The sequence below is a fragment of the Ostrinia nubilalis genome, chromosome 23 (genome assembly GCF_963855985.1).
Source record: "Ostrinia nubilalis chromosome 23, ilOstNubi1.1, whole genome shotgun sequence".
Classification (NCBI taxonomy): Eukaryota; Metazoa; Arthropoda; class Insecta; order Lepidoptera; family Crambidae; genus Ostrinia; species Ostrinia nubilalis.
The window spans coordinates 12582456-12726634 of NC_087110.1; the positions used below are offsets into that span (position 1 = coordinate 12582456).

At 39.9% G+C, this 144179-nt stretch overlaps 6 protein-coding genes and 2 long non-coding RNA genes across 10 annotated transcripts in view; 6 read left to right on the forward strand and 2 right to left on the reverse strand.

The window, feature by feature from the left end:
* The first annotated feature begins 25126 nt into the window (after window positions 1–25126).
* Window positions 25127–26082, forward strand: LOC135083505 (uncharacterized). The gene is made up of 3 exons (XR_010259625.1): window positions 25127–25336; window positions 25523–25661; window positions 25747–26082. It is a non-coding gene; the product is annotated as an uncharacterized LOC135083505 (long non-coding RNA).
* Window positions 26083–33664: 7582 nt separating this feature from the next.
* Window positions 33665–98919, forward strand: LOC135083180 (protein Wnt-7b). Its single transcript, XM_063977914.1, has 8 exons — window positions 33665–33711; window positions 71970–72092; window positions 73190–73287; window positions 82730–82841; window positions 84202–84358; window positions 94894–95114; window positions 95966–96090; window positions 96673–98919. Exons 1-8 carry the CDS (start codon window positions 33665–33667, stop codon window positions 96822–96824), a joined length of 1035 nt encoding a protein of 344 aa, XP_063833984.1. The 3' UTR covers window positions 96825–98919.
* A 2475-nt stretch (window positions 98920–101394) lies between these two features.
* On the forward strand, window positions 101395–102775 carry LOC135083523 (GATA zinc finger domain-containing protein 1). Its single transcript, XM_063978293.1, has 3 exons — window positions 101395–101891; window positions 102117–102303; window positions 102498–102775. The coding sequence occupies exons 1-3, from the start codon at window positions 101487–101489 to the stop codon at window positions 102665–102667; spliced, it is 762 nt and encodes a 253-aa protein (XP_063834363.1). The 5' UTR covers window positions 101395–101486; the 3' UTR covers window positions 102668–102775.
* A 408-nt stretch (window positions 102776–103183) lies between these two features.
* On the forward strand, window positions 103184–104310 carry LOC135083506 (U6 snRNA-associated Sm-like protein LSm6). Its single transcript, XM_063978268.1, has 2 exons — window positions 103184–103370; window positions 104093–104310. Exons 1-2 carry the CDS (start codon window positions 103280–103282, stop codon window positions 104239–104241), a joined length of 240 nt encoding a protein of 79 aa, XP_063834338.1. The 5' UTR covers window positions 103184–103279; the 3' UTR covers window positions 104242–104310.
* A 212-nt stretch (window positions 104311–104522) lies between these two features.
* Window positions 104523–106201, reverse strand: LOC135083507 (uncharacterized). The gene is made up of 2 exons (XR_010259626.1): window positions 105280–106201; window positions 104523–104646 (listed from the first exon to the last, which is right to left on the reverse strand). It is a non-coding gene; the product is annotated as an uncharacterized LOC135083507 (long non-coding RNA).
* Window positions 106202–106329: 128 nt separating this feature from the next.
* On the reverse strand, window positions 106330–108337 carry LOC135083290 (uncharacterized). The gene is made up of 3 exons (XM_063978032.1): window positions 108196–108337; window positions 107273–107358; window positions 106330–106862 (listed from the first exon to the last, which is right to left on the reverse strand). Exons 1-3 carry the CDS (start codon window positions 108226–108228, stop codon window positions 106745–106747), a joined length of 237 nt encoding a protein of 78 aa, XP_063834102.1. The 5' UTR covers window positions 108229–108337; the 3' UTR covers window positions 106330–106744.
* Window positions 107603–118377, forward strand: LOC135083289 (uncharacterized). 3 transcript variants are annotated; one of them, XM_063978030.1, is made up of 12 exons: window positions 107603–107786; window positions 109423–109481; window positions 110791–110955; window positions 111427–111546; window positions 111681–111818; window positions 112666–112862; window positions 113624–113778; window positions 114625–114847; window positions 115751–115900; window positions 116224–116295; window positions 117487–117610; window positions 118210–118377. In XM_063978030.1, the coding sequence occupies exons 2-12, from the start codon at window positions 109441–109443 to the stop codon at window positions 118373–118375; spliced, it is 1551 nt and encodes a 516-aa protein (XP_063834100.1). In that variant the 5' UTR covers window positions 107603–107786; window positions 109423–109440; the 3' UTR covers window positions 118376–118377. The 3 variants fall into 3 exon arrangements, with proteins under 3 accessions (XP_063834100.1, XP_063834098.1, XP_063834099.1); XM_063978028.1 differs by lacking the exon at window positions 107603–107786 and adding an exon at window positions 109015–109125; XM_063978029.1 differs by lacking the exon at window positions 107603–107786 and adding an exon at window positions 109200–109342.
* Window positions 118378–124634: 6257 nt separating this feature from the next.
* LOC135083291 (calcium-independent phospholipase A2-gamma-like) overlaps window positions 124635–144179 on the forward strand; it is a 22489-nt gene continuing 2944 nt past the window's right edge. Inside the window, exons 1-8 of the mRNA XM_063978033.1 lie at window positions 124635–124763; window positions 124907–125202; window positions 129373–129510; window positions 130146–130235; window positions 131391–131589; window positions 133723–133928; window positions 137517–137711; window positions 138657–138873. Coding sequence (XP_063834103.1) covers window positions 124643–124763; window positions 124907–125202; window positions 129373–129510; window positions 130146–130235; window positions 131391–131589; window positions 133723–133928; window positions 137517–137711; window positions 138657–138873 — 1462 coding nt within the window. The 5' untranslated portion in view covers window positions 124635–124642. The remainder of the gene's footprint in view (window positions 124764–124906; window positions 125203–129372; window positions 129511–130145; window positions 130236–131390; window positions 131590–133722; window positions 133929–137516; window positions 137712–138656; window positions 138874–144179) is intronic.

The window sequence follows — 144179 nt, forward strand, 5'->3', positions numbered from 1 at the left end:
TTTAAGAAAACGTTTTACTGCCGAAAAGATTATTTTAATTAAATAAATCAATAAACTAGATACTTTCAAGCCCGGTGAATCATGGTAGCGATTTAGCATCTTCTAACGAGGTTATAAAACATAATAAAACTTTACACAGATATTACAACCAGCCATATTGTATCGCCCACCAAGATTACGGCTGTAATCCATTGTCCGTTTACGAGTTTTTAATTAAAAGGCTTATTGGGGCTTTAAATTAATTAAAATCTGCGCAGGACTATCTGTATACCAATTTATCATGGTCTCGTTAAGGTTATTAGACTGGACCATTTCTAAATCGTAAATGAAATTGCGTATAGATGGATAATTTCACACACTCTCAAGAAACATAAGCTAGACAGACCATTTTCTAACCCTCTGGGTTCGTAAGCTCTATTGGCTTTAAAAGGCAATATTGAAGTGGTCGATGGAGCGGGCCATGCTTGGAGTTTCCCTGCGTGATCGAATCAGAAATGAGGAGATCCGCAGGAGAACCAAAGTGACCGACATAGCTCGCAGAATTGCTAAAACCAAGTGGCAGTGGGCGGGGCACATAGCTCGTAGAGACGATGGCCTTTGGGGCAGAAAAGTTCTCGAGTGGCGACCACGGGCTGGAAGACGTAGCGTGGGCAGGCCTCCTACTAGGTGGACTGACGATCTCGTGAGGGTCGCGGGAAGAGCCTGGATGCGGGCAGCGCAGGACCGTGCATTGTGGAAAACCTTGGAGGAGGCCTTTGTCCAGCAGTGGACGTCATTTGGCTGAAACGAACGAACGAACGATTGAAGTGGTGCTGCTTACACACTATCTCAGGTATACCTACGTAGCAGGTCGTCTCTAGCACTAACCACTTGAAGGCTTTTGGAGTTGATCTCCAAGTTAGCCAAAATGGTTGCAGATTTGTTTAAGCCTCATCTCGACATAAATACAAAGAAGTAATAAGATCATCTTTTTATGACTATCATAATACTTACCTATGCGTTTTTTCTCGTTATTATTACAAAATGTGTTAACACGCAATCTGCTGCAAAAACCAATCTGCCGGTCTGACACCTGGCTAATTCGCTAAACAGAGCACTAATTTTTTGCTAAACTTTGGATGAAGCTTAATTTTGGACGTGTGGTCCAAGAATAAAATGAATCGACCCATTATTTTTACCACAGTTCTGTCAAACATTTCAGTCTTATTATTGATTTTTAGCCGTATTAATAAAAGGAGGAGGTTCTAAATTCAGTTGGTATGTTTTTTATTTGTCTGCATACTCGTATAAAAAGCTGTTTTAAGGCTACTTTGAATTATTTTACCACGTTTTTAACGACGCTCTATTGTTTTTTTCATTTGGAACTCGAGCATTCATTTAATTACTATTATTAATCTTACTTTTTTGTATATTTATGTAAAATACTGATGAATTAATACATTTTAATTAAATAATTTGCTGTTCTCCTTAAACGTGACCCGCGAATTCGTTCGCGTGGATCCTGTTTAACCCCCTCAGGGGTTGAATTTTGTAAAATCCCGTCTTAGTGAGCACCTACTTTCTAAAAGGAACTCCTAGCACTTGTAGTTTCTGAGATTTCGTAACGAGTAAGGGGGTCGGTCAATTAGTGATCTTTCGCTTTTATAGAATATAGATTTTAATACCAGTATATCTACGTTCGCGTTCCCCTATGAATTGTACCATTTACTTATACAGTGTGAGTCACGTTAAAGTGTACATATGAAAATAGATGAAACTAGACCTATTTTTATCGACAAAAAAGAGGTCAAAAATTTTTTGAGATTTTTTTTTTTTTTTTGTAGAATTTTTTTTATTCCAATTACTTATTGTAAAGAAAACGTAATAACTTTTAAACTAAGCGGTATATCCTGATAAAATAAAAACAGTAATAATGCTAAATAACAGGCGATACTAAAAAAATACATAAAATACACCAAAAATGCCAACAAATAATAAAAGATGATACTTTTTGAAAAAAATCTGCTTAAAAATTCGTGTTTTTTTGGTTATTTGATAAATTTCTCCAAAAAATGCCCCTATAACCGGTGGTTTTTATTACTTTGTATTATTCTCTATCGTATTATCTTTGTAAAACCAAAAATCGCATGTCTCTATCCCTATCAAAACATTTGCTATAATCGTTTGAACAAAGGCCTGCCACAACATTATTCTCCGCTACAGGTAGAGACAATTTTAGTTTTAACTAAAATGCTTATTTTACTTCGAAATCTTTTGTTTTTATTTAAAATCTAACTTGTCTTTATCAAAATTACAAATCTAGAGCCATTTTCAGTTTTGTTGTTTACGAAGCGTTGAATGGCGCGCCCGGAGAGGCTTAGTTCAAACGATCATTGCAAACGTTGTGATAGGAATAGAGACATGAGATTTTTGGTTTTACAAAGGTAATACGATAGAGAATAATAAAAAGTAATAAAAACCACCGGTTATAGGGGCATTTTTTGGAGAAATTTATCAAATAACCAAAAAAACATGAATTTTTAAGCAGATTTTTTTCAAAAAGTATCATTTTTTCTTACTTGTTGGCCTTTTTTGTGTATTTTATGTATTTTTTTAGTATTGCCTGTTATTTAGCATTATTACTGTTTTTATTTTATCAGGATATGCCGCTTAGTTTAAAAGTTATTACGTTTTTTTTACAATAAGTAATTGGAAGAAAAAAAATTCTATAAAAAAATTTAAAAAAATCTCAAAAAATTTTTGACCTCTTTTTTGTCGATAAAAATAAGTCTAGTTTCATCTATTTTCATATGTACACTTTAACGTGACTCACACTGTATACATAATACAATTTCCCAGCCAAGCACAGCACTAGTTCCAATCACATAATTACAGCATCCATAATAACTTAATATCTATCAGAGCCTTGGCATTTGTATTCAAATTATAATTCCGAAGTCTAGACGATTATGTGCCTAGGCTCAATATCAACATACCCTCGGGTAATTCGTGTTATTAGCGGATGAATGAATAATTATAGTTTGTGTGTTTTTTCTTGAGGAAAACCGTGTAATCTAATAATAGGGATTAGATAATGTTAGATAATTGGAATATTTAGAGTTCTAAGAACTTTAACGATCCAAATTTTATAATTATGCTGTCATCAAACACATTATTATGTTTATTGGAATTTAAGTATGTACCTACAGTGTCTGTCTACCCTTCAAATAGCAGCGAATCGAGACACAATAGAAATCGATTGTTACAGCGCTGCAGCGGTCTCATGCGACCATTTAGGAATCCACAAGTTGCATAAATCTAACAGATGGGTATAGTAACTATTGTGAACTATGTAAATAATACATATGTTTTCAATGGCAGTATAAAAAAAGCTTATCTTACTGTTACACTTACTTAACATAGATGAGTAGATACTTACTCAAAAATAGATAAAGTAGGTACCTACCTAAATCAATTTCATTCGCGTTTCAAATTACAAGTGCACAGTAATAAATCTAGATGCAAATAGTACCGTACTCCTAGCCGAGTTATGTCCTGCAGCTCGGTAGCGGGAACTCATGTCACGCTGTACACTCAAGCTCAAAAAACTTCAAACAAAATTCCATAAATGTACTTTCGTCGTTCCAGACTGATAAAGGCTTATTAATACCCAGAGTCCCTATACAAACACCCCTCAACTAATTAAAATAATGTTCTCAAATCACAAAATTTCAGTTTGTTTAAACTTTTGTTAACGCTGCCGCGACACAAGCGCAGCTTAATGCAGCGTGAGCCGTTTTGGCAAGCTCACTTTTGCTAAGTGCCATAAGTTCGATGTAAATTTTGTATGCTTTTTATGTACTTTATTTATTATTTATTATAAGTATAGATGTACGTAACTTATACATACCCGTATTCATAATAAAGAATTAAGTCTGTTTAAACCGCTGTCCTTAAGCTTTAATTTGGGACTAGATAGCGCACTGTGAAATTTACGATATATCCAAACATTGAAGGGGTCGGACTGGCCGACTCGAGATCCGAGTAACGCGGGTTCGAATCCCACCGAGTTCGACTATTGTGGTGAGCCCACTAGTTACACAAGCATATTTAATTTATTTAGCTTACCACGAGGGGCTAACGGGAGTATTAGTAATTTGTGCAAAAAAATTAGTTTCTAAAATCGTTTTACAAAAAATAATAATAAAAGAAATGTCACTGTATAATTTATATACCTATTTTTACTTACTTTTTGCCGCTCACTGTATCGTGTAAGTTCATCTCGAAGCTCGCAGCGATACTCCGTGTCGAGCGCGCGTGTAAATCAGACGCACCTGTCGCGCCGCGTTAGCCGGTCGCTACATGCGCACGCGCCGAGAAAACGGGAGCTACTTGCATTCCTATTGAAAATGAGGGTAGAATGTTCAGGGTTCTTAAGAGAGTTATAAAAAGTCAATATTTAGACATGTTTTTCTAAAATAATTTAATTTTTGATGAGCCTTTCATTTTGATTATGATACTAGCGGTCGCCCGCGACTTCGTACGCGTAAAAACTTCCAACTCCCGTTTTACCCCCTTAGAGGTTGAATTTTGGAAAATCCCGTCTCTGTGAGCACCTACGTTCTAAAAGGAACCCATGAATTTGAGACTGCTAGCACTAGTTTCTAAGATTTCGTGATGAGTGAGTGAGTCAGTCAGTCAATCAGTGTCAGTCACCTTTAGCTTTTATAGATATTAGATTTTCTTAGTTAGAACACTAGTAGGTACCTATAAAATCTATACAAGTACATTGATATCGTGTCGTCGTATTTATATCATCCGTATGATGCACAGCAACGTATTGCTTAAATCTGATAGATTAGAAAATTGGTATCTTCCTCAAGGAAACAACTTCCGTATTAACAAATTATAGGCTTTCAAGTTAGGCTTACTAAGTATTCCAGGTCTGGTCACCATACAAATTGAAATAATTAACAAACTAGCGCTCTAATCCTAAGTTACAGCTTCTAGTAACCGGCGAAAGCCAACTACAATAGTCTTTCAGTCGTGTTCAACAAATGCAATTGGGTCGGCGCTAGGGACGTGCGAGAGTATCGTGAGATCGCAATCGCTATAATAAAAATAAAATAAAAATAAAAATAAAAATCATTTATTTTCAGACAAAAGCAGTCCATAGTTTGGTTAGTAACAATTTGAACTTAGAGACTATATTAGTAGAGTTAGTAACAATGTTCTTAGAAATATGTGCCGACCGATTGGTTCGGTACCAATTCTTATGTCACAGATCTTATACAACAAGACTAGGATTGAAAATCTTAATATTATGTTATTCAATTTTATATTTAAATCCTGCTTAAGATAATACAAGTGAAAACATTAATATTATTAAAATTTCAAAACGCCTCAAGTTGTTTTAACTCATTTTAGCTAGCTTAAATACCAGTGATAAGAAAATTGAAAGCGTTTTCCAGATAATCCATTTCAGGTGAAATTTTCCGCATTAAATTACCACCTATCGATTCGTAATAATCGACAAATCGTATGTTTGCAATCGCATCGGCACATCCCTACGACTGATGCGGTTTCTCAGAATACGCCAATAATGTGCGAGTTCTAAATAGAAATGGTGGAAAACTGCTTCCTAGAGTTAAAATGGGAAACTATTTTCTGTTTGTTGTTGCTCTCTTTGTAATCTATTTCCTGCCCTGCATTTGTCACAAAACAAACCAATACAATAATCATAATACCAAATTGAGAACCTCCATCCTTTAAAAAACGTTAAAATTAATAACATGTCACTTTCAAAGTCAAAGTATTTATTTGCAAAGAATAGGTACAATAGTTTACCACATGCCCTTTATTAACACGACCCAATGCAATCAGTTGCGGGAAAACTTTCTGTTACAAAGTAAGATGTTGTAACTAGTTTTTTTGGATTTGCTTATTAGGATGGATATGGTTTGAAAACTTGCATGTCATTCAATCAATGATCTTTTGGAAAGTTTTAAAAAAAATCCTACCAATCTTATGAAATTAATCTTAGAAATCAGGTCAGGTGGGGATTCTTGGATGGCTCAAACATGGAGTGCAGGTGCGGTTTTGTTCCACAGTCGATGAAGCACATGATGTCGTGCCCAGAGTGCCCGAGCACTCTTGTGGCGGAGTTTTGGGCTAACACTCTATAGGTTTCTTTTCGACACGATAAGAAGAAGAATCTTAGAAGGTTACCTATTTAAAACTGTGACAATAACGTAAACCTCAAATTGTCTCATGTTCAAAAACATGACAAACTGGCAACCTTCGCCGATGTTCCCAGCGCGGTCACCCATCAAAGTCAAGGCCCTGTATTTTTAGCCGCAAAGACAATCGCCCAATTAACTCATCAATTAGCGCGCAATTGTCTTGATCGGCACCGAATATGGGGTACGAATTTAGTAAATGGGATAGAAACTGGGACATAGAGTCTAACCGGTCAAAACAGGTGATTCTTTAGCAAGGAAACTAGTAAATTAGTCACTGTAGGCCTAGGATACGCGCCACGATACTTTTATCGAGGCATGCCGATACATTTGTCATCTTATTTATTTATTTATTATTACATTATTAAGCCTTTACATCTTTGATTTAAATAGTGTCTTAAATCCTCTTGAGTTTTGTCTAGACACTATTGTTCTCTATACAAATAAAAATAAAAGTTTTAGTATACTTAACCTTTAACTATGGACGTCGGGTCTCAGAGGCCCACCCCCCTTTCCGATTTCTCGGTTTAAACACCTTCCCGCCACATGCTGCTCTCGACCATCTCAGTAGCTTCAGTTTTAGCTGTGTTTGGACCGAGGAGGCATAAAATCGCATCTTCCGGCACTTATTACGTGAGTAATAACCATCCAAAATTTTGTCCGGGCCTGAGAGACCCGATGACTATAATTTCCATACAAACATATATGTATGGATGTGACTTGTCAACAATTTTTTTGTATATTATATTATTATAATATTAAGTAAATTGCTCTAGTTTAAGAATACTTAATAGCAGAAAGTATCTGAGTACATCAGGTATATTATTAGCCCAACTATCTAAAGAACATTTCAGGAGTAAGGTATTACTTGTAGACGATTCTTCTTTTGAGTTTAGATGTCTTAGAATTCACCATTGCTGCAGATTCCGATTCTGAATGGTGTACATTTTGTCTATCAAAGCTCTCAAAGAAAGATAACACATGCCTGTAGAGATAATTTGTTTTTAGTGTTCTAGGCCACAGTGTATAACTTTAGTAACTTTAACCCTTGTCAAAATTTTTAATTTATGTCCTTTAGAAATTTTGTTCATGTTTTTATGTTACATGGTTATTAATAAGCAAGGAAAAAAATATTACTTTCATTTATTAATAATCGACTGTAATCAAGGAGCCTATATGTGATGGCAAGTCAATTAACACTGAAAATTGACTAAGTTTTTTAAATTTGCAAAAAAGTAATTAAATGATGGTTAAAATTTGATTACATTTACCACTAAATCATTTATTAATAGTTATTAGATATATATCAACTCTTTAATAAATTCAAATTAATTCAGATATGAAAATAAGAAGAATTTTAGATAGGGGTCTGTGAGACCCGACGTCCATGGGAGTGTGATTATTTTTTCACGTCCATAGTTAAAGGTTAAGCATTCACAACACTTTCAGAAACATAAAATCGTCGATAAAATTTTATCATGGCGTGCATAGGATAATCGCTAGTATTTTTTTTTGCAAATTACAATTTGGTGAAGTGCACAGTCGTAAGTTGTAACTTCGGTGCGGTACATCAATTACCTTCTGAGCTTAAAATTGGTAGGACGATATCTTTACTGCTGCTGTTCCATGCAATATGGCCACTGTCATCCGCCACCGTAATAAACACATCAAGTAAACACGTTGTAACTTACACCTATCCCACAAAGTCCCATACAAATTGACAGCAAACGTTTCACCGACTGATTTACAATATTAGCGGGCCATCGCTCACCGGGCAGTATCGCTGGACGGATTGCCGTTTGATGTATAGCGATACGTGGTTAGGGCTCCGCATTGTGCAATAATATCAGCCTATCGTCTTTCACTGTATCCACGCAAATTGACAACAAACCGCCGTTTTGCGTTTCACCGACTGATTTACAATGGCTCTCAGTGGAATATTGCTGGACGGATTGCCACTTGATGGATAGCGATCGGGAAAGGTTCAGCCAAAACAAAGCATCTCGCTTGCGTCCGCGTTAGCGTGCACGATGGCGTTCAGATGTCGTGTACGAACTTGTAGCAATGCGTTCACGTTGACGCGTCCTGTTATTGGGCGCGGCGTCCGATGCAGCGACTGCAAGAGGCGGTGGCGTTGTTATTTTGACGTTACTGATTTTAAAATGGCTAATTTTTTCATGGTGAAGGTCTGAAACGCGGACGCTGCCGGCAGTGTAAACAACTTTTGCATGCACAGTGATCGCCACCGCGCACGCTATCGCGGACGCAGGCAAAACGCTTTGGCCAAAGCTTTAGGCGCTACACATTATGCAACAGCTTCTTGCACGAAATCCCTTGCAAATTGACGACAAACCGTTTGCGTTTCACCGGCTGATTTACAGTTGTGGCGCGCCATCGCTCACGCGCGGTGTCGCGACGGATTGCCCATTGATGGATAGCGATACCTGTGTTAAAGCGGAACGCATAGTAACCAACAACCTTTTAGGAAAACCACCGAAAAACCTACATTGTGTGGACTTCAAGTACTTACATTTTCGCTGTAAGTATTGATAAACACATACAATAATCTATACTTATATAATAAATCTGTAGAGAGGTCAATTCTGTACATGAAATTTATTTTCAAAATAACTATCAGGGGGTGATTAGTGATCGACACTGATGCCAAAAATGCAATCAGTAAAATTTTTGTCTGTCTGTCTGTCTGTCTGTATGTTCCTTATAGAAACAAAAACTACACGACGGATTTTAATTAAACTTGGTACAATTATTCTTCATACTCCTGGGCAGGTTATAGTATACTTAGGAGCAGAGTAGTGAAGGGAAATTTTGGGAAAAGAAACTGACTGACTGAACTGACATATCAACGCACAGCCTAAACGGCTAAACGTAGGCACTTGAAATTTGGAAGGGACATAGCTTAGGTACCGTAGAGGTGCACTAAGAAAGGAATACCCGAAATTCCCATGGGAACGGGAATTAGCAGGAAAATCCTTTTGTATGAAAAATCTAAACCGCTTAGGTTAGACGCTTGAAATTTGGCATGTAGGTACCTTAGTAAACTTAAAGCTTAGTTGTAACAGGATATTGCGAAATTCCCACAGGAACAGGAGTTAGGGGGAAAAAATATTTGTATGAAAAAATCTAAACCGCGTAAGATAGATAAAGGGGGTAAAACGGGATACACGCGTACGAAGTCGCGGGCGGCCGCTAGTAATTTCATAATTTTATGACAAAAGTTAATTTTTAAAAATTCCCTACTACTTCAAAAACAGGACTGACTGCTGACTTACTTTTAAATAAGTTTGTATTATTCTTACTCTAGTGTGGAACAATCTTAATGCCACCATATCGCTGCAATTTTGTCAAGCAGCTCGTTACGCGGCGCGACACAACTTAACACCGTAAATCGAAGTTTACGGCTTGTAAAACATGGAATTTGTACGACATGTCGACTGTTAGCGGGACAGCCGTGAGTTATGAACAACACTATTTCAAAACGTTCGGGCTGCAACAGACATGCAACTTTGGCAATGAGATATTCGATCTGAGGATCAAATTCCAAGTTCTATTTAGCAGTTATAACGAATCTGCATCACTATTCAACTAGTTTTGGTGTCCGAAAAACATTTTTTTTTATTTTGGGGCTTTCATCTCTATAATGGACGTTTTTATGCCTTTTGTATACGGGATTATTTTGACCTTTGCCACTCCTGTACAGCTAAGATCTGCAGCTAGGCCGTCAATAAAACTCTCGACTAGTAATGTCTGAATAGATAGTTTAAAATATTGAGTATGAATTTCATCAGTAGAATATAAAGTCGACGGTGTTAAAGTAGTATGTCTGATATTTCCCCTAAAGGCAGTTTTGTTTGGAGGCGTTTGGTGATTGCACCAATAACCACTTAGTTTCCATTGCAAAATCCAAAGGATAAATCATCTACAGTTCTAGTACATATTCTTTGAAGTGGTTTACTCTCAGCCATACTGAGAGAGAAAAAGATATTATTTGTTTTTATTTTGGTAATTTTTTTTTCCAAGCTCTTGGCCTGTACCTCACCTGATGGTAAGTGATGATCAGACCGAAGGTGGAAGCGAGCTTCACCCGGAATCCTCAACCACGGAGGAACTGGCTATCTTACCTCTAACTGACGGAACACAACAATGCTGTTAACATTGTTGTTATGGCGACAGACTTAGGTAAGATGGTGTTAGCTAGCCAGGCGGACTTAGAACAAGCCCTACCACCAACCAAATCGAACAGAAAAATCTGCCCTCACTGGGAATCGAACCCGGGACCTCTGCGTCTGTAGCAGGTGGTCTTACCACTAGACCACAGAGGCGATTTGGTGTCATTTAACCGGGATTTAAACATCTTGTTCAGCATCTTTGACTAAGAATAGATGCCTACAATACTTGACTTGATGGACACTCTTCCTTCACATACGCACCGCGAAGGCGCGAGTGCGCTACTTGACGAATCAATCATGGACAAGGTGACTTTTACGAGAGGCGGCGGGAGGTGTCAGGTTACCGTGGGATTCATAATAATCACCGACGTTTACTTAATTATATTTACGTATGGAAAATTGATACGTCGTTATGAACGTAAATAAACTTGCAAAACTTAACAGATCATATCTTAGTTAAATCATCCTCTAATTTACAATATCTATAGATAGTGGCAAAATTAATTAATGTTAAAACACCTCAAAAGGTTTTTGAATATGTCAATTTATCTAATTAAGTGTTTTTCTAACACAACATAATTATTGTAACTTTGAACAGTAAAAAATCATAATATCTTAAATATTTTACAATAAATGTTGTATTTACCATAATATCAAATACTAATCAAAAGTCACCAGCTCGCAAAAAGCTTAAGAAATGATAAATGTAATGGGCACTATATTTTATCGCGGCATTTATCTACAATTGTAGGCAGCTCCTGTCGACTCTATATGGCGCACAATAAAAATATCCGTCTATTAGCTGCACGTTTCCGCGGACAAACTGGTAAAAACCAGCAACAGATATTTTGGGCCGTCAATCACAAGCTACAGAACATAAAGGTATGTTTAAATCGCTAGATCATTTATGTTTTGACTGCACTATGATCAATGATCAATGACAGTACCATAATCTACGAGTAAAATTGACAAGCCTATAACGATTTTTTTTCGTTAGGTTCATTCTGAAAACTTCTGTCTATAGAAATATAGATTGAAAATCATTGAAATTAATCATTCTTAAGATAAATCTGGACATTTCGAAATATGTAGTTCCTGTAACTTTTTAAATTCCTACGTTCAAAATAAAATCCCACGCAGGATAGCTCCTACCCAAAACTCCAAATTTTTGACCAAAACAAAAGAGGAACATATTTCTAAAGTATACCACTTTATGAAATGTTCGTGCAAAACCAGCCCCGCCCAGTGTTAGCGCTTCACAAAATGCCTTATTCTTATCGACGGACAGATGACCGGTGGCGATGGCGCCGTGAGGCCTTCAGCAAAAGCTGAGCTGATCGCATCAATTTAGAAAATGTTTTTCTCAATCATGATCTTCGTGTGATGGGAAATGCCCTCGGCAAATATCCTTACTGCCTCTAAGAATGTATAAAAATACTATCGATAACGTGCGACGTTATTGTACGCAAAAACGTTGATGGTATGCGTACCATCAACGTTTTTAAGTAAGAACTTTGACGATCACAATCTTTAACGAATGTTACATTGTCAGATTCAAGTACCTTACGCCCGTATTCACAAACATTACTATGAAGTCTCACAGTGCGCGTGGACGCACAGGGTGACACACGAACCAATCACAGAGCTCTATTCAACGCTGTGGGTTCGATTTGCTGCTTCACTTAAGCAAGCATCATTTTGTGAATACAGCGCGTAAGAGTAGGTACAGCTTTACTTGAAGATCATAACCCTAAAGATCTATCTGGATTAGAAACAATCTTATTAAAACTCGAAATACTCATACCTAATTAGAGTTTCATTTGAAAATTAAATTGTGCCCTCATCTTAGGGGGTAAAATCGAAGTAACCATCAGTTACCTATGTAGTTTGTCCAGGTCAGTGTAGCTTGAACATGCCCTTAGCGTGTGTAGCAACATGCGCTGCAATCGCGTCGTGTTAGGCTAATGCTCAGTTAGAATTATGGCCTTAGTGGAGTTTACATGAAACGACTTAAAATGTAGGAAATACCAAACAAAATGATTTTGTTACTAAGAAAAAGTTAGTTAATGAAAATAATATTTTATAAATATTGTAAAATCCATTGATTTGGCAAAGTTCAAGACCGAACGCGATGGAGGACTGTTGTGAACTCCCTCGGTCCCATCTAGGGGACATAGTAAGTCAAAATAAATGAAACAAGCAAAAATAAATTAAATAATTTATGATTTACAGTGCGTCTGTGTTTAAATGGCTCTTTCTCTTTCTCTTCATATAGATTGTTTATGGACAGTGAGTAGTGTAAGAGTGGTAATATGGTTAATCTTCATAGCTTTGATACTCCAGCTTTACAGCTCCTAGCTAGACGTATATTGCAATCAACCAATGTCAAGGGTAAACAAAATGTATTTTAATAAGGTTGTAGATCACTGCCTTACTTGCTATGTCCTAGCAAAAATATCTAGTTTTAACGGTACGTAACATAATCGGGTGCTGTAAACGTGCCTAGGCCGACGGCGATCGGTCTAGATTAGCCGGAGTTGATCGATGGAGCTCTGTTCCAGCGGAGTTGGACTACAAATGGCTGTAGGAAATTAATGTTTTTGACTCGGGCACTCGGTGTTATGACTGCAGCGAAATTTGATTGGAAACGATAATCGGAATTATTGATCTGTTGTAGTAAGTTGCCACCAAAAAGTTGCCGTTTGTCGTATCCCGCTGTTTCGAGAGCACTCCCCTAACTGCCTCAGCCAATATCGGAATCCTTGGTGTCGACATATCGAGCGAAGTCCAGTTCCGTGGTCATTTAGAGGGTAAGGCCAAATTAGCCTCGAAGAAGCTTGGTGTGCTCAATAGATCGAGACGGTATTTCACTCCAGCCCATCGTCTGCAACTTTACAAGGCGCAGGTTCGGCCTCATATGGAATACTGTTCTCATCTTTGGGCAGGTGCGCCCCAGTACCAGCTTCTCCCTCTGGACCGCATTGAACGGAGAGCAGCTCGAATCGTTGACTGCCAGGACATTTCGGATCGGCTTGACCCCTTGGCGCTGCGTAGAGATGTATCCTCACTGTGCATCTTCTATCGCATGTATCACGGGGAGTGCTCCGAAGAATTATCCGGACTTATTCCTGCCGCCACTTTTCGCCACCGATCTACCCGACAGCACTTCCACCCCCATCACTTAGATGGTTGGCAGTCCACAACAGTACGTTTCTCTAGAAACTTCCTGCCCCGTACAACCAAACTGTGGAATGGACTGTCGTCTGCGGTGTTTCCGGACGGATACGACCTGCAAGCTTTCAAGAGGAGAGCGTATCTTTACCTTAAAGGCCGGCAACGCACCTGTAACGCCCCTGGGTCTGCGGGTGTCTATGGGCGACGATAATCACTTACCATCAGGTGATCCGTCTGCTCGTTTGCCTCCTATCACATAAAAAAAAAAAAAAAAAAAAGTAAGATAGAACTTCCAAAAGACAAAGTTAAGACTTATTCAGAAAGAGTTCAATAAATAATTAAAATAAACTTAGTTCGATTTGTCTATGGCACATGTTGAACTCTGAAACAGCAATTAAGAGCGTTTACAATAAGAAATCACAAATTAAAAGAACGTGAAATACCCAAAAATCAAAGTGATTTTTTCACCAATATTCTTCCTTTATTCAACATAAAAATAGCTTAATATAATAAAACAACATCTTCTTTAAAATATTTACTTTGAAACGATATTTAATTCATTGTTATTGTTTTGCTATAAACATTTGAAAACTATTAAAAAACGCCGCGCGCGAATCATTTCCAATGATGCCCCTTGAAACGCCGCGCTTCGCGTAAACGCTCTTAAGATATCTGTGAAGAAAAATTTTATTAAATTATAATTTTTATATCAGAAAAGGAAAACATGTCATATTTTTTATTTCGTTATTAGCGATTATTAATTTTGCGACAGCAACAAATGAGCTATCATACTTCAACCGACTATTTTGTAATTTGTAATTCTCACGTTTAGAAACGTCACAACAAACAATTTATTAATTTGGTTACTCAATACACGAACTCTACTAAACGCCAGGAACAGCTTATCTTTACAAAATCAAATAATAATATATTGCCTTAAGCACTCACAAAGATTACAATTTGTTTGGACATTAGTTGGAGTCAAGTGGTCACTTAGGAGATTATTCCAAATGAACGCATTCAATCTTTCTTTGTACGGAACCTGTTCAGCGTCAAATTAACCCATTCCTCCCCACTGTCCTATTTTTAGGACACCATATTCAACATTTTTTTTTTACAAGTTAATAAACTAATTTTTATTGTTTTTGACAAAATTCGTATTCTTGCACTGTTATTCTAATAAAATAATTTTTTTCGGCTGCAAAAAGTGTATCCGTTATTTTAATGTAATTTTTTCAAATTAACACTTTTGTTGCCTCAAAAAGAAGCATCATATTTTGATTTTATATACCATAATATAAAAAAACTGGCCAACTCCAATTTACATAAAACTGATTCTTAGACATCTACCAATACATAAAAAAAATAAACATAAACAAAACATAATTTAAAAACTTGTGGTAATGTTTCAAAATAAGCCGTACTATAAATATGACACTGGGAACATGTCTATACAATTTGCCGCGAAGGCATTTTCGGATCTGCAACGATAAGCACTAGTTCAAACGTGTCAATTGTTTGTTTCTTGCGGGTCTTGTGTTTAGATTACTCAAAAGGTCTCTGCCGAACAGATATAAAGAAAACTGTAGTGGTGAGGAGTTGGACGATAATGAATTAGCCATATTACCTCCGGACGAAGTGGACGAAATGACTGACATGGAAGAAGGTTCTGGCGACTTCTTAATCCAGTATATTCTGAAATTCAGCTAGTATCTAATACCGCAAAACAATGGGCTTATTCCACTATTCCCCATTGACAATCCCCGTCAACGGGGAAGAGTGAACTTTTTGTTCACTAATCCCTGTTATAGGTGTACCAGAATCTCATGGCAAACAAAAATATTGGAAAAGTGTGTTTTTCATATGGCAATTGTCTATGGTTTAATTGTCACCTGTCAAAGAAAATTATGAAATCTGTCAGCCGCTGCAAAATTTTTGTAATCTCTTCTTGACTATTTGTTATTTTTCTGAAAAAGTCGAAAAAGTTCAAGCAATGCATATTTTTTTCAATGTGAATTGTAAAATAAGGCATAATTCAAAATCAATCTTTGATTCTAAAGCGCGTCGTCGAGTTGACAGTAAGTTGGACTGAAATGTTTTGATACATTTAGTTTATTACCCAACTGCGTCAGAAGGAGGGTTGTGTTTTTTTATATTATTCTTACTTAATAGCTGCTTTATCGGGGTTTTCAGGTATATCTCACAAATTGGTGCAGATTGTTAAGAAAATTGAAAAAGATTTCATCAAAGCAAGATTGAATAATGGAGAAGTTTCCAATTTTTTTCTTTTAAATAAACTTGAAATAAATATAAGTAAAACTTATAATAATTATGAAATAATCATGAAAATATCTCTACTAATAAATAAGTTACAGGGCCCTAAAGTTGCGCATAACTAGGTATTCACGCCATTTTGATCGGTGTATTCACGACAGTCATTCGGAGTACAAACAGTAAATCACCCCTGATCCAGCCAGTGCTGTTGACAGGTTTTTTTTAAATCTAGCAGTTTTTAATTTTTCAGCTAGGGTCACTCAAGATTCTTTCTTAGTAAAATTTTGTAACCTTTTTTTTAAATATCCCAGACCTGGCCATATACAAAAAGAACGGCACCGCCTATGTTTCAGTTCCACGCGAAAATATGTAGGTAATATAAATAATTTATTTCTCAGACATTTCTTGATCGATTTAAAAAAAAACTTCAGCGTCTTTTTAGTTTTGGTATATATTTTAATCCCATTCAGAGAAATATAGTGTTTTTAACATCAGGAACTTCTCCATTGAAATGCTGGAAGGCAATTTATTTACAGTACCTCTTTACCTTGATCATCTGTCTATTGAAGAACAAGAAATGCAAGTGGAGTTCTTAGAATCGTTTTCTAGTTCTGAATGAAGTGATAAGTTAAAAGTATGATGCATAATAAAATTAGTTACTTAAAGTAATATACGATTTATTTAATTTCCAAGACATTTTCCTATGTTAAAAACCAGAGGTGGAATTGTGTAAAGCAATCGTAATCATTTGACAGTTCATAACATACGATAAAGTCAGTTATACAAAGCGTTTGACAGAATAATCGTACGTTATGAACTGTCAAATGATTACGATTGCTTTACACAATTCCACCTCTGATGTCTAACAACATTCTTCATACACATAGTTACCTACCTAAAATGTATATTCGTACTTCATGTTCATTAATATAAAAGTAAAAAATTAAACAGTATCAAGATCGTTTATTCCAATTTCCCCAGTATTGCTCTCAACAAAGTTTATTTTCCCTATTTGCCATGAGATTCTGGTACACCTATAACGCCAATTGGAGCTTATAATGGGGAATAATGAACTAACAAGTTCATTAATCCCCGTTATATTAGGATTTTATTTTTAACGTAATGGCGATTAACGAACTTTTTAGTACATTATTCCCCATTATAAGTTTTATAAGCTCCAATTGGCGTTAATGGGGATTAGTGAACAAAAAGTTCACAAAACTTCAAATATTTCTATCGTTGACTTTCGTCCAATTCTGTAATCAATAGATTATCTTCAGCTTCAGAGGCAAAAAATGGTATTGGCCTTAGTCATTCGTGTTTTAGACATGTCCCTAGTGAATGCATGAATTATTTATTATTTACAATGAGGTAAATAAAGATGAGACATTGAAATCTAGAAAGATTTCAAGCGTAGGGTTTTTTCTTGGATAAAAAAATCGGGAGGCAAGGCAAGAAAACCTGCACCAGGTACATATGAACGCCTTTTACAACCTGTGAGGTTTGACAATATGATCAATATTAACGACTATATGACGAAGAGGGACAAATAGAGGCATTGCCAGGGAGAAGATTGTAAAAAAAACTCTTATTTTTTGCGCTAAATGTGAAAAAAAAAACACTCTGCACTGATTGTTTTATACCTTACCATACAAAATAAGTTCCTAAAACTTTATGTTTAAAGCTGTTTACGGACAAATTTTCAAATACTGCTAATTTTCTTACAATTGTTATCTTTTATTATTTCTGATCACATGTCCCCACTGTCATATCTATAGGACAGGCTGACTCAGCATTGAAGGTACTATTTTTTTTATTTTTTTGTTTTTATTATTTTTTCTTAGCCTATTATGAACTTAGTTTCAAGATTTGATCAAGAAATTCCAAAGATTTCGATGCTTGGGAAGTAATGGGTTAAAGTGTTTAAGCCTGAGGAACGATAGTGCGGTAAGAAAAGATAATGTTTTGTTGAGCAGAAATGCGAAATGGTTAATGTTTAGTTAGTGTTTCATATGTTGCAACAATAAACACTAAAATAATAGTACCTATTTATTTTTAAATGCTTTATCTAATCAAATCTAAAATATTTATGTAGAAATTGAAAGGCGGTAATATTTATCCAGCTTTATTTGTGTTTTTCCGGGATAAACCACAAAAAAAGGAAACTCTTCGCTCCGTCGCGTCGTAATACAATCGTTTTCTGCTTCTGTCTTCTTCTCTTTCTCATTAATTCCTTCTCAATCATTCTCTTGTGATCCGTTTCACACTTCCACACATTTTATTCAATTTTGACCAGTATTTTGGCACTGATGAACGTCAAAAGTAGTAAAAAGGTAACCCTTAAGGGGCACTTAATACAGCACTATCTGCATGAAATAAAAGCTTGTGTCCGACCGAATGTTCGGTTTCGGTTTCGTTTTCGGTTGAGTTTCGGTAAAAACACGAGTTTCGGTTTAGTTTCGTTTTCGGTGGCAAACTTGCCGAAACTACGACCGAAACCGAATATGCATTCGGGAGTTTCCGCGCTGTTATCGGTCATGTTCGGCGCGTTGAATGAGTGAATGAATCCGATCCCTCATTCAGAGCCAATGTCGTGATTTGCTTGCTTGTTTGTTTGCTGTTAGTTTTGTTTTGTTGTGGTGGCGAATTTTCGAGTGATTTATTTTGAATTTGGTAAGTTTTATCTCGTTTTATGTCGTTATAACATAAGAGCAGGTAGTAAACATAAAAAAAATATTCAATATGACTGATAAAAGTATAATCAAGTTTAATCTAACCTATACCTACATTTTTTTTGGTTCGCAAATGCTATACGTAAACAAACATTAGTTAGGTAGTTAGTAATAACTATAGTGCATTTCATGGTGATAATATTATGGATTTCAAAGTTCATTTAAGTATTTATCACCAAGGTATCCAAGTGGCAAGTACAGTAGATACTAACTTACGTACTACCAATTTTGTTTTGAGAAATTATTAAGGTAAAAGACCCGACCATGGGACGGGTTATGTCCTGAATATTGCGAGTAATTAAAAAAAATCTAGACTATAAATCCTTCTTTTTCTTTTTTAATACATTATTTGATACCTTTTAGAGTAAAAAGGCGCTTTCGTTCGTTTCAGCCGAAAGACGTCCACTGCTGGACAAAGGCCTCCCCCAAGGATTTCCACGAAGACCGATCCTGTGCCGCTCGCATCCAGGCACCTCCCGCGACCTTCACCAGATCGTCGGTCCACCTAGTGGGAGGCCTGCCCACGCTACGTCTTCCGGCTCGTGGTCGCCACTCAAGAATTTTCCTGCCCCAGCGGCCATCAGCTCTACGAGCTATGTGCCCCGCCCACTGTCACTTTATTTTAGCGATTCGAAAAGGCGCTTTATAAGTTCAATTTTAATGCAATTGAAAAAGAAAACAATAAAGACTGACTGATTATAATAACTTTTTCTTTATTTTTCCCTCAAAATATGAGCCTTGTAAGGAAGTTTCGGTTTCGGTTTCGGTTTCGGCCGAAATAGACACCGTTGCCGAAATTCGTTTTCGGTTTCGGTTTCGGTCGTAAAACTAGTTTCGGTCGGACACTCTACTTAATAAATATAATCATTTCAAAAAGTTATCTAAAGCAGTATTCCCCTTAAGCTATCGCTAAATTAAAAATAAACGCCTATAAAATATTAATTAACTCTAATACCAAATGAATGATCATCGATATCTTTGCAAATTTACTTTTTCACGCACCTTAATCTGTATTACAAGAGAGATAGAGTTGTAAATGTGGTGTATTAAAGTAAATAGATTAAAACTAGTTTGTTGGTTATTGGATTTATCAATATTTAAACAGAGTGCACGTTTAGAATTATAATTATAATAATTAGTTATTAGCGAGTCGGATGTTGTTGAAAATTAATATGACTGACGGTGGTCTCTATATTTTACGCATGGATATTTAAAAACTTCCACTCAAAGTTTTGTTTGTATAATTTAAATAGTACCTACTCAAATTTTATGGCATTTGAAATATCTTTGTTTAATTTATTTACTGTTACATAAATTTTAACTTTAACTTACTAACGAGGCGTTAATCTCACTGAAGAAAACGATATGGTAAACGAGTATACCATGCTAGACCTACATTTTATTTATCATCATCTACAATATTGACGTTTCATTAATGTAGTTAGTGTAGAAAATTACGAATAGAAGACAGTTACAGTTAAAGTTTGGAGTCAAAGACTTTACGTTAATCTCATTGAGATTTTGTCAATGGTCACTTGTAGCGGGAAAGCTATTAATATAGCAAAGATAATAAACGAAGCCGGTTCACGCTGAATGTAGAATTAGACGATACAAAATGTCACGCGCGTCGTAAAGGGCTGTCGCGGACTAACAAATAAGTAATTTCTAAGATATAATTTCGCAATTTTTCGCTCCATCATAGAGCGCATCTGCTATATCCCTGAAAAACTTTACTTTTGAAATTAATGAAGTTTTTTTTAAACGACCCTTTTTCAATGCGTTCCAGTGTATTTGCTATATCACGTGTTAAAAGTTCTTAATAATAGTACACGCAAGTACAAGTTTTCGTCTAGCAAAAACACTAAATACAAATTAGATAATAATGTAATGATTTTAGAATTTATATTGTATTTTATACGATTATTGGTTACTTTTAAATAGTTATTGCAACAATTTTAGTATTTGTATTGTATTTTAGAAGAACCCAAAAACCCATTATTAAATTAAAATACTTTATTTGATTACTTCCTAGGCATTTTGCAGACATTAGAATGATTTTAGAATTTAATTTGTATTAAATCCAATTATTTCATATTTATTATTTAATTTAATTATTTTAGATTTTTATTGCATACATTTTAGTATTTTAAAAATTAAGAAAACGGCTAATTATGAAATAAGTATTGCATTTGACTAGTTCCGGAGCATGCCGTCGATAAGTCGTTTTGAACCGGTCGACTTTCACTGATGGAAGGGGAAGTTACCTTATCGCTGGCATGCCGCTGGACAGTCAGTTCGATTTGAGCGTTCAAAGCAAGAGGTACTATTAAGATTTCGTCATAATGTCGGAATTGTGTAAATCAGTGGTGCTGAAATACAAGTTAGAACAACCTACAAGAGTGTTTCATTTCAACTCAGAAGTGGTACGTGATCTACAGCTCATAAGGTACGTTTTTATTTATTTGGTTAAAAAGTAATTGATTTTAAAAGTTCAAGTACAAAAACGTATGAATATTTCGTTTAATGCATGAAATAGTTATTTTTAAAACGAGGCTAGACGCGCCTTCAGTTTATCAGGCTAGATGCGCCTTAGACTATGACTAAGACTATGACTATGACCATGACTATGACCATGACTATGACCATGACTAAGACTTAGTATAACGAGGTTAGACGCACCTCCAGTTTATCAGGCTAGATGCGCCTTTGACTATGACTAAGTATTACAAGGCTAGATGCGCCTTGGACTATGACTCAGTACAACGAGGCTAGACGCGCCTCCAGTTTAATAGGCTAGATGCGCCTTAGACTATGACTATGACTTTGACCATGACTAAGTATAACAAGGCTAGATGCGCCTTTGACTATGACTAAGTATAACAAGGCTAGATGCGCCTTTGACTATGACACAGTATAACAAGGCTAGATGCGCCTTTGACTATGACTAAGTATAACAAGGCTAGATGCGCCTTTGACTATGACTCAGTATTACAAGGCTAGATGCGCCTTTGACTATGACTCAGTACAACGAGGCTAGATGCGCCTTTGACTATGACTCAGTACAACGAGGCTAGACGCGCCTCCAGTTTAATAGGCTAGATGCGCCTTAGACTATGACTATGACTTTGACCATGACTAAGACTTAGTATAACGAGGCTAGACGCGCCTCCAGTTTACCAGGCTAGATGCGCCTTTGACTATGACTGAGTATAACAAGGCTAGATGCGCCTTAGACTATGACTATGACTTTGACCATGACTAAGTATAACAAGGCTAGATGCGCCTTTGACTATGACTAAGTATAACAAGGCTAGATGCGCCTTTGACTATGACACAGTATAACAAGGCTAGATGCGCCTTTGACTATGACTAAGTATAACAAGGCTAGATGCGCCTTTGACTATGACTCAGTATTACAAGGCTAGATGCGCCTTTGACTATGACTCAGTACAACGAGGCTAGATGCGCCTTTGACTATGACTCAGTACAACGAGGCTAGACGCGCCTCCAGTTTAATAGGCTAGATGCGCCTTAGACTATGACTATGACTTTGACCATGACTAAGACTTAGTATAACGAGGCTAGACGCGCCTCCAGTTTACCAGGCTAGATGCGCCTTTGACTATGACTGAGTATAACAAGGCTAGATGCGCCTTAGACTATGACTATGACTATGACCATGACTGACTTAGTATATCGAGGCTAGACGCGCCTCCAGGTTATAAGGCTAGATGCGCCTTAGACTATGGCTATGACTTAGTATAACGAGGCTAGACGTGCCTCCAGTTTATCAGGCTAGATGCCCCATTGACTATGACTAAGTATGAGACATGTAGAGGCTCCTTATGAGCAAAATATTTGACGATTTGTAAGTGCTATTAATTAGTCTACTAAACAAATAAAGATATTTTGACTTTGGCTTTGACTTTGACTATAACTATGACTATGAACTATGACTATGACTATGACTATGACTTAGTATAACGAGGCTAGACACTCCTCCAGTTTATCAGGCTAGATGCGCTTTTGAATATGACTAAATATAACGAGGCTTGACGCGCCTCCAGTTTATTAGGCTAGATGTGCCTTGGACTATGACTGTGACTTAGTATAACGAGGCTTGACGTGCCTCCAGTTTCATCAGGCTACATGCGCCTTGGACTATGACTGAGTATGACGAGGCTAGACGCGCCTCCAGTTTATCAGGCTAGATGCGCCTTAAGGACCCCATTGTTTAGGATAGTCTCTAGAATGAAAAGCCTTCTATTACTGACATAACAAGCAAGCCGTCCAGTTGTCACATGAGTTGTGTGTGAAGGTCGCACTGAATAAAATACAAGTATAAATACAAAATCTTTATTTGTGATGCATATGTATAATAGAAACATGTCACAATGGTATTTTACTACACTTTGCTCAGGGAGCATAATATTAATTGTCAAACAAAAGATTTTTTAGATTTATTTTTTGAGATTTAGATTTTTGGAAAAGACACAAATCAAACTTTTGCTTAATATAACATGAACATAGCTTCCATATGATGTTGAGTTGATGCTGGTCAGACACAGTTTATTTCGTCGAGTACTTTATTTCACAGTTGAGTACAACGACTACTGAAGATGGAGCTCGTATGCCGCCAGGGACACCCGTCAGCTGACGATGAAATAAGCGTGCTAAGCGGACGAAGTTGTCGTCGTCGTCCAGTAAGAAGGCGCCACCACGATCGTCTTCTATGGGGCCAAGGTTGAAGAAAAATACGCGAAGGAGCTCATCTTCTTCCAGCTCTACTGAAAGAGCAGTGCCACATGAGGTTCGTAAAATTTCTGGTAGACTCTAGTGAAGAAAAGCGCCTATTTTTTTATTGGTAGTTTTTTTTTTATTGCGCACACATTATGAAATATTACGCATACCTACAGTAAAATGGGAATATTAGCTTATGTAGTAAATCTTTAATAGTAATAATTAAAGGTAATGATAAAGTATTCGATTATAACGTTTAAATTAACGTTAAAGTGAATGTGCAAAAAAAAAATTATTTTTTTAAATATTTTTACACAAGTAAAGTGAATTAATTAATGATTCGTTTATTTTAAAATTGTCGTCGGTTCGGACTTTCGGTAGGTTCTTTTGCCAAGTACAATATCTTGTCTATAGATCTATAATTCCACTTCAAAAATATATTTCGAATTATTCTGACCTCTGATTACATTAGTCTGACCTAGATAGGTAGTTTCTAGTTGAATTAAGCTTTTTCTTCTAATTTAGTTTTCTCAAAGAACTACATCAGTTAGCGAGCTCAAATAAACACAATATTATATTACTGTAAGAAGTCATAAAAAAAAGTCATGCAATTTGTAACTATAAAAAGAACTTAGTACCTGTACCAAGGTTTCATAGGTTAGGTTAGTCATTTTTTTTGGTAGAGCAAAAGATATGAAACGTCAAGGTTCCATAATGAGCAGAAGCTTAAAGTTTTTCTTTTAGTATGACAATTTTGTGAGCGCTAATATAATAGCTAATGCAAATAAGAGAATTTTGTCTGTGACTTAGACATTGCAAAAGTTAATTGGCTTAGCTAAGAGAACTACGGACGTCTGTTAGAGGAAATTTTGAATCCTGCTACTTGAAAGGATGAACAGTTTACGTAATTATTTTTATGACAAAAAAATCTATGAGACTGTTTTGGTAAATGAAAAATCCTTTTAAGTGTTGGTAGTGAGTGCACTTGTTGACGCAAAACCGATGCTGAAACTAAGTATAGTTTGGCAGATCATTTCAATATCAATTCCAATTGTAAAAGTTGTGGTCAATCATCAGTCATACCTCTAAGTATAGAGCTAATATAAACAAAAATGTTGATGAGATTGACGCTGTTATAGAAGTGTTAGTGATTGATGATGTATAGCAGACTTCACTGACAATGGACGATTTGACACGGATATTGATTCGATATTACAATTTATTAAAGACATTCTGATCTTGAAAGCTTAATTAATCTGAAATGACCTGTAAATTATCATTTTTGGTCGGATTGTAATTAAGAAAAGTAGTTTGATTAAATTCACAAAATAGCGACGTCACTTGCTTGTCGTGCCATACGAAATCTATGGGAGTTTGATTTAACAGTTTTTAAAAGTACGTCAATTAACTGGCGGTGTCAACACGTCTATTGGTCAAAACTTCACGCAACTGCAATTTCTCACGGTTTTGAATACTGTGCCTCTACCATGAGTTGCCATCGAAAACTTGTATTCGTATACTACAGTCGATAGAGTTTAAACGTGGATCGATGAAGTTTGCATTAAAATCATACCATGAGTTCAATTACCGTATACTTCACTCGCTAGCGATAATTCGATGGTTTTGTGATGTCATGTTGGTAAGCATGTTAACGTATCCAACTTCACACTCTATGAATGGATGAATGAAAGAACGAATGCCGCTCCTTTCTAACTATATAGAAAAGATAGAGTAGGAAATAACGAAAATGTCAAAAATAACACAGCAAAATTTAAGTGTCCTAGAACAGTGCTTAAAGCTGAAATAACATGATGATTTTAAATTTGTATTGTTTATTTCTTGTCATTGCGACTTTGACGCAGCTGTTGTCATGACAACAGATAACAAAACATGTTTTGTTGAAGGATTATTGATGAATAATTTTCCACAAAAAATTGGATTTTAACCACGATAGGAAAATGAGAACCTGCGCCTATCCGTTTAAACCGATTGTAGAATTTATGGAAAGGTAAGTTAAGTAAAAATAAACATACTATGTAGTGGAGGAATTTCGAAACTAAACGAATAATTTTGAGCTGGTTTTTTTTGGAGAAATACAACCTTTCTAGCATAACTTCCACGTGCCTAGCTAAAATTCAGTAATATGAGTGCTAGATTTATATTTTCTAGATACAATAAAGTTGTTTTTCTATAGATATGGCGATCTGAGTATGCCCACTGAAGGGCCCCAAGAAAGAGCCAACAATAGTCAACGGTGGGTGGAACTAACGGACACGCGAACGTGAAAAGCTGATGCCACCGGCGACACGAAAACTACTGAGAAATTGAGAAAAGTGTGTATAAATACCTACTACTTTATTCATTTTGATTGCTTTTATCTTATTTCGTCATTATTATTTGTAATGTTTATTTGTTAAGGTGTGGAGTGACTTTAAACAGCAAGAAGAAGGCAACTCGCATACACAGAGCTAAAGCCAAAGGAACACTGGACTGGTGGCGGTCCAGGTTCTTCCCTGAAGCCAAAGTATTTAGAGCAGCGTGCTTGTAAATAACAACTTGTAAATGAAATCCATAATAAAGACCTAGGGTAACTGGATGGATATACCTACCTTATTATTGTAAAACTTAAGATATTATAATTAATTAAATACATTATATTGTTTTAATCTTTCATGGTCACTAAACATACATGGTAGCAATCTCGTCAGTAATAATAATTAAGTAAATACATATCCTACTAATATCCTACTTAATATTAAAATGCGAAAGTTTGGATATCTGGATGTTTGTTACTCTTTCACGCAAAAACTACTAAACGGATTTTGATGAAACTTTACAGTATTATTGTTTATAACCCAGATTAACATATAGGCTATAATTATGACGATCTGTGACAAACTAAATTTCACGCGGACGAAGCCGCGGGCAAAAGCTAGTTGAAAATAAAATGATTATTTTTTATTGACTATTTATTTCACAAAACCTAATACATAATACACAGACTGATTAAAAACAAAAGTAAATTTCAACTTATGAAAATACATATTCATTGTCGGATTAGCTTTCTATCATGATCTCGTAGGGCTGCGTTTCCACCAGAGATGTGCGAGGATGCGTAGCGAAGGATGTGTTTGTAAAGAACCAATAGAATCGCTTCATTTACCTCGCCTCGGTCAGCACATCTCTGGTAGAAAAGGCTCAGGCTGTACAACACTAATGAGCATTTTCAAATCTCTGCTACACATCCTCGTACGATACATTTTCCTCGCACAGCTTTGGTGGAAACCCGCACACATTTTCACAGCACAGCTTGACATCTTCGCACGACACAATTCCCTCGCATATCTCTGGGAAACGCAGCATCCTCTCCCTCCCCCAAGGATCTCCACAATGTGCCCGCATTCAGGTTCTTCCCGCGACCTTCACCAGATCGTCGGTCCACCTAGTGGGAGGTCTGCCCACATGCTGATAACATGTTCCATCGTAATAAACTTCTTTCCGACATAATTTAATAAAGAAAACACCTAAAATGACCTAAAACCACAATTTTATTTTGCTTTTCACATGTCAATAAGCCAGTGAGTTACGTTACTGTGACAGCTAAGGTATTTTTCGATGACATCTTTGAAAATTGCAACTCATGGTAAGTTATTTGTATGAAACTTAATAAAAACTTTAGTCGCTATCGTATTCATTTAGATAGGTTTTTTACCTAACGATTTGAGATGAACTCATGGTAGTGTTTTTAGTTTTGCTGTGGTTCAGCTACTAACCACTAGAGGCGCTGTACAATTTGCCATACATTTTTTTACGCCCTCGATAGCGAGATGCTCGGTAGGTAAACTCATGGTAGAGGCACTGACATTCTATAAAATTCCTGGTCAGAATATTTTCGAGAGCCACGAAAATGACGGACACAAGTGAATACCAGTTAACATAAATTTCTAGTTTTACAGAGGATAGTTTCTGGCGTTTACAGTTGCCTTTCGATTTAAATTTTTAAAATAACTTGACACCTGGCGAGCTTACGGCCGTGGGTTCGATTCCCGCCTTAGGCGGTTCTATATTTTCAAGTGATATTTTATAATGCGAATAGCTTTCCGCCGGGGGTTCTTCCGCGTGGAATTTTGTTTGTCACAGTTGTTTGTTTTGTATGTTATGTATGTAAATTAAACTGGGGGCCAAGTACCGGGTGTTTAAAAGAGCCTTTTTAATTCACAACGGCAAAGGTGAAATCGTTTTTGGTAATTTGTCTCCTAGTCCAATAACACTTAAAGCAAATATTTTAATAGCTACTTCAATGCTTTTTGGAGCATGTCCAATATGTCATGTAAATCGAAAAAAGACCCCTCAGCTATGGATACTCTCGATAGAGCTGATATTATGACTAAGCCCGGACTTAGTTCCGACATGTTCTGGTTAGTTATATTATAAGCTTTATACTCTTTTGTGAAATTATCGCGATTGTATTGCTATAAATCTGACTGAGATAGGACGTATACGTGCAGTCTTTGATGTCAGGATGAAAAAGAATGTGCAAATACCACCATTACCACTTATCTCATTACAAAAGGGAAAAGGGTTCAGAAAACCATAGATGACTAACTTGATCCAATGCTATGATTATCAATATTATTCAGGACTCTAAATCGTATTTAAGTCAGATCTTGATGATAAAGAGAAAAGTCTTCAAAGTTCTGTAGCAGTCACTTACTTTAGTCGACCCACAGACAGACGACCCCTGAGGAAAGATATCTTCAATGAAAGACAACTTCTATGAGTTAGAGACACTAGCTGTGGTGTGTGTGCTAAAAAAAAAGTATGTCTTTTACGACTTAAAAGTTTCTACTGGTTATGCTGCCTTAAGAACCACGTAAAAAAAAAAAGGAGAAGAAATTTAGTTCCGCGAATAGTCCAAATACCAAAATTCAGTCATAGAATCTGACGACAACCCATCCAAACATCATAATCTCTTCAAATAGCAGATACAGTAAGGTTATCAAATTATTTTTAGTGGTCCCACGTACAGCTAGATGGCAAATATGTTGCGCTTATCGTGATGAAATCGAGCATCACAGACATTCAGAAACACATAATATAAGGACACTGTAATTGTACCTATTGGTTTCAAAAACTTGGAAAATTTGTAAAGAAGAAAATTATGTTAAGGCCTTAGGAATACATAATTCTGACGAAAGTACCTTTAGTGTTAATCATAAATCGTGACCATAATTCATTATTTGCCAGATTACGGTTACAAATGGATATAATTGGATATACTTAATATTAACGTTTTGACATGTTCTTATAAACTTAATAACTTTCACATGGCAGTCATGGCAAGATACACTGTAATTAAATTGATTATGTACTAACATCTAATGGACGTGTATTTATGTGAAATAAAAATTTGGATTTAAAAAGAGAAGTTTCCAATATATTCGATATGGTAGTTTTGAGAAAATTATGAAGTAAAACGATTAATATCTGAATTTCATGCAAATATCCGTTATTGGTTATAAAATAAGTATAAGTGCCTACAAGATTTTTCTCCCTTAACATTTGTTACTGGTTTAAATATGAAGAATAGTTTCTAAAATGCATTATTAATGTTAAAACACTTGTTAACAAGTTGTCATAGAATTGTTTATCATTCTACTATATATGCTTCATATTGTAATATTGTTTGAAAAGTAATATTAATGATTTTAGAATAAATCCTTATTAGACGTGAATGCCGGGAGGCATCACGGTGTCGGATGGCCGAATGTAATGATTTTAGAATTTATATTGTATTTTATACGATTATTGGTTACTTTTAAATAGTTATTGCAACAATTTTAGTATTTGTATTGTATTTTAGAAGAACCCAAAAACCCATTATTAAATTAAAATACTTTATTTGATTACTTCCTAGGCATTTTGCAGACATTAGAATGATTTTAGAATTTAATTTGTATTAAATCCAATTATTTCATATTTATTATTTAATTTAATTATTTTAGATTTTTATTGTATGCATTTTAGTATTTTAAAAATTAAGAAAACGGCTAATTATGAAATAAGTATTGCATTTGACTAGTTCCGGAGCATGCCGTCGATAAGTCGTTTTGAACCGGTCGACTTTCACTGATGGAAGGGGAAGTTACCTTATCGCTGGCATGCCGCTGGACAGTCAGTTCGATTTGAGCGTTCAAAGCAAGAGGTACTATTAAGATGACGTCATAATGTCGGAATTGTGTAAATCAGTGGTGCTGAAATACAAGTTAGAACAACCTACAAGAGTGTTTCATTTCAATAAGTATGGTTTAAATAGTTTTGTTATCAGCTGATTGAATGATACTATTGTTTAATGATTATGATTTATTTTCTCCCGATGAGGTCTGCCACCTGAAAAAGAACTCAAGAATTTCCCAAACCACAAGAATGCTTTGTGCCACCCCTTTGTTATTACATGATTTAATGCATGTTTGTTTCACCAGACGTAATATATTGGGTCTCGTGCATTCGTCCTCCAACTCTTACGCCTTATCACCCGTAAGTTTTACTCACTAAAGTTTAAAATCGCATAAAACACGCGTTCTCATTTGTAAGATTTTCAATCGTGGTCATTTTAGTCCAATGAAAGTTTTGTGGCAAAGTCATAAAGTGCACTATCGTATAATTCAATTTCATCTCTTCGTGCAGTCGTCGCAAAATCTATGATACTATTTTCACCTTAATATAAAGGGTATAAGGTACATTTAAACAGGTTAATATAGTTGCAATAGTATGTGGTGTTTAGTTAGACGCCAGTTCTGGTAACCAGTGCGTTCAATCAAATGATAATCCACTGGAAGCACCTGCGCCGCCATGTTGGCATTTGGATGAAAAATTGTGCTTCGGACGGGACAGATTCAGTTTAGATCAGTAATTGAACAAATACTAATCGATGCTCTTCATTTTTAGAATAATGGACAAATTGCAAAATTAAAGTTATTTTTGACTGGGATAGAGCAAAAGGATCTGGTAGAGAAGTTAGTCCAGCATTTACATTGAACAATGTTACTTTAATGCCCGTTTTCACCATCAATCCCTAATTTTTAAGTGACCCCTATGGTAACACATAACAGGAATTTTGTTTTCATAGGGGTCACTTAAAAATCACTTTAAGATGGTGAAAACGGTAAAAAATTCTAAAAACAATCGAATCACAAAGCATTTAGAAGCCAGAGTTGAACATAACAGTTGTAAGGCAAAGATATAATGCAAAACCATAATCATTTAACTCATAATAAGATCGTCTCACCTTTAAGATCGAAAACAGTATCACTTGCATACATTAAGCACACATCACATCAGTACAAAAAGACGACAAAAGAGCATAAAGGCAGATCATTACTGCGTGAGAACATCGCCGTAATGTGCGCGGGCGCCCCGACCGGCGCAAGTTATTGTACTACTACTTCAAGATACTAGGTGCACGTTGTATTTTACTTTTTTTAAATAAAAGTATAGTGTGCATTAAAAATACCTTTAAGTTTTGTCTTCTTGAAGCTGAGACAGCGTGATAAACAACGATGCAATGAAACATACGTATTAATGGTTTGAATGAATGTAGATTTGTTCCTGAAACTGAAACCCTACTTTTGTAGAGCACCAGTTTCTTCCTACGGAAATGACACGAAGCACTTTTAAAGACTTTGTTTTGAATGCAGCATAGAAATAGAACCATGCATACTTGTTAATTTAACTGCATGTTTAATTATCTCATCTGTGAAAAAAATGTTAATTGTTTTTCAATTAGGTACGTGCGATAGGTAGTTTTTACGATAAATATTATTTAAAAACAAAAATCGTTTCAGTGAATTCTCAATAACGTTGACAAATAAAATAAATACAATACTTCTTGGTCCGAGTGCTGGATAATAGCATTCTCATGTAAAATCGATTAAACGGCGTCGTCGCTCGCGCACCTCTCGCTTCACATATCCACATAAAAACATCCGATAACGCGCGCAATATATATAACGCGTGTTGAAAGCCCGACTTATAGAGCTACAAACTATTAACGGTTCTTTTGTCACTCAGCTGACATTCAACCGGGTGTTTATTGCCTGTAAATATCTCCAATATCGCTTAAAAGTTGAGCTGATGTAATCAATATTGTTTTAAATCGATACTCGATTACAAATCACACTCAAGATTTTAGCTCTAGTTTGTAATTCAGATATTGAAACTCGCTCTATATTGAAAACGCTTAAGGCTTGGTTTTGATTATTATTTTTTTCACTAAAAGCAGTTAAAATTATATTATTAAAATAGCTCAATTAATGTGTTACAAATTGAGTTATATTCAAACACGTTTATTGTTAGCAAAGAGGAAGCGCTGCAAATTAAAAAGACTTAGTACGACAGCTGATTGTGATATCGAATAATTGATCTCGCAGAACTAATCAATGGACTGATAGTTGCTCTACAACAAAGAAAAAAGTCCATTCATTGTAATCAAGGATGAGTTTTTTATTATTTTCATTTCAATATTTTAGGCCTATATAGCATTTTTTAATTAAGTAGGTACTTAACCGCATTTCAAAATATTTCGAGCCAGTGAAAAGGTATATTTCATGCTTTACCGACAACACAAACAAAAACAAAAAGCTCATTACAAACAAAACATATTTTAACATTTATATGAGTTCCAGCATTAACTCTTGCAATGAAGCACAAGTGCTGCGATGACTCACCAACAAAAACATTGCCGATAGTACATAAACTATTATTAGTGCAAGTAAACCGCGGGCTATTTCGGCGACATTCTAACCGCTGCCAAAATAGACCGACACTGGATAAGGGGGAAGGCACACTAGGCAGAACTGACACCATTTCATCGTCCTTCGTTCGTTTCAGTCGAAAGACGTCCACTGCTGGACAAAGGTCTTCCCCAAGGATTTCCACAAAGACCGGTCCTGCGCCACTCGCATCCAGGCACCTCCCGCGACCTTCACCAGATCGTCAGTCCACCTAGAGGCCTGCCATCGCTACGTCTTCCGGCCTGTTGTCGCCACTCAAGAACTTTCCTGCCCCAGCAGCCATCAGCTCTACGAGCTATGTGCCCCGCCCGCTGCCACTTGATTTTAGCGATTCTGCGGGCTATGTTAGTCACTCTGGTTCTCCTACGGATCTCCTCATTTCATCTTACGTTACCAGAAAATGTCACCTACGATAGCGAAATCTTTACGAAGATTTTTTTTTTTGCTTAGCAAAGGTTAACTAAGTAATGATGGTAAAATAGATAATGCCTTGAATTTTAGTTCTAGGTACCTTATTATCGTGACATTATAGACTTATAAATATACCTACCCATCATTGTTGTCTGACTGTGTATAAACAGTTATTTATTCCAACTGCTTGTCTCCAAATAGGAATCAAAATGTCTGTGTGAGCTTTCTTACTGCTTCTAGTCTCAATGCAGGAGAACCTTAATAAGGTTATTATAGGTTAGGTAAAGTTTTAATTAATTTTCTGTCCCAGGTCTGTGTGACCTCAGCCTAAACAATACTAATGGACACGGACAGTCCAGTGAATGGACAGGACTCATGAGTTATGGTTCAGTGTTCTAAAGATAAGGTTAGATGTGACATAAGCCATTTAACTTACTACTGAATACAAAGCATCGTCTTTGAAATCCTACTGTGCGATTATTAATAGATTTTATTCTTTCAATTCTTTGGAAAATCCTAACAACCTTCTGTTGAGCGTGTCAAGTGTTAAGCGAAAACTATGAATAAATCTCGCTTAGAATATCTAAATCGAAAAAGAAAGCTCTTTTCTTTATTGGGAGCTGGACTCTCGCAACCTGAAGAGGTCTCCTTTTGATTCCCAGATAGGAAATCACTTTGAGTAGGTATTTGTTTGGATTGTAGAGTCTCTCTATTATGCCCTGTCATAAACATTAAGAAAACACAAGAAGAAAAAAGATTATTCGTCTGTCATTCCCTTTGCATTGGAGGGAAGTCGATTCTAACTTCGATCAGCTCCTATTACTTCCGTTGAATCTTGTTGCGGATCCACAAACTTGGTCTTCATATCTTGAATTTTGATCCTGGATACTCAGAAGTTGCAGCAGTGGAAACTCACTGGTATATACTTTGTCCACAGTGCAGCAGCTGAAAAGGCGAGTGCGATGGCGTGAGTGGGCGCGCTCACGCATGGCGCGCGCTCGCCGCGAGCCATGAGGCGATGCCTGCTTCAGCGGGCCCGCGGGCGCTGGTCTACTGCCTGCTGCTGCTCTGCGTCAGGTGAGCTAGCCCCAGGACAGGCAGCAGCTGTGTCTGATGCCGCGAGCCATGAGGCGATGCCTCGCGCGGCGCTGGTCTACAACCTGCTGTTGCTTTGCGTCAGGTGAGCTGGCCCCAGGACAGGCAGCAGCTGTGTCTGATGCCGCGAGCCATGAGGCGATGCCCTCGCGCCACCTGCTTCGGCGGGCCCGAGGTGCCATTTGCTGCTCTGCATCAGACTAGGCTGGCTCCCGTCCGCCAGGTAGCAGCTGTGGATGTCAAGGTGTGAATGAGTGTCGCCTGAGACAGGGCCGCGCCGCCCCTGTGTGCGAAGTGTGCGGCGCACACAGGCGCCAAGACAATAGGGGCGCCGCGCCGCTACTGCCACCTAATTTTTTAAATGGAGTATCGATAAGTAAGTAGGTACAGTATGCGCAACATAGGCCTTGTACACAACAAAACAAATATTACGCTACAAGTCTCTCAATATTTATATTATTATGTTTATTATGATTCACGTTTATAGTTTCATTTTACGCTTAGGGTTTTAGTTTACATTACTTACGAGCTCAACGTTAAAACGGCAGCAGTTCTTTTGAACCGTAGAGGCGCCGAGTTTGTAATACTTACAATTTTTTTATGACTATGAGTGAGTTTATGAACGCAACCCGATGCGATGCGTGCGACATAAGCGGGATGGGGTCACGGGGATTTTAAATGACGAGATAGCCAAGCCAAAACCACAATATACAGGGTGTTTGGCGGAAGGTTAGACAAACTTGGTGGGTGTATAGGTAAGGTCATTTTAAGAATACAAGTTCGCCCATTTTACCCTAAGTGAGCTACTTTTTAGGGTTCCGTAGCCAAATGGCAAAAAACGGAACCCTAATAGATTCGTCATGTCTGTGTTTTTTTATGACGATTTATTAGAAAAGAGGCGCTTCATAGGTTCCGCACACAGGCGCTGCCGGTGGTTGGCGCGGCCCTGGCCTGAGATAACTAAGGGACTTCCAATTTTCTCTTGAACTCGCACTCTAAGATACAAGAACCCATACACGTATAATAAGGCTGCCTTGTCTGTTGGTGGATATTTCATGTCCTCATCGGTTACTCTAAATAGTCTACTGTCAATATTGCCACTGCTAGATGTTATCGAAAATATTATATTAATACATTTTTCACATTATTAAAACCCAAGCCTAAGTAAATATCTTTCTTAAAATACTTTCGATTAAAAGCTTTAAAAACTCAACACGTTATAATCGTAAGTTATTTATCTTATCAAACCAAATACTTTCGTTACTGCCAACCACTTTCTTTTTAAAGAAATGTTCGAGTCAAAGTAAAACAACGTTTTAATAATGTTTTCGCCGCTGGGAGCGCTCGCCGAGCTTAATTGTAAAAGCTCCGCCCGCTGCGCCACGCGGGACATTACTTACATCCAAGTAAACACGGTTGAAGCATGCTTCAAAATTAATACAATGTTTATTGGATTGGTAGCGAGCAATATGTAAGATGTTCTATCTCGGAATTCGTTCTGTACCTTTTAGTAAAATGAGTCAGATTACATTTTGAATGCATAATCATCAGAATGGATTGGAGTTTGTACAGATATATTTTGTACAAACAAATCTTAGTACACGCAAGATTTAAATTAAGCGTAATAAGCTTGATAAATGTATAATAAACTTTATTAGATATGGTTGTTTTGGTAATGATGGAGTGGTGAATAATATTCAGTCTGACACACAGGCACTGAATACAGTGTAACGTGAGCTACTCTCGTTACGATTCCGTACAGCTCACTCGCTTTCTTAAGGCCTTGTTAGACAGCCACAAGAAGTGTGGCTGGACTTAAAATTCAGCTTGAAAGGGCTTGCGATTGTAAATATCAGAGTTTTGACGAGGTCTTTACGAATTATACGGTATGAAATTTTTCACACAGTAATTATGTGGCATGCATTCACATCGGCTGTGTGCCAGAGCTTTAAAGTAATATTATCATTTATGTAGAGCAAACTTTGTAAGCGACAGACAAAATTGACAAGAAGTTTCGTCTTAATCAATTTTTTAACTAACTTTAAATTACTTTTCCAGCAGGTTCTACCCTGAATTCGTTATTTTAACTTAATTTTAAATTAATCATGTCACAAAAAACTGAAATTGCTTAATACAAAATAAGCATAGTGGGTGGCGAGCAATAACTCGCTGGACGAATAGCTTAAAAAATTGAAGATCACCTTACGGACATGTAAATCTAAATTGGCATCCATAATATTATCATCGGCTACCAAAAATTGATCATCAAAAAGTGGTCAAGCCTGTACTTGGCTCGGAATTGGGTTCCTTTGGTAGTTAGGAGCATCTTAATGTGCTTTTTGCATTCTTTTATTTTCTTTTGGAGAACATCTTGAAATTAGTTGTAACTGTTGTTTTGATAGAATAACACCTTAATAATAAGTCTATGCAAATGCATTATTTTGTGGAAAACCTTGGGGGAGGCCTTTGTCCAGCAGTGGACGTCATTTGGCTGAAAAAAGAAAAAAAAAAGAAAATGCATTATTTTGTACGTTATAGTAACGTTTTTTATTAATGTTGATCTTAATTTAACCCAGCAAGGGATGTACGTGTAAAATATTTTTACACACATAAGTTCATTTCAGAACTAAGATTGTGACCGCGTTACATTTCCTAAATTCTTACACAAGAATTTGCAAATACTAAATACAACCACGCCATTCCACTTACGAATAGAACTAAACTGCCACTCATGTTCTTCCAAAGGCTTGAACTTCAACAAAATTAAAACATGCCTTCCGAAGATGCTCTGACAAAAAAACGGATCCCGAAACTGCCAAAAACGGGCACAAATATGCCCAAATTGTTCTCCGTCCGTATTGATACCGCAAAAAACGCAAAAAGGGAGCGATTCACAAAGCACCCTATAATTAGACTCGATAACTCGCCGCGACTCGCGAACAATATTACAGCGAGCACACAACAAACACACGGGAACATTTCAACCTATTAAGTCGGGACATGCACCAAAATAGAGATATGTAGGGTTGCCACTCTGTTCATTATTTAAAGAAGTTTCATTTCGTAGCTGCGGAGAGCGCGTTATCCCTTAGGTTAGACTAAAGCTATATCAAATACCAAAAGTGTGACACCAGGGCTGCAGGGTTGTGTCCTTAGTTGATGCAAAAATTTAAGTTTTCATAAATTGAAATTTTTAAAAGGGATCTGTGATAATAATTATCAAAATAAAATATTATTTTAATGACAAAGATTGCAAAATACATAATAATATCGTGTTCCTTAAACTTACATTAGACTTCACAAAAACTTTTGATTTACAGCCACAAATGTTTCAGTAATGAAATAAACAATGGAAATCCTGCTACTAACCCTAGATACAGGTATCGCGAACGATCTGCGAACGTGACGCGAGCATACATACTGTATCGTACGTAGCGCGTAGCGAGCGTCGTCGTGATATCGTTTGTGAGCCCTCCAAACGACCAGCTGTACAGTCAATGCTGTAACAAGACTTACATAGTCCAGAAAAGGGTGGAGCCAAATACATTAGCGGCTTTTAAAGCTCTACGTTACTAGCTTACTCTTGGAAAAGTTTAGGAGTTTCCCAACTTTTTAATGCCGAAAAAAAATACTTTTAACACATTACGAGTATTAGCGCGTTTGCTATCTGAACGTATTTTATGTTAATTGTATTCTTTAAAAGATGAATATGACGAATTATTGCTCATGGTCCTGGAAATCGTTGTCCACTGTAAAAAATTTAACTTCAAATTTCTTGAAATCATAGTTCAAGCTGTGTGTGCCAAAAATATCAAGAACATAAAGCCATCTCCAGCGCGTGTTTTGCCTTACACACAGTCATCAAAAATATGTCAACATTCATCATTTTTGTAGGCAATTTGTTGAATTTTGACATGATTTTGTTGATTAAGCTATAATAATAATAATAATATTTAAAATTAAGAACCAAAGTTAATAAAGAGAATAATAATAAATACTCTTTATTGCACACCACATTGTAAAAAGAAACAGAAAGAAAAGGAACACATAAGGTACAATTAGGCGGTCTTATCGCTATGAAGCGATCTCTTCCAGACAACCTATAGAGAGGACAGTTACTTAAAACAGATGAAGGGGAAGGCGGTGTCGACACTAATGAAATAAATAATAATAAACAAAAGTGTAAAATTTAACCCAAAATAATACATACAAATAACATAAAATATATTAATATATACATACATATACATATAACATATAATATATACATACACATACAATTCTTGATACGAACCAAAGATAGAACTAGATAGCCAACAGAAAAAAGATAGGAATTTTAAGAAGCTAAAAGGAATAGAGATGTAGGGAAATTAAGGTAGCAACGTGAGGAAGTGAGACTTGAGTCTTTTCTTAAAAATAGGAAGTGACTCAGATTGCCGAATAGACATCGGCAAGGCGTTCCATAGACGGATAGCTTGAACAGTGAAAGATCGCGTATAGGAATGTGAGGTGTGAGAAGGAAAATTAAGATGGAGTTTTTTTGAAATTGTTGTATGATGCAAACTGACCTTAGCTAAATCATTCATGTACACTGTACATATTAGTATATAATATATGTAAGAATGGACATTACCTACTAACAGAGGCCTTGTCAGTCGCGACTTTACAATGCATTCGAAATTAAACGCTAATGTATGGAGTCCCTGCGCAGATCATTTCGGATTCTTATTGCCTGGTGACGTCGTCGAGCCTTTATTGTTGATTGTGCGCAACAAATTGATGGCTTTATTTAATGTTAGTAGAAACTGGAAGTCATAGGTCACCTGGTCTGATGGTTTGAGGACTAGCCAGATACATTTGCGAATACGAATCCTGCCGAGGCCGGGGGCAAATGTTAGTGATGACGATAGGCATTCATACCTATTTGATCATTTAAATTTTATTCTAACTACGAAGATTCAAGTTCTTTTACAAGCACTGTTTAATGTAGAGTTTGACAGTTATACATGGCATTTGGTAGCCCTTTTACTTGGAAGATAAATAAAAATCCTCTGTTGAAATTATTTATTCTACCATCACATTATTTAAAGCAAACGGAAGTCTACGCTTGTGGGAAAAAGTACGTACCTACTCGTACCTAGATAGAGGCCTCCTATTGCTTCGTAAATATAGAGAAGTGACTAACATCGAAAATATCAATTTATTGATTGACAACCGCAACAACCTCACGGACGAGTATTGAACCTTTTTTGCGTTAACGTTACGTTTCCTTACAAAAATGTACAGAGGGATTGCGTAAACCTTCGTGTGAAATAGAATACACTTTGTGGTATTGCGTCTCGGTGGGCGGAGCCATTAAGTTCTAAATTTGAAATGATCAGCTGTCATAAAGACGTGTTCCAATACTGAATTTGAACTCAAAAGCTAATGTCTCTAGGTATGTTTTCGAATGAAACAGGAAATCTTAAGGTGATTTCACACTGTCATTTATGGTCTGTAAGGATTGGCGTAATGATGGGTTGTCTTCGTTCGGAAATCAAGTAAAGTGATGTTTTGACCATAGACCACGTAGGCCATCGGATAAAAGCCAGTTCATCACTCTTCAATTCGGTGTTTTTGTTTGTGGTGTGTGTGTTGTGTACAGCAAATTCTACAATCTTGTTGAGTGGCAGTTGTCCACTTTCAAATTTTTTCAGCATCAAATTGTCAGTAGATTATAAAATAATTTAGTTTAGAAACTAGACCTGATCTTTTGAAATTATTAAAAGATTGAAAAATTTATGAAAGTTATTGAGAATTTAAGACTAAACGTAATAAAAGCTCTTCATAAAACTACTTACAGTGAAACTCGTTTTATATTTTATGAATTGCCTTCGCCCGTCTTCAAAATGAGCTGGCTGTTCTGTTCGACCTGTGATGTCCAGAAATAGGCGCAGTTTCTCGGTCGGCTATTGACAGGGGAAATTACCTAATGCGTGTGCAACATGCACAGTACCGACACGCACTTTGTCTCGATCTCTGGTGAATGGTTATTGCTATTTTAGTATTTATGATTTCAGTTAGTAATAGACTCATTTATTTGTAATAAAAAAAAATCATTTGTAATTTTTTTTATATTTATATTCCTCTATTCTAGATTCAACCCCCTTGAAATGTAGCTACCTACTTTTGTTTAAACCCTGTATTAATATTGCTTGACTGTCTGTCTAAACTATAACTAAATAAAAAAGATATTGAAAGAAAAATAATTATGTATTGCCTATATTACAGTACAGGAAATGAAGGGAAAATCTGATTTTACATTAGCCAGGCCTTTAGACACTTTGAAAAAATCAAACTCCCAATATCAGTTTTACAATCCACAGTTTTGAATGCAACCGCAGCAGCTAAACGTAATTTTCGCAGGTAATCGTATCTCTAACATTACTAGCTCCTCCCAACGAAACAATCCGTGGAATCTTTCCTAACTCAGTGTTAGCTTGTTGAGCTAAATTGACAGCCGTCTGGGCTCCCGGGCCGGTTACAGCGAGGCGCGTTAACAACCACTAATCACGGAGTTTATTTTACTTGTAAATTACGTGCGAGGCAGTTGGCGGTCGTTACAGCAAAGGTATGTGCAGTTGTTAAAAGTTTTCGGCTCTTTTTAATTTACTCTTCGATTATAAAATGCATAAACAGGTGCCAACGTAGACGTTTGGGTTCTAAAATAATAGTTAAACAGTTTCAAGATTTAACTAGAAAATAATTTAGAAAATAAAAATAAGCTACTGAAATCATGGTAACTTCAATTAAGTATGTCATGTTTCACTGATACGTAACATGAATACGAATCACTGATTTTTTCAATCAATCGCATGAATGAAATCCACTTCAGTTTTCACCCCCTTCACAGACTTGTCTGTTTGCAAAACACTAGCTCCGCCCGCGACGCGGCTTATTTGCCCTCGTCTTAGTCTGGGTTCTTTGCAAATTTTTGCGTTATAACTTCTTTGCTTACTAAAAGTTTATAAATTAACAGTGACCAGCCTTAAACTGTAGTTTTCGTTTACACATCTTCGGCACACGCGCATGCGGCGTTTACGACACGACACGATACGTCCGCGCTAAAACCAGCCATTGCTTTATAAGGCGCGGAAACGTTCAGATTCACTGTTTTTACAGCTCAGCTGGCATTTAACCTGTTCGAGCCGTGTACTCACTTGGAGGTCTACTTTGGGAAATGACTTGGATTAATGGACACTATAACGGCTCTGTCTGCCATGGTATCTGAGGGTTGGAAAGAGACGAAAAAAGTTTTTCTTCCTTGCTTTATTTTAATACTTTGGTGTTTTAATTGTTCAGACTGCCAGAATGTAACTTTATGACATCAACTTTTGTAACCATTTATTTTGTGTCACCCGTTTTGGTCATGTCATATGTTTGCGGTCTAGAAGAGAATGATGTTACATTATTGTGTGTACGGTCTACTCGTTTATTTCATACGAGTAATAGAAACAGTTTGTTACATAAAGGTGTGCATGGACTTGTAGTTAGTGAGAAATTATGTTTCATTGATAAAAACTACGAATTTCAAAGTAAAATTGTGATGTCTGGCAGTGATAACACACAACCAGGATAATGCCTCCAAGGCCTAAATGATTTCCAGATGTTTCAACTTGCAAAGTGAATGATTGGGTCCACCGTCCATGCCTTCTCGATGTACCACTTGCGATTAATTACGCTTTAAATGTCTCTTGCTCAAAATATGACATCAACGCCGCCAAGAACGCGGCACTTGCGACTTTACACGTTGCATCATTCACAAAGCGGTGTACCTTTGCATTGAAACATTATTGAACATGTTGCTTACTCCTGACCTTTAGGAGTCGTGTTTCAGCTCATGAAAGTTATTGTTTTGGGGTAAACTTTCTAGTGCCTTCGAAAGTCGGTGAAATGTTAAATATTATAGCGGTCATGCAAACAGAGATAGGTATGAAAGATATAAGTAGCGTATGATGAATGATATATTATCATCTGAATTATGTACAAACGTACTTAGTACTGCAGCGGAATCCGTCCAACAGCAGTAGTTTATTTTTCTTTCTGTTACATGGTTTGCCTCCCGAGAACATTTAAGTAACACATGTAAGCACTATTTTTAATAGTCCATGCAAATAATGAAATTAAAGTTTTGACTTTGACACCACTTAATTAACCACCCTCACTATGTCTTTCCTTCATCTTTTGTTTATTTATTTTATTTATGTATAAAAACCAACAGCGATACATTGAAAATATAAGTTATAAGATTTAGACTGATATTACCAAGAAACAAAAACATACTGAATCTTAAAACATATTTTAAGTTTAACCCAAACCCAATTATAACCCTTGCAATATAAAAAAACCCTTTAATTCTTCTGTGGAACACAGGTTTAGTTTTCCTTCTCATTAATCATCTCATAACCAAGCTAATGAACCACCGTGTTTAGCGCATCATAAAAACATAACCGCCGATACTTACTCAAGCAATCTCAAGCACCTCCGTAAGATTGCTCCGACTTAATAACATTCATCGAGCCCACATCCTACTCGGCGGAATATGAAGTTATTAACTGTAATACCATAAATAAGAGATGCCACAGATTACGACGTTACGCTATGGGCTATGGTTTGGGAGGCAATGACATGGACGATCGTAAAGAATGGGAAGCGATAAGTGGAATCTAAGCTTAAAGGTTCTTTCTTTGTCTTCAGTAGTTTTAGTTAATAGTATTTCCGTTAAAAATATAGCTACTAACAAATATCTGAATTTATTGAAAACCCGCGGCTTCTCCCGGGGGTTTTCCGGAAATTATTCGAATTTTTCTCACCGTAAAAACCATCCTTGGTCCAGGCGTTGCTTGTTGAGTTATGCGCTTACCAAACCAACACATTATGCAATTCATTTTTATATTTTAGAATAAAACACCTTAATAATATTATTTTCCAACAAACCGGGCCCTCACGTGATTATCTTCCGCGATAGGCAATGGTAAAGTGTTGATTTTGTCATTATCACTAAATATGACCAACTAACTGACTTCATTTTGCCAAAATTAAACCCTGTCAATTAGTTTGAAGGACAAGGTTTCAATCAAGGTTCCCAATTTTTTTTTTTTTTTTTTTTAGTAAATAAATAATAGCTTTATTTCTGAGAAGTAGTACAGACTTAACATTTTCAGCGGCTTCTGCACTAAGCTCACGCTTGTATCGCAGCTGCCAAATAACACAACTCTAAAAGTAAATTACAGTAGCAGTCCAATATTTATATCCAAGCTTACGCCTATTTTTACAGAAATCCAATCTAAAAGTAAAGCGAAATATGACAGGAACGTAACAATAGTAATATAAGTAAATTAAATGAAAAAATACAAATTAAACCTAAGAATAACATAAATTAAAAAGCGTTTACCTAATCTTCTCGTTTGCTAAACTTATAACTACGGAACCCTAAATGAGGTTAAGTCTATTTTACACCTTAATAAGCACGTACAAACCAATAATTTGGTGTGATTTGTTTTTAATAGTTCTCACTAGAAGCCATAACTATTGGTAAGTAACATCTTATTGAGCAATATTCGATGATCTGAAATGATTATTATCCGATGTTGATTAACTATCTACGTTAACTTAGATTAAGATAAACTCCAAATTATTAACACTCTTCCTTTAAACTTGTAAATGAAAAAAAGTTTAATTTTTGTGAATTTGGGAAATGAATTAATTGAGTAATTGGACTGACCAGTCATAAAAAATAGCAAAGCACAAAACAGGATTGATTTCCAGAACATTGTATGTAGTACTATAAAATATGTATTTTATTGCCTATGTCAATCTCAATAAAATAATGTTTAGTGCCAAAAAGGTTCCGAATTTAAATTGAATCTCAATTTTATTTTGAAGTCCAAATCAATAAATGCACAGGATCACAGTCATCTGTCCTTGGTCCCCTTTCCTGGTCCCATAACGTTGCGAACTGATCAGCAACTCCTTCATCAGACTGACAGGAGAGGCACCGTACGGTCCGCCGCACAAATTGGCGCATTGTCTCTGGGACAGAACGGCCCTGATGTACGGTTGGAGATCAACAAAGCCTATTGACAATGTGTTTGTGATCATTTGAGTTACGTTCATGTGCATGTTGTTTGCATGACCTTAAATTATAGTTTTCCAAATGATATAAAACAAATTAAAAAATTTTGAATTGAAAGATAAACCTGGTTTTTAAGCCATACTTCAGCTTCACACTTTCAGCTTTGCGAGCTGGGGCTCGTACTATGCCATACTATGTCCAATATCTAAGATCCTTAAAATCTCCTTTAAAGTAGACATCATAATTATTAAAATTCTCCACGTATTACGGGAATATTCCCACCTCTCGTTCCCACCACTGCAACTCCTGTGTAGCCAGGAACTACAGCTTGACCGCCACAAAAACCCAACCAATGAAAGTCAAGTTTGTCCCGGGGGAAAGTTAAACTGTCATTGGACCCGCAACGAAATTAATCAGAAGAACATAGGAGGAGTTCGAAATTAAGGTTCGACTTCCCTTCAACAAACAAAGGTTTAAAACCTTTAAGAAAAATCTTCTCCACAATAATACTTATTGTAAACACGGTAGGTACAGTGTTATAGGAATGCTAATTCACCCAAACAGCAAAAATCAATCTAAAGTGAACTTCCACTTAGGACGATATTTGGAATCAAAAATGTCTTATTTCCTGTCTGACTTCAAATTAAATTTATTATTATTATAGGGGTTGAAAATATACTTAACTATTTATCTTCAAAAGAAGGCTGACTGCTCAATCGAACTCCCACGCGTGATGTGTCGTCGCATAATATAGAAGTTGTTTAATATAATGTGCTGATGTTAATATGAAGATTAATACAAATTGGTTACTTATTATACACAATAATAATAAATAAAGTAGCTTGTCATCAGCCCGCAGCCAGCATTCAATTCTAAATACTGTTGTTTTTGCTATCACTATAGACATAAACTCAGTAGGGTCACTACGGCTTACTACGGTAGCCTGACTAAGAGCTCTAGCATAAACACTACCACCCGTGTTCACAAACGATGCTTACTTAAGTGAAGCAACAAATCGAACGTACAGCGTTGAATAGAGCTCTGTGATTGGTTCGTGTGTGACCCTGTGCGTCCACGCGCACTGTGAGACCTTATATGTTTGTGAATACGGGCGTACGTGTTCTATTATGCGTAGTATACGCAGATACGTACCTAGTCCTACAAAAATAATATTTCCTTAAAAATTAGACCTATCTATCTGCTAGCTACTGTAACTTTTAAGTTGAGTATCGAGAATGGGACTAGTGAAGTGGCAACATACGAATCCTGTAGTTTCATATTTGGGAATTGCATGACTATTGACTCCAGATAAAAAAAAATAACCTAAGGCATACCCAGAAACTGAGTTTATCAATCAGTTCACTGAAAAAAGTTTGGGAAAATGTGCACATTTTCCTGTTTTTTTCAGGCGCATAAGCACAAAGTGCATGGTGTCATGTTTTTTGCGAAGTAAGCGCACTGTGTTCTCGTGGCCTGTGACTATGCACTCAAAATGGTAATATGCCGATTGGATCGGACATTCATTTAAATTAAATATTTATTGTGACTACTTTACTGCCGATCTGCCCACTCGAGTCAATTCGATTATATTTCACATTATTTAATTGACTGTCGACGCGCAATACTTAATTGATAATGTGAACATAATTTACTATTGCGATATCGTCGAAGATATCTTTTATCTGAAAGAAAATTATGGATATTTAATACGCGTGTTGGAAATAAAGCGCAGACCACAGCGTGCCCTAAACGGATAAAACTTTACTGTCTCTTGCGATTCAGATTTTTTACATAAGACTTACGACTCATGATCGTAATTTGGGGCGTTGCTTAGGTGAGATTCTAAAACGGTTTCAGTTAATTCCAGAAGCTAAAATCTCTGAAGAATTGCCAAATATTTCACTTAGCTCATCATAAAAAAAGATATCATACTTTTCAGTTCTTTGTAAATGTAAAAAAACTGAAATATAATATTTTCAACATACTTGAATGTCAAAGATATTTTCTTACAATCGCGTAATCGGTAATAGACACACGCATTTAGGCAAAGTGCATGCATGTAAGGCGATCCGACTCAATAACATTCAATAATGAATAAACATTTTACTTAGTCGATCGTTTATGCGATGCTTCTAATGATATTTATCTATCGTACGTAAAAGCACTCGCAAAGCTCGCGCAATCGTAGTCATTGGCGACGTCGCTAATCGCTCCAAAGCTCTTCAGCTATCGCTGTGGTCACGCGGTGGTCTTTACAAGGACAGACTTTGTCTACACGGAAATACACATATAAATTTAACACTTGCTTGTACATATGCTAACATAGTCTGGATTAGTGTTTAAATGATTCTAGAGCAACATGGAAAAAGTACATTATTCATTAAAAATAATAACTTTTAGTTAGAATACATAATTTGACTTCTTCGTATCATAGCAAATATAATTTCCAAGAAAGGAACCATTAATTTCAGTTATTAATTAAGATCATCTACATTGCCATGCACGATCTCTATTCGAGAATATTAATTTATTCCCTATCGCCCTTCGGCAATTAGTGGTACGTGCCACTTCAGCTTTCTAATTTGTTAGAATTTATTCAAATACGAATATTTTAGGTAGGTATATCAGTAACCCTTTTATTTTATTTACTTATTTTCAAGGAAATACTTAATATAATACTTACCTATATGATTTTAGTAACATATTCAGCAAACATAAAATAAAGTAGCACATGAAGATAACTAACTCACCGAAGAAAAATTAACGTGACATGTCAAAGAAACATTAAAATATTTATTAAACATTTAATTAATTACACATTCTATTATCTTGTCACGGAATACGATTTACATTGTTGCGTTATCCATCGCACCGTGTAAACGCGCACAGAAGTGCATCTTCAATAAAACAACAAGTTTATTGCATTGGCATTGATTGAAACTCTACACGGGCGATTAGGCCGCGCTGACAGTCCCGGCGGTAACGGGGTGTTTATATGCTAATAAAATGGATTGCACGACAAATACCATGTGATATATGTTTATTATGTTATTACTGTTATTGCAGTAATGGCAGCATCACGAACATTGTTTGCAGTGATGTATGAAATTGATTTGTTTATAATATGACTCACCTTTGTGATTGCTGTTATTTCGCGCCATAAACAAAGATAGTCATGTAAAGTGTTAATGCCACACTTATATTGATTTATTGAACATGCATTATTCAATTGTAATAAAATGATCATTTTACTAGACATAGCTCGTTCGTTTATTATTTTTGGAGTTGAAGAAGTTAGCTTAGAGCTTCCTCGCCAAAATCATAAAGTTTTTCTAACGTATCAGTTTTAAGATTTTTATGGGTGGATTAGCCCGCAAATAAGAAACAAACACAAAAATCTCATCAAGACCAGTCAACATGATATCTAGGTAGGTACTTACACATAACCAGGCTTGAAAAACATTAACCTCTATTTTGAAGTCGGGTAAACAAACTCACATAATTTAACTATGACAATGAAATCTGTAACTAATCCCCAAACTTCACCAAATGGGTTCTGCTCTGTCTACTCACAGGGTAAAAAGGGACAGTGGGCCCATTCCATTCTAGCTAGATAGAAATAGTTAGAACACACTTTATTGTACACCACATAAAACAAGAAAAGAAAAAGAAAGAAATGTAAGAAAAAATACTGCACAGTTTAGTTATAGTCTCGTTCACAAACAAATAAAGCTACATTTATACAGGCTTTATATCAAATTAATTAAGTACGAAACTATTATAAAGGTGTATGATGTTTAAATCATTCCATCGTCGAAAAATCCGAATTGCGTTGCTAGTTTATAATGAATAAGTTATTATTAACTTCAACTTATTATTTTAAATTAATCAAACAGCAGAGCTACTTCTTATTAAAATATGTATAGACATCTAAGAAAGCTCTGGAGTCAGAACTGGTTGAAAAATAGTTTAAAAGCTTTCACACTCAGTCAGAAGCTACTAAATAAGCTTTCAGTGTGGCGCGCGGTGACGCACCTGCCCGTAATCCGATATGTGTTAATAGGGTATGATTACCGCACTGATGGGCTCTGCTAGGGCTGACATGAAATACTGAGCACTTTTTAAAGCGAGCATACTGCGGATAAAGCGCAAGTCAGTTATCAATTTCAGCGCCTCGTACATTTTAGAAATTGTCTCTCACGTGAGAATATCTGAACTTTTTCTCTATGTACTGTACGCCAGTTCGAGACAATGGGAACAGATTGTATGAAATTTAGGTAATTCTGAAAACAAGAATAATCACTTTCAGCGCTTTTTTAGCGAGAGTAAGATTTGCAATTATTAGTTTTGGCAGACCTCTTACTTTGCGAACCGATGATCTGATGAAGGTTGCGGAAAGTAGGGACCTGGATGCGAGCAGTGCACGAACAGTCGTTATGGACATCTTTGGGGGAAGCCTGTTTTCTCCAGCTATGGACGTCATTGACGATTTGGACGGCTGACACTAACGAACTCTTCGACACACTTGTTTCGCCTGAACTAAACCAAGATGAGTAAGTTTCCCGCGTGTCAGCCCTATGGCCGAATGGACGCACAATGCGCCACGCTCGGCGGTCCCGCGATGCGATCTGTGTGCCTACCATGAGTTTACGTTAGGTGTGCTCGCTAGCGACTGCGTAAAAAAATGACATTTAAATGTATGACATATTGTGCAGCGCCCCTAGCGGCTACTTTCAAGAAATAAAATCTTCATAGAATTTTTTGACGTATTCGCTAGCGAGCTCACCTAACGTAAACTCATGGTAGGCACACTGTCCTCGTCTAGCACTGACGGACATTGTCACGGCTGGTGGCGGGCTGTCTGCCACGCGGCGCACTCATGCCTGGCTCATGGGGACAATCGGCGAGGTATTGGCATATCGAGTCATTTAAGGAACTATTAATGGGCATTTTTGTAAAGACAGACTGGGAATTGTAGAGACCTACAGCACCTACATTTAGTTAGCACAGTGGCATCTCATATTATCTGATGCAATTTTACAAGAGAAAAATATGTATCTATATAATATGTTTTTTTGCAATCGCCTTTACAATACGTAATTGAAGGCACAGGCGAGGAAAAAAGTAATGATCAAAGAGCCCTGAATGCCGGTCAAATATTGACCCTCTCGTGATTCAAGGGTTTGCTCGCGCGCTGACTCGGCGAATTGTTGTTTGTTCAGGATGACCAGCGCACTCACAGAGGCCTTGCCTATATGACTCTAAATCTTACATTTATATTTATAAAAAAGAAATTTATAGTCAACTAGCGGCCGCCCGCGACTTCGTACGCGTAGATCCCGTTTCACCCCCTTCATCTACATATCTCACGCGGTTTAGATTTTTTCATACAAATGTTTTTTCCCGCTAATTCCCGTTCCCGTGGGAATTTCGGGAATTCCTTTCTTAGTGCACCTCTACGGTACCTAAGCTACGTCCCTGCCAAATTTCAAGTGCCTACGTTTAGCCGTTTAGGCTGTGCGTTGATCTGTCAGTCAGTCAGTCAGTTTCTCCTTTTATATATTTAGATACTCAATCGTTTATCGCATAACCACATTAGCACATTCACATTAGGTCTTACAATTTAGTCAAAATGCTGATTACCCTGAGATAAATAAACTTAAATAATTGACACAATAGGTATACATAATAAAGAGGAAACGAGAATTAACGCGTCATATTAGGCAGGCGTACAAATTAGAAAGCTTGCTTAGTTCTATAAAATAATACGAGTCTGTAGCAACGTTCACAAACTACTAATTTTTCGATGGATCATTAAGCGAACAAGCGCAATAGCCAGAGGTCTCATAACATTTTAATTTTAATGCATTACATATTATAGACAGTTCCTACCATAAAAATTAAACTATGAAATGAGAACCAATAAATTATACTAATCCGAGCTTACATTGATGAGGTGAGAACGAAACCACAAAGACTAAAATGTAAATCGACAGTTAAAAGGCAATTCCTATTAATGAGGATAGTCCGGGATGAAGACGTGTAATGAGTCCCGGTCCCGTTGAGGGACCCCTAAATTATTACATTACGATATTAAAGGGACATAATTTGTATTCGATTTGTTAACTGCGTTACTGGTAGGGATGTGACGTGATCGATAACTATATTTATTACTTCACGTATGTTTCTTATACGTGAAGTAACATATCATAATTGACTCTTCTAGTTATTTGAATTTTGTATGTGTAAGATAACTATATCTTCGAAGCACTAGCGGCCGCCCGCGAATTCGTACGCGTGGATCCCCTTAGTGGTGGAGTTTCGTAAAATACGTTCTTTGAGAGCACCTACGTTCTTAAAGGAACCCCCATGCAAAATTTGAGATTCAGTTTCTGAGATTTCGTGATGCGTGAGTGAGTCAGTCAGTCAGTGACCTTTCGTTTTTGTAAATAAAGATTCTTACCTATTACTATAACTCTTGTTAATGAGGTATCTAAATTATCGAAAGATGAACTTTAGCTCATAGAACATCTTATTATGTACATTTTGTTCAAAAAGAAGCCAGTTGTAGTTCCTACCTATTAATTAAATATAATATTTTATTTTGTTTAATAGTAGTGGGTTCAATTCGCCTTAGGCAGTTCCATTTTTTCAAGTTATTTATAATTTTCAAATTAATAAAATATGCTCAGATATTCTAAGAAAATCGATTCTTTGGCGTTTCTATTAAGATTATACCTATCACTAATTTACCAATCCATCGAATTATCGAGACCCATCGATACCTACCGCCGGGCCCATCCCTAGAGGTCCCGTAAATCACCGTTACGGTATGTTAACGAGGTCCGCCGCATTATTGTGGATAATATATCGGCGCAGGCGCATGCTTACAATCCGTTGATTACGTAACTCTTTGTAGGAATTCGGTTTTGGGCAAGCTCTAGTCTAGGGCAGGGAAGGGAGAACAGCCAGATCAATCCATTCCATCAATAAAGAAAATAAAGATAAAAAAATATAAAAAAATCCTTTATTTGAATGTGCTTTAGTTTCAGACTTTCCATTTACTTAAGCATCAAAGAAATTGCGGTCGTTGTAACATGAGAAAATTATTTTCAGCTGTTGCAAGATTTTGCTTAATAAAAAATAGAGTTTAAATTGTGAGTGTTTTTAATCCATGATTTAGAGACATTTACAGAATAACTTTGGTAGCTAACGTGACTACTGAAATATAGTTTTTACTGGTATAGGACTCAGGACTTTAATATAAAATATTGCATTACATTTTTAACGTAGCTTCGATTACTTGGATAACACTGCGATTAAACGAAAACCTCTCTGAAATTGGCTAGCTATCTTGCACGGGCTGTGGCCATAGTGGGACCACCTTTGAAAACATTAATCCTTTTTCCTGTTGCATTTTTGGAATAGATTCGCCGAATATGGCCGCTGGCGCAGGCGCGGGCGCTCATATTTCCTAATCGACCCACCAATTAATGCTACTTTAATTATAGATTAATGGATTTGTGGTATTCGGTAAGATAAGCAGAGATTAAGTGTGGCTACGTTTGGCTTTGTTCGAGTTTAAAGTGATTTTTAATTTCTTTTGACCATTTAAAGATATTGGTGTAATGGAAAAGATCGTAAAAACTTGACATGTTGCATTTGTAACTGGACAGGCCTCAGTTCCGGCAGCGAGAATTACGACTTGATGCAGAAACACAAGTTACAGGTAGATAGAGTCAACTTCAAAATCGTGAATAGGTAGGTAAACACTGTATGGAGAAATTAGAAAGGAAAAATTCGCATTTTGGCCTTATCACATTGTCGTTGTATTTGTAAATCTTTGCGTATTGACAAAACTTAAATAGTAGGTAGGTATTCGTATTTCTAATCAAATGTTTTTTCGTACCTCATAGTCCAGTCAAATTAGACATGAACCCTGCATTAATTCGCATACAGCTGAAAATTGGTACGCATGTTCGGAGCACCATTATGAATTAACTGTGAAAAGTCCCCATCGATCCGACATGTGCTAAAAAAAAATTCAAGGTCAAACTTAAAAAATACGGGTTTTTGAGATTTTCAGCTAAACGGTAAGTTTTATCACAAAAACATGTATGACAAGGTTTAAGACCATACAATTATCTATCAAAATTGTCTATACACTTTCTCCTAAGAGTAAGCGTTTCTGAGATTCGATGATCCGAAGAGTCAAAAAAGTGTTTTCTTCATAACGGTCTTACACATAAATCCAATGTGATATCGCCTCGTGCCTCGACTCAGCATTGTATCATGATGTGTTGTCGACGTCGAATATAAAATGATCAACCTCAATGTCATCTGTCATCTTTAATTATCGAAAAATGGGTGCAACTTTGACAAAGAACTGCACCGTGAGTTTCTAAGATACGAAGTTTTTGTGTTTATTATGTTTAAGAGCTCTTATATGCACACGTCACTACTCTACTTGTAACTCTATGGCCACACTTTTAGCCCGACCAAGTTAGACAGTCCAGATTATAATAATTCGCATAGAGCTAAAAATTTGTGTGAATGTTGAGAACACCATCCTTAATCAAATGTCAAAAGTCCCCCACGATCCGTCATTTAAAAAAAAAGTTTTCGAAGTTCCAAGTTTTTTGAATTTTTTGGCCAAGTAGTAAACTTATCATAAAAATAAATAATAAATAATAGTAGATCATAAAATTATCTATTAAAATTATCTTAACCCCTTTTTCCTAAGAGTCACCGATTATGAGGTAGAACGAAACAAAAAGTTAGTTAAGATGTTCTCGTTATATGCACATGTTTCCACAACACCTATGATGGTTATTTGGCGCATTTTTTTTACCAGGTTTCCCCAGTAGGCCTTTTTTAAGATGTATTTGTTATCCTGTTCAATTCAAAACTATTTTAATAGAGTTGAAGTTGTGGACTTGTGGAGTAGTTAACAGAATGCGAATTCTTCAACTTTCTGCATCGTTACCACATAAACGGTGACTCTTAGGAAAAAGGGGGTAAAGACACTTTTAATAGATAATTTTATGATCTACTACTATTTCTTATAATGTCTTATGATAAGTTTACTGTTTGGCGGGAAAATGCAAAAAACTTGGACTTCGTAAATTTTTTTTTCAAATGACGGATCGTTGGGGATTTTTGACATTTCATTAAGGATGGTGTTCTCAACATTCACACAAATTTTCAGCTCTATGCGAATTATAATAACCTAGATTTTTTGACTTGACCGGGCTAAAAGAGTGACCATAGAGTTACAAGTAGAGTAGTGACGTGTGCATATAAGAGCTCTTAAACGTAATAGACACGAAAACTTCGTATCTTAGAAACTCACGGTGCAGTCCTTTGTCAAAGTTGCACCCATTTTTCGATAATTAAATTGACGACAGACGACATTGAGGTTGATCATTTTATATTCGACGTCGACAACACATCATGATACAATGCTGAGTCGAGGCACGAGGCGATATCACATTGGATTTATGTGTAAGACCGTTATGAAGAAAACACTTTTTTGACTCTTCGGATCATCGAATCTCAGAAACGCTGACTCTTAGGAGAAAGTGTATAGACAATTTTGATAGATAATTGTATGGTCTTAAACCTTGTCATACATATTTTTGTGATAAAACTTACCGTTTGGCTGAAAATTTCAAAAACCCGTATTTTTTAACCCTACAGCGCATAGTGGGACACATATGGTACATACCAAATTATTGCCTATATTTCGTAACAAGATGCTATTTAATGCCATCTATTAGAAAGTACCTTAACTACACACTATAGCACATAACAAAATAGCTCACATTTGTCGCCACGGAAGCGCTGCACTCAGTAAACTGTTTTGCAGTCGAAAAAGTCGGTCAGTTTGTGAAAAAGTTTATTAGTAAAGTTTTACTCTTGGGAAAAAAGTGAAAATTACAATGTTTTCTTTCGAAAAAATATAAATGGGGTAAGTTATTGTTTCTAGTTTATTGTTAAATAAGTATTTTTTGATATCAGTTACTATCAACGCATATATTGGATGTTATTTGTATGTGCCTGATATGGGTCACTGTGCAATAAGGGTAAATATATTACTTGATTGATTTCAGATGATGACACGCAAAAAGAGTTACAGAAACTGAAATTGGGCATATTTCGAATCAGAAATGAAGAGATCAATAAATGAACTAAAGCTGCTGACATAGCCCGACGGATTAGCGAGCTGAAGTTGCAATGGGCAGAGCACATAGTACGCAGAACTGACAGCCGATGGGTCAGGGAAGGGATGGGAGTTCTGGAGTGGAGGCCATGTAAACGTAACGTGGGACGTCTACCCACAAGGTGGACCGACGACCTCATAAAGGTAGCAGGACTAAAGCGCTGGATGCAGGCCGCTACCAACCGGGCGATGTGGATATCATTGTGGGAGGCTTATGTTCAATAGTGGACGTCCTGTGGCTGAAATGATGATGATGATGATGATGATTGTCATTCGTTTCTGATATGCTGGAGTAAAGGATGAAAAAAAGCCAAAAGCCAAAGACGCCAGCAGGACTGATGGCATCGACTACTCCCCGTTATGGTTAACTTCGAGAACACGTTGTACGTTTCCAGGTTGTAAGGGGAATTCTTTAATCGTTTCAGTCCATGGTCTGGAAGATGTAGTGTGGGCAGGACCCTCACTAGGTGGACCGATGATCTGGTGCAGGTCACGTCAGTACCTGGATGCGGGCAGCGCGGGATCAGTCGTTAAGGAAATTCTCGGAGGAGGCTTTTGTCTAGTACTGGACGTCATTTGGCTGAAATGTTTCATAGTTTGTGAAAAATGTAAGGTGACAGTGTGCCTAAATAAAAGTAAAAATTGTCTTGTCATTTCAAAATGTAAATTTTATAATTAAATAGTTATTAAACCGTAAAATTTCGTTCAAGAGGAAAAAGACTGTATAATGGTTACTGATCTCATTAAATTCCTATTTTCTATTATATTATGGTGTCGTTACTTACTATATTATACATAAAACATTTTATTATAATATTAATTTAATTTTTAATTGAAATATATCATAATAAATCTTGCTGTTTTATTTCATTGTCACCGACAGTATGTCAGACCATACATAAAACTTTAGTCACCCTTAATGCATTTTGGGACACATCTGGTACATACTGAAAAACTCAAAATATTTCCGAAAATATTGAAAATAGATTTTTTTTATTATTTTTCCCGAAACATAGATAACATTTAAAAGTAATATAATTTTTTTTGTTCAATTTGGAAAAATCGTGCACTGTAGGGTTAACTTTGACATAGATTTTTTTTTTAGCACATGTCGGATCGATGGGGACTTTTCACAATTAATTCATAATGGTGCTCCGAACATTCGTACCAATTTTCAGCTGTATGCGAATTATTGCAGGGTTCATGTCTAATTTGACTGGACTATCAGAATTGGCAGTAAATTCTGTTTTATACATATTTGCTTTGATTTTTGGAATAAGAATACCTTTTGTAAGCAGTCACCGTAAACATGACGGCATGCTTTAGTTCAAAGGTTTTATTTCATTTTAATGGTCCACTGTTGGGACATACGGCTAAATATTTTAAAGAGCATTGTAAATTGATGCATTTTTTTTTATATGTGACAGGAGGCAAACGAGCAGACGGATTACCGGAATTAAAAAGCTGGCACTTATTTATATGCTCTTCTACATTTTTTTATTGGATAGATGGCAGATACTGCATGCTTTGCTGATTTAGTTTTGATAAGCCGTTGAAAAAAATGTTCTAAAATAATTATTTACCAAGTAAATCGAACCTGACATTTGAATCTCAAATAAAATCTTTTTAAAGTTTGTAAAAAGCTCTCGACTTTAACGTCCCGTATTTCCAAAGCTGTACATTACCGTATCGCGCACTAAACTCGAGTTTATCTTCGCTCATTGAGTTTATTGTAAACACGACGATACACATAATTTATAGCCCGATATTGTTATCCTTTTAACGTCAATAAAACTACTCAGAGTCCTTTAAATACGAATAAAATCCTTTAAATATGAACCGCGAAGATAAAAATAAATAAGCTAAACCGAATGTACTCGTTTGTTATAGGTTTGCTCTTAACACGTCCAGTTGATAAAGTTTATTTGTTTATTGAAGTCACCGGGTCACCCTGAAAACCTGGCAACTCTGAGAATAACGACATCAAGTAGCGTCATCATAATTTTCAAGATGACAATCTCACATAGCGCATGCAGCGGCGGCGGGGACCGAACCCGCGTTCCCCGGATCACGAGTGGTTAGTCCGACCCCTTCACCGTTCGGCTATTGTGGCTTCAATTATACAGGGTGTGGTTTTGTAAAACAACGCCCAACTCAGGGATGGTAGTATACACGACACTGATGCCAAAAAAGTATAAAAACAATATTTTAAATTTTCATGGAAAAATCCATGAAATCAAGAAAATGGTATTATTACGCGGGCGAGCTACCGGACAGTCCCCCCGCTCCCCCGGGACGGCGGCCGCATGTGCTCGGTGGTGTAGCGGGGTACGCGGGGGTGGTGCGGGCAGTAATAAGCGCTGTCTCGAAAATTTTAGGAGACGTTTGAACAAGGTTTTTTACTGTTAAAGTAATAGTTACAATTTTATTTATATTTTTCTTGTGATTACTTTTATGTGTACTACCAGACTGAGATGGGCGTTGTTTTACAAAACCACACCCTGTATTACTACTAATATTTTATTTTTATTAATTAACTAGCGGCCGCCCGCGACTTCGTACGCGTGGACCTCGTTTTACTCCATTAGGGGTGGAGTTTCGTAAAATCCGCTCTTAGCATCTATAGCGCATACATTTAAAATTTCAACTCTCTTATTTTAAACACATAGGACTTTCATAATATAAACTTCCAACCCTCCTTTTATCTCCTTAGCCCCCGTAGTTGATTTCTAATGATACATTTTCAGTATATGTACCACCACCACCACCACCATTTCAGCCATAGGACGTCCACTGCTGAACATAGGCCTCCCCCAATGCTTTCCATGTTGATCGATTGGAAGCGGCCTGCGTCCAGCGCTTCTCTGCTACCTTTACGATGTCGTCTATCCACCTTGTAGGTGGAAGTCCCACGCTACGTTTTCCGGTACGCGGTAGGGCATGCAAAAACCGAGCGGTTTGGAAAAACCGGTTTTTTCGGTTTTTATTTTTAAAAACCGAACTAAACCGGTTTTTTCGGGTTTTTCGGGTTTTTCGGGTCGACTGTTTGTAAGTAAATAAAAATGCTGCAAATTATAATAAAAATCATTTTATTTCTTTTATATTCTAGTTTGACAAGATGAAGTTACATGTTCTGAACATAATATTGTGAGATCAATTGAATAGTTTAATTAAAAATCAAATATAAAGAGATCAACAATAGGATACTTCGCTCATTAGCAAAGCAAAACCTTTGGTCAGGACTTCTTGGCGGGAATCTGAAGCGTCATGTTAGCGGTTTTGTTTTATTTCCTCAAATTCGTGTGTGGGCGACTATTAATGTATAATAATGGTGGATTATTAACCATTGAGTGTTCGTGAACGTCCATGGGTGTGGGCAAGTGAAGCAAAACAGTGCATCGTGATTCTTCTGGTTCTCTCAAGTTGTCCATAGGAGGTCTCAGTAAAGCACCACAACTTTACTGAGACTCAAAGGGTGGGAAAGGGTATCATCTATCATCCTTCATTATATCATACTTGATCTCATTTTGTAACTCGTATCACTTATATACTGGAAAATGGCACAAATCAAGTCGACCTCGACGTGTATTGCCAACATCATCAAAAAAGAAGAAGAAAATTTGGTCATAGTTATGCTTATTTAAATAATATGCAAGTTGACACTGACAGAGACTAGCAAAGCAAAAATAATGGCGGCAATGGTCAAATACAAAGCGCGTTCCATTTTGCGCCCGCGCGCTTATAGCTTTAGCTAGAAGATACATGGTACTTTAGTTCAATACCATAGCCATAGACTATACTCTACTCATTCACATTGCATTCATCATCATTCATCATCATTTCAGCCATAGGACGTCCACTGCTGAACATAGGCCTCCCCCAATGCTTTCCATGTTGATCGATTGGCAGCGGTCTGCGTCCAGCGCTTCCCTGCTACCTTTACGATGTCGTCGGTCCACCTTGTAGGTGGACGTCCCACGCTGCGTTTTCCGGTACGCGGCCTCCATTCTAAAACCTTTCTGCCCCATCGGCCGTCAGTTCTGCGTACTATGTGCCCTGCCCATTGCCACTTCAGCTTGCTAATCCGTCGGGCTATGTCAGCGACTTTGGTTCGTTTACGGATCTCCTCATTTCTGATTCGATCTCGCAAAGAAACACCAAGCATAGCCCTCTCCATAGCACGCTGTGCAACTTTGAGCTTCTGTATAAGGCCTATAGTGAGAGGCCACGTTTCCGAGCCATAAGTTATCACTGGTAACACACATTGGTTATACACTCTAGTCTTTAGGCATTGAGGTATTTTGGACGAAAAGATGTTGCGTAGTTTCCCGAACGCTGCCCAGCCGAGTTGGATTCGACGATTGACCTCCTTCTCGAAATTGGACCTACCTAGCTGGATCGTTTGTCCGAGGTAGACATACTTGTCGACAATCTCGAGAATTGAGCTCCCAACTGAAACTGGGTAGGGCGTAACATGGACATTCGACATAAGCTTCGTTTTGTCCATGTTCATCCTCAGGCCTACCTGTTGGGAAACTCGATTAAGGTCTTCGAGCATTGTGTCAAGATCTTCCAACGATTCTGCCATGACTACAATATCGTCGGCAAACCGAAGGTGAGTGATGTACTCGCCATTAATGTTTATGCCGAATCCTTTCCATACCAGGAGTTTGAAAGCGTCTTCCAATGCAGCGGTGAACAGTTTCGGAGATATAACATCTCCCTGCCTAACGCCTCGCTGCAGTGGAATCGCCCCCGTGCTCTGCTCCTGTACTCGGACCGACATGGTGGCGTTTTTGTACAAGCACTTCAGCACCTCGATATACCGATAGTCAATACGGCACCGCTGGAGAGATTGTAACACTGCAAGTTATACTCCTCAGTCTTCTGTATAACCTGCCGCAGCGTATGGATGTGGTCTATGGTACTATAACCTTTTCGGAATCCGGCTTGTTCGGGAGGCTGGAAGTCATCGAACCTACGCGCGAGACGGTTCGTGATGACTCTCGAAAACAGTTTGTAGACATGACTCAGAAGCGAGATGGGTCTGTAATTCTTCAGCAAGGTCTTATCACCTTTCTTGAAGAAGAGCACCACCACGCTTCAGTTCCATGCCTCTGGCGTAGTTCCCTGGAGTAAGACGGAGTTAAAGAGTCTCTGAAGGACTTTCAGTATCGGTGTTCCACCCGCATTCAGAAGCTCCGATGTTATTCCGTCATCACCCGGTGCCTTGTTGTTCTTTAGCTGTTTGAGAGCCATCCTAATCTCGTATAGGCTGATGTCCGGGATATCTTCGGTATAGTGTCGAGTTAGCTTAGCTCTTGGATCTGAAGTTGAGCTATCAACGGGTTTGGTGACCGAGGTATATAGCTGTCCATAAAACCTCTCGATCTCACCCAGAACCTCGGCTTTTGTTGACGTTACACTACCGTCCGCCGTCGTTAGCTTCGTCAGCTGGCTTTGCCCAATAGAGTTGTCTCTTGCGAACACTTTGGAGCCTTGGTACCGCTTCCACATTGCATTACAATAATTGTTTTTATTGATATGACTAAAGAAGCGTGTTCTTGTATGAGTTATTAAATTATCTAAAATCGTAGAAGAAAAACCGAAAAAACCGAAAAACCCGGATTTATAACTGACAAAAACCGAGTTCCAAATTGTGTCGGTTATCCGGTTTTTTCGGTTATCCGGTTAACCGGTTTGCATGCCCTAGTACGCGGCCTCCATTCCAGAACCATTCTGCCCCATCGACCATCAGTTCTGCGTACTATGTGCCCTGCCCATTGCCACTTCAGCTTGCTAATCCGTCGGGCTATGTCAGCGACTTTGGTTCGTTTACGGATCTCCTCATTTCTGATTCGATCTCGCAAAGAAACACCAAGCATAGCCCTCTCCATAGCACGCTGTGCAGCTGAGCTTCTGTATAAGGCCTATAGTGAGAGGCCACGTTTCCGAGCCATAAGTTATCACTGGTAACACACATTGGTTATACACTCTAGTCTTCAGGCATTGAGGTATTTTGGACGAAAAGATGTTGCGTAGTTTCCCGAACGCTGCCCAGCCGAGTTGGATTCGACGATTGACCTCCTTCTCGAAATTGGACCTACCTAGCTGGATCGTTTGTCCGAGGTAGACATACCTACTTGTCGACAATCTCGAGAATTGAGCTCCCAACTGAAACTGGGTAGGGCGCAACATGGACATTCGGCATAAGCTTCGTTTTGTCCATGTTCATCCTCAGGCCTACCTGTTAGGAAAATCGATTAAGGTCTTCGAGCATTGTGCCAAGATCTTCCAACGATTCTGCCATGACCACAATATCGTCGGCAAACCGATGTGTACACAGTACCACAGTGTACCGAACAGTATATGTACACCTCCACAATATCTAGAGATCATAGTGAGCATACACTTTAACTTTCAAGTCTCTTACTTTAAAAACCGAGGACTGCAATACAAACTTCTAACCCCCTTTTTAACTCCCATAAGGGTTGAATTTTGCAAAATTTCGTCTTAGTGACTACCTACGTTCTAAAAGGAGTCCACTTTGATCACCTGGCTTTGATTAGCCAGGTGATCAAAGTGGACTTACAGCGACAATTTAGTGTCCTTTGAATTTATTCTGTGCCTTTGATCACCCACGGATACGATGACCTGGGTGAGCCAAGTGGACTCTAGTTAAATTATTATTTTAGTGTCCTTTGATCATCTACAAACAAATCACACCTCCTCTGAATAGTCACATGTCCAATTGTTGTACCTACTACATATTTTGTTTTGTAACATTTTTGATATTTTCTAAAAACCGCAATAAACAAATTGGACATGTATGTGACAATTCAGAGGTATGATTTATTTATGGTGATCAAAGAACACTAAAAATATAATTTAACTGGAGTCCACTTTGATCATCTTGGTGATCAAAGCCAGGTGGAATAGACCATTAACCCCTGAGAACTCTTTTGAGACTTGTAGTTTCTGAGACTTCGTGATGAGTGAGTGAGGAGTCACTTAGTCATTCAATGACCTTTCTTTCTACTAAAATTATACGTAACTATAGTAATTATCATTAAAATCAAATAAGTAAGTACCTACCAACCTAAGTAATTAAAATAAAGACCCTACCAAAAAATTAATAAATTACATACAGAAAATAAAAACGAAGTAGGTAATTCTTATCCTATTTAACTACAATCGCCCACGCGCCCATCCCATTTGTCCGCCGCTGAACCGTACCCTAATATTCATCTCGGTAGATGGCGGCACATAGTAAGAATTTGCAAGGAAGTTTGTAAAAAGTCACTAATTAACACTTTGATTTGCTCGTTTAAACACAGTGAATGATTCAAATAGGTACATACAGTGAATGGTTCAGTTACATAAAATATCTTTATTTATTAAATTTTCAATATTATTTACGAACAGCGCTATTCATAGTACATGTAATATTTAGTTACTAATTTACTAATGATGTCGATAGATGGCGTTTGACAGCTTTGCCTTCATGAATATTTACGTACCTCAAAAATTTTTGTCAGGCGCAAGAAGATTTTAACCAATGACGATAGATGGCGCTTTTCCACGTCTTATGAAAATCCCAAATATTTTACGGGACCCTATTTTTTTCCAAAATAAAATTTAGCCTATGTTACTCGTGAGTTATGTAGCTTTCGAATGGTGAAAGAATTTTTAAAATCGGTCCAGTAGTTTTTGAGCCTATCCATTACAACTAAACAAACAAACAAAGTTTTCCTCTTTATAATATTAGTGTAGATTACTATATTCATTCTACCTACCCGCAAAGACACTGTGAGGATCGCAAGCAGCAAGTCGGCTGGCCAGGCGCACGCAGCCACATCCTTGGCCCGTGAAAGTTGACCCGAATGGGCCCAGCTGGACTGGACCCAACATTAATCACACACCACTATTACTCCTACCAATAAGCACATTTATCATCCTCTCATTAACTACCTATTAGCACAAGAGATGGACACGCAGTAGAACCTGATACACTGATGGCCTAGCCTGTATCGACTCTTTTACAGTACTTGCATTTTTGTATACAAGTATACAAATTAGTATTATACGCATTTGTATTCAGCCTAAAACCAAACAAATTTAGGTCGTTGTTAAAACAGTAATTACCTAACTATTTACTGTTTTAACAACGATGCGATTATTTCGAGTTTTAATTAATTGCCAAGTTATAATACTGTATTTAACATAGCATCTAAAAAAAAAATATTTTCTTTTTCTGTTTCTGTTTACTGAATTTTTATAAACGATACCTACGAGTATGTATAAACTATTTGTGAAAACTATTTTGGCAAATGTGAAGTTTAATTGGTAACTCTATACCTATGTGTTAAGAATGCTGTTTGTTTTCTTAACAATAAAATAAATTTTCAAAATAAATACCTACAATATAGCCAAACCTTTGTTTTGGGTGCGTCAAAATTTAAAACTGGGTTGCATTATCTTACTTTAACTTTGACAAACGTCAAAAGTCAGTCAAACTCCATACAAAAATCACAGGTTATTGTCATAGTCACGGTTAAAATAAAGTGGTGCAGTTTTCTTATTTATTTATTTTAATTTTTGTGAATTCAAAAGTGAAGTGTAGGTATATAATTGTGTAATGTTTGTACCAATAAGGAGTAACCTTACTGTACATGACACTATTTTGGTATTAAATATTAACTTGTACTTCATAAAACTAAAGTGATATAAGACGTGTGCCTGTCGTGGAAACGTATGATGTTCCATTATAATAATCTATTTCTTAATGAAGTTGGTTTAAAATTAATTGTATTTGGTTAATTGAATATGTTAATCGCTTGACACACTAATAGTTAACATTGATTTGAACTTTGACTCTTTTCACATATTCATCTCCTTTTTGGAGTATTTTTCTTGTTGTTGTTGTCTCTACATCTGTCAGGTCATCAGTTGCAAGAACTAGAGCACTGTAAATAATTTTAATTTTATTAAGAGCAGTACTAATGGTCTGCCTTAAATATTAACTAACTATGTATAACTTCTAATGAGTTAGCTACGTCTCAACTGTTTTACGATAAGTTCTTCCGTAGCAGCTGCCAGAGGCTACAATATAGTTTATCAGCTACCTTATTAATATTAAGGCTTTAGTCTCTATTTTTATCAACAAACCGTTACAGTCTGACTCGTGATAGGTAATTTCCAGTCCCGCGGCTCCCGGCGATCTATGACGCCATCTAGCATCTAACTATTTAGTTCAACTATTTTACTGCGTCTCTTCATGCGATTATCACCCGAATTATCAGTTAGAAATAAAACGGCCAGTAATTTAAATGCCTAATACAGCATCATTACATTCATTAACATGCTCTAACAAGATCCAGTTTGTATCGATCCATCAATCCTGTCTCCTTAAGGAGTGCTTACCTATATGGGGAAGCTTTTAAAGCTGATATATTATGATCCACTTGTGAATAATATTTCTAACTGGATTTCAAAAAGGGTAAACTTGAATAATTAAAAAACAAAGTGTATAATTTTAAAAGAATGATCATCATCCTGATGTGGAAGTCATTAGGAGAGGCCTATGTTCAACAGTGGAGGTCCTCTGCCTGAAATTATGATGATGATGATTGTTAAACGTAAGACATAGGCTTCTCCAAATAACGCCACTACGTAGAACTGCCCTCTAGTTTGCAATTTTACAAGGAAACTTCTCTAAATTTTCTTGTAAAATATCTTATTTACTCTTGTCTCGTATTGCACCCTCGGTATATATTAAGATGAATTTTAAGCTACCTTCCTAATACATAATTTCTAAGTAGTACTTAACTATTTATTTAAGCTAAAAAGGAAGCCTTAAAACGACATTTATCGACAGTAGGTACAATACCGACAGCTAGAATCATTATTTTTACGACTTGTTTACGTAACTTAACAATACTCGTAATTCACCGCACAGATTCTAATAGATTATTAATTTAGTAATGGAGTAAAGCTCGTAATCCGTACTAAATATCGTAAAGCGATTGTTGGAAAGTGTTCGCCGCGGGGCGCGCTTTATCGCTTTTTAATTGTGATTTAGTGCCGGTAATTAATATAAACAAATATTGTGCTTAATTGCGGCCCCCACGCGTTATGCAACGACTAGTTCCGACGGCCTGATATTTCCAATAGTATATATTTGTCGAAGCAGAATTATTATTGTAATCACCTGGTGACTGTTTAATTATACCTAAACGTTCATATTGACGCATAAAATAATATTTATAATTATTTTTTCATTCTGCATAAAAACTCTAAAAATTAAGATCAATCTCGTACGAGCATAATTTTTTTAAGTTGACCTGGTGAGTAAATTTATGTCGAATTTGTTAGAATTGTTTAGCATATGGCGGTTTCTTTCTACCTTTAGAACAAAAATAATATCCTAATTTGGCTAATATAATCTTATTTTGTTGTTTAGGTAAGACATTGTTTAACTTTCAGCAGTCGCTCTCAACCTAAGGTCTACACGACCCGAAGTAATTGGAAATGTATGAGCAACGGCTCTATTCAGGGATTAACTTCTTCACAAGTTCCAAGATTCAAGCTGCTTTCTTTAGCTCCATCAGTCGGCTCTAGCTCTACGGAATTGAAAGTTTCACCTGTCTTTGTTAGACGCCTGTCGCGATAACTGACTGTACACTAATTTGATTCATTAACATACCGCAATTTCACCGAACTGAAAATTAACTCATTTGTGCAAATATCATCAAAAAATCTTCAGTTTTAAATCTTAGTGCACTGGAATAAGCGCTATGTGAATATTTCTGATTTTCTGTATAATATTTCCACGCTACTGAATGTATACAATTTAGAAGTCATAACATTGTCGTCTTTATTGATATAACAATAGAGAGCGCCAAATTTTTATGGAAATTTGCAATGAGAACTCAACGGTTAACTTACACCAATTGTGCGAAATTTTTACCTAGGTGGCACTGGAAAAATATTTTAGTGCATCGACGAAAGTGTGAATTATCTATGATTTATTTAAATTGAGAGGTAATTCGTACATAGTTACCGATAAATATATGTAGGTTTTATTGGGGGAGGCCAATGTTCAGCAGTGGACGTCCTGTGGCCGAATGATGATGATTATAAGTTGTATGTTATGTCAACATGTAGCTTAACACCGAAAATATTACGATAAAGTCCCTTTATAGGCAATTATCTAAACGTGTTCCATAATAGCTGACTCTACCACCCCGAGAAAACATTATCCCATCAAAAACAATACTTGTCAAAAAAACCAAGTCTCGCAACTCAGTTGTTCTACGGTAAAAAGTTGTGAGATCCATGTAATACCAAGTCCAGGCCAGGAAATCTTTAACGTTTTACATAAATTATTGACTTGGCCATCGCACTAAATAATTTAATTTACACGTGTTTTCATGCGATGGCCAAGTCAATATATTTATGTAAAACGTTAAAGATTTCCTGGCCTGGACTTGGTATTACATGGATCTCACAACTTTTTACCGTAGAACAACTGAGTTGCGAGACTTGGTTTTTTTGACAAGTATTGTTTTTGATGGGATCTCATTTCTTTTTGTATTTTGTAGACAGCAGTTATGTATCTAGAAAACTGGACCGAAATTGAAAAATTTTACTCGATTTGGCGGTTGCACTACCGTGCCCCCAAATCTCATTTCTTTTTGTATTTTGTAGACAGCAGTTATGTATCTAGAAAACTGGACCGAAAATGAAAAATTTTACTCGACTTGGCGGTTGCACTACCGTGCCCCCAAATATTTTAGTTTTTCCTTGATTCATACACCAAACACTACTTATATTCCAAATTTGAAGCTTCTAGGTCTGCTAGAAGTGCCTTAGAGTTTTGATGATCGGTGAGTCAGTCAGTGAGTGACAAAATTAAGTAACTTTGACCCGTTATAATTCTTAAACTACTGGTTCAAATTGAATGAAATTTGAAATATACCGTGTCTTTACAATGCCTGCATAGCTAATGAAAATTCAGCCTTCTAGTTTTATCCAGAACGAAGTTACAGGCGGTCGAAAATGGCCTGAATTGCTTCGAGAAAAGGATGGTACGGCCGTGCTCGACTTGGTGGGGGCACTGCCGTGCCCCCAGATCATTGTTGATATTATGAAGAAATAGCTCAAGACACTTACGCCCGTATTCACAAACGATACTTGCTTAAGTGAAGCAGCAAGTCGAACGCACAGCGTTGAATAGAATTCTGTGATTGGTTCGTGTGTCACCCTGTGCGTCCACGCTCACTATGAGACGTCATAGTAATGTTTGTGAATACGGGCATTAAATCACCTCTGCTTATCCTCGAGAAGGCACTCTTGTCACTTTCTATAGAAGCTAGACAGTTGTTACACTTAGTGCCCGCAGCATGTCCAGCTAACCACGTTTTGTGCAAGCGTTCATTAATGCCCTGCCGTTAATGAGCGCGCCTGTTAGCGAGTCGGAGGCACTTCACACCGCCCACCCCCGCGGATGGCGATTCAGAATATCGGCGCATAAACTCCACATTCAGAATCGGAAAACGGGGTCGTGTCGTGTCGCCTTATCAAGAAACAAAGAAATGTCGGCCGTTTGGTGTAGTGGTTCAGAGCGGACTACTATGCCGAGAGGTCCCGGGTTCGATTCCCGGCCGGGCAGAAATTGAAATGATGAATTTTAATTTCTGTGACGGGTCTGGGTGTTACTATGTATAATATGTATGTATTTAAAAAAAAAGTATATAAGTAGTATATCCGTTAAGCTAGCACCCATAACACAAGCATTAAGTTGCTTACTTAGGGGCTAGCTGGCGCTGTGTGAAATTGTCATAACACAAGCATTAAGTTGCTTACTTAGGGGCTAGCTGGCGCTGTGTGAAATTGTCAAAAAAAAATAAAAAAAAAATAAAAAAAAAACCTCCAATACAATTTCAGATGAAATTAGTAATTTTTGTAAAAGAACACGTTTACTTCTACATATATGAGTATTATTTACTTATAGTATCTGAAATGGTTGTATTTCAAATAAAGAAATACAACCATCAAATTGTAATTATGAGAGGTAAAGGTTTTTTTATGTTTTTCTATTTACTGCTACTGGGACTACACATCAAACAGAGAACGGGCAGCAGCGCTCTCTGAAAAACATCAATCTTTTAAACTGCAATCTCCAACCCGCCTGCCAGGCGTGGGGATTATGGCAAAACCCTCCACTTTAGTGGAGGAGGCTCATAGTCCAGCAGTGGACTGTAAAGGGCTGTTGATGATTCTACTCACTGATGACACCGCTGATCTGATCTAACTGAGCAAGCTCAAACTTAAACAGACGCTAAACAGGAATTGGTTACATGGGGTCAATCTATCAAATGAATGAATTTCCGATGTCAATGACGATGCAGATTTGATGCTACAATATTGATTGAACCAACTAATGCAGCCGACCATCACGAGCACATTTAGCGTGTCCGAGCATCCGTTACCAAACCACTGTGGCAAGGATGTTATGGCCATCCGTAACCGTAACCGAAACTCTCGGATATCCGAAATAAAAAATATCCGTAACCGTAACCGATTCAAAAGTTTCGGATAGTTTCGGATGTAGGCAGTTTAAATTGTTTTTTTTTTAGTATTAACCATCTAGTATCATTTTTTATTTTTATATTAAGTACTTTTTATTCGATGTAAAATGTACGGCCATGAATAAACCGTGTTGGACAACTATTTTAAATTGCATTCTAAAGCACAGATATCCGTAACCGTAACCGAAACTTTCGGATATCCGAAATAAAAAAATATTCGTAACCGAAACCGGTATAATATTATTCCTATATCCGTAACCGTATCCATAACCGAAACTGCATAGGTATCCATAACATCCCTACCTGTGGTTTTGATTGAATGGCAATCACCAGACGATCATGTCATTATTAGCGCGCGCGCTACGGTCGGTGCGCGCAAATTGCGCGGACGCATGTCGCATCCGCTGCGCACAATGACGCCGCATGTCACTTCCGGTCTGGGGGTATGACGTATTTTGTAATGAGCGTGATGGGAAATATTTTTACTGTTGTGTTGTTATTATTTTAACGGTTAGTGGTCAAATCCATTGACACACTTTCCTTTGAATTAGTTACATGAAACTGTGTGAATTTATGAAGTGAGCCTAATACAATAGGACCAAAATTGAACAGACGGGGACTTCAATCTTCAACGTTCAGTTAATAAAATCTGATGGACTTTTCTTTCATAGTGATGGAGCACAAGCTTATGTAAGACTACTTAAAACAATAAGCGCCTGATACAGCTCATGTAAGAAACTTCATAAGAGCAGAACTGGCCGAATGGAGACTTCCCAATCAGAAAAATATGACCATTTCTGTAATCTCTGAATGAGCATTTCTCCAGTTCTCACAGCCCGACCACGGAAAGGAGGGCAATGTTTTTCCCGGTGTCCACTTGTTTATCGCCGCGCCAAAATCGCGTTTCATAAAGCGAACTTGGCAGGAAACATAATTCCCGCAATCGTCAGGCGGATCGGTCGATCGCAAACCGGTGGTACCCACACAATCATTGTATGATTTATTTGTGGGGTACAGTTAGCTAGGAAACGTGGCTAAAGTAATTAAATAAATAACGCTGTTGCTACTTCAACTTTTTTTTATGGAATACAAGAATAATGTTTAAAGCTTACATAATGGTTTTGTTCCCCAGTCGACGAAGCACATGATGTCGTGCCCTGCGTGCACGTAGGAAGATTTAATGAAGGCTACTGACAACGCCATTCTTGTGGCGGAGTTTTGGGCCGTCTATCATCACATGCTACGTAACGTAGAAAGAAAGAAAACCACGAAGAGAATATCCTAGTACGAGGAAGATAATATATTTTTGAAGCTGATTGTACAGAACTGGATTAACAGATCGGTGTTATTCGACAGGAGAAAACATTAATTCAAATTATATCATACCTCTCTGTCTTTAACGTGCTATTAGCCGATTGAATCGGGACTTGTAGATACAGCTCGACATTAGAAATATGGAGTGTTCAGAAATAGGCGCTGTGTTTAACTTGGATTGCACTTTGTTACTTTGTAGTCTTCTAATATCTAAATATATATAACTCAAAGGTGACTGACTGACTAACTGACTGACTGACTGACTGAATGACATAGTGATCTATCAACGCACAGCCAGAAATTTGGCATGCAGGTAGATGTTACGACGTAGGCATCCTCTAAGAAAGAATTTCACGAAACTCCACCCCTAAGGGGGTAAAACGGGATCCACGCGTACGAAGTCGCGTGCGGCCGCTAGTTATGCTTATAATGTTAAATAAAGTCTAAAGATTCAGGCACATTTCAATAATAAATACGTTACAAAATAATTAAATTTTCCTTTTTTCCTTGGACGAATGATACCTGTCTCAAAAGCTTAAGAACCATAATAATGCTCAAAAATAAGTAGGTACTAGAGACAAGTAATACCTTGTACAGAGGTAATATGTAAATCATGTCACAGTTTGCTAACTAGACTAATATTTTCCCTCAATGATAAATATCAATATAGATAAAAACTACAATATCGTAGATTGTTAAGCTGAACGTTGAACAGCCGTAGCTTAGCTGGAATCTCTGCGGCCTCACGATTAACCACTAACGTCTGAATGGCCCGTAATGTTTATCTGCGATGCATTGGCACAACAACACTATACAATGGCGACCCGTTACCTGCCTGTCAGTGCAGATTAGCCACGACCTAACAACCACTTAATATTGATTAATTATTTGATAGAAGATTGAAGGTAAATCTGTAGCTTTTGATAAACAACCTATGCCCTTTAGTTCAAAGTAAAGAAATGAACATTCTTAATATTATCTTCATCATCATCAGGTCATTTATGCCCGTTTTCACTATCAATCCCTAATTTTTAAGTGACCCATTTGAAAATTCCTGTTATGTGTTACCATAGGGGTCACTTAAAATTAGGGATTGATGGTGAAAACGGGCATTAGTTTCCAATTCTAGAAGAGGACCTTCTCTAATTTACCAGTGACAAATGGAGGATTTGGCCTAGACTTCGCTGCCCGATGACTGATATTTGCTTCTCCCTTAGTTACCTAATACGACATCCACGGGAAAAACTGGGGATGGTCTTATTCAACTCTGCTTGTACCTTTATTATGAAAATATTTCGCTTGACGTTTGAACTTAAAGTTATCTACCAAAATGCGACTGAATTTCTTCCGCAACATCTTCTCTGCACCAGCCGATATGTTGTCCCGAAGTGGTGGTAGGGCAAGCTATACAGTGTGAGTCACGTTAAAGTGTACATATGAAAATATATGAAACTAGACCTATTTTTATCGATAAAAAAGAGGTCAAAAAATTTTTGAGATTTTTTTTTATTTTTTTATAGAATTTTTTTTCTTCCAATTACTTATTGTAAAGAAAACGTAATAACTTTTAAACTAAGCGGTATATCCTGATAAAATAAAAACAGTAATAATTTTAAATAACAGGCAATACTAAAAAAATACATGAAATACCCAGAAAATGCCAACAAATAATAAAAAATGATACTTTTTGAAAAAAATCGGCTTAAAAATTCGTATTTTTTTGGTTATTTGATAAATTTCTCCAAAAAATGCCCCTATAACAGGTGGTTTTTATTACTTTTTATTATTCTCTATCGTATTACTTTTGTAAAACCAAAAATCGCATGTCTCTATCCCTATCACAACGTTTGCAATGATCGTTTGAACTAAGCCTCTCCGGGCGCGCCATTCAACGCCTTGTTAACAACGAAACTGAAAGTGACTCTAGATTTGTAATTTTGATAAAGACAAGTTAGATTTTAAATAAAAACAAAAGATTTCGAAGTAAAATAAGCATTTGAGTTAAAATTAAAATTGTCTCTACCTGTAGCGGAGAAAAATGTGGTGGCAGGCCTTTGTTCAAACGAACATAGCAAATGTTGTGATAGGGATAGAGACATGCAATTTTTAGTTTTACAAAATTAATACGATAGAGAATAATAAAAAGTAATAAAAACCATCTGTTATAGGGGCATTTTTTGGAGAAATTTATCAAATAACCAAAAAAATACGAATTTTTAAACAGATTTTTTTCAAAAAGTATCATTTTTTATTATTTTTTGGAATTTTCTGGGTATTTCATGTATTTTTTTAGTATCGCCTGTTATTTAGCATTATTACTGTTTTTATTTTATCAGGATATACCGCTTAGTTTAAAAGTTATTACGTTTTCTTTACAATAAGTAATTGGAAGAAAAAAAATTCTATAATAAATTTAAAAAAAATCTCAAAAAATTTTTGACCTCTTTTTTGTCGATAAAAATAGGTCTAGTTTCATCTATTTTCATATGTACACTTTAACGTGACTCACACTGTATTTGGGACGTCTATAAGTGCTTTGAAAACGGCCTACCTAGTATTTTAAAATGTTCCCGCCTTTGTTAGTTATACTTGCTCAAATCCGTGGTGGTGGGGGCCCGGTGACCTGTACTATAGGTATTCATTTACCTAGCTCAGGCTCCGGTCTCACACAATCATTAATGTGTTTTCTTTTAATGTATTTTATCCTGTATTTTGTGTGAGAAATAAACTTACTAAACATTTTAATTTAAAAAAGATCTACTACAAATCTTCTGTTTGAAGGTGAATAATAGCATTTTGGCCGTGTGGTGACGGCAGAGTAGAACACATTTTGTCACCAACCCCTACTCTTCCCGCAGGTGTCGTAAGAGGCGACTTAGGGACTACACATCAAACAGAGAACGGGCAGCAGCGCTCTCTGAAAAACATCAATCTTTTAAACTGCGATCTCCAACCCGCCTGCCAAGCGTGGAGATTATGGCAAAACCTTCCCCTATAGTGGAGGAGGCTCATAGTCCAGCAGTGGACTGTAAAGGGCTGTTGATGATGATGATGAATAGCCTTTATTGCCTATATTATATGAGCTATATTTGTTTATTCAGGTGGTCCCGGTGCGGCGCGCTGCTGGGCGCCAACATCGTGTGCGCGCGCGGGCTCACGGAGCGTCAGCGCGCGCTGTGCCACGCCGCGCCCGCCGCCGTCGCCGCGCTCGGCAACGGGCTCAGGTAAGCTTTACGATTGTGGACTTTATGGCTAGGACAATAAGCTTCAAGATCAATTAGAGAGATTGAGAGATTGGTTGGTTTCATAGCCAAATCTCTAGCTAGGAAGTAGGAATCCCACGCCGCGCCCGCCGCCGTCGCCGCGCTCGGCAACGGGCTCAGGTAAGATTTACTGATTCGGAACTCTATGTCTAAAACGGTGTTTTTCAACCTGTGAAGCCTCTATAAATCAAATCAAATCAAATTAATAACTTAAAAATGTAATAACACCCACTTTATGAAACCCTATTTAATGCAAATAAATTATATTTGATTTGATTTGATTATAGGGGGGTCGCGAGAGGTACTACCTCAGTAAAAAAATCTTATAAAGACAGATTAATCCGAAATTTAATTATGCAAAATGTTGTATGGATTGAAGTATTCGGTACCTACAAACATCTTTGCAACATTATAAAATGCATGAAAAAAAAGCGAACGGTCGGGGGATCGCTAAAAATTTTTTCATACTAGGGGGTCGTGTCATGAAAAAGGTTGAAAAACACTGGTCTAAAGTAATAAGCTTCAAGATAAATCGATTCAATTCTTTCTTTCTTTCAATTAGAGAGTTTTGACAGATCTGTGTAAATTGACTTGCTGTAGGCGACTACAACACAAGAATAGATAGAGCGGAAGCGTTAGAGCTACTTCCTAAGGTTTGAAGTTCAAAACGGGAGTCTCATTCAAAATTTAATTTCTTTTCTTATGTTAAATCATTTGTTGTTGGTACAAAGTTGATAAATTAAATAAATAACGTTCTTAGTTAAAAATCATGTTGCCAAGTTCACATTATATTCTTCAATTTGAATTGTTTCCTGGATAGTTAATAAAAGCATTTATGCAAGCAACAGCATGCAACTTAAACTGGGAATGTATGCAGAGGTATCTAGAGTTGTGAAGAAACCACTCACCACACGAGAGAGTCTACATTAAACTTCTTCACAAGTTTATACCGCTCAGCTTACCTTAGCTTCTGTAGATACATCATTCCCCCAACACCACTACCTTACCTCTTGTAAGAATAGCATTAAGCTTCGACACTGATTATCGTGTGTCCGCAGCATGGCGTACGCGGAGTGCCGCGCACAGCTGGCGGGCCGGCGCTGGAACTGCTCCGGCGTGGGCGACGACCCGCGCCTCGGGCACGTGCTGCCGCTGGGTGAGTCGCCGCCATCACCATCATCATCCTTCCATCAGTTATAGACCTCGCTGAAGTATTGAGGCGACTAGCTCAACGGTGTCAGTGTCGCACTGGCCGATTTTAAATTCGAGGAACGCTAGTGTTTGGCCGCGGTACCTACAATAGACCATCACAATATTAGTGGGTGAACCCACTTCTAACACAAGCATATAAAATATGTATTTAGCTCAGACTAGGGAGTTAACGGGAATATTAATAAACAGTGCATTGAAAGAAAGAAAGAAATAAACGTAAAGAAATAAGTCGATGATTATTTAAAAGATAAAAATGTTTGGGATTCGTTACTGCCTAGCTCGCATAAATGTTTATAACTTTGTACATTTTAAAGCATGTAAACCTTTGAAAAAGAGGCTGACAATAGTGACTGAGTTTCTTGCGCTGCTTCTTCTCAGCACTGGCCCATTTATTGTCCTGAAGCAGTGGTAGGGTTAATACTGGGACGTGTAAAAGTGCTTTTTTTAAGCCTATTTACAGAAATAAATGAGTTTTAATGAGTTTTTGAGTTTTTTAAACATTTAATGCAATTTGCATTGCAAATTACTAATCTTTAAAAAAAAGTAGAGTTGCACACTTAGGTCATGTACTAAGCACTTTGTTTCTTCTTTCTTTCTTTGGCCTTCATTTATTTAGATTACACTCTATTCTTACAGCCCCTAATTAGCAATATCAATATAATAATAATCAGCAGCCCCTTGAGGTAATTGTGGTCAAATATTTTCGAATGTATGCTTCGTAGTTAATTTATAAAACCTTATTGTATCTTTTTTTCCCCGTGTGGCTATTACTTACTACATTACCTTACTAGTAATAGTACCTACTTATCACGGATCTTCCAACGCTAAAAACGAGTCCATGACCACAGCATGCGACGTCAGACGATAAACGAAGCAAATAACTTACTCATTTCTCGCTAATGTATTTACATCTATTAAGCGCATTACAACATGATTACAGGCAACAAATAAATCACCTGGCGGATAATTATATTGTTAACACGCGTTATTTGCGAGGTTGAATCATGCCGATAAGTTAGCCGTGTGCTAATATCAATAAGCGGCTCCGTGCGTGAGTGGCGCCGCCCTAGCGGGGCTTCGTGAACCTAAGATAGTTTACGTCGAATGCTTCCCAAACTTTGGCTTTTAAATGATAGAGATTTATATTATTCAATATACTCGTACTTCTCAGCAGTCCCAACAGTAAGTTTAAAAACTTAATTACACCTCTTTACTTCCTTCTTTCAACTTTTTCAAAGGAGCAAATGAATTCAAGTACAAGTTATATCTATCTAAGGTAGTGACAAACTCTTCTTTCTCGCTCTCACTCTTCCTCGTATAAGGTTTTTCTGAGTATCCACGAAAGACAAGCGCGTAGCATTACTAAAATGCTACGAAATCATCCTGAATTAATCTTTTCAACTTTTGCCACTCTTGTAGCAGAGTTTTGGGCTGACACTGAGAAGGTTTGTTTTCGACACGACAAGAAGAAGAAGAAGGCCTTTCAGTGTTATTGTAGCAGTTACATTTGTTTTATTTGTACTCGTATGTCACATTGAATAGATATTTCCCTACGCGCTACTCGTTGCTCAAGTCTATAAGTGACCCCCTTCCTTGAAGTCGCTATCAAGCACTTAGTTGTCCTGAATTCCTGATTTGGATTTTTTCAGATATAAAATACTAAAATCAAAAAGTTTCATGTTTGTTCATTTCAGTTAATATCAAAGCATATTTTATAAGTTCAGTAAAAAGTTTGAGGACTAAGCTGTAATGTAATAGATACACGAGCTTTTTTAAGCTTTTGCCTTAAGCGAACCGAACTCGTGTTCCGAGGAGGTCCTTACCCTCGATATTACAAAAGAGCTTGAAACTACTTGCTGAAAACTTTATCGACCTACTTGATACGAATTAAGGTCCAAATTCCCCCAGCGTGAGTCGTCCACCCACAAGGTGAACCGACGACATCGTAAAGGTAGCAGGGAAGCGCTGGACGCTGACCGCTATCAATCGATCAACATGGAAAGCATTGGGGGAGGCCTATGTTCAGCAGTGGACGTCCTATGGCTGAAATGATGAGATTTTCCCTTTAGTTAGTATTTCAGCCCTAGTGGCGCTATTTACCAAGGTGTTAATTATCACTTCTTAAACAACCACAGCAGTTAAACTGCGGACTATCTTAATTTATTATATTTACACATAATATCAATAGAACTTAATGTTTATCTTCTACATACACAGCTCATACAGGTCGGTTTAAACTAACTATGCGTATAAATCTTGATGATAGCACAATTCCAATAATAAGATAATATAAAATGTGGGAATAACGAGAATTTCCAGAGGCCCATATCGTATCAGATATAGGCCTGCTCTGTCTATAAATAAGAAATGTTTGTCTGATAGTCACGACGATCATACAGCGCCAGTTCACGGCCGTCACATACAGGGTGCTTTAAAATCGACATTTTATGTCTTAGATAGCCTAAACTGCAGTTGATATGACAGAAAATCAGTTTGTTAACCGTATTTATAAGTGACATAGTATGTGTATCTTTAAACAACTGTCTAGACTATTATGTGCTTTTCGGAATGTGCTTTGTCGTTTTCAATTCAATTGATAAAGTCCAAAAAAACAGCATCACATTATTTTTATGGCAGGGTCGTAAAATTTAGTGACCCAGTTTACCGAATGAACCGCTTCCTTGCTTATTTTTGGTGAAATCATATAAATGGATCTTTTCAAAGTTATGATGTGGTTTGAACACACCCTGTATTTGCTAAAGCCACGAATCGGCACAAAAGTTAGCAGACGGAGTGCGCGACCCCGACCTTTTCTATTTATTTAGCTTCATGCGCACGAGGAAAGAATCTTGAGGCTTGTTATCGATGCGCACACATCGGGGGCAAATAAAGGAGTTGATGTGTTGTTGCTCTTTTATTGTGGCTTTAGCCTTCGACTTAATCCGCGGTAATAAAGGTTCTTATAAGTAAGTATAGCTTTTCCGCGATTACACTTAAGTATACAATGTTAATTTTTAAAAGTCGACGAAGCATTGATGTCCTGCCCAAAAAACTGCACGCAGGAAGATTTAATGAATGCTACTGACAACGCCACTCTTGTGGCGGAGCTTTGGGCTGACACTGTGTTTTGTTGTCGACATGACAAGAAGAAGAATATTAATTTTCATTTCCTAAATAAATCTTGTGTACTTATTTTTACCACTGAGCACAGAGTAATTAAATTGTGTCCATCATCATCAAACTCTATCATCGATCACTGGTTGTACTTCGGTTTGTCATCGTGGTGCAGTGATTCGTTTCACGGCTTCTTTCGCTACTCAAGGGGAGAGCCCGAGCAAAGGAGTCGCTCTACGGGAAGGCTTACTGCATCGATCACTCCTGACTATCCTCTGGTCTTATAATATCTTAGCTATTAGACTTTCAGAGGGACCGATTGCAAGTACTCTGCGTACAGCAAGGTACTGTATCAGACAGGCGTCCAATTTACAAGTTTAGATCCCCTCTCATGGTAATTTGTAAGTTAACAAGTGACATCCCATCACAGCAGATTTCGCACCAATGTTTCGTTCAAAGGGCTGACCTTTAAACTATTTTTCGCGCTATCTGCAGAACTTACAGCAGATAGCGATCGTACAGCGGTTTCACATTAGCTGTATCTTAACGCAACTATATCGCGGACGACGCTACTATTCTCTTTTATGTTAACCTGGCGCTTGCGACGTGGGAAGATAACATTTTCTATCTAAAGATATAGCCGTCTTTATATTATAGTACTGAAAATTATGATAAACAAGTAAAATTATGGTAAAAATCCATAAAAATGTTCCACAATCATACGATTATTTTGATATCCCAAAACGTCAAATAAGCGACTCAGCAGGACTTCAAATCAGAAATCGAAAAGTATTTACTGAGGATTGGGTCCTCTAAAACACTTTATGTGTTTTATTTTGTAAAAACTTATAATTTAAGTGAACGATTTTTCATTTGTATTCTCTCCAACCGAATTGAGAACCTCCTCCTATTTGTTAAAGTCGGTTAAAAAGATCAATTAATTGTATCATCAACTGCTCTACGAGTTTAAGGCTAGGTTGTATCATTTTACTTTAACTTCAATAAACGCCAAAAGTCTGTCAAACTCCGTACAAAGTAGGTACACCGGTTATTGTTATAGTTACGGTTAAAGTAAGGTGGAGCAACTCAGCCTAAGAAGGACGTTCAGTCTGAACTAAGCTATGAAGCAGTTCACAGGCTGTGTTGTCCCACTCACACGATAATATTAGTTCGTGAACACGTTCGCGACCTACTACTAGCTATTTAATTCCCTTAACCTCAATCGCGTCAATAGTTCAGGTGCACAGAGCGTGGACTGAACTTCTGAAGCTGGTGCATGGTTCAGCCCTTTAAGAGAAAAATATTTTTCATTGGATTTGAACCATGTAATATGTCAATAAAGTTCAAAATACGGTGACAACAATTCAGCCACTATCGGTGAAGTGGTGAAGTCGCGCCGTGTGAACCGCCCGCGCCGGCGCATCGCCGATGCCGCCACGTGGGCCGTGATTTATACCCGCGGGCTAATTGACCGAGGCGCCTTTACACCCTACGATAAACACGATCGGAAAATGGTACAATTTCTCATTACAGAATTTTATTAATTAAATAAAAATTGATGTAAGTTTCAGTGAGCCAAAAGATACATTAATCTACTTATTAATAATGGAAAATAGTAAAAATATAAGTTAGCTTCTAGCTATTTACTTTATCAACTAAGGTTGTTTTGGAAATAAATTATTTTAAAGGTTTGATTTTGATATTTTTATGTAATTATCGCATTGTTGTATCATCTATTTTAATAATGCTTAACAATCCGATTCTTATGCATACGCTTACGCCTTAACGTAACTTTTTATTAAAAAGAAATTGCTTTTGAACTTTATCTTGCCATTAAACTGACAGTATTTACAACTAACGCGAGATACTACTTATCTCTGCGTCAATTTACACTCCACGACTGGGGCACGACCTATTAATTTTGTATTAAATTATAACGACAGGGATGCGCCGATATCCGCGTGGGCGTGTGATTTATTTAACCTCGTTAATTGATTTTGCGCTTGTTTACTTCGTACCACGCAAACGCAATTATCGAGAAGAATTGCAAATAAAATATTCCAAGTAATACATAAGTACCTACTAGGCATGTGGTGTTCAGGTTCGAGAACTAAACGATTGTTGACTCTTCATTGGATCATTTGTGTGAAACAAAATGAGAGTTCGATGATTCTTTACTATTTTTCGTTCTTTTCTGTCAATATTGTTTTCTTCGTCAATAGTTTCAATAGAAGTTTCTGATAAACCACCAAAATTAAACCATTATCTCAACTGAAGTGAAAACAACACCGATAAGAATACCTACGGACAGGGCTCAATGATTGTAACTTTGTAGCCCACAGCCGGTCAGTCAATGCGCTGGTATTAATGTACTGTCACGACGGAATGTTAAACTGTCGTGGTATAGCCAGGAAAGATAAAGCAGACCATTTCTTTCCTGTTCATAGCGGCATTCTTGGAAGTGCCTAGAATGCCCTATTTTTAATGCTTTTAACCATTGTAACAAGGCTGTAACATCCTTGGACAACGCGTGGGTCAGCTAAAGCAAAAAAAAGTTACAACTACTAACAAAGCCACGGTTGTGTTTTCATTTCATTTCATTTCATTTCAAAGTATTTTCAAAAACAAACGTGTAGAGCCAGTATCAGCTAACCATAAATAAACGAAAAATTCTGGTGTTTCTGTTCAAGTTGTATTCTGGACTAAAGTCTGACAAACGACCTAATGACATGACAGCGAACTAGTTGCATAACAGTGCGGTTTACTTGCAAATAATTGAAAACGATCTTTGTTACATTATGGGAGCTTGTAGCTTTAATATTTTACAATGAGCTTAATACTTGTTGAAGGAAACAATAACTTGTTAATTGTTACTATTCGACCTTTACTTACAGTTTTAGTTAGGTTACCGTATTACCACAGATAATATAATACTAGTATTACTGTCAGTGAATGGCTGCTGACACCGGTTAGCAAACCACTAAAAGGTGTCAATTTCTATTTGGTACAATGCTAAACTGGATATTTGTTTCCAATAAACCTAAATCAATCCCAGAGACAGCATATTAGGCAACAGACAACAGAACTAAATTTGCAATTCTAATATGACGACATTATTTAGTTGTTCTCTTGCGATAAGTTAACAAATCGGTCGCGCGGTGTAAAGGCTCCTCGCTCGCATACCGCGTGTTTGTTCACACGTCACGTCGATTGCATTTTTGTTTATTTTGTTATTAGAGTGTTAATTGAGGGCCGCGTAGGGCTAGCGACGTGTTTCTGACTTAATTTTATGCATTTAATAACTGTTGAATTTATAATTCCAGCTCCTTAAGCGTTTTCTTATGGGAAAACGATTTCTTTGCTACAAAGTGTTGACAATTAACTTCATATACCTAGGTGGTATCTTCAAGTTAGTTATGCGGATTCAATTCCATGTAGTATGATTAATTTAACATCATAAGATAAAAGATAAGATAAGAGGGTCTTAAATATGGATTCCGTTGAGTTTATGGTGCATTAACATAATGGTAAAATTAATTTGTCTGACCAATGTATAAGGAGTTACGCATACTAAGAGCAATATACAATTTCGGTATTAAACATGCTTTTGCTAAACCTTTTTGAGAGATTTTTAGTTTCAAGTCCAAAATCATGAAATGACGTCGATTACAAACTCATGCAAAATTACAGAGCCTTGACCACAGTTTCATAGTAAGACGGGAACTCAATTGAAGCTGAAGTGGCAGCCCTCAGCAGGTGGCGTTGTCCGCGTGTTTGCTTGCGTTGCCAGCAGATAGCAATAAATTAATTCGACCATTGTAAACGGACACAAACCTTGTTTTTGTTACTCGACTACTTGTTAACTGACCCTTTGTGTTGATCTGACATAGCACGTTTGTTTATTTTTATTGGGACACTAAACTTGACGCGTTTTAAGTGCTCATTTTGAATTTAAAAGTTGGCTACTAAAATACATCAACATACTATGTAATTTAAAAAAAAACTGTTTATCTGGAAGCACTAGTAGGGCGGAAAAAGAATGAGTATAGGCTCCATAAGAGCAGTTGACGATTTGTAATTAAGTACTAATTTAATTATTCTAGACGAATAAAGATAATATTTATTTTTATTTTCTTTAAGTTTTGTAAGTTATGGAAATGCAAGTTGCGTTCACCAGAGTTGCCTCAGCCCACAAGAAGGTAGAGCAAGACCTTACTGCATCTTTCTTGCGTTTGATACACGTTATGACTACGATAAGAACTGTCAAAACAAAAAGCTACTTACACAAATATCAAAGACTGTCACAGCGTAACCAGAAGCTAAAACGGTAAGAATAATGTGAATGTTCGGTACGTGAGCAGATTATTGCATTTATTGCGACATGAAGCTGCATTACTGCTTTAAACGAATGCGTGCGCCGTTATAACGCCCAGTTTTATTACGAGACGTTTTGTCATGGTAGTCGTTTCGTATGAAAAGTCATCCCATGGAAGAAGTAGAACCACGTTACGGTATTAATTCTAATCATCATTATCATCATCATCATGCTGCTGAACATTAGTCCTCCCCCAATGCTTTCCACGTTACCCGGTTGGTAACCTTTATGATGTCGTCGGTCCACCTTGTGGGTGGACGTCTCACGCTGCGTTTTCCGGTACGCGCCCTCCACTCCAGAACCTTGCTGCCCCATCGGCCGTCAGTTCTGCGTACTATGTGCCCTGCCAATTGCCACTTCAGCTTGCTAATCCGTCGGGCTATGTCAGAGACTTAATTGGAATGATTTAAAAAAAATAACAAAATATGTACTATACCGACTATATTCGTAAATATTGTGACGACCGTAGTAGCGCAGTCAAACACCTCGAACATTGTTTGGATTTCAGTCGCATATTTATACACCTCCGTAAGTGCCCAAAGCAAGTTTTCACACCGGTCTGTGTATTTTCAGCCTAAAACGGGCAGACAAGATGAATTCCTTGAGGCACGGACAGGTTGGAGTAAATCAGTGCGAACAGGACCCAACGCGGGCCTATAACTCAATTAGGGCGTCCGACAACCGAGGGCTTACTCTGGAAAACAAAGTCGATATAAACCATGATATAGGTTGGATTTTTTCAGTCTTTGTCACTCATGCTAGCAGCGCGGAGGAAAAATCTGGAAACAGGAAAAAGTTATGTAGAGTGAGCCCTATTTTCAGTTAGGAGTGATTCTTTACTTATATAAAATGTAAGATAAAAATTCATAATAGGTACTCGTTTTATTTTTGCAAATAGGCTTTTAAAAGCGCTTTTACACGTTCCAGTATTAACCTTACCACTGCTTCGATAGTATAAATGGGCCAGTGCTGAGAAGAAGCAGCGCAAGAAACTCAGTCAGATTTGCATCCATACTCCAAACTATCAATTTTATAGTTAGTAAAAATACAGACAAATTGACAATTTCCAAAAACATTTCTGTGTAGTGAAACAGAATATAATAATTTACCCCATCGTCCAAGATAAAACCACAATTGATTATGTCCCAAACAAGACTTAGCGCGAGTCTATAACTCAATTAGCGAGCGAAGCATATCAGCGCGATAGCGACAGCGCTGCTTTATTATTATGCTTCGGTGCGCGCGCGCATTTTATGTACACAGTTGATGCTCAGTCACAGGAACGAGACCTTATGTATATAAGTCGGACGTATCGGAAGAATGCTGGCCGGGAATGTGGATTGTGCACATTTAGAAAGATAAAGTTTAGTAGGTTATCCATTCGCCAATAATTTGTTACAATCTCTATCACCAGTAACGTACCGGTTTTCCCTCATGATTTACCTAATATAACTCAAAGGTGACTGACTGACATAGTGATCTATCAAAGCACAGCCCAAATCACTGGACGGATCGGGCTGAAAGGCATGCAGGTAGATGTTATGACGTAGGCATCCGCTAAGGAAGGATTTTACGAAACTCCACCCCTAAGGGAGTAAAACGGGATCCACGCGTACGAAGTCGCGGGCGGCCGCTAGTTACTTACTATTATTAGTACTACTATTAGTAATACAAATTAATCAAATATCATAAAAAATAATGGTACCTAAATACAGCTACTATGCCTACGTTCAAGATTGATGCTGGATGTTTGTAGCTCGCCCAGATCTTAATTTTTACACCTGAAAATAAAAATTAAGATCTGGGCGACTAACTGTTTTGAAAACTTTTCAAGTTCCCTCGTTTACCTGATAATTACTTAGTTTTTAATAGAGAAATAATGATTTGATTGTTGCAGCGACGCGCGAGGCGGCGTTCACATACGCGATCACCGCGGCGGGCGTGACGCACGCGCTCAGCGAGGCGTGCGCGCGCGGCGACCTGCCCGCCTGCGCCTGCGCCGCCAACAGGTGACGATATCAACCTTATCATGATACACATAAAGCTCTTCGGACATGTTTTGAAACACCAATGGTCAAGGCGCTTTTCTAGCCCTAATGCTTCAACCACACCAACGCGTGCAGATCGCCATCGCGGGCGCGATCACGGCGCGATCATAGGGAAATGACAGGTCGCGTGAACTGTCATGGGTCGCGCGACCTGTCATTGGCCTTTGATCGCGCCTGCTATGGCGATCTGCACGCGTTGGTGTGGTTGAAAATTAAGAGTTCTCAAGCGTTTCAAGCGGTCAACATGACCTTTGTGCCAAAACGCTTGCGCAAGAGTATTGGCGAGGGAAGGTCACGGGGAATGCACGATTCTGGCTGGAGCTAATAGTGTCGTTGACGAGAAAGAAGATGTAGTGAGTGTATCGACAGAAGATTGCATTCCATTACATTCTGCAGACTTCTTTCCCACTGACCAACTGGACGGCTTTGGGGAAACGTTGCAACTAGTTGTGCCGTCTTGTTGGTTCGTGAGCAAAAAGTTGTACGGTGGATTTGCGCTCACTTGCCAACCTGATGATCACAAATGTGATAGTCCTCCTACCGCATCAGCGTCCAACAGTTAGCGCCACTGTCTTTCCCACTAGCAAGTGACAGGAAAGGTCCTGGAGTAAGGACTGAAGTGGCATCAACTTGTGTTTCTAAATATGGTAGCCCTCATGTGGAAGAAGAAATAGTCGACTGGTTGAGTCAACTAGTTGGCCACGATCCCTATTGAAAGATACTTAATTGATGTTTATTGTCCGTGGTGCATATCTTTTCACAAAGGTTACTAAACCTGTGTTTGTCACCTGTCATCCGATTTGCAATGGAGGCAAGTCGAACCTTATCTTCAAACTCCTCCAATGTTCTTTTGATTAAATTCGTCGCGGGTCCAATGACAGTTTAACTTTCCCCCGGGATAGGGTTGCCAGGCGTCCGGCTTTAGCCGGACATGTTTGGCTTTTTAGGGTCTTGTCCGGTCAAATATTGCCTTGTCCGGCCTGTCCGGCTTTTGTTAGGCTTTTTATTTGGTTGCCGCGCCAGGCGAAAGTCGAGCCACAGAATCATATAAAGCGCACGCATCAGGATATTGGTTAGCAACCGATGATGATAGTACTCACTCATGAGCTGACACTAATTGCACTAAATGTCCGGCCAAATGAAACACAAAGTCCGGCTGTTGTGATTTTAGACCTAGCAACCCTACCCCGGGACAAACTTGACCTTCACCGGTTGGGTTTTTATTGGCGGTCAAGCTGTAGATCCTGGCTACACAGGAGTTGCAACAGTGGGAATAGTCTCGTAATGAATGATACTAGTTCAACGAAGGTGTTCTCCACAGGAGACGGTTCTCGGGCGCAGCTGAACAGTTCGAGTACGGCGGCTGCGGCGAGGCGTCGTTCGGCGCGCGGTTCGCACGGCGCTTCCTCGACGCGCGCGAGCTCGAGGCCGACGCGCGCGCTGCCATGAACCTGCACAACAACCGCGTCGGCAGGAAGGTAGGCGAGGTCAGCGCTGCATGCTGCATGCTGCATGCTCACACCACCACGCTCCTTGCACCTTCACAACAACCGCGTCGGCAGGAAGGTAGGCGAGGTCAGCGCTGCATGCTGCATGCTGCATGCTCACACCACCACGCTCCTTGCACCTTCACAACAACCGCGTCGGCAGGAAGGTAGGCGAGGTCAGCGCTGCATGCTGCATGCTGCATGCTCACACCACCACGCTCCTTGCACCTTCACAACAACCGCGTCGGCAGGAAGGTAGGCGAGGTCAGCGCCGCATGCTGCATGCTCATACCACCACGCTCTCTGCTCCTGCACAATAACCGCATCGGCAGGAAGGTAGGCGAGGTCAGCGCCGCATGCTGCATGCTGCATGCTCACACCACCACGCTCCCTGCTCCTGCACGACAACCGCGTCGGCAGGAAGGTAGGCGAGGTCAGCGCCGCATGCTGCATGCTGCATGCTCACACCACCACGCTCCCTGCTCCTGCACGACAACCGCGTCGGCAGGAAGGTAGGCGAGGTCAGCGCCGCATGCTGCATGCTGCATGCTCACACCACCACGCTCCCTGCTCCTGCACGACAACCGCGTCGGCAGGAAGGTAGGCGAGGTCAGCGCCGCATGCTGCATGCTCACACCACCACGCTCCCTGCTCCTGCACGACAACCGCGTCGGCAGGAAGGTAGGCGAGGTCAGCGCCGCATGCTGCATGCTGCATGCTCACACCACCACGCTCCCTGCTCCTGCACGACAACCGCGTCGGCAGGAAGGTAGGCGAGGTCAGCGCCGCATGCTGCATGCTCACACCACCACGCTCCCTGCTCCTGCACGACAACCGCGTCGGCAGGAAGGTAGGCGAGGTCAGCGCCGCATGCTGCATGCTGCATGCTCACACCACCACGCTCCCTGCTCCTGCACGACAACCGCGTCGGCAGGAAGGTAGGCGAGGTCAGCGCTGCATGCTGCATGCTCACACCACCACGCTCCCACCACCACGCTCCCACCACCACGCTCCCACCACCACGCTCCCACCACCACGCTCCCACCACCACGCTCCTTGCACCTGCATAACAACCGCGTCAGCAGGAAGGTAGGCGAGGTCAGCGCTGCATGCTGCATGCTGCATGCTCCCACCACCACGCTATAATACCCACACCACAGATCACAGAAACTGACGGGAGATGTGAAAAGGGGGCGGGGCCGGTGTCGCAGCAATATGCCCAAAAACAGAACACACTGCTTGCGTAAGCAATGATGACAGCAGTGACGTTATATGTGTAAACAGTTTACATTGCTTGCGTAGTACTAAAGATTATTCGAACGTTGAGTATGTGTGTGTGAATTTCTAATGCGTTTCGAAATCAGCGCATTAGTTGGCATCTTTCTAGATCTAGATCTATGAGCCACACCAATAGAAACTAGCCGTCTTTCCAGCAAATCATTATCACGATCATCATCCTCGTCAGTATCATTCTCATCATCATCCTTTTCATTATTATCATCGTCATCCTTACCCTCACCATCATCATCATCAGAACGTCGAACTCCTCCTATGTTCTTCTGATTAATTTCGTTGCGGGTCCAATGACAGTTATCTTTCACCTAACAAACTTGACCTTCACTGGTTGGGTTTTTATTGACGGTCATGCTGTAGATCCTGGCTACACAGGAGTTGCAGCAGTGAGAACGAGAGGTGGGAATAATTATATTATTAAAGTTAGTTAAAATTATTGAAATATTAACTTGCATTTAAAATTAATTACGTAAAGTGAGTTTCTTGAGATTCTCAGTAATAAAAGTGTAACCGATGATCGTTGACAAGGATCTTAAATGTACGAGTACGTAGCCATTACATTATACTGACTGCTGTGAGATCGCAGACAACCTGCAAACATCGGGATACGAGATCATCTGAGCGATCGCGTGCAGTGGTAGGGCTGGCACAAGAAGAGCATGACACTTCCTCGTTGTGGATAAAAAAAAATGTAGCTTTGAAATAAATACAGATTGGCGAAAAAGTCACGTCATCACTTCTTGATCCATACAATCTTGATCCAGGCAAATAGCGTTTTGACAGCAAAAGTATTACAATTCACTAGTGGTGTCTACTATGTGAGGCGAGATCGGAGCGAGGATCGACAAAAAAAAACACACTCCAGGATTTTCTCTACAACGATATGATGAGATTTATCCCTTCAGCTTCAACCTTTCAATTATTGGCGCTCACGCCACCGGCGCCAATACCGACTCCTGCGCAAGTTGAAGCCGCGGGCGCTTCTTCAGTGTCGTCGAATTATAATATGCCTTGGTTTTTATTAAATGGTAAAACTTCCAGATGTCTAGAACATTTGAAGTCGTTTTGAAGAACTTCTCATAGCTCCTTTTGCTGAACAAAATCTATGGGAGAGTGGTGATTTGACTGCCCAATTAACCAGTCACCAGTCAATTGAGAGAAATGATCAAATGAATAGGGTTATTGTGTCATATCCAGATTGAAAGTATGCAATTTGCAACGTGCATAGGCTATCTGATTAATTTTTATTTCCATTTTAGTTGTTGATTTACATATTAAAATGTAATAGTTGCCTCTTGAAACTTTCTTGAATATTTATCTTTCCCTTCCAAAGTGTAGATATCCCGATGGGACCATTACATACTTTAAAATGTTTTTATGGATGTTCACCAACGACCAGTAGCTCGCAGCCATGTCGTGCGATGTTGGTCCGATAACGTAAGTAATTGGCGCATAATTGATATTCTAATTTTTCATGTTCGAACCACGTGCGATGCATACTTAATTCGTACGGATCTAAATAATAATTGTAGATACTACATTGAAAAAATCGACGACACAAAGGTGTTTTTCATAATCTGAAGTTTACAAAAATACAGCTCGCAAGACACTGTACTGTACACACTATACCTATATTTAATAGCAGTATAAAAAAATATAATAGGTACGTAAAATATACCCCTTATCAAGTTTAGCAGCAGGCAGATGCACTCAGCCCAATAGGAACAAATAAAAAGGTAGGCTAAGTAAGATGGCCAAGCAGGTCTCATATTATTTAATGTGTCCTGTTATTATAAATCTTGAATTAATTAGATAACCGTTTACTCGCGAGTTTAGCGAGCGTAAATAAAATCGTTTAATAGATAAGCTACGATTAGTTCGAATCCAAGCCTCAATTTGCATTTAAACTCATATCGTTAGTTAAACCGCAATTTACTGTCGTTAATGTAATTTACAAAGCAACAGCTCAATAAACAAGAAAATTGTTTTATATCGGATCGCCCGCGGCGGGGGCTTTTGCAAAAATAGACATCCTGCTGACTGCGCTCGTTCGGACGCGTCGAAACAGTGAGTCGTGCGATTAATGTCGGGTAATGACTGAGTCCCTGCGCATTACGAATCGCTGCGCCCGCGCCCGCTCATTACGGCCCATCCCGCTCCGGCATAAGGCAGCAGCGCCCGCGCACTGCTCATTACCATCTTCTTTTACCATTTTTCCCGCTCGAAATAGCCTCCACGCTGCGTTTTGTTTTTTAAATTGCTCATTTGCGTGAATGTTACCTGCAGATAAAAAATAGAGACGTCGCGATTCAATATTTTTAGTTTATGCTGATTGTTTTTTCGATGTTTACGATTGTTTTCGTTAACTTCGCGATAAATGAGGTGTTCGTTGCGGTTGTTTATGTCTTTATTGTCGCGGGTCGTGGTTTTCACGCACTAACTTACACATATTATTACTACCGCAGGTTTCGAATTTTATTTCGTTTTTATTTTCTCGCAAGTGATTAGGGTTGCCACACACAGGTTTCACGCCACAGTCACAAAACGTTGCCACACGAAAATGTTTGCAAATATGCCGGTGGCGGCGATATGTGGCTGTGGCGTGAAGCCCGTGTGCGGCGACCCTTAGAAAGCAGTCGCACGAGTGATATCGTGATATGAAATCAAAGCAAATATTAAATGCGACCGACACATTCATCATTGGCTTATACGTTTCCGAGCTAATTATACGTTGGTGCAGACGTGGACACTTTCTTACCCATATCACGTCTCTGCAACAGCTTTCCTGGGTAAAAACATTGCAGTTGAACCACTAGTTAGTCGTAATGGTCTCGCGGAGAGGTCGCGGCGGGAACCGATCCTTCTAATTTACGACCAATCTTTCCTAAGTTGTCATTTAGAAGCGAAGGAAAACAACGTGTTACGCCTCTCAATTATTTTACCAAGAAAGTCTTTACGTTCCATTCCACGCAATCATCTCCGTCAATATTATGCGAAGAATACGAGCCGGTAATTTGCCTTCAGGCGAAGTGGAGATGATTTAGTAACAGCTTTTCTGATCCTTCATACTGAATAGCGCTGACACGTACAGTTTACAGTTTGTTTAACAGAGAGTTATTATTTTATCTCCTGTAAAATTGGTTAGCCTGGGATATGTAAAAGTACTTCTTGAAACCCTTAATGCCATGCACATGCCATGCCCATGCTGAAACGGGGATTTTTTGCTGCCCAAACATTTTTCTTATATGTACTTAGCATACATTATTATTTTGTATGATCATGACATGTAATTAAATTATTTTTCGTAATATTTAACACTTTTTAAAGTTGTCACTCCCAAGACTCCCAAAGGTTTTGTAGGGTAAAGAAGTTAAATGATGTCATCAATTGGCGAATTCAATTGACTAACTATCCAATTATACAGCACATACCTTCACCACACCTTATCCAAATTGACTCGCTCCATCCATGGGGAATTGTGAAAACTGCTTCCACAAGTCCCCATGCAGTAATAAGACTGATGGGGTGAGTCAATGGGGATAAGTTGTTGAAGTTTAAGAAGTTGTGAGTTTGTTGCGGCGCATCTTCTCAGCACTTGCCAAATGTTTGTCTCGAAGCGCTGGTAGGGCAAAAAAAGAATGAGAGATGTATAGGCTCCTTAAGATCATTTGACGATTTGTAAGTACTAATTTAATTAGTCTGTCGTAGAATATTGATTGTCATGTAATTACTTAGTAATCATTTTAATAAAACCAAATAATAATAACAACATTAATTTTAAATGTAATAAATTATAATTTGATTTATTGTAAATGTCTAGTTATGTTATAAAATAGTTTGCAATAAGTAAAAGGAGTTGTATTGACCGTACCGAGACAGGTCGGGCGCTACCTGCTAGCCGGTTTGGGTGGGGATGGCTGTATAAAAGAACGAGCACGACCGTAGTCGTGGCATTCTGGCCTCACCCGCCGCTCGGTATTGTTGTCTCGGTCCTGTGTGTGAGACTGCTCGAATATTATTATTGTTATTATTGTATTCTTACCGAAATACAACAATCTATAGTGTTAAAACTATACATCGTTTTATTTAACTTCCTGGTGAAACATAATGTCCTGCCCCTTCTGACCGTTCTCCGACATCAGAAGCGGGATAAAGAAGGCCAGCCCACTTCAAATTTTTTTTTCTCCTTTCTGCCGTACAGGCAAAAACTCAAGGAACATTAGGGCCATGTTTTTAAAATATTTCTAACAACCCTCACGTCAATGTTACTCCGCTAAGTCATTTATCGGCTGTTCTGAAGCCCTTCAAACACCGAAATGCAGAAATAGAAGGCCCGTGTTATTATTATTTTTTTCAATTGACTATCACCATGTTCGAAATCACAGGGATGATTACATTATTTTGAAATCTATAGTCACAGGGATGGCTTTCAGAGTTGTGGCACTTGCATACCTACTATTCATGATGCTTTCTTTATATTTGACTAAAATGCACTTGTACTTTTTGACTTTTATCTTTTATTTTCGTTATAGTAGGTTTTATAAGACAAGGTAGTTTTCAGTTGATGAATATTCATGTTTTACCATAATTATCGTTAAAGGTAGTAGTTTGCAAATTAGTATTACATCCAATCATAAAGTGATAATTTAATCTTAACTCAAAACAATTTTTAGTTTGGCTCAGTGGTACAAATAGTATAAAAAAAGTGCGCCATTATGAACATGCAATAAATTACGTCACGTGCATTGAGTGAAAAATGTTATTGTAAACTATTTGAACCTATCACGGTTCACCACTGATCTGAATATTATCGTGACGGATGTAAATAGACTGAAACTATTAGAATCGCTTAAATAGACTTCCTGAATTCATTATCGGTTTACCTTGTAGTAGGTACATACTCGTGTAATAGAATACGGGCGGTAGGCTTAAAATAAGATTTTATCTCGGGAAAGTAGCAGCTTTGCCACTTTGCACTTGCTTACCTATTCATGATCAATTGAGAAGAATGCCATAGGGTTTTGTACCAGTCTAAAGTTGAAGTCGAGGTACATGCTGTTCACAGTAGCGGTGATGATGATTTTTCTGTAATGGGAACTCGAATTTGCTTTTGAGCCGTAAATCGTAGTGTGTAGTCGATGGGTGATGCACACAGCGTTGTGATATCTAGTACTTAATGGTACAGTTTCAGTAATGGTAATTAGTGTGGGAAATGGAGATACTCGAGTGTCCTACGAATTTATTAGTGACTAATATTATTGAAGTGTTACATAGCCCTGGCTCCTTCTATGTTCTTAAATGTTAAGTGTCGATTTTAGAAAATACTACATTATTTAATATCCCATCTCGTTAACTGCAAGCAGTTTTCTCAATTGTTAGGTCGGATCCGGAATATCGTAGCCGTATCCTATTAGAAACCGGTATCTGTTCTGAGTAGTCCCTGGGAATTAGGTAGTGCGATAGTTCTGGGTGGTGCAGTAGGATCTGGCCGTGTGTAGCTAAGAGTATGAAGTCATTGGTTGACTTAGGCTCCCGAGGTAGGGTATCAAAATGTAGACCGCAATTGTGATACCTGGGACTCATTCGATTTTTAAAGTAATTTTTGGTAATGATGATGTACCACATGGCCTTAGTGACTTCAATGTAGCAATTATTAGGAATTGTGAATAGTAATGATTGGATTTCTAAAAGCTAGGTAGTTTCTAATAGATAGCTATGGTTACTAGTTAGTATCACTAGACATCTACTTGGATGGCTTTTATTTTAAAGAGTGGATAGAGTATAGGAAACTAGTTGTAGAAAGAATATCTAGTAGTACTAAAAGTTAAGTTTCCTCATTTCTGAAAGCACATAAATTGCTTGAAATAGAGGACCGTGTCATTTGTCTTTTTTCTTTTTTTTTCTCAACTTGGCTACCGCACATTCTATGATGGCATAGCATTTACCAGCTACTTTCGATTTGCTTCGTGACACCAAATTACAAAATGTAGTCTTGGGAATCACTTTAGACTCTAAACTTCAGTGGGGTCCTCATATTGAAACCTTGTCAGCAAAGCTCAGTTCAGCTGCTTTTGCAGTGAGAAAGATAAGGCAATTAAGTGACATTGAAAAGGCAAGGCTAGTTTATTTGTCATACGGCATATTGTTGTGGGGCTCAGCTGCGGACATTGAAACTGTGTTTGTTCTGCAGAAGAGAGCAGTGCGGGTCATTTATAACCTTGGACCCCGATTTTCCTTGATAGAATTCTTTAAGGAGATTAATATACTGACAGTAGCTTCACAGTTCATTTATGAAAACCTTTTATATGTTCGCAAAAATATAGAGCAATTTACTAGAAAGAGTGATTTACACAAGTTCAATACAAGAAACAAAAATAAACTCGCCGTTCCAAATTTCAGACTGCACAAGATTGGTAATTCATTTTTATGGGGAAATGTATTAAACTTTTCAATAAATTACCACAAACTGTTGTAGAATTGCCCATTCATAAATTTAAAGCACATATCAAAAGCACCTTAATGAAATAGGGCTACTATAAAGTTGATGATTATATAAAAGATAAAAATGTTTGGAATGTTTAACTACCTAGCTCGCATCAATACTTATAACTATAATTTGTATATTTTAAAGACTGTAAAACCTTGAAAAGGAGGCTGACAATAGTGACTGAGTTTCTTGCGCTGCTTCTTCTCAGCGCTGGCCCATTTGTTGTCCCGAAGCAGTGGTAGGGTTAATTTGCAAAAATAAATGAATTTAGTACCGACCGAGTAGTAAATACCGAGTATCACATAATAAAATAATAAATAAAATCATTTATTTGCAGGAACATGCTTACAGATTGGTGTTAATTTAGTTAATTCCAGCATATTCTGTCGCATGCGACGTGCAAAAGTTCTTGTTCTTATAGTTTTATTTTTTTATTTAATTTTTCTTTATTCAGAAAACCACAGCTCTTATACATAACAGCAGCATAATAATAATACAAAAGTTATGTTAATTATTATTGCTACATTTAGTTTTAGACTCAAATTAATTGTAAATGTCAAATTAAGTTTCATTACCGATGTCACATCATTCTATTACTTAAAAAGTCATTCACTGTATAATACATTTTAATTAACAAAAAGTAAAAAACTGTACTTTTAAAATTTGTATACAATGTAATAGTCTCATACGTTGGTAATTTAATTCAAATGTAATAAAGCACAGTTATAGAGCTTTCCGGGCAATACCTTTAAAACCTAGTCTGAAAATACCTTATCACGTCAAACTGATGTTGATTATTGCTGAAGTCTCACCTGCTCTATTGGGTGACGATCTGGGCTAGCATGGGAGAGCTGTGAGGGTCTTATCTACCATTGTGGATAATGATCCCGCACAATGTATTTTGTTAGTGGAATAAGTGACTTATGACTTATACAAGACTCATGACTTGCGACTATTACTGGGAGGGCTGTGGGGGTCTTATCTACCATCGTGGATAATGATCCTGCACGACTTATGACTATGACTGGCTCCTGTGTGGAGCGCTCCTGTGTGGAGCGGGGCCCCTGTGTGGGGCGGGGCTCCTGTGTGGAGATGACTTATGACTATGATTAGGCTCCTGTGTGGAGCGCTCCTGTGTGGAGCGGGGCCCCTGTGTGGGGCGGGGCTCCTGTGTGGGGCGCTCCTGTGCGGAGATGACTTATGACTATGATTAGGCTCCTGTGTGGAGCGCTCCTGTGTGGAGCGGGGCCCCTGTGTGGGGCGGGGCTCCTGTGTGGGGCGCTCCTGTGTGGAGGTGACTTATGACTGTGACTGGCTCCTGTGTGGAGGTGACTTATGACTACAACTGGCTCCTGTGTGGAGATGACTTATAACTATGACGGGCTCCCGTGTGGAGCGGAGCTCCTGTGTGGAGCGGGGGCTCCTGTGTGGAGCGGAGGCTGCCTTGGGTGGCGGTGGCTGCCTCGGGTAACACCGGGTTGGGCAACCTGCGCTAGGTATTCGGTAACTTGTGTCAATTTTGTGTATAGAAGATATAAAATACAATTTTAGTTTTATTGAAGAATTTCCTTTGTGTTGATCATTTATAAAATCTTCGAGTAGTATAAAATCTTTGAGTAGTATGAACCATTTGATTAGTATGAACCATTTTAGTATGAACCCTTTGAGTAGTATGAACCCTTTGAGTAGTATGAACCCTTTGAGTAGTATGTACCCTTTGAGTAGTATGAACCCTTTGAGTAAGTAGTATAAAAACTCTGAGTAGAAAGTACCCTCATTTTTGAAGTCAGGTTTGGCCGAGCAATATAATCCATAAATTTTATCTCATTTGCAGATGATTCTCAAGAGTACTCATCACCCGAGGACGTGTGAAACGTCAGGAAGGCCGTGTCGTAGAATATTGATTGTCATGTAATTACTTAGTAATCATTTTAATAAAACCAAATAATAATAACAACATTAATTTTAAATGTAATAAATTATAATTTGATTTATTGTAAATGTCTAGTTATGTTATAAAATAGTTTGCAATAAGTAAAAGGAGTTGTATTGACCGTACCGAGACAGGTCGGGCGCTACCTGCTAGCCGGTTTGGGTGGGGATGGCTGTATAAAAGAACGAGCACGACCGTAGTCGTGGCATTCTGGCCTCACCCGCCGCTCGGTATTGTTGTCTCGGTCCTGTGTGTGAGACTGCTCGAATATTATTATTGTTATTATTGTATTCTTACCGAAATACAACAATCTATAGTGTTAAAACTATACATCGTTTTATTTAACTTCCTGGTGAAACATAATGTCCTGCCCCTTCTGACCGTTCTCCGACAAGTCTATACAAATAAAGATAATTTTGATTTTGATTGATTTCGATAAAGTGGAATAAATAAATAAATAAAGTCCTTTATTGCTTATACAACTTACTTAGCTAAGTAGTTACAATAATGTTGTTGATTGATTGACATATTGATTTGAAAGCCTGTAAACCTTTGAAAGAGAGGCTGACAATAGTGACTGAGTTTCTTGCGCTGCTTCTTCTCAGCACTGGCCCATTTATTGTGAAGCAGTGGTAGGGTTAATACTGGGACGTGTAAAAGTGCTTTTTTTAAGCCTATTTACAGAAATAAATGAGTTTTATGAGTTTTTATACATAGTTTACGGAAGCAATTAGTTAATAACAAGATTGAGGTGTTTCTAAGAAGGTGTGTCTCAGAATGATCGGTTAACGTTGTGAAGTGTAACCCCGTCAGGTGGTGAAGGAAATGGTGCGGCGCGAGTGCAAATGCCACGGCGTGTCGGGATCGTGCGCGGTCCGCACGTGCTGGCGTGCGCTGCCGCCCTTTCCCGCCGTGGGCGCCGCCCTGCGCGACAAGCTGCGGCGCGCCAAGCACGTGGTGGCTGAGGAGTATGACCTGCGGGGTCTGCACGCGAGAGCTGTGGCGCTGAGGCACCCGCGGCTGGTTGTGCGGAGGTAAGGAGAGCTCTACATTGCTATAAAATATTATAGCGCTGCAGTGTGTCCTAATGAGGGTTTTCGCGATTGAAAAATCCGTCAGATGGCAATACGTAGACGGGAGGTCCAAATGCTGCATGATTGGTTATTTTTGACATGACAAAATATATGTCAAAATCCACCAATCACGCAGCAGTCAGACCCTACATCCACGTCCCGCCATCTGGCGGATTTTCCAATCGCAAACACCCTCATTGTTATAGTTCTCTCTACTGTTCGTTTTTCAAAACTTTTGATAGACATTACACTATCGTTATATACAAGTACAGTGTACACACACAAGTATAGCTCACTCGCCTTCGTTAGTTGCAAGCACTATACCACTCTAGAACTGTAGAGAATCATTTTAGATCGAATAAGTATAATTTACGATCACTTTTTACATCTACAAGTAAGTCCGTGTCGTAGGGTTGCAGAAGTAGTAGTTTTACGTAGGTCATAATTATATCATGTAAGTATCTAGTTCTACCCATAAAAAACACACACAAATTAATTACGTATTATGACGATGCCATCCACATCTATCCCCATAATTGGCCACCAGCAGTCTAGATCACTTATAGTTATTGCAGGGTCTTTTAAGCATAAGTTTTAGTACGAGTTTGATTATTAGCTCTCCTCGGAGTCACCGCCCCTTTAGCAGCGAATTCATAATGTGTGGTCTACTACCGCTACACCTGCAAAAACTAAGCTACCTTGAACTGAACAAACTTAATTCAACGTATAATAGTTTCTGGAGAAGCAGCGGGCTTCTGGAGCAAGCACATTCTTCTTCCAAATAATAACTAAGAGCTGAACTTGTTGCGCAGGACCGGCAAGCCGCCGCGCAAGTCGGAGCTGGTGTTCCTGGCGAAGTCGCCGCAGTACTGCGAGCCCGACGCCGCCGCCGCCGCGCCCGGCACGCACGGCCGCCACTGCAACCGCACCTCCAAGGGTACACCACGTATTATGTGCTTAACAGAACAAAATAACCCAGAATTAATCCAGCCCATGAGCAGCGGGCAGCCCTTTTAATTACTAGTTAAAATGCCTTGTAATGTATTTTCATGTTAACTATAATGCTTCGAATGTGAAGGATTTCATAACTTTCTAATTACAACTTACTGGAGAAAGGAGATAGTTTGTCCAGTCAGTTATAAAACCAATCAAGAATGGCTTCGTTTTCATATAACGTACACCATACTAAATTAGCTTAAAGGTCACAAAAGACATAAACTCATTTATTTTCTGCAAATAAACCCGATTCTATAATAATTTAACCGACTTTCTTCCTTTTTATTGGAATGCTAAGATTTTATTTAGGTATAATCTAGCTGACCCACCAAATTTTGTTTTACACTTAAGGGTATGAAAAATAGTTTAAGTGTACTTCCCATTCTCAGACCTACTGAAGATTCACACAAAATTTCATAATTGGAAGAGTTTTGTTACAAATACTGTGTCACGAGAATTTTACAAACTAAACTTATTCTTATGACAAAATAGCGATACTATAATGAGGTTTTGTGTTGCGCAGGCGAGGACGGCTGCGACCTGCTGTGCTGCGGGCGCGGCTACAGCACGGTGACGCTGGTCCGCGAGGCCAAGTGCCGCTGCCAGTTCCACTGGTGCTGCTCCGTCTCCTGCCACTCCTGCGTCACGCGCACCGACACGCACGTCTGCAACTGACCACACACACCTTGATGACGATGATGAGTTATCCGACCTATTTAGGATTTCGGCCATGGCGACCATTGCGACTCCTGTCTTACGGGACTATTCCCACCTCTCGTTCCCACCACTGCAACTCCTGTTTAGCCAGGATCTACAGCTTGACCGCCACAAAAACCCAACCAATGAAGGTCAAGTTTGTCCCGGGGGAAAGTCAAACTGTCATTGGACCCGCAACGAAATTAATCAGAAGAACATAAGAGGAGTTCGAAATTATGGTTCGACTTCCCTCCATTGCAAAGCGGATGTCAGGTGACAAACAAAGGTTTAAAACCTTTAAGAAAAGACCTGTCTTGGCGGCTCTGTTGCGCCCGAAGATGGCTTACTTAGCCGATCTTCGAAGCAAAACCAATAAGGGCGTCTAAGCACGCCTCCAACATAATTATACTGAATGGCGCCAGATGGAAAAGCCTTTAAACAGTTGTGCGCTGCTCCTCGAACTCGCGGACTCGCCTCTTCACAATCTCCCGCCATCTTAGGTGCTGTGCTGCCAAACCTTTTCCCATTGAGAGAACTCTGGATCGATTCCACTTCAATGTTATGATTATAGAGAAGAATAGCTGCTGAATTCAAACGGAAAGAGGCATATGACACCATGACTCTAAACTAGCAGAGATGAAACTCCATAGCATGGGTCTACAAATGAATTTAATCTGAAATTACGCAAATAAATAAATTTGATTTGACAACCTTACAGAATTTTCAGGAAGCAAGTACCTAAATGACGTTACGTTGCATCATCCATCGAGTTTAAAATTCGTCGTCTTAATTTTTTTCAGAGAACTCGATCGATAATAATGTTGTGATTTACAAGAGGTGAAGAAGAACTATGTAAAGTAAAAAACAAATGTGAAGTGAAGTGTAGTGCGTAGTGTTTAAAACAATAATCAAACACAGTGACTGATAAACTAACATTTGACCGTCCACTTACTTTAAATATCTAAGTTTATTAAAAAAAACAATGTTACTGACCTACTGATTCATGTGTTATCAACTTTAGTACCTCTAATTAACTAATGAAAAGTGCTTTGTCTTTTAAAATCGAACAACAAGCTTCTTGACTGAAAGAAAAAGCATTTTTCGTTTGTAAATATGAGGGTATTGTGAAATATTAACTGTGCTCTACATTTTTCATGATACAGCTAAATACAACATTTTACGTAATGGAATAATCCTTGTAACTTAACTGAAATCATTATTCTAATAAAAATTGTATCGCCAGTAGATTGAACATTCCCGCCAGTATTTTATGTACTTAATAATTACTTAAACGCATAATATTTTATTTATTCATAATAATTAGTGTTAAGTCGAACAAATTCTCGAATGACGCTTAATGTTTTGATATTATGTTTACGATAATATTTAATTTTATACTTACTCTTTCTTATTTTTGGTTTCACACGTATTTTTTTCAGCATTGGAATTTTCTTGCTCACAAAAAGCACTTAATTAATACTTTTATTTAAAACCAATACGGCATGGCCGTAGATCTTTATTTGTTTTTTTTTTAATTTTTCACTAACGACGAGTGTTAAGTGTAATTTTTTAATATCATTATTTTTGCAAAACCGAACCGTTCAGACTTTGCCCTGTTTCAACTCCTGATAATGTATTAATAGGGTTGTTGTCCCAACATAAATAAAGCCAGCTTGCCAGCACAAGTAACTTAGTATTATGATGACATGCATTTAACGTGCAACTTGACGGCTTTAAATTATGAGTATTTTGCATATCAATAATAAGATGTATCTAATCATCTGTGTATGGTTCTTTCTAAGCTCTGCTTACTCGTATGTGTTATTTTACAGGCTGTATTATAAAAGAAATGAGATCAGTGATTGAAAATATGTAATCACGATGCTTACTTGATGCACTCTACTTTTACTTTAGATAAATATTATTTGCCAATAAGAGCTGCAATCCTATCCTAAAAAACGCATTTATTAATAAAAAAAAATATGTCTGACGCAGGGCGGCGCGCACTTTACATTCCTTAAGATAATTAACTTATTCACTTCATTCGTTCGATTTTTAATAAAACATTGTTTTGTAATAATTGTCTTTTATTGGCCTATATTTACCCCAATATTTCGATACTACTTATTATGGGTAATTATAGGCCAAAATTACTCGAAAAAAAATGTACCTAGTTCTTTTCTTTTCTTTTGTCCCTCATATACTAAATTAACCTGATGTTTATACCAAATTCCTTTGATTTTACATCCGTAAGCAAGTAAGTAGGTAAGTAATAATGAGTATTAACAACTGTAACTGAAAATGTATCTCATTAATAATGAAAAAGCTTACAAACCCTTACAACAGAGCTACGTTACAAACATGTTTACGCAAAAACATGCAAGTATTAAGTTGCGCATATTAGCGCGGAATTAAAAGTTAAATAACGGTTCGTTAAAAGTTCGGCGGAGCGAGCTCGTTAGGCGAAAGCTCTCCGAACTTTTAACTAGCTAGAGCTTGAGTTACTCGCGTGATATTCGCTCGGTTAATATTTGATAAGCTTTTTGAAATCGAGGCGCTAAGTCTCGACAACGAACGAAAACTTTCAGCTAGGTGGAGCTTACATTTGTACGTACTGAAACTTACTGCTTCAGTTTTTTTCATAATCTTATTATTTCCTTCATAGTCTGATATAATGGAATAATATAAAGTGCACTTACGCCCTTATTCACAAAAATTACTATGAGGTCTCACAGTGTCCACGCGCACAGGGTGACACACGAACCAATCACAGACTCTATTCAACGCTGAACGTTGGAAGCATCATTTGTGAACACGTTTCACTGTACGTGGATTTTCAATTTCAGTAAATCTATCAAGTGTTTTTCCGCCTTTACGATCGCGATAGAAGAGCCATCTGTCGCTGGATGAGACGCGCCGGCCCAATAATGCCCCGCTGGTGTCGGTGGTGACTTTAATAAATCCTGGCATTTACAAGCGTAAATATCAGCCTGTGGCTCTGCCGGTTATCATGGAAAATCTTGAATCGCGGAATAGGTAGAGAAATAAAAACGTTCAGTTAGTCTCGCTTACGTACTTTGTTGCATTAAAAACCTCAAACCGGGCAGAGTTTTATTTATTTTATTTTAAACACCCTAAAGTTATTCAAAAGTGGTAAACAAACCCTCACTAGTAAGATTTCCCCCCCCTTACTACCAAACGCCGCAGTGTTATTACTTATAAACAATCAAATACTTATGAATAGCAAGTGCCTACCTAAGTATAATGTTAATAAACAGTATATCCCGGTAGTAAGCTCGTGTAATTCGCAGCACAAATAGAGCGTCGTGAGTCAGCCAGCTGCCAAACACATAGCGTAATGAAAACACACAGATCTGCAATAAAATCTTAGTAGGTACCCAGTAGGTATAATATGAGTAGAATGGAAACAAACACATTTCGGTAATGCAATAGAGTCCTATCTTTTCACTTAAAGTTAAGTACATAAATAGGTAAATGAGATAAGTCAGAAATTAGTAATAAATAACATTACTAATTTCTAGAATCTGTAAAATAAACTTATGCACGTTTTCACCACCAATCCCTAATTTTTAAGTGACCCCTATAATATGGTAACACATAACAAGAATTTTGTTTTCATAGGGGTCACTTAAAAATTAGGGATTGATGGTGAAAACGAGCTAATTAGGTTACGTACTTTGGTAGGTAGATAAAGATTTAAAATGAGTTTGCTCTTACTGTTCTTGTTAAGCTTTAACAATTTCCGTCGTAATTCACCAAAACGAGCGGTTTATGCAAATTCGACGATAAATACCGCGCTCGGCTATTATTTGTGACCCGAACTATTAATTAATTGCTATTATTAATTACGCCCGCCTTGCACAGATACTTACGAGGCCGGAACAAAGTAAATAAATCAAAACATAATAAATCATTTCCACCAAAAAGATTTTAAATTTTTAAAGCTATCTAAATGTGACTTATGCAATAATTGTCTTTTTGAGTATGATTTAAATTAAAGTAAAATGTAGCCAAGAAAAGTAAAATGTAGCCAAGAAAAGATCAAAATCAAAAAAGTTGTTAGACCTGTACCAGAATTCATGGTAGAGCTTACCAAATTAACTGGCTACTGCACAGTTCCTAGTGCTATTAGTGTTCTTTAGCAGAAAACTAATAAAAAAAAATTATCTACGCTCATGTGACGGTTCCATTGTTAATTTATTCGTTAAAGTAAAAATACATAATATTAAAGTTATTCAAAAACTTTTAACAGGTAGTGCCCTCTATCGATGAGAAGACACACTAGTGTATTATCTACTTAACAATAGATGGTAGTAGCTAAGTAAATTTTAAACATTAAATATAAAACTAAGCAATTCACTAAAACTATAATAGTAGCTTGTATTAAAATAAAATATGAACATAAATATCAAAATGAATTGTTCTAATATTAATCAATTAATATTTAATTGATTGTAGCAGTGGTTGAAAGAGGAAGAAACGAAACGGCGTTGTTAATGTCAAAAAATTGTCAGTTTGACAAATGACAATAGAAGCTGCGATTGTATACAAATGTGAGAAACTTTTTCAAAGTAGAAAAATACCCTAAAAATACTCTTCCCAAGCTGAAATTACCAAAATATGCCTAAGCCGACGTGCGTCCAGTGCAGTACAAACGATTCTTTACTTTGGCGAAGCGCTGAAAATGGGCAAATATGCAACGAGTGTCACCTAGTGAACACTGCGAGCAAAGAGACCAAGCCGGAGGCAGCTGTGAAACTCGAGCACGATGTGAAGGAAGAAAAAGACGACGGGGACAGTAAGAGCGGGAAGAACGAGTCGGAGTCCACTCCAGCGAAGGCTACAGGGAAGGGAACTAGGAAAAGTACGCGATCGACGCGTTACAAACCAAAGACGCCAGCGCCCGCGCCAGCCAAGCCGCCGGCGCCGCGCGGCCGCGGCCGCCGGAGCATCTTCAAGCGGCAGCCCGTCAAGGCTCCCACCGCCACCGCCACTGTTGTTACAAGCGATTCAGTATTTTATCAGGTTGTTGCACTTATATTTCCTTCATCTTGCATATTGTGACTTTCAATCCTTTATTGAATCTTCCTGCATGCAGTTGTTTGGCCACGCAGGGCACGACATCATGTGCTTTATCCACTACCTAATTATAAGTTAGACCTACCATTAACCTTGCTATCAATTTCGATATTTTGTAAGTTATTATTTGCCAATATGACAAACCCTTCTTATTGTATCTTCTGCTTTCAGGGCTCGTACATGCAAGTAGGAGACATAGTGTCAGTGACGGACCTGGAAGGGGACATATACTACGCACAGATCCGCGGCTTCATGACAGACCAGTACTGCGAGAAGAGCGCCGTGCTGACCTGGCTACTGCCCACCAAGGCCAGCCCACCACCTGAGAAGGGATTTGATCCTGCTACTTATATTATTGGTAATGTTTAATGCCTGTAATGATTGACTTGAGATACAAGCAAGCAATTATCATTATCTTAGTTTAGTTACTGTATGTATGTAGCAATACAATTCATTATTTTAATTATGCAAAAAAGGGTTGAATGAAAAAAAAAGACTCAATTATTACATTTTTTTTTTCTTTTATTATATTTATTTTTGTTTGTATTTTAGGACCAGAAGAAGAGCTTGCTCGGAAACTTGATTCAATGGAGTTTGTGATGCACGCACCCTCAGACTACTACAAGGCCAGTAATAGTCCGTACCCACTCATTGACAGTGAAGTCAACCACTACACTGGATACATCTGGACATCACTCGAGGCTAAGGAGAGAGGGTCGTAGCAATATCATCTGTTTAAGGTTATTTTTGTATTACTTAGTTTTAATGTGTTAAAAATATGACGATAATAATTAAATAAGCTCAAACATAAATAAAAAAGTTTATTATTGATTTTGCATCATCATCATTTCAGCCATAGGACGTCCACTGCTGAACATAGGCCTCCCCCAATGCTTTCCATGTTGATCTTGGACAAATTAATAAAATATGGTATTTCTGGGCGGTGTTTCTATTATTTATGGGCGAGGCACAAAGCTCGGAGAGAAAGGTTCTCGAGTAACGACCACGGGCCACGGGCTGGAAGAAGTAGCGTGGGCAGGCCTCCTACTAGGAGTAAAGGTCGCGGGAAGAGCCTGGATGCGGACAGCGCAAAACTGTTCATTGTGGAAAACCTTGGGGGAGGCCTTTGTCCAGCAGTGGACAATGGGATAGGCTACGATTGAAGATATAACAAAGAATATTGGCTGTATAATAAATATTCCTTCGCTTGGACTTGCAGTAAAAGACAAATGTCAAAATTGAGTTTGACGTTTGGTAGCATCTGTCAAAATTTTCTAAACTCTGCCGGTTTTTGTGAAAATTTGTTTTGCAATTTCGCAATCTTAGTCAAGAAAATGAGCCGCAAAGAAGCATTGTCCTCATTCATCCAGCAAATCCACGGCCGGCCCGTTGTTGTGAAACTCAACAGTGGTGTAGATTATCGAGGTAAACAAAGTATTCATCTTCATTGTTATTCCACTTTATTTTGTTGTTATAGGTTGTAATTATACAAAAATCTTTATTTCCAAACGTATACAGCGTGAATATACTAATTAAATACTTATAATTATCGTCACAAAAAGGTTTGAAGTGAAAATTTTAGGTTATGATACCATCCACAAAATAACACCTCTTAGAATGATAAATAGAATTCCAAATTTCAGACTGCACAAGATTGGTAATTCATTTATGGGGAAATGTATTAAACTTTTCTATAAATTACCACAAACTGTTGTAGAATTTATTGCCCATTCATAAATTTAAAGCACATATCAAAAGCACCTTAATGAAAAAGGGCTACTATAAAGTTGATGATTATATAAAAGATAAAAACGTTTGGAATGTTTAACTACCTAGCTCGCATCAATACCTATGACTATAATATTTTGTATATTTTAAAGACTGTAAACCCTTGAAAAGGAGGCTGACAATAGTGACTGAGTTTCTTGCGCTGCTTCTTCTCAGCACTGGCCCATTTATTGTCCCGAAGCAGTGGTAGGGTTAATATTGGGACGTGTAAAAGTGCTTTCTAAAAGCCTATTTGCAAAAATAAATAAATTTTATTGAATTTTAGAACTACTCTTTTAAATAGTTTTGGACATTCTACTACGTAAATATATTTCCTACGTACTTAAGTCCTAATAATAAGCTCTCATACTGTCTTTCAGGTGTTTTGGCATGCTTGGACGGCTACATGAACATAGCTTTAGAACAAACTGAAGAATATGTGAATGGTCAGCTCAAGAACAAATATGGAGACGCATTCATCCGCGGGAACAACGTCCTCTACATCAGCACTCAGAAGAGAAGGATATGAAACTGGTTGTACTGATACATACTTTTCTAAGTTAGCGTGTAAGGATAAATAAAATAAGTCTCACCCTAATCACTGGTTTTTACTTTATTCTGAAGACCAAAATCCAAATATTTAGTTTAAATGTAAGTTTTCTTCAAAATAAAAGTGGCAATTAAAAAATCTAGCACTTACCATAATTATCCATATGAGCTGACTGATGCTCTATCTAGTTATTTATGGGTACGTCTCAGAATAAAGTATTTTGAATTTTAGGGACATGTCAGGGAAGTAAACTGACCACAGAAATACCAATATTTAATGTATTATTTACGTTCTCTTACACTTTGTATCTAAAATACACTCTCATCACCTACTGTCTTGTCTGGCTCCAGGGTATGTATAGTAAAACTTCACATCTTCAGTTCCCTGCAAAAAAACATAATTAGTAATTACTCAAATTAATTTCTGGTAACTGCAGAATATTTTTTTTTAGGTAAGGCAAATAGAGTGCCTTATTGTGCCAAATCTAGTTATTGACTTGTTGACCATGTTATTGTATGCCCTAATATTTCTCATATTATACAATTTTATTGCTACTAATAATTGACTCATCAGGGGTGTTTTTGGAAAGTTTAGAAATGGGGGTTCAAGTATTTCTAACATGGAATACTATTAACATAACTGAGGTTCCCCACTTAAAATTATTCCCAATATATTGAATAATAGAATTATTTATTTATCTTGTATATTAATAATAATGTTTATACATCGTGCAATGAATTTATCAATCAATTTTTCATCTTACTAATATTATAAATGTGAAAGTAACTCTGTCTGTCTTGCTTTCACGCCTTAACTACTGAACCGATTTTGATAAAATTTGGCATAGAGATAGTTTGAGTCCCGGGAAAGGACATAGGATAGTTTTTATCCCGGTTTTTTGAAACAGGGACGCGCGCGATAAAGTTTTTCTGTGACAGACAAAATTCCACGCGGGCAAAGCCGTGGGCGGAAAGCTAGTAGGAATATATATTTTTTAAATAATATGTTTAATTTTACCTTATCAATCAGTGGAATATCTGCGGGGCCTTTACCATTGCCGAGGTCGGCGATTAGCCTCTCGCCCCTCGTGCCGTAGTTATTCACATAAGCTTCTCTGTTGCCTCTCCCCGCGTCGGGGTCCATCGCAGCATCCACACGGTAATTCAGTATCCTCGGATTAAACAGTGGAGCCCAGAAACTTGAGTATAAAACACCATCACTGCTTGCTAATATCACCAATAAAAATCCTATTCTGATAAACATTTTTGGAAATGGCTCAATATAAACTTGTAATTATTTTCGGACGCGCAAATTATGCAACAGGTTTGACATGAGTGATCAAAATAAGGAAATATTCAGATGTACGAGGAACACTTGATGTGGTTACCTACTTAATACAACATACTATAGTTTGTATGTAAACAGTCGGCTTGAATGCTAACATCTGTTCAAGGTAAGGTGATGTTATGACTTAAGGTTCGGTCGACGCATCTCGAGCTTGCTTATTTTAATTGAGTAAACCAGAGTACCTTACTGGCCTGTATTATTTTTCCCATAAAATATTAATTGATGAACTGGTAAAGGTCGCGGGGGGTGACTGGATGCGGGCGGCGTAGGACCGGTCTTTGTGGAAATCCATGTCCAGCAGTAGACGAAATATTTCGTCAGAATGTTTATTTTGTTCAATATGAAAGAGAAAACACTAAAGAGAGATACGGTTTTTACACTTCTTTAAAAAACCGTATCTCTCTGATACTTTTTGACTTGCGATACTATTGCCCTTAAGCCTTGACATCCACCCGTCTGGACATTGCACATAGGTTGATGCGAAATTATGTAAATGCATTTTGTTCATTACAATAAGGTACGCGGACGCGCGACGACCGTGTATTGCTAGTCGCAAAACTTATACTTCGCAAAAACCATAGAAAAAAACTAAAACCACAGAATAAATAATAGTAGTAGTTACAACACAGATGACTTTGCACTAAGTGATGTAATAACCCTCTTTCTGGCGTAGTCGCGTAATTAAGAAGTAGGTTTAAAATTAAAATAAAAAAATCTATGTAACGTAAAATATTTATTGTAAAAACACCTTATCTGTCAATATTATTACTACAAAAATCACTAGAATATACAATATTGTTCAGTCACCCTATATCTTTGGGTTATTTCACAGTACAACAACCTGTGGTACAACATAAAATATTAATGTCACTGTTCATTTCCTAAACCTCTTATTAAAAAATGAAAAATTGTATAAATTAAAATAATATGCAATTAATTAATTAGTTTTACCTGGTGTGATCGACTTTTTAAAACAAAGGCGCTCAAAATTAACGTTTTCATTACACCCTTAGATTATTACACCAACGTAAACAAAGTTGGGGTTATAAGAAAACATAAATTAGGTACGCAATTGCATAATCTACCTACCCAAAATGAACAATTGTTTCTTGCAAATTGTTTTAACAAACCCTAGCTAGTGGATGCCCTCGAGAGGCGAGTAGGACTTGTACTGGAAGAGCTCGGGCCCGCCGTAACCGTACAGCAGCTTGCCTTTGCCGTTCTCGTCGTAGTACGGATAGCGATAGTTTGGTCTGCAAAAAACAATTTAGCTTTCATGTTGGTACGTAAATCATTCATCTCCAAGAAAAGTTATATTACGCCATCATCAAGCAAGATCCTGTATTCCCGTTTTCCCCATTAACTGTATGTTAATGTTCCTTACAGGGGGCAATTTTACTGTGCTCGATTTTACAGCTTAGCTCGGATCACATAGCCAAAGAAACCACTAATTTGTGACATAAACATTTTCCTCCAGTTTTTTCAAGACTGCTGACTCCTAATCGAAATAACTTAGCAATGTTACAGCAGCGAAAAATCGCGCGCTCTTTTATAACGTAGGCACGCGTACTTAGGTACTTTAAATATTAACGCGACGGCTACGTCGAGTTCAGATGAAGTGGACCAATTAAGTAACGATAACACAATATTTCGAAGAAAGTACCTTTCGAAGTACTGGAAGTTGGGCGCTCTAGGCTGCGGTAGCGCTCCTTCGCTGGCCACCAGGGTCGCTGCGGCAAACATCAGCTGCTGGCAATACATTTGTGATTAGCAACTGATCAACTGATGGAACTGTGGTGGAAATTAGTAGGTAGCTTAGGTAAGTAATTTGTCATTATTGTTATTATGTTTGCTATTTCGCAACTGTTATTATGGGGAAACGCGCATTAATGAGGTATAACTAGTAATTAACATACAATACTATGAAATAATATTATGTTAGTTTGAATAAATTATAGCACTATTTAAACTTTCCATAATTATTTAAAGCAAAATTATTAACTTTGTAACCATTTTGTACTAATTGCCTACATTCATTCTAGAAAACTGGACCCTCTGCAGTCTTGACTTTGGTGTAACGGTGATGACTAAGTACCACTAATATGAAATGTGGTAGCTAACACCTGCTGAGATCCTGCCTACTGTGTACACCACTGCTGCTAACGTCTTTCGGAAAGGTAATAATTATCATACTACAGGTAGGTACTACTTACGTATCATGGCATAACGTGTATCGAGGTACGAAATTGATATAACTTGTTTTTACTACTTTAATATTTAATGTATTACATATTACATAATGTACAATGCATTATTATGCCAAACATTTTGTAGTACTAAAATAAGTAATATGTAAACACTTCATAATAAGACCTAGCGACTTACTTCCTGGCATTACTTTCACCTAGTTTACCTCCAGCGTTGGCTGGTTTTAGCTTGAAATATTTTGTCATTTGTGTTATCAAATTGTTACCTGGCCCCAACCACCATCCTTTGACCGAGACACACTTTCACAACCACATAGGTAACCACAGGTAACCATTACACAACATAACCCAATTACTAGGAGAAAGTCTCTACACTCACCATTATCAGTAGGTATTTGATGTAGCTTGCCATTGTATTGTTTCTCCTACTGTGCACTATTTGTTGCCAGTTAAGTTCTCGGCACTAACTTAAACCGTTCAGTAGGAACGTGCGTCACGCTTAGAACTGTTACCAGTACTGGTTAGTGGTGGGAGGTTGTACGCTTAGCCGCTCGCCGAGCTGTCTTGGTCCCCACCAAAACCTGTTACGAACTTTACAAACTTTTCCCGCGGCGCAGGATATCGGCAAATCTAATTTTGCCGAATGTTGTACGAAGAGATTCGCGAGTTGTTCCTTATTCAGAAATAGGAAATTATAGCACCTTCTTCCTGAAGAGGCTCGATTCATATTTTATGACTGACCTAGTTACTTATTGATGATACCCAACATTATGCTAGCATCTTTGTGCTAGGTAGTGAGTAGTTCCTCTATGACCTGAGGTAGTTCCTTTTTATCTTGATGGCTCTGTAGGTACTTAATCCTGAGCTAAGCCCCTCTTAAAGGATTAAAACAATAATTTTGAACTACTTACATTTAAAAATAATCGTAAATTCTGACGACTCCCACTCAGTCCCGTTACGCAATTTTGTGTAAGAATTTCAGGTTATGGTGATATCCTAAATACTTATGCGAGTTTTTTTTTGACAATGCATTGAAATAATTTTTCAAAAAAATTTTAGCATAATTTTATCAACATTAGATTATTTTCGTCATCGTCAATAACTGTTACTGAAAAGCTGGAGTCGTGTCTTGACATGCCGTACCTATCTACGTTTATAAGGTGACTCAGCATACTTCATGTCGTCAGTCACAGTCAGTCATTCGCGGGAAAGCACTGCGTGCGGTGTTGTGAGATATTTTTAACCTGCATAGTGACAATAAAAATCAAAGAAAATCAGGCCAGCAAACAACAAACGTTTAGATTAAAAGGTGATTAGATTAGTAACATTTTTGCAGTACTAAGTAAGTAATTTACTTACAGCGCTGTGGGTTTATTATGCTGTCAGACATGGATTGTTATTGTGGCTAACTTCAGAGCGCTCGCGAAAGTATCAAAGTATGAGGAAAACTTTGAATTAAATCTGTGAATGAATGTTTTCGTGATAAAAAATCTACAATTATCTTTACGATTGGATTAATAAATAAAGTAAATGAAGTATCAATTTAGTTTTCAATAAAGATAAGTTACAAATAAATGATAGTTACCTATTGATTTTTTTTTCTCAGCAACATCGACAACCGGCCATGGACTCAGCTTTAAGAAAACAGCTGAAAGATATAGCGTGGTAAGTCCTACGTAATTCAGATAAAATTATTATTGATTAGACATCCAGTACCTAGATGACGGTTGTCTCCATAATCCTTATCTAAGGCGAACCCCCAGAGTTAACTGTTAAGGTGACCTACTCTGTTAAAGACATATTTCTAATCAAGTAAAAGTACCTACTTATGCCTCCAAGTAAGAAATTGTTCCATTGACGTGATATTTGGGGAATCACGCCTACAACATTTGTGTCGAGTCCAACTTCCCCCACCATAGCTTTCAATTAGGCCTCACGCGCACTAGGCAGCCAATCCGGTATATGAACACTCTTGGCTGCCAAGTGTTCGGGCTCCCATACACCGTCATTATGTTCGACTGGCTGTCTAGTGCGCTGGGTCGCTTATTGCTCATAGCGTTATTAAAATTTTCTATAGATTGTTACATAGACTTTTTATCTGGGGGCACGGCAGTGCCCCCACCAAGTCGAGCAAAAAAGCGGCACGGCCGTACCATCCTTTTCTCGAAGCAATTCAGGCCATTTTCGACCGCCTGTAACTTCGTTGTGGATAAAACTAGAAGGCTGAATTTTCATTAGCTATTCAGGCATTGTAAAGACACGGTATATTTAAAATTTCATTCAATTTGAACCAGTAGTTTAAGAATTATAACGGGTCAAAGTTACTTAATTTTGTCACTCACTGACTCACTGACTCACCGATCATCAAAATTCTAAGGCACTTCTAGCAGACCTAGAAGCTTCAATTTTGGAATATAAGTAGTGTTTGGTGTATGAATCAAGGAAAAACTAAAATATTTGGGGGCACGGTAGTGCAACCGCCAATTCGAGTAAAATTTTTCAATTTCGGTCCAGTTTTCTAGATACATAACTGCTGTCTACAAAATACAAAAAGAAATGAGATTTGGGGGCACGGTAGTGCAACCGCCAAGTCGAGTAAAATTTTTCAATTTCGGTCCAGTTTTCTAGATACATAACTGCTGTCTACAAAATACAAAAAGAAATGAGATCCCATCAAAATCAATACTTGTCAAAAAAACCAAGTCTCGCAACTCAGTTGTTCTACGGTAAAAAGTTGTGAGATCCATGTAATACCAAGTCCAGGCCAGGAAATCTTTAACGTTTTACATAAATATATTGACTTGGCCGTCGCATGAAAACACGTGTAAATTAAATTATTTAGTGCGACTTTTTACCGTAGAACAACTGAGTTGCGAGACTTGGTTTTTTTGACAAGTATTGATTTTGATGGGTTTCCAATTTACCACTTGTACCACTTTCTATGAAATAAATTGTTTGAATTTGCATCTTCCAGGTGTAAAGAAGTATGGAAAGAGCCAGTCTGTACCGGCGCCGCGCGCGACTTAGTGCGACAGTGCGCGTCGCTTCCCACGTCCGAACCTGAACCTGAAGCTGATCTGCTGCAAGTCATTGATAGCAGCCGCCGCTTCCCCATACCCTTCCCTATTGACACCGTCAGGTAATAACAAAAGCAGGAGATAATATTAATGGGATTGTTGGAAAAGATAGGCATATGGAATTATGTTGGAAGCTAGAAGAGAATTCATTCCATTTTAAAATCAAAAATGTTTTCAATACTTAAGAAGACTCTTTCCAGGGCTCATAAACGTCCCAAAAGTAGCTTTCTCTACCATCACTTTGGGACAACAAATGGGCTGGTCCTGAAAAGATGTGGCAGAAGAAACTCAGGGACCTTTGTCATTTTATAGTGCCATTAAATTGGAAACTGGCAGAAAACGCCATATGGTCAGTTGTGAGTGTAAACCTGCTTCTAAGCCGATGATATTTTATGTCATTAATTGATATTTTACACAAAGTTTTAATATAATGCTGGCGAAATCACATCCAACTGTTCTACCATACCTTTTTGCACAATAATATCGCTCTCCCTATAAAAAAATACTCATTGTACCGCTATTTTCTGTTTCAGGCTAGAGAAGCTAAAACTGAAACATCCTGCGGAGCGACTTATCCGCAACATATCGTCCACATACCCCATTATACACGAACGGGTGGTGTTGCTAATAGCTAATTTTCTGGTTTATAAAAGGTATATTTCTGTTAATTATATTTGTAGTTTTATGAAGGCTCTCTTCATTAGAAAACTTAACTTCTTTTTATTAATGTCATAATGAGTTATTCTCTAGACCATAATAATGTTTTAGTTAATTCGTTAATTTCCAGAAAATATGGAAGCAAAATCGAGAAAGAATTGTACAAAAACATGACAATCGCAGAGTTTATTGATAGGATACTGAAGAAACGAGCCATCACGTTCATCAAGGCCCAAGACCAGTACAAGCTGCTGAGCGGACACAAAGGGTAAATAAAATAAAATTATTATTAACCTGCTTTTCATCATCATCATCATTTCAGCCACAGGACGTCCACTGCTGAACATAGGCCTCCCCCAATGATTTCCATATCACCCGGTTGGTAGCGGCCTGCAACCGGCGCCTTCCTGCTACCTTTATGAGGTCGTCGATCCACCTTGTGGGTGAACATCCCACGCTGCGTCTTCCGGTACGTAGCCTCCACTTGAGAACCTTGCTGCCCCATCGGCTGTCAGTTCTGCGTACTATGTGCCCTGCCCATTGCCACTTCAGCTTGCTAATCCGTGGGGCTATGTCAGAAACTTTAGTTCTGTTTTTACCTACTTGCATTCTTATTATCTGGCCGTCCACAAAACTGGTTGACAACTATTAGTTATAATTTTTAGCGTTAAGAGTCGCATCTCAAACTAATTTGAAAATTATAAATGACTTGAAAAAATCGAACTGATTCGATGATCGAATCGATTTTTCAAGTTATTTATAATTTTCAAATTGGTTGACAACTCTTATAAAAAAAACTCATTTATTTGTGTAAGGGTGGAATCGACCAAACAAGGGTAAATATTAATCTCAGAATAAATCGTCAGTTTTGACATATTTCCCATACTGAAACTCTCAGTCAATGTGCCAGTTATACCAGGAGTTACTCTCAGATAAAAGTTTGGTCGGATCAGGCATAAGTAGGCTTTTAAAAAGCACTTACACGTCCCAGTATTAACCCTACCACTGCTTATGGACCATAAATGGGCTAGTGCTGAGAAGAAGCAGCGCAAGTTTGATATTCATTATACCGATATAGTAATCTTTCACTTGATATCCAACTAACTGCTTATCAGGGTCGACGGATGGGAATCAGTGGGGACTGACGAGGAGAAGCCTCCGTTACTCTTGAGAGACTGCCTGAGCTACGACGAGATGAAGATCGCAGCGCTGGTGTCTGTGAGCGGACGCACAGTGTGTATTAATGACGGCACCCGCAAGAATGCTGGGGTCGTCCGCGAAGATAACGTTGAGAGCGAGGCCATTATTATTGGTGAGATTTGTATTTATTGATAAATTAAAAAAACAAAAAATATTAGTAATTTGTGTTGCACAAATCTAACACCCGTATTCACAAACCATACTTGCTTAAGTGAAGCAGAAAATCGAACGCACAGCGTTAAATAGAGCTCTGTGATTGGTTCGTGTGTGACCCTGTGCATCCACGCGCACTGTAAGACCTCATAGTAATGTTTGTGAATAATATGGGCGTAAGTATATCTATAAAAGCGAAAGGTCACCGACTGACTGACTCACTCACTCATCCCGAAGTCTCAGAGACTACAAGTGCTAGAAGTCTCAAATTTTGCATGGGGGTTCCTTTTAGAACGCATATGCTCACTAAGACGGGATTTTGCAAAATTCAACCCTTAAGGGGGTAAAACGAGATCCACGCGTACGAAGTCGCGGGCGGCCGCTATATAGTTACTAATAATCCCGTTAGCCCCTTATACTACGCCAAATATTTTATGCTTCGTGACACACGTGAGTTCACCGCAATAGTTCGAACCCGCGTTCCTCGGATTTCGAGTCGGCCAGACTGACCCCTTCACCGTTCAGCTATCGTGGTTTTTAAAACTTTGATTTGATTGGCATTTGGCAGATTTTAAATCGACAATTAGGCCCAGTTTCCACCGCGGAGCTGAGAAGTGTTTTGAATAACCAAACAGATTTCCTGGTTTCCCAAATAATTAGAAGTAAGTCTTTCTGTTGTGTCTTATGGGGTAGTAATAATTTTGTGTCTTACAATCCCAGGAGTCATTGGTCCCCGATTTAAGCGAACGAACCGTATGGAGTACGAGGACATGCTTGTAACTGAAGACCAAAACGTTCCCGAAAATGGCTACGGGACTGACGCTCCCGATGTTGCCAAAAGAGCTTGGAGGCAGCTATGGGAAGACTTTTATCAGGTAGATATAATTTGAGTCATCATCTCAGCCATAGGACGTCCACTGCTGAACATAGGCCTCTCCCAATGCTTTCCATGTTGCCCGGTTGGTAGCGGCCTGCGTCCAGCGCCTTCCTGCTACTTTTACGATGTCGTCGGTCCACCTTGTGGGTGGACGTCCCACGCTGCGTTTTTTGGTACGCGGCCATGACTTTCAGTATAGATTTGATGTGGCATTTTACTGATACCTATTTCTAGAGAAAAGTGACGGTTGCACTGTTTTGTTTAATTTGTCTAAACTCATGCACGTTCATGAACATTTACATATAATATCTTTCTTGTGCATCGTGAAGTGTATATTCAATATTCTCTTCTTCTTCCTCTTACTTATTATTTTTCTTTCTCTTAAATAATCAATGGCAATGAACAGAGTGCATACTGACTGAGTTTACATCCGCGAGCCCGTTAAAAAATATTTTAGTTCTTGAAAGTTTCCGCTAGGGGCGCTGTACAATCCGTCAAACATTTAATGTCATTTTTTACGCAGTCGACATCGAATGCGTTTGACGTAAACTCGCACTACGCACCCTTGTGTCTTCGCCACAATGTTACGTACGCAATATAAAGCTGTAACAGAGTTTTTATTTTTTTCGGCTTAGTCATCAAAATGAAAACCGGGATGCAAAATGTCCACTTCTCGAAATTACAACTTCTTAAAATGTCAACTTCGCTAAAAGACAATTTCTCTTAATAATATTGTCTATTAATTTCGGATATTTCGATTATTTGTGGACGTTTTGCGTCCCGGTTGTCATTTTGAGAAGTTGTCATTTTGATGACTAAGCCTTTTTTTCATCCATTCTCACAGATCCCAAGCACAACCCACAGCGCATTAACCGCTCGCGTGAAGCTAGTGCCGTGTTCTGGCAAGCGAGTGTTCGGCGAGCGCTGGGCGCGCGTCAAGACGTTCGCGTTCGACAACCTCGCCTACTGTCGCCGTACTCGCCTGCTCGCAGACCTCGTGTTGGCGGAAGCGAATGCTCGGGCTAAGGAAGAAGGGAAAAGCGCTTTCCTCAATGTCATTGGAGCAGGTACACACGGCCACACTGTTAACTATCCATTTCCGTTTTTGCTCTTGCTCTCATCAAATGGTGATTCTTTGCGATAGAACGAGATGACATGACTGGCAATGGGCAGTTAACACTGTTGCCGATAGTACAACATCAATATCTACTTATCGTTCACGTTCATGATTGACTAAGTGCTATGCACTCTTGTTCCAGCCGTTAAAATCTTGCAATTAGTATTTGAATTGAGATGTGATTGTCAAATAAAGAAAAGCCAAGCACACAAGACTTTTAGTTAATAAGAGAAACAAATCCGTAATACGCGAAATTGGTCCTTCGAGCCGGATTAACGAGATTTTTAGATCTTCAGATTCTGTTTTATTCATGTTTTTCGCTCTTTAAATCCGTAATACAATTGCTTACTCAACTCTAAACATTTTATAAACATACTTTCTCATGTTGTTTATGTGGTACAATCGCAAGGAGATGAATGTTTATAGACTTCAATACAATTTTTATTATGATAATCTGCGTTTGACCTCAGTCAATGCGATACGAGATCTAAGATAAGGAAGACGCTTATCAGTCATCATCATCAACAGCCCTTTTACAGTCCACTGCTGGACTATGAGCCTCCTCCACTATAGTGGAGGGTTTTGCCATAATCTCCACGCTTGGCAGGCGGGTTGGAGATCGCAGTTTAAAAGATTGATGTTTTTCAGAGAGCGCTGCTGCCCATTCTCTGTTTGATGTGTAGTCCCTAAGTCGCCTCTTACGACACCCGCGGGAAGAGTAGGGGTTGGTGACAAATGTATTCTACTCTGCCGTCACCACACGGCTTATCAGTTAATACCTTATTTATTTATTTTATTGGGCTATCAACATGAGATGCAGTATTAAACACAGTAAATTATCTATTGTTTTCAGGTCTTGGCCTGTGGAAGGTGTCGGGACACCAATTAGACGTGTACATCCTGACGTTCCTGGAGAGAATCGTGGCGCTCCTGGATGAAGGGCAGCTGGATAACGTGGCCGACGTCAACTTTGCCTACATCAAGCCAGGAAAAGAAGTTGTGGGTAAATACTTATTAAAGTCTTGTTTTAGCGTCCTACAATTATGATTTACTAGCTTTTGCCCGCGGCTTCACCCGCGTGAAATTTAGTTTGTCACAGATCGTCATAAATTATAGCCTTTATGTTATTCTGGGTTATAAACAATAATACTGTAAAGTTTTATCAAAATCCGTTCAGTAGTTTTTGCGTGAAAGAGTAACAAACATCTACACGAACTTTCGCGTTTATAATATTAGTAGAATATCTTTTTGCGATGTCTGAACGTATATTTTACATTAAAATTACACAGGGACTATACCAACTTAATGTGACTTTATATTTTTCAGCATTCTTTAAAAGTTGTAAAGAGAATCCAGATTGCAAGAAATTATTCATAAAGAACGAATCACACCCTAGAGGTAAGTGACTAAGTGTTTTATATTTTAAGGTTTTTTGGAAAAGAAACTAATTACGCATTAATTGAGCATGTGACCATTTGATTCCTCTAACGAGCATGTGATTCCTCTATTAGATGAGCATGAGATCATTCGATTCCTCCAATAATTGAGCATGTGACCATTTGATTCCTCTAACGAGCATGTGATTCCTCTATTAGATGAGCATGAGATCATTCGATTCCTCCAATAATTGAGCATGTGACCATTTGATTCCTCTAACGAGCATGTGATTCCTCTATTAGATGAGCATGAGATCATTCGATTCCTCCAATAATTGAGCATGTGACCATTTGATTCCTCTAACGAGCATGTGATTCCTCTATTAGATGAGCATGAGATCATTCGATTCCTCCAATAATTGAGCATGTGACCATTTGATTCCTCTAACGAGCATGTGATTCCTCTATTAGATGAGCATGAGATCATTCGATTCCTCCAATAATTGAGCATGTGACCATTTGATTCCTCTAACGAGCATGTGATTCCTCTATTAGATGAGCATGAGATCATTCGATTCCTCCAATAATTGAGCATGTGACCATTTGATTCCTCTAACGAGCATGTGATTCCTCTATTAGATGAGCATGAGATCATTCGATTCCTCCAATAATTGAGCATGTGACCATTTGATTCCTCTAACGAGCATGTGATTCCTCTATTAGATGAGCAGGAGATCATTCGATTCCTCCAATAATTGAGCATGTGACCATTTGATTCCTCTAACGAGCATGTGATTCCTCTATTAGATGAGCATGAGATCATTCGATTCCTCCAATAATTGAGCATGTGACCATTTGATTCCTCTAACGAGCATGTGATTCCTCTATTAATTGAACATGAGATCATACGATTCCTCTAATAATTGAGCATGTGACCTTTTGTCCTCTAACGAGCATTATTGCTTCCTCTATTAGTTAATTAAAAACTGTCATTAATTTTGGAACTAGGCTTTAGGAAGTATTTTTACACGTCCCAGTATTAACCCTGCCACTGCTTCAGGACAATAAATGTGCCAATGCTGAGAAGAAACAGTGCAAGAAACTCAATCAGTATACCTATTACAAATAAATAAAATCACAATTATAGTTAGCATAGTTGAGCATGAGAGTATTAGATTCCACCAATTAATTATGAGAGCATTTAATTCCCCAGGCGGGCTAAACGTGCAGCTGGAGAATCGTGAGCCATCTACACGGCTGAGCGGCGCGCACGAAGGCAAGCTACTTGTGCTTACTTATGCCTGGGACTCCAATGCACACCCCGGGAACGAGTTCTGGTAGATAACAACTATATTTCACAGACTTAAATCTTAACCAGGCTCAAAAAAAGTAATTGACTTTCAAAATTTCAATCGTATCTTCACAGTATAAAGTTCAAATTGATGTAGGCTCTACCACCAAAGCCTGGTTAAGGGTTAACGTGCATTTCTACATGATGAAAGGTGACATACCGTTGAACCTTCAGAAACTTATTTTACTTTTGCTGTGATTTTTAAGCATCATTTTTTTTAATGCAAGCCAATAATTGGCGCCCAACGGGGTGTACATTTTTGTTCAGTCGGGAGGCGTCAATGGTTCGTGGCATCCAAAATAGCTAGTTCACATCACGTGTTTCTGTTTATGTTGTCAACTTTTTGTCCACTTTGAGCGTCACGAACTATTACATTTTGACTGGACAAAAAATTACAACCAAAAGAAGCCAAAAAATTAAGCAAAGTCAAAGTCAAAATTTCTTTAATATTGTATAGACTATTAAATAGTGCTTACAAATCGTCAAATATTTTGCTCGGAGCCTTTACATGTTTCATAATCTTTTTACTCTACCAGCGCTTCGTAAGCAACTTTTTTTTAATTTTTTTCTTATTTTTGTGAACAGGATAGGCAAGCTGTCTTCATCGGGCGACTCGGCAGCGGCGTGCGCCACACAGATCACGGAGTTACACAACGCGCACATAAATCTAACAGTGTGCGGCGCGCGCGCCCGGGTCGTCGCGGTTAACGTGCGGACGCTGCAGCAGTATGCCGCTACGCTGCAGACTTAGATTAATCTAAGGCTGCAGACCACCTAAAACAATAGACATGTTGACACCACCAATCAACTGACGTATAGTTCCAAAATACTGAACTGTCCTATCGATGACATTGACAGCGGGGCGCCACCGTCAATACCGAATCGCTGGTTCAGATTTTTGCCATGTTGGAAACCATATAGTTGAACGATGGTAGCGCCCCCCTGTCATTGAGTTTGGTGGGACAGTTCAGCGTGGGTCATCTATACTTTTTAAAATTGTCAAAACGAAACTCCCATAGATTTTGTATGGCACTACAAGCAAGTGACGTCACTATTTTGTCAACTCAATTATACTTTCTTTCTTTCTTTTCAGCCAAATGACGTCCACTGCTGGACAAAGGCCTCCCCCAAGGTTTTCCACAATGAACGGTCCTGCGCTGCCCGCATCCAGGCTCTTCCCGCGACCTTTACCAGATCGTCGGTCCACCTAGTGGGAGGCCTGCCCACGCTACGTCTTCCAGCCCGTGGTCGCCACTCGAGAACTTTCCTGCCCCAACGGCCATCGTCTCTACGAGCTATGTGCCCCGCCCACTGCCACTTGATTTTAGCAATTCTGCGAGCTATGTCGGTTACTTTGGTTCTCCTGCGGATCTCCTCATTTCTGATTCGATCACGCAGGGAAACTCCAAGCATGGCCCGCTCCATCGCCCTTTGGGTGACCTTGAGCCTTCTTATGAGGCCCATAGTAAGCGACCACGTCTCAGATCCGTATACCATCACTGGCAACACGCATTGGTCAAATACTTTCGACTTAAGACACTGCGGTATTTCGGACGTGAGTATATGGCGAAGCTTCCCGAACGCTGCCCATCCGAGTTGGATTCGACGATTGACCTCTTTCTCGAAGTTGGACCTACCTAACTGGACTGTTTGTCCCAGGTATACATAATTGTCAACAACTTCGAGTGTAGAGTCTCCAACCTTCAGAGGAGTGGGTGCAACACGGACATTAGACATGATTTTTGTCTTGTCCATGTTCATTCTGAGGCCCACTTGTTGAGAGGCTCTACTGAGGCCATCGAGCATTGTGCCTAGATCCTCCAAGGTCTCAGCCATGACTACGATATCGTCCGCGAATCGAAGGTGGGTGATGTACTCGCCGTTGATATTTATGCCAAATCCGTTCCAGTCCAGAAGCTTGAAGACATCTTCCAGGGCGGTGGTAAACAGTTTTGGAGATATGACGTCTCCCTGTCTTACCCCTCGCTGCAACTGGATAGGTTTCGAGTCCCGATCCTGGAGGCGGACCGACATTGTGGCGTTTTTGTACAAACCCCTTAACACTTCGATATATCGATAGTCAATTTGGCACCTTTGGAGAGACTGTAGCACTGCCCAGGTCTCGACCGAATCGAAGGCTTTTTCATAATCCACAAACGCCAGGCAAAGTGGTTGATTATACTCCTCGGTCTTCTGTATAATCTGCCTTAGCGTATGTATGTGGTCTATGGTACTAAAGCCTTTTCGGAAACCGGCTTGTTCGGGAGGCTGGAAGTCGTCGAGCCTGCGATCGAGACGATTCGTAATGACTCTCGAAAACAGCTTGTAGACATGGCTCAGAAGTGAGATGGGTCTATAATTCTTCAACAAGGTTTTGTCACCTTTTTTGAAGAAGAGTACCACCACACTTCTGTGCCATGTCGTAGGCGTTTTTCCTTCGAGGATGACGGAATTGAACAGCTTCTGAAGAGCCCTTAGTACCGGCGTTCCGCCTGCCTTCAAAAGCTCAGCCGTGATTCCATCATCACCCGGTGCCTTGTTGTTCTTCAGCTGTTTGAGAGCCATTCTAATCTCGTACAGACTGACGTCCGGGATATCTTCGGTATAGTGTCGGGTCAGTCTAGCTCTTGGGTCTTCGGCTAGATTTGTGACAGGTGCGCGTACAGTCGTGTATAATTGTCCGTAGAACTTCTCAACCTCTTCCAATATCTCCGGCCCCGACGAAATGGCTCTGCCATCCTCTGTCTTCAGCTTGGTCAGTTGACTTTGGCCAACAGACAGATCTCTTGCGAACACTTTAGAGCCTTTTTTTCGCTCAATCGCCTCTTTAATACGGTCTGTATTAAATTGGCGTAGGTCGCGAGTCAAAGACTTGGAGATCTGTCTGTTAAGGCGCCGATACTGAGCAGCATCTTCAGAGGACTGCAAAACCAAGTTCCGTCTCTCTTCCATGAGTTGATTGGTGAGGTCAGAGATCTTTTTGGTTCCTTTTGAACGACGGGTTTTAAAGAACTTAGACCCAGTCGTTTGGACAATTTCCACGAACCTGTCATTGTATTCGTCCACATTTTCGCAGTCTCCTAGGCATTCGAAACGATTTTGCAACTCGAGCTGAAAGCTTTCGGGGTTTTGGAGTTGGATGGGCGCTGGGCGGAGCGTAGACTTCATCAGTCGACATCTCTCGAGCTTGGGTCTGATATTCAATGTGCCTCTTACCATTCGGTGATCGCTTCCTGTTTTGACCGAATTGATCACAGAGACATCATTGAATATATGCTTCTTCGTCGACAAGATGAAGTCTATCTCATTTTTTGTAGCGCCATTGGGATGCAGCCATGTCCACTTTCGCTGTTTTGGCTTTCTGAAGAAGGAGTTCATCATAAAGAGGCCCTCCTTCTCCATAAAGCCAGCCAGCAGTTGGCCACGTGCGTTCCTCTCTCCATACCCAAATTGCCCCACTTTCGGCTCATTATCGCTTCGTTTACCTAGCCTCGCGTTGAAGTCCCCCATCACAACGGTAAAATGGGACCGGGAGCTATGTATGGCTCTGGAAATATCCTCATACATAGTCTCCACTTCGTCGTCGGGGTGTTCCGTGGTCGGTGCGTATACCTGTATGACCTTCAGCGAATACCGTTTGGTGATTCTGAGTATCAGGTACGCTACCCTCGCCGAAACACTCTCGATCTGGACCACGTTGTTGACAAGGGACTTGTGGACGATAAACCCGACACCACCCTGGGACTGCTGGTCGCCCTCCCGGTTATAGAGCAGGTTTCCGGATTTGAGAATTATGGTGTCCTCTCCCTCTCTTCGGACTTCACATAATCCTACGATATCCCACCGTAACCTGCTCAATTCTTCCTCGAGTTCCATTAGCTTCACGTCTGTACGCAGTGTGCGAGCGTTATAGGTTGCCAGGGCCAGAGGTCGTCGGTGTTGGTAGCTTGGCATCCCCCGGGGATTCTTCGCACCCCTTGCCCCACCGTTACCGTGACCGCTACCGTGGTCCGGGATAGTGGGGCCGCCGGGGACTAGGGGCCGTTTTTTTGTTTGTGCCACCATTTGGAGGGTTTTGCCCTAATCGCCACGCTTGGCAGGCGGGTTGGCGATCGCAGTTTTTTACTTGGTTTCGCACGCAGACGCTGCTGCCCGTCCGGTGCTACAGGAGTTTGTCGCCTCTTACGACACGCCTCCTGTGGGCGGTGGGGAAAAGTATTCTTTTACGGCCGTCCCCACACGGCACAATTATACTACTTTTTTCGATTAAAATGCGACCAAAAATCGTAATTTACAGGTAATTTAAAATTAATTAAGTTTTAAGACCAGATTGTAGTGTCTTTTTAGAAAAGTTATGATTTGGAATTATTGGAGAATGGTGTCAAATTGTCCATTGAATCACAAAAGAAGCTCGATAAAATACTTAAAACAAATATTTATGAAGCGTATCTCGGTACAACCTTAGCATTAACACTGGTATTTATGTAAAGAAATGTATTACTTAATAAACTTTATTTATTTAATAAATTATACTTACAGTTATTTATAATAAAATTGTTTGTGCAAATTATAACAATATTTGAATTAAATCGTTGTTTTTTTTTTCAAAGTGGGATTATTTATATCAAAACCGGTGCGGTGTTTATACGTTTTCTTTTATTCGTTTTCCGCAAATGCACGATGTTGATGTGAGGGCTATCGTTTTTATACTTAACAGTTGGCACCCCTGCGATTGACAGGACCTTATTCTACAGTGGCGCCATCTTGATGAGTGCAAATGCGATAGTCCTCCTACCACTTTAGCGCTCACCAGTTGGTTGGTGCCACTGTCTTCGCTACCTACTAGCAAGTGACAGGACCTTACTCTACAGTGGCGCTAACTGGTGAGCGCTAAAACGATAGCCCTCATTGAGTTGAGAATAGTTGAGGTTGAGATACCTACTACGGGTATTTCAGCATTGTTTTTTGTATGCACTCTCACCATTTTATTTTGAAATGTCTTAAATAAACAATCAGAAAATTATACTAACTTACCCGTTCTTTAGTGACTTATCGTTTCCAAAATATTAAGCCAGCCCCCCTAGACAAAACGCACTTTTTGATCGAATCGAAAATCGAATCCGTCAAAACTCCATACAAAAAAGGGGCTTTACGACCACTTTGCGACTGGTTTGCGATTATAATTTGCACTTTGTCTAGACCCACTGAAGACGTAAAATAGTAATATAATCTAAATATCATTAAAAAAATAATAAGTAATAATACAAGATACAAGCCGTACATGCACGGATGTGCATGCCCAGAAAAAAAACTTGACATTTCGTATTTTCGTTACAGAATTGCCAACTTACCGATTTTAAATTTTCGAGGATTTCGAGAGGGTAGTTGATTAACGGAAAGCGCGATCGCCCGGTTCGGTCTGTTTTAATTTATTAATTTAATGGACTTCAGTGTGCAAATCTGGCGTTATTTTGTGTTGTAATTAAAGTGCAGTCAATGAAGTGATGAATTTAATTATTGGGCGCGCATCGAGCACTTATCCAAAGTTACCATCGAGCTTTGGACACGATGGCGTCTTGAAACCTGATTACAGGAATACTTATCTCCACGAAATCCACAAAAAGCAATAGAACTATTATGACCCATTTCCTATTTTACAAATATCAGGTTGGTTAACCATTTAAATAAATTATAAACAGTGCAAAGTAAAGAACTAGTTTTCTTAACGGTCAACTGGTTTAAATGCGCTTGTGCCAACCCAGTGCCCACATAATTACGATTTTAAACTACAAACAAAAACAAACAAACTGTTTTTGAGAGTTATGTTCTGTTGTTGTTTACTGTTGTTTACTGCTGTTACAGCACGTGGGTGCTAGGGCACAAACATGCAACAGAAATGAGCATGCGTGGTTTCTGTATGACGAATTGCTTTGATAATAACAAAAGAGCAAAACATGATAACGGTTTGGTTATTTTGCACGTAGCACATCTATAGGTACACAGCTACCCGGTGACCTCGATGCTAATGTCCGCTCTACTTCTAAAAATAAAATATGTTCGATTAATCTTAGTCTTTCTTTTAGTAGCTTAAACTTATCTTCAATAGAAGAGCTTTCTTTGAGAATAAGTACTTTAGTAAGTGTGGGTAACACAGATATCTGTGGTGAGTAATAAGAAAATAGTTATGAATTTTTTTTTTTTCTAAACAATAATAACTGGAAAAGAAATCATTTTTAGAAAAAAGTTCGGAAAAATGGTAGGTGTATCCTCAAAATTTATAATATCATAATACATTAGTACATTGTAATTAAGATTATTTAAGATCACAGCATTGGGCGGTGTGTGTGATGCGACGCGGAAGTCTTTCTTTGGATCGGTTACAAAACACGATCATACGATGTTTGTTTACGTTTCGCTGTGTTTTCATTGAGCCGCGGTGGAGGTGTGGCGCCGTATAGCCAACATCGTCATTTCATATCGTCGCGCGTTTGCGAGTCACACACCTAACGCGCAGTCAATCTCATTGCTCTCGCAAAACATGTTTTGACATTAGTATAAAATGTTACTGTTTACTTTCAGCTAAACTAGTAATTGTTCAGAGCTTACAGAGGTAACTCCTAAGTTGAATTTACCGAAGTGTTTTTTTTTTATTGTTGACCCAAATCTTACACCGAAAACGAAAGTGAATGGTGATTTGTTATTGTGCGGTGGTTATGTTGGCAGCACTGATCGCCCGATTTTACGTCATTTGAACTGTCATCGATTTATTTATATTTTGTGATTTTTGCCAAGGTTTATTAACTCAGTTTTATGTGAAATTGTACAATAGTGACTGTGTTTTGTGGTGGTGCTAGTGATATCGCAAGTATTCAGATTAATCTTTACCTGTTATAAGCGTGCAGTGTTGTACCCACGGTTTTCTGTGTTGTTTACTAACACAGGCAGTATTGAACTTATTTTAAGTCCATCGTATGAGTGCTAGAGAGATCTAGAAGAGTCGTCAATAAACTAGCCGAAGATGTCTTCGCTCGGGAGCCAGTGGCGGGTCATACGGCACTACCTCTCCCTGACAAACTTGAATGCTGAAGTTGAAAAGTTGGTTCAGAAAATCAAGCCTGCTACACCCGAGCAATGGGATCGTAAGTGCGATGCATTTTGATGTTAGTAATTGAATTAAAATCCACATCCAAGCATAAATAGAACAACCATTTACTGAACTAGAGGGATGGTTTCTTTTTAATTCTAATTTTTCTGTGTATCATTGCTTAATTTTGTTTTGCAGAATTAATAAAGAAAATTGAAAATGTTGTGTCTGCTAAACTGAAAGAGACCGAACAGACCACGACAAAACATGTAGCAAACGCCACTACGGTTGAAGGTACGGAAACCAAACTTGCCAATAATGAGAAGAGTGAAAAGGCTGATCAGAAAGTATCTCAGGAGGCGCTGACGGTGGGCTCGGAGGCCAAGGAGATCACCTTCGAGGGGTTCCTGCAAGGGCTGAAGCTGAAAAAAGATCTGCATTTTGGAAAAATTTCAGATTCCAGTTGGAAAAACAACAAACCTATTGTCACCAAGGTATGCCTTTTTCCAAATTATTGTTTTTTAATGTTGTTATTCGACTAAAACATTATTTTAAATTTTAATGTCATATCACATTTCATTAATAATTAATCAATTAACTTGATGTATTTTTAGTATTTTTAAAGTTTCTATATGAAGACACAATTAATTTGAAGTATTTATGCATAATTAAAAATATTGGAATGGTCAAAAAAGAAAGAATGCCTTCACCTGGACATAACTGAAAAAAATTGTTAGGATTTGTCTTTAGTAGGTCATATGGATTAGATAAACTTATTATAATATGCTGATAATGTCAATAATATGGAATGATATGTGTATGTTTTGAAAGATATGGCTTTCTTTATCATGCTATCTACGTCAATAAATGCTCGCATCTCGGAGTCACTCTCGTATCACGCTTCAGAGAAAGTGTTATGCAACGGATCACTGACATTACATTACTTGGAACAAACAAAACAGCTAATGTGATAAACTATCAGTAAATCTTTATTGAAATGAATGTATTAATAAGTTATTCAATACTCAATAATTTTTAGTGTAACATACAGAGGTTGTATGATAATTTATTTTAGTTATTGCATTCATTCATTCAAGTTTACTATAATTAGTATGATGTATTTTTAATAAGCAGTTTGTGATGTTCATAAGATTGAAACCCAATGATGCAGAGCTGTGGAATGATATTTTAATGGCACAGGGTCCTAGGCTCTCTAATTTTCTGGCCCTCACCAAAATCTATTATTTAAATATTCAAATATAGATTCCATAAATCAAATATAGATTCCATAAAGAGATAAATATTAAATGTTACAAAAATATCAAAATTTATTTGCAACTACACTTCTAGCATTAAAATAGGTACAAAGTTACATCATAATATTTTAGTTAAATGAAAATAACTTGCTGAGAAAAGAAATTCGAAAGTAGAAATTTTTATGTAACTTATTTTTCTTATTTACATCTGACTGTTATCAGTTACACATTATGTGTTAGATATTTTAATACCTAAACATAATGTTGAATATTTACAAACATGATAACTCACTTGACCTCGAAACGCAGTTGATAATAAAATCCAGCGCAAAAAAACGCGGCGCTCACACACGCACTGGTTATTATTCTAACGCGCAACCTTGACGCCTCTACCATCCACAATCTGATTTAATTTAAGACTATTACATTAATTTAAAGCCTGACATATTTATTTCTTACTGTAGTACACAAACAGATTCGTTAAACTACCCTAGTGTTATATTAGAATGTTCGTAATAACCAATAAAAAATACGCTGAAAAGGCAGAGCGCATAACCAATAAGGCCTCAGCCTCGAACTTAGCGGGCAGCGGGGAGGGAGCGGCGGCGGCGCGGGAGCGGCAGGATCTTATGCGTAAAATCAAATAGACCGGTTCTCGAAAACAGCGGCGCGGTAGCGGCGCCGGAGCGGGCAACGAGCGGGCAGCGGCGAGGGAGCGGGCAACGAGCGGGCAGCGCACTCCTTCTTTTGCTTACAATAAATCGAGCGTTAGGAATAAATTTGAATCGAAATAAAATTGTCGCCGTTGTTCAGACATTTCGTTTGCGAATAAAAACAAATATCTCGACAACATAACCCCGAACACAACATTTGGCCGCTAAAGCGCCGCGCGAGCTGCCCGCTTGTTTCGAGAACGGGTCTGCGTTGCCCGCCCCGCTCCCGCGCCGCCGCCGCTCCCGCCCCGCTGCCCGCTAAGTTCGAGGCTGAGGCCTAAGAAATGCGCTGAAAAGGCAGAGAAAGTTTGATTGAAAAAAAAAACAAGAATGCTGTCTTGAGATTTCTCATCTCGAAATGAGTAAGTTTTTGTCCTATTGGGCTAACAGACAGTCGAATTATTTGCGGGACTATCATTCAACTTGCACATATTGCTATATACCTTAGTTCTTTAGAAATTTCCCTAAATGTAAACAAATATGGCCAACTGACATTGACGAATTTTTAATCTATGTCAGTTGATCTACTAGTGATGCGACAAAATCTCTCGTTAATCGCAATTCTGTAAATGTCATTTCGCGGACTGCAACAGACGATTATTCGTAAAGTTCTCAAAGATCGTTTGTATAATTATTAAGATCAATCCCTCTTCTGATTGATGTTGAGATCAGTTCATGTTGTGATCGTCAAAATAGGATCTTCTTAATCAAAGAAAATTTTATTTTCCCTTTTTTATTTGTTTAGGAAATATAATTTAAATTATACTGTGGGTCTAGACAAAGTGCACAATAAAATCGTAAACCAGTCGAAAAGTGGTCGAAAGGCCTTTTTTATGTGACACTCGTCTGTATAATAAAGCTGAATTCAAAGACTTCATAACAAAGTGTGTTGTTGCATTTAATGAAGAAAAAATACATTGTTGAATAATAACCTCGTTTATATTTTATTTTAAATTAATATTATTAAAGTATAGCCTGACCAGGAACATAAAAACCCTGGCATAGAGGCGCGTCAATTGCATTTGATAGTGCAACACTGAGTACAGTCGTACCTGTGTTAAATTAATAGGCTAACTTTATGTATCAGGATTCAGGATTACGGGCTAATTTGATATTTTCATAAATTAACGAAAAAATATTATTATAGGTAACCTAGTTTAAATAAATTAAATGAAACCATCAATCGAGCTAGTAGGATTTATTTTATTATTCATCAATAATCAAATTCAGAACTTGAATATTCAACTGCATTGTCTGCTCATGAACGCTTCAAACTCGGTACTTCTTTCCCAATTCCATAAAATTCAACACTTAGAAAGTGACAAAAAACTTTAAAATAGGTAGTTGAAACAAACCACAGCTAATTTTCATAGTGGACTGTACTATACGATAAACATGTCAGTCAATTTGACAACCTTTGCCGGAAACATTATTCAATGAAAATATTGTCCGAACCCTTAGTATTTCTCTTCGACCAATACTTTAACACATTGTGAACCACTTTTCTTTCAGGACTATAAAAATATTTTAGCAATTTAATTCACAAAATCAATTGCGCACATTTAAAATAAAGTTTGTTTACACTTTGACAGCAATAGACTGACATGCAAGATGACAATGTCTATGAAGTTTTCAGTTACTGTTGCCATTAAAAGAAATTAGTACCATTAGTTTTCCGCAACATGGCGAGGGTTTTTATGTTCCTGGTCGGGCTATAATTGGTAATTGAAATAATTGAATACTTGAAATAAAATCGATTAAATTTACAGATTATTATCTATGAATATTGTCTATGACTTACAGATTTTCCAGAGATAGGACCTAAATTTAAACGCCAAATGTCGATTTGACATTTTAACATGTAGCACAAATTTTCACCATCCAAATATTTTGTTAAAATATTTTGTTTTCAATGTTAGATTTAATATTTGTTTCATCATGAGAATAAAGTTGGTTTCATGAGCTTGTGAAATAATGTGTATGATATTAAGAAAACGTGAGTATTATAGTGTAATTGTGTGCACAAGTGTTTGTTTACATCGATGGAAATTTCTAAAGAATTTAGGATTAGGTTTCTCTGCATCGCCGCCGGGCTAGTTCTTATCTCACGCGAGTGGTTCATTAAATTATGGGATCTATGATTTAGCGGGCTTTCCCAAACTCGTAGAAAGGGCCTAAGCAAAGCCTCTCTCACACTAGCATCTTTCGAACGTCGTTGTCTCGCCAGCGCCTGCGCAGCGTTGTTACTTAACATATATACTCTAAATTTATATAACTGTAAAATAGTCATATTTAAGTACCTTCAATGTTTGACATATGATTCAACTGAGGAGCTACTTGTAGTACCTATGTAACCTAAGTACCTATTCTTAATAATTGTATTTAATAAAGCTAATTGTTAATTTATTTAATTTCTATTTAACGTGTGAGCTTTTTTCGCATGAAACACAGGTTTTTAACCTAGCTCAGGCTACAAAAGACTATGAACCGTATATGTAAACTCTAGCATAATAAGTTCTTGTAATGGTCTTATTTTTAATGAATAAACTATTTTGTTATTTTTTTTTTATTACTTGTCCCAAAAAGCCGCTGGGCAAGACGACAACGCGTTCGAAAGACGCTAGTATATGGGGGTCCCTTACAAGTTTGGAAGATTAAAAGGATATTACATCTTGAGTCGCAACTGTTGTTGCAGACGTCGATCCACTCGCGCACGGCGTACGTGATCTCGGCGCTGGTGACGGCGGAGACGGCCGAGTGCCGCCGCAAGCGCGCCGAGCACTTCATCGACCACCTGCACCAGTACCCAGAGGCACGGGACTACGCGATCAAGGTATAAATAAATAAATCTTTGGACAATTTCACACAGCGCCAGCTAGCCCCAAAGTAAGCAACTTTATGCTTGTGTTATGGGTGCTAGCTAAACGGATATACTACTTATATACTTTTTTTTTTAAATACATACATATTATACATAGTAACACCCAGACCCGTCACAGAAATTAAAATTCATCATTTCAATTTCTGCCCGGCCGGGAATCGAACCCGGGACCTCTCGGCATAGTAGTCCGCTCTGAACCACTCCACCAAACGGCCGACCGTATAAGCCCGATTCGACCAAACTTTTATCCGAGAATAACTCCTGGTTCGTTCGTTTCAGCCAAATGACGTCCACTGCTGAACAAAGGCCTCCCAAGGTTTTCCATAATGAACGGTCCTGCGCTACCCGCATCCAGGCTCTTCCCACGACCTTTACCAGATCATCGGTCCACCTAGTAGGAGGTCTGCCCACGCTACGTCTTCCAGCCCGTGGTCACCAACTCCTGGTATAACTGGCACATTTATTCTGAGATTAATATTTACTCTTGTTTGGTCGAATCCACCCTTAATAGTATACGCATGTAAATGCCGTCGTACCTCCCGAAAAAACACATGATAACCTTATGATTGGTTTTTGGTTGTTGACAGGAAGGCGCAGTAAGAGCACTTCTGCGAGTTCGGTCAAAACTGAACGATGACACGCCTGCCACCAAAGAAATCGATGGAATGGTTAACGAGGTGAGTAACACGTTAAACATTCTCATATTGTGTGATTTATTTCAGATAGTAACTATAAATAAAAATAAACCTCCTCGCGTGGGTTCGGCGTGATAGAGATTAGCGATCAAGTTTGTCACAGAAAATGTTCCTCTCGCATCATTCAATTTGTGTCACAAAAAGTCTTATCTAGTATCTTATTTTTCGATAATCAATCAATTTTTTACTTAACGTTTTCCATTTCTTTTCTTCACTTTCTTAGATATTTATTTTTGCAACAAAAGTACATAGGCTTTTCTTTCTTTAGCGACAAGATTTTTCAAAATTGTTGGGATGATAATCATGATGGGTAACATTGGGTAGAAATGTTTGATAGTCTTGCATCTCGTGGTACAAATAACCGTGGGACGTAACCATTAGTTGTCAGCAAGGAGTACAGTATTGTGTGTGAGATGCATAATGTGGGATACCTAGCGAAATAAAGCAACAAAGAACTGAGCGAGCGAGATGCCACTAGCAGCCACACTCTATGATAAAAAGAGATGCGTGGTGCCGTCGCCGTCACGTCAAACAGAACCGTTTTTTGCAACTATTTGAAAGTTCAGAGAGGCACTTTGTGGCACGCTGAAAATTTGAATTCTGATTAATTGTTCTATTTTCAAGTGAGACGAGATATAAAATGGGACCAAGTGGGATGGGACTTGGGTTAAATAAATGATATAATGAAGGTTGATAGATGACCCCTTCCCACCCTTTGAGTCTCAGTAAAGTTCATAAGGACTACTTGAGAGAATCCTAAGAATTACGTTGCACTGTCTTGTTTCATTTATTCTGTATTCTGTAAACTCTAGCATAATAAGTTCTTATAATGCTCTTATTTTAATGAATAAACTATTTATTATTATTTATTTGCCCACACTCATGCACGTCCACGGACACTTAATAGTTAATAATCCACCATTATTAGTCGTCTAAACACGAATTTTAGAAAACAAAACAAAACTGCTAACATGACGCTTCACATTCCCGCCAAGAAATTCAAATTCAAAACGTTTATTTGCCAAAAACACAGTAATACAGGGTGACAATATTAAAATAGGATCATGTCCATGATCATGTAGAAGTCCAACAGCTCGTGGTAGTCGCTCTATTAAGTTAACGGTGGGGTGTGAACAGGCGCTGGCGCTGGTGGGCTACTCGGGCGCGCCGGGCGGGCGCGGGCCGCGCGTGCTGGCGCTGGACGGCGGCGGCATCCGCGGCATCATCGCCATCGAGCTGCTGCGCACGCTCGAGCGCCTCGCCGGCCGCAAGGTGCACCAGCTCTTCGACTACATCGTCGGCGTCAGCACCGGCGCCATCATCGCCGCCGTCATCGGTGAGTCGCGTCATCACCATCATCATCATCGCCATCGAGCTGCTGCGCACGCTCGAGCGCCTCGCCGGCCGCAAGGTGCACCAGCTCTTCGACTACATCGTCGGCGTCAGCACCGGCGCCATCATCGCCGCCGTCATCGGTGAGTCGCGTCATCACCATCATCATCATCGCCATCGAGCTGCTGCGCACGCTCGAGCGCCTCGCCGGCCGCAAGGTGCACCAGCTCTTCGACTACATCGTCGGCGTCAGCACCGGCGCCATCATCGCCGCCGTCATCGGTGAGTCGCGTCATCACCATCATCATCATCGCCATCGAGCTGCTGCGCACGCTCGAGCGCCTCGCCGGCCGCAAGGTGCACCAGCTCTTCGACTACATCGTCGGCGTCAGCACCGGCGCCATCATCGCCGCCGTCATCGGTGAGTCGCGTCATCACCATCATCATCATCGCCATCGAGCTGCTGCGCACGCTCGAGCGCCTCGCCGGCCGCAAGGTGCACCAGCTCTTCGACTACATCGTCGGCGTCAGCACCGGCGCCATCATCGCCGCCGTCATCGGTGAGTCGCGTCATCACCATCATCATCATCGCCATCGAGCTGCTGCGCACGCTCGAGCGCCTCGCCGGCCGCAAGGTGCACCAGCTCTTCGACTACATCGTCGGCGTCAGCACCGGCGCCATCATCGCCGCCGTCATCGGTGAGTCGCGTCATCACCATCATCATCATCGCCATCGAGCTGCTGCGCACGCTCGAGCGCCTCGCCGGCCGCAAGGTGCACCAGCTCTTCGACTACATCGTCGGCGTCAGCACCGGCGCCATCATCGCCGCCGTCATCGGTGAGTCGCGTCATCACCATCATCATCATCGCCATCGAGCTGCTGCGCACGCTCGAGCGCCTCGCCGGCCGCAAGGTGCACCAGCTCTTCGACTACATCGTCGGCGTCAGCACCGGCGCCATCATCGCCGCCGTCATCGGTGAGTCGCGTCATCACCATCATCATCATCGCCATCGAGCTGCTGCGCACGCTCGAGCGCCTCGCCGGCCGCAAGGTGCACCAGCTCTTCGACTACATCGTCGGCGTCAGCACCGGCGCCATCATCGCCGCCGTCATCGGTGAGTCGCGTCATCACCATCATCATCATCGCCATCGAGCTGCTGCGCACGCTCGAGCGCCTCGCCGGCCGCAAGGTGCACCAGCTCTTCGACTACATCGTCGGCGTCAGCACCGGCGCCATCATCGCCGCCGTCATCGGTGAGTCGCGTCATCACCATCATCATCATCGCCATCGAGCTGCTGCGCACGCTCGAGCGCCTCGCCGGCCGCAAGGTGCACCAGCTCTTCGACTACATCGTCGGCGTCAGCACCGGCGCCATCATCGCCGCCGTCATCGGTGAGTCGCGTCATCACCATCATCATCATCGCCATCGAGCTGCTGCGCACGCTCGAGCGCCTCGCCGGCCGCAAGGTGCACCAGCTCTTCGACTACATCGTCGGCGTCAGCACCGGCGCCATCATCGCCGCCGTCATCGGTGAGTCGCGTCATCACGTGTCCGGCTCGAAGGACCAACACGTAATCCGCCTCGAAGGACCAATACGTAATCCGCCTCGAAGGACCAATACGTAATCCGCCTCGAAGGATCAATACGTAATCCGCCTCGAAGGATCAATACGTAATCCGCCTCGAAGGATCAATACGTAATCCGTCTCGAAGGATCAATACGTAATCCGGCTCGAAGGATCAATACGTAATCCGCCTCGAAGGATCAATGTTACGTAGAAAGCTAAGCTATGAGCCTGGGGTAGATCTCTTTGTGACGTCAAACAGTGACAAAAACCATATGACATGGCTGTTTGTAACGTAATAATGTGACCTGTTATCTGCTAGGGACATAATAGCCTCTATTTGTCTTGACTTTGATTGCTTATTTGATAAAACTTAATATGCAGGAAAATAATTCATATTTATTTGTACTTTTAATACCTTTACATGCCGTTGTATAACGTTTGTAAAACAAGAAAGATAACATCATTTGTTTTGCTTGTTATCATCTACGATATCTCGATCTGCCAGACGTCATAGGGGAAAATAAAAAGTCCAAACAAATAAGTTATATCAAAGCTATTTGTTGTCAGGAGGGGGTGTGGGAACATTGGACACAGCCAACGAGATGTACCTGACGCTGTCGAAGCAGATGTTCGGGAACACGTCGCTCATCGGCGGCACCTCGCGCCTCGTGTGGACGCACTCGTACTACGACACCGCGGCCTGGGAGCGGCTGCTGCGCGACAACCTCGGCGACTGCACGCTCACGCAGTGCAACCGCCACAACTCGCCCAAGGTACCCGAGTGTGGACGCACTCGTACTACGACACCGCGGCCTGGGAGCGGCTGCTGCGCGACAACCTCGGCGACTGCACGCTCACGCAGTGCAACCGCCACAACTCGCCCAAGGTACCCGAGTGTGGACGCACTCGTACTACGACACCGCGGCCTGGGAGCGGCTGCTGCGCGACAACCTCGGCGACTGCACGCTCACGCAGTGCAACCGCCACAACTCGCCCAAGGTACCCGAGTGTGGACGCACTCGTACTACGACACCGCGGCCTGGGAGCGGCTGCTGCGCGACAACCTCGGCGACTGCACGCTCACGCAGTGCAACCGCCACAACTCGCCCAAGGTACCCGAGTGTGGACGCACTCGTACTACGACACCGCGGCCTGGGAGCGGCTGCTGCGCGACAACCTCGGCGACTGCACGCTCACGCAGTGCAACCGCCACAACTCGCCCAAGGTACCCGAGTGTGGACGCACTCGTACTACGACACCGCGGCCTGGGAGCGGCTGCTGCGCGACAACCTCGGCGACTGCACGCTCACGCAGTGCAACCGCCACAACTCGCCCAAGGTACCCGAGTGTGGACGCACTCGTACTACGACACCGCGGCCTGGGAGCGGCTGCTGCGCGACAACCTCGGCGACTGCACGCTCACGCAGTGCAACCGCCACAACTCGCCCAAGGTACCCGAGTGTGGACGCACTCGTACTACGACACCGCGGCCTGGGAGCGGCTGCTGCGCGACAACCTCGGCGACTGCACGCTCACGCAGTGCAACCGCCACAACTCGCCCAAGGTACCCGAGTGTGGACGCACTCGTACTACGACACCGCGGCCTGGGAGCGGCTGCTGCGCGACAACCTCGGCGACTGCACGCTCACGCAGTGCAACCGCCACAACTCGCCCAAGGTACCCGAGTGTGGACGCACTCGTACTACGACACCGCGGCCTGGGAGCGGCTGCTGCGCGACAACCTCGGCGACTGCACGCTCACGCAGTGCAACCGCCACAACTCGCCCAAGGTACCCGAGTGTGGACGCACTCGTACTACGACACCGCGGCCTGGGAGCGGCTGCTGCGCGACAACCTCGGCGACTGCACGCTCACGCAGTGCAACCGCCACAACTCGCCCAAGGTACCCGAGTGTGGACGCACTCGTACTACGACACCGCGGCCTGGGAGCGGCTGCTGCGCGACAACCTCGGCGACTGCACGCTCACGCAGTGCAACCGCCACAACTCGCCCAAGGTACCCGAGTGTGGACGCACTCGTACTACGACACCGCGGCCTGGGAGCGGCTGCTGCGCGACAACCTCGGCGACTGCACGCTCACGCAGTGCAACCGCCACAACTCGCCCAAGGTACCCGAGTGTGGACGCACTCGTACTACGACACCGCGGCCTGGGAGCGGCTGCTGCGCGACAACCTCGGCGACTGCACGCTCACGCAGTGCAACCGCCACAACTCGCCCAAGGTACCCGAGTGTGGACGCACTCGTACTACGACACCGCGGCCTGGGAGCGGCTGCTGCGCGACAACCTCGGCGACTGCACGCTCACGCAGTGCAACCGCCACAACTCGCCCAAGGTACCCGAGTGTGGACGCACTCGTACTACGACACCGCGGCCTGTGGAGTGTGGACGCACTCCTGCTGCATGCGGCCGACAATCGTTATGGACCCTATTTATATCTACATGAGCATGATTATCTGACCCCGAACTGGTGACCCCCACAAGGTGGATCGACGACCTCGTAAAGGTAGTAGGAAGGCGCTGGGCGATATGGAAATCATTGGGGGAGGCCTATATTCCTGTCCTGTAGCTGAAATGATAATGATGATCTGATGTCTGATCATTTTGCCTCCGACTTTTTTGATCGAAAACTGTCAGTCATTTGCTTCAAACTGTATTTCTTTGAGCTATTTATTACAACACTAGTCTTTGGTGTAGTTATTTTCAAAAATATTGAAATGGGAAACATTTTTTAACTTTATTGAGTGTTTCAAAAAACCCCTGTTTTCTTGGAAGAAATACGAAAGATTATTTTAATTTTAAACAGTATCTACTTGCCAACGAATTGCCATCTGGTATCTAGATGACGTAGACATGACAAGCAACTAATAGGCGTTGCATAACTTTATTGATCTCTAGCAGGAAAATAATCTAATTGCGAATCGTACAGAATAAATTACAAGAGGAATGAATGTATTTACAACTGTCTACTTCGAAGAAAATATGTATTAGACGCTTCCGTGACGATTGTGGTTCGATCAGAGTAATGTTCGTGCATTTATTTGGCACTAGGTGGTAATAGCGCGTCATAATTGATGCACGTTTATTAATAGAAAACACCTGTCTGCTTTGTTTGGGTTATTGACGTTAGCCTCTGGCATACGGAATGACGTTTGCATATGATTTAACTATCTTTTGCCCGCGGCTTCACCCGCGTGAAATTTAGTTTGTCACAGATTAGACATGTTGACACCACCAATCAATTGACGTAATTTTTAAAACTCGAAACGAAACTCTCCCATAGATTTTGTATGGCACTACAAGCAAGCGACGTCACTATTTTGTCAACTCAAATAAACTACTTTTTTCAATTACAATGTGACCAAAAATCGTAATTTACATGTAATTTAAAATTAATTAAGTTTTTAAGACCAGAATGAAGTGTCTTATTAGACAAGTTGTGATTTCGAATTATTGGAGAATGGTGTCAAATTGTCCATTAAGCAAAAATATGCTTGTGTCACGATTGAGCTCACCACAATTATAGTCGAGCAGCGGCGGGGACCGAACCCGCGTTCCCTGGATCACGAGTCGGCCAGTCCGACCCCTTCACCGCTCGGCTATCGTGGCTATTATGACGCCTACAACAGTGCTGAAACATCGCAGACAATATCGAAAAGTACAATCATAGGAATCCCGTAGATAACTATTCTAAAGCGATTAAGGTTCAAATATGCGAATATGAGGCCAGATAGGCCGCAGGTTGGAGAGAGTAGGCCATACCATATCCTTCTAATGTACGGCCAACGAGAAGCGGTACCAAATGTAAACAAACCTAATGTCATGGGTGAACCCGTCTGACTTTGAAATATTTTGGCGGGAGAACGAGACATTACGACAAATACACAAAATGGGAAGAGACAGAATATATTGTCATACATACTCGAAAGTCGTACCGACCTTTTGTATCGCTGCCAGTTGGCAGTACTTTAACTCAGTGTTTTTCAACCTTTTTCATGACGCGACCCCCCCGGTATGAAAAAATATTTCGCGACCCCCCGACCGCTCGCTTTATTTTTCATGCATTTTATAATGTTACAAAGATGTTGTAGGCACCGAATATTTCAATCAATACAACATTTATGCATTTGGATAATTCGATTTCGGATAAATCTATCATTATAACTGTACTGATTCTTTTACTGAGGTAGTTTTTACGACCTCTCGCGACCCCCCTACAGAGGCTTGGCGACCCCCCAGGGGGTCGCGACCCACAGGTTGAAAAACACTGCTTTAACTAATGTGTTCTTTCTTGGAGTGAAAGAGAGATTGAGTGTGCTAATGGCGGTCTTATGTTTCTAGATGGCGTTAGTATCGTGCGTGGTGAACTCGGGCGCGCGGCTGTCTCCGTTCCTGTTCCGTTCCTACGAGTGCGGGTTCCGCGTGCGTTCCGTGTTCCCGGGCACGGCGCGCGCGCGGCTCTGGCACGCGGTCCGCGCGTCCGCCGCCGCGCCCACGTACTTCGACGAGTTCCGACTCGATGGACTGCTGCACCAGGTCAGGCGAGGCAACATTTATTTATTTGCATAGACTCCACCCACAAGATCTGACAAGGTGGACCGACAACCTCATAAAGGTAGCAGGATAAGGCGCTGGATGCAGGCCGGTGCCAATCGAAATCGGGCGATGTAGAAGTCATCGGGGGAAGCCTAATGTTTGGCAGTGGGCGTCCTGTGACTGAAACGATGACGATGATGAAAAAAAAAGTTTTACTCTTGAGGAGCTTTTACATGTCTCGTAATCTTTTTACTCTACCGGCGCCTCGAAACCAACGTTTGGCGAGTACTGAGAAGAAACGCCGCAACAAACTTGGTCACCGTTGTCTGCCGGGTCAAATAAAAAGAAATATTAGTAGTAGGTAAATTATTGATTTGGGAGTGGTCTCTAAATTTACCAAGCATTCTTGTATGGTGTATCATAAGAATCGGTATGCAAAGTGGCATAGTATAAAGGTCATAGCACACTTATCAACCTAGAAAGAGATCGCTTTTCGCGCGATATCAAAAGCGTAGCGAGGCGTTTACGTTACAGTGCGATAAGCGGGCGTCGCAGGACGGAGTTTTATACTAAGAATACTGACCACCTCGAGATGAAACGGTCACGGTCCGTTTCCGGGTCGATAACTAAGTTTCTTGTGCTGCTTTTTCTTAACACAGGCCCATTTGTTGTCCTGCCGGGCTAGAATGCGCGTTGTGATATGTTTTTATCGACGTCAAAACGTATGGGCGAAATCGATAAAATGGTGTGATAACCGCTTATCGCGTCGCATATCCTAGGCCTACTGAAGTAGTGGTAGGATTAAGATTGACTTTTACACGTCATAGTATTAATCCTACCACTACTTCAGTAGACCTAGGATTAATACTATGACGTGTAAAAGTGCCTTTTAAAAACCTGCAAAAATGATTGAGTTTTTATAAGTGTTCTTCATCTTGAACACAGGACGGCGGCATAATGGTGAACAACCCGACGGGCGTGGGCCTGCACGAGGCCAAGCTCCTCTTCGGGCCCGACGCGCTGCGCCGCGCCACCGTCGTGTCCATCGGCACCGGCCGCCCGCTGCACAAGCCCGTCGACTACCAGCTGCTGGCCGCGCCGCAGGCCACCAGCTGGCGCGACAAGTTCAACAAGATACTGGACTCTGCCACCGACACTGAGGGTGAGTTCTGTCCGCCCGCTGCACAAGCCGGTGGACTACCAGCTGCTGGCCGCGCCGCAGGCCACCAGCTGGCGCGACAAGTTCAACAAGATACTGGACTCTGCCACCGACACTGAGGGTGAGTTCTGTCCGCCCGCTGCACAAGCCCGTCGACTACCAGCTGCTGGCCGCGCCGCAGGCCACCAGCTGGCGCGACAAGTTCAACAAGATACTGGACTCTGCCACCGACACTGAGGGTGAGTTCTGTCCGCCCGCTGCACAAGCCGGTGGACTACCAGCTGCTGGCCGCGCCGCAGGCCACCAGCTGGCGCGACAAGTTCAACAAGATACTGGACTCTGCCACCGACACTGAGGGTGAGTTCTGTCCGCCCGCTGCACAAGCCGGTGGACTACCAGCTGCTGGCCGCGCCGCAGGCCACCAGCTGGCGCGACAAGTTCAACAAGATACTGGACTCTGCCACCGACACTGAGGGTGAGTTCTGTCCGCCCGCTGCACAAGCCGGTGGACTACCAGCTGCTGGCCGCGCCGCAGGCCACCAGCTGGCGCGACAAGTTCAACAAGATACTGGACTCTGCCACCGACACTGAGGGTGAGTTCTGTCCGCCCGCTGCACAAGCCGGTGGACTACCAGCTGCTGGCCGCGCCGCAGGCCACCAGCTGGCGCGACAAGTTCAACAAGATACTGGACTCTGCCACCGACACTGAGGGTGAGTTCTGTCCGCCCGCTGCACAAGCCGGTGGACTACCAGCTGCTGGCCGCGCCGCAGGCCACCAGCTGGCGCGACAAGTTCAACAAGATACTGGACTCTGCCACCGACACTGAGGGTGAGTTCTGTCCGCCCGCTGCACAAGCCGGTGGACTACCAGCTGCTGGCCGCGCCGCAGGCCACCAGCTGGCGCGACAAGTTCAACAAGATACTGGACTCTGCCACCGACACTGAGGGTGAGTTCTGTCCGCCCGCTGCACAAGCCGGTGGACTACCAGCTGCTGGCCGCGCCGCAGGCCACCAGCTGGCGCGACAAGTTCAACAAGATACTGGACTCTGCCACCGACACTGAGGGTGAGTTCTGTCCGCCCGCTGCACAAGCCGGTGGACTACCAGCTGCTGGCCGCGCCGCAGGCCACCAGCTGGCGCGACAAGTTCAACAAGATACTGGACTCTGCCACCGACACTGAGGGTGAGTTCTGTCCGCCCGCTGCACAAGCCGGTGGACTACCAGCTGCTGGCCGCGCCGCAGGCCACCAGCTGGCGCGACAAGTTCAACAAGATACTGGACTCTGCCACCGACACTGAGGGTGAGTTCTGTCCGCCCGCTGCACAAGCCGGTGGACTACCAGCTGCTGGCCGCGCCGCAGGCCACCAGCTGGCGCGACAAGTTCAACAAGATACTGGACTCTGCCACCGACACTGAGGGTGAGTTCTGTCCGCCCGCTGCACAAGCCGGTGGACTACCAGCTGCTGGCCGCGCCGCAGGCCACCAGCTGGCGCGACAAGTTCAACAAGATACTGGACTCTGCCACCGACACTGAGGGTGAGTTCTGTCCGCCCGCTGCACAAGCCGGTGGACTACCAGCTGCTGGCCGCGCCGCAGGCCACCAGCTGGCGCGACAAGTTCAACAAGATACTGGACTCTGCCACCGACACTGAGGGTGAGTTCTGTCCGCCCGCTGCACAAGCCGGTGGACTACCAGCTGCTGGCCGCGCCGCAGGCCACCAGCTGGCGCGACAAGTTCAACAAGATACTGGACTCTGCCACCGACACTGAGGGTGAGTTCTGTCCGCCCGCTGCACAAGCCGGTGGACTACCAGCTGCTGGCCGCGCCGCAGGCCACCAGCTGGCGCGACAAGTTCAACAAGATACTGGACTCTGCCACCGACACTGAGGGTGAGTTCTGTCCGCCCGCTGCACAAGCCGGTGGACTACCAGCTGCTGGCCGCGCCGCAGGCCACCAGCTGGCGCGACAAGTTCAACAAGATACTGGACTCTGCCACCGACACTGAGGGTGAGTTCTGTCCGCCCGCTGCACAAGCCGGTGGACTACCAGCTGCTGGCCGCGCCGCAGGCCACCAGCTGGCGCGACAAGTTCAACAAGATACTGGACTCTGCCACCGACACTGAGGGTGAGTTCTGTCCGCCCGCTGCACAAGCCGGTGGACTACCAGCTGCTGGCCGCGCCGCAGGCCACCAGCTGGCGCGACAAGTTCAACAAGATACTGGACTCTGCCACCGACACTGAGGGTGAGTTCTGTCCGCCCGCTGCACAAGCCGGTGGACTACCAGCTGCTGGCCGCGCCGCAGGCCACCAGCTGGCGCGACAAGTTCAACAAGATACTGGACTCTGCCACCGACACTGAGGGTGAGTTCTGTCCGCCCGCTGCACAAGCCGGTGGACTACCAGCTGCTGGCCGCGCCGCAGGCCACCAGCTGGCGCGACAAGTTCAACAAGATACTGGACTCTGCCACCGACACTGAGGGTGAGTTCTGTCCGCCCGCTGCACAAGCCGGTGGACTACCAGCTGCTGGCCGCGCCGCAGGCCACCAGCTGGCGCGACAAGTTCAACAAGATACTGGACTCTGCCACCGACACTGAGGGTGAGTTCTGTCCGCCCGCTGCACAAGCCGGTGGACTACCAGCTGCTGGCCGCGCCGCAGGCCACCAGCTGGCGCGACAAGTTCAACAAGATACTGGACTCTGCCACCGACACTGAGGGTGAGTTCTGTCCGCCCGCTGCACAAGCCGGTGGACTACCAGCTGCTGGCCGCGCCGCAGGCCACCAGCTGGCGCGACAAGTTCAACAAGATACTGGACTCTGCCACCGACACTGAGGGTGAGTTCTGTCCGCCCGCTGCACAAGCCGGTGGACTACCAGCTGCTGGCCGCGCCGCAGGCCACCAGCTGGCGCGACAAGTTCAACAAGATACTGGACTCTGCCACCGACACTGAGGGTGAGTTCTGTCCGCCCGCTGCACAAGCCGGTGGACTACCAGCTGCTGGCCGCGCCGCAGGCCACCAGCTGGCGCGACAAGTTCAACAAGATACTGGACTCTGCCACCGACACTGAGGGTGAGTTCTGTCCGCCCGCTGCACAAGCCGGTGGACTACCAGCTGCTGGCCGCGCCGCAGGCCACCAGCTGGCGCGACAAGTTCAACAAGATACTGGACTCTGCCACCGACACTGAGGGTGAGTTCTGTCCGCCCGCTGCACAAGCCCGTCGACTACCAGCTGCTGGCCGCGCCGCAGGCCACCAGCTGGCGCGACAAGTTCAACAAGATACTGGACTCTGCCACCGACACTGAGGGTGAGTTCTGTCCGCCCGCTGCACAAGCCGGTGGACTACCAGCTGCTGGCCGCGCCGCAGGCCACCAGCTGGCGCGACAAGTTCAACAAGATACTGGACTCTGCCACCGACACTGAGGGTGAGTTCTGTCCGCCCGCTGCACAAGCCGGTGGACTACCAGCTGCTGGCCGCGCCGCAGGCCACCAGCTGGCGCGACAAGTTCAACAAGATACTGGACTCTGCCACCGACACTGAGGGTGAGTTCTGTCCGCCCGCTGCACAAGCCGGTGGACTACCAGCTGCTGGCCGCGCCGCAGGCCACCAGCTGGCGCGACAAGTTCAACAAGATACTGGACTCTGCCACCGACACTGAGGGTGAGTTCTGTCCGCCCGCTGCACAAGCCGGTGGACTACCAGCTGCTGGCCGCGCCGCAGGCCACCAGCTGGCGCGACAAGTTCAACAAGATACTGGACTCTGCCACCGACACTGAGGGTGAGTTCTGTCCGCCCGCTGCACAAGCCGGTGGACTACCAGCTGCTGGCCGCGCCGCAGGCCACCAGCTGGCGCGACAAGTTCAACAAGATACTGGACTCTGCCACCGACACTGAGGGTGAGTTCTGTCCGCCCGCTGCACAAGCCGGTGGACTACCAGCTGCTGGCCGCGCCGCAGGCCACCAGCTGGCGCGACAAGTTCAACAAGATACTGGACTCTGCCACCGACACTGAGGGTGAGTTCTGTCCGCCCGCTGCACAAGCCGGTGGACTACCAGCTGCTGGCCGCGCCGCAGGCCACCAGCTGGCGCGACAAGTTCAACAAGATACTGGACTCTGCCACCGACACTGAGGGTGAGTTCTGTCCGCCCGCTGCACAAGCCGGTGGACTACCAGCTGCTGGCCGCGCCGCAGGCCACCAGCTGGCGCGACAAGTTCAACAAGATACTGGACTCTGCCACCGACACTGAGGGTGAGTTCTGTCCGCCCGCTGCACAAGCCGGTGGACTACCAGCTGCTGGCCGCGCCGCAGGCCACCAGCTGGCGCGACAAGTTCAACAAGATACTGGACTCTGCCACCGACACTGAGGGTGAGTTCTGTCCGCCCGCTGCACAAGCCGGTGGACTACCAGCTGCTGGCCGCGCCGCAGGCCACCAGCTGGCGCGACAAGTTCAACAAGATACTGGACTCTGCCACCGACACTGAGGGTGAGTTCTGTCCGCCCGCTGCACAAGCCGGTGGACTACCAGCTGCTGGCCGCGCCGCAGGCCACCAGCTGGCGCGACAAGTTCAACAAGATACTGGATTCTGCTACTGACACTGAGGGTGAGCCTCCTCCCTTCTCATCTAAGTCGCGCCATCTTGCTGTTTAGAGCAGCAAAGCTTTAGCCGCTCTGCTCGCACACTCACTGCGGGTGTCAATCGCACAGTCGCGACAGCAATATAATTACGAGCGAGCAATAAGGATGGGTAGCTTGGGGTCATTGGACAAAATTCTACGTGCTCGCAGACCAGACTATAGTCGAGTAATCTGGTAGAGTAATGCCCGTGTTTTTTTATTCACCATAACGAGAAAGCTCTTGGCCTGTATCTCACCATCATGAAAACAAAATTCCTGTTATGTTTTACCATAGGGGTCACTTTTAGAGATTGATGGTGAAAACGTCTTTAGTAAATACTAAACTACTCGCTGCTGACCAAACCATTCTCAATTTGATCGAGTACAGTTTACAGGTGAGTAGTCTTTATAAAATATGAACCGCTCGGTTCAGACCTGGTGAGCGAGTGAGCAGGGACGCGTAGTGGGGGGTGCTCCTCGCATGTCGAAATAGAATAAAGTGGATTGACTCGACTGAACAATTTACTAATTTATTCGAAAATTGTTTGTTACTACCACTTGATTCACTAATCACTAACTAGCGCAAACAAAGCTTTAAAGTAGTTTAAAGCGATGTCCGAATCAGAGACGAGCGTGACGAGACGTGATTTAACCATCACGACGAGCGCGATCAAACCGACGGTATCCCTTG

Bases quoted from the DNA above. Each gene is read 5' to 3' on its own strand.
- LOC135083523 (XM_063978293.1), top strand. From the start codon at position 101,487: ATGCCTAAGCCGACGTGCGTCCAGTGCAGTACAAACGATTCTTTACTT. The intron at 101,892-102,116 runs GTTGTTGCACTT...TTCTGCTTTCAG, and splicing joins GCGATTCAGTATTTTATCAG to GGCTCGTACATGCAAGTAGG. The intron at 102,304-102,497 runs GTAATGTTTAAT...TTTGTATTTTAG, and splicing joins TCCTGCTACTTATATTATTG to GACCAGAAGAAGAGCTTGCT.
- LOC135083289 (XM_063978030.1), top strand. From the start codon at position 109,441: ATGGACTCAGCTTTAAGAAAACAGCTGAAAGATATAGCGTG. The intron at 111,819-112,665 runs GTAAATAAAATA...ACTGCTTATCAG, and splicing joins CTGCTGAGCGGACACAAAGG to GGTCGACGGATGGGAATCAG. The intron at 115,901-116,223 runs GTAAATACTTAT...TATATTTTTCAG, and splicing joins GCCAGGAAAAGAAGTTGTGG to CATTCTTTAAAAGTTGTAAA.
- LOC135083180 (XM_063977914.1), top strand. From the start codon at position 33,665: ATGCCTCGCGCGGCGCTGGTCTACAACCTGCTGTTGCTTTGCGTCAG. The intron at 33,712-71,969 runs GTGAGCTGGCCC...TTGTTTATTCAG, and splicing joins CTGCTGTTGCTTTGCGTCAG to GTGGTCCCGGTGCGGCGCGC. The intron at 84,359-94,893 runs GTAGGCGAGGTC...TAACCCCGTCAG, and splicing joins ACAACCGCGTCGGCAGGAAG to GTGGTGAAGGAAATGGTGCG.
- LOC135083290 (XM_063978032.1), bottom strand. From the start codon at position 108,228: ATGGCAAGCTACATCAAATACCTACTGATAATG. The intron at 107,359-108,195 runs GTGAGTGTAGAG...ATGTATTGCCAG, and splicing joins TCAAATACCTACTGATAATG to CAGCTGATGTTTGCCGCAGC. The intron at 106,863-107,272 runs GTACTTTCTTCG...TGTTTTTTGCAG, and splicing joins AACTTCCAGTACTTCGAAAG to ACCAAACTATCGCTATCCGT.
- LOC135083506 (XM_063978268.1), top strand. From the start codon at position 103,280: ATGAGCCGCAAAGAAGCATTGTCCTCATTCATCCAGCAAATCCACGGC. The intron at 103,371-104,092 runs GTAAACAAAGTA...ACTGTCTTTCAG, and splicing joins CAGTGGTGTAGATTATCGAG to GTGTTTTGGCATGCTTGGAC.